Source organism: Elephas maximus, chromosome 21 (genome assembly GCF_024166365.1).
Source record: "Elephas maximus indicus isolate mEleMax1 chromosome 21, mEleMax1 primary haplotype, whole genome shotgun sequence".
In the NCBI taxonomy this organism is placed as follows: Eukaryota; Metazoa; Chordata; class Mammalia; order Proboscidea; family Elephantidae; genus Elephas; species Elephas maximus.
In genome coordinates, this window is record NC_064839.1 from 23,791,567 (window position 1) to 23,909,437 (window position 117,871).

The 117,871-nt window shown below is 47.8% G+C and overlaps 3 protein-coding genes across 7 annotated transcripts in view; all 3 read left to right on the plus strand.

Annotated features, from left to right (window-relative positions):
- Positions 1-13,068: 13,068 nt before the first annotated feature.
- On the plus strand, positions 13,069-57,929 carry SLC12A3 (solute carrier family 12 member 3). 3 transcript variants are annotated; one of them, XM_049864616.1, is made up of 26 exons: positions 13,069-13,350; positions 14,351-14,497; positions 15,906-15,981; positions 16,962-17,057; positions 17,350-17,489; positions 17,847-17,957; positions 19,142-19,253; positions 19,452-19,582; positions 23,009-23,093; positions 24,304-24,458; positions 24,728-24,835; positions 25,275-25,398; positions 27,604-27,705; positions 28,872-29,027; positions 29,626-29,725; positions 30,933-31,044; positions 31,356-31,496; positions 32,596-32,702; positions 34,175-34,257; positions 35,135-35,212; positions 35,899-36,000; positions 37,388-37,499; positions 40,844-40,930; positions 44,973-45,108; positions 47,148-47,215; positions 57,526-57,929. In XM_049864616.1, exons 1-26 carry the CDS (start codon positions 13,069-13,071, stop codon positions 57,665-57,667), a joined length of 3,093 nt encoding a protein of 1,030 aa, XP_049720573.1. In that variant the 3' UTR covers positions 57,668-57,929. The 3 variants fall into 3 exon arrangements, with proteins under 3 accessions (XP_049720573.1, XP_049720575.1, XP_049720574.1); XM_049864618.1 differs by having other exon boundaries at positions 35,135-35,183; positions 35,897-36,000; XM_049864617.1 differs by having other exon boundaries at positions 14,354-14,497.
- Positions 57,930-81,223: 23,294 nt separating this feature from the next.
- Positions 81,224-91,328, plus strand: HERPUD1 (homocysteine inducible ER protein with ubiquitin like domain 1). Of its 2 annotated transcripts, XM_049864623.1 has the most exons (8): positions 81,224-81,467; positions 83,968-84,045; positions 84,133-84,207; positions 85,030-85,160; positions 87,362-87,484; positions 88,027-88,377; positions 89,644-89,749; positions 90,565-91,328. In XM_049864623.1, exons 1-8 carry the CDS (start codon positions 81,315-81,317, stop codon positions 90,727-90,729), a joined length of 1,182 nt encoding a protein of 393 aa, XP_049720580.1. In that variant the 5' UTR covers positions 81,224-81,314; the 3' UTR covers positions 90,730-91,328. The 2 variants fall into 2 exon arrangements, with proteins under 2 accessions (XP_049720580.1, XP_049720581.1); XM_049864624.1 differs by lacking the exon at positions 90,565-91,328 and having other exon boundaries at positions 88,027-88,220; positions 89,644-89,723.
- Positions 91,329-114,919: 23,591 nt separating this feature from the next.
- Positions 114,920-117,871, plus strand: part of CETP (cholesteryl ester transfer protein) — a 23,650-nt gene continuing 20,698 nt past the window's right edge. For both annotated transcript variants that reach the window (XR_007514703.1, XM_049864622.1), the window contains exons 1-2: positions 114,920-115,108; positions 115,987-116,101. Coding sequence is in view for 1 of the 2 variants with exons in the window: in XM_049864622.1 (XP_049720579.1) it covers positions 114,979-115,108; positions 115,987-116,101 (245 nt within the window). In the remaining variant the exon portion in view is untranslated. The remainder of the gene's footprint in view (positions 115,109-115,986; positions 116,102-117,871) is intronic.

The following is a 117,871-nucleotide window of genomic DNA, read 5'->3' on the forward strand; positions in this document are numbered from 1 at the left end:
CTCAGCCCTGGGGGTGCATGAGCCAGGCCCTTTCTCTACTCCCTGCCAGGAGGGCTCAGAAAGCCTGCCAGTCCCTGGGTCAGCGAAGTCCCTACAGATCTCTGTAAGTACAGGACTCCCATCCCTCCCCCAAAGGTTTTCTCTCCCTCTTCCAGCCTCCGAGTTGGGTCCCGGCCAGGAGCCAGTATGTTCTGGAGGGTCTGAGGGAGGTCAGAGTCTTGTACCAGGTGTGTGGGATGACGAATCAAGAGCATTTTGGTGGTGAACCCAGCATGCGGCATGCATTCTGGGTCTGGGAGCTATTAAACTGTGATCTATTATTTCGGACCTTCAGCGGCAAGCATTTTAAATGGGGGTTGAGAACTGGCCATCTGCTTTGAGGAAGGGGAGGCAAGATTGGGAGCTGTGGTTCTGTCAGATGGTGGGAGAGGCTTGGGCCTAACTACAGGACTCTTGGACAGTCTCTGCCTGTGTTTTGAGCAGGAGGGACGTTTTCAGGATCTGGGTCATGTGGTTTTGCTTGGGAACAGTGAATGCCCAGATAGTTGAAGGAGGAGGGCTGTTTATATATCTCTCCACCTGGGGGACCTTGCCCTGATGAGAAGCCCTGTAGTGACATGGCTCCAGCTGCCCGGTGGCCTGGGTGTGCTCCCCTGGCAGGGGCTGCATGGAAGGGCTTCAGCCCGTTCCTTTTGCGTGGGGGCCCTGCGCCTTGAACAAGTGCCTGCCAGCCCCCGTCACAGGGTTTCATGGTTGTCTCTGGGCTTTGTACCGCCTCCTGGAGCTGCAGGTCTTTGGCTGGAGGAGGGAAACTATTGACAGGGATCGGTGGGGACAGGGGGAGGTGGGCTCCTGGGGTAAAAGGTAGCCCTGTTATCCAGGTCTCTTAAACTTGGAGGTTTTTCAGTGGGGTGGAGATACTTTCTTAGTCTTCAGTAAAAACTTTTAAAAATGCCACCTAAGTGACAAGGAGAGAGAACAAAGTTAGGGCCATTGGTCACCCCAACATGAAGGGCACCTTGGTTGTTCCCTGGCAGCAGCTGGGTTTCCATAGACATCCCGGGAAGCAAACTGCCACAGAGAAGTGAGAGACTGATGGTGGGGGAGGGTGGGATCCCTGAGCCTGGGAAATCTTCCTGTTGGGGGAAAGACTCTTTCGGGAAGTTGGTGGAAACTCTTTTTTCTCAGTTACCCCAAATGCCTCCCTCCCAAACAGCTAGCCGAGAGGTATCACCTTCACCCTCACCACCCCACTGCGCCTCCCAAACTTGGCGGAGTCTCTGGGGTGAGTTCTCTTGCTGGTCAGCCAGATGGATCAGCTGGGCTGTATATTTAGGAAAATTTAAACCAAACCAAAGGGCACTGTATTTCCTTAAGTGCAGCTGTTTGGGGTGGGGCCCTCTGGTGGCTGGCAGTGCTCGTTAGCTTGAGAAAGCACAAACTGCCCAAGAAGGATTTCAGAGCTCAACAGCTGTGGAGGCTGGGGAGAGGGAAGAGGCGGTGAATATGGGCAATGACTGAAGGCACTCAAAGCACAGCGCCCTGAATGAAAGAGCAGGGCTGGGCTGGGCCCCACAAGCCTCAGGGCTGGCACTTTAACAAGAAAGCACAAGTTTTGGTCTTGGACTGAAAAAACAAACCCTTGGCTGTAGAGTCAATTTTGACTCATGGTGCCCCTATGTGTTACAGAATAAAACCCATACCAAACCTGTTGCCGTCAAGTCGGTTCCAACTCATAGTTACAGAATAGTTAAATCCTTTCTTCACCGCTTGGTAATCATGTGACTGATGGCAAGCCATTTAACTTCTCTGGAGCAGTTTGCTCCTGTGTAAAGTGGGGATACCAATTCCTATTCCGTCAGTCTATTGGGAAGAATAAGCTAATTTACATGAATTACCTACCTATTGCCTATCACCAAAAAACCAAACCAAACCTGTTGCCGTTGAGGCAGTTCTGACTCATAGCAACCCTATTGGACAGAGTAGAACTGCCCCAAGGGTTTCCAAGGAATGGATGGTGGATTTTAACTGCTGACCTTTTGGTTAGCAGCTGAGCTCTTAACTACTGCGCCATCAGGGTTCTTTTGCCTATCACAATAGCCTGCAAAGATTTGAGCACCTGCCCTATGCCAGGCATTATTCTACGATCAGGGAACACAACGATGAACTAAATTGAGACGCCTGCCCTCAGGGAACTTACATTTCACTGGGACCTCTTATAATAAAAGTAGCTCTCTCTTCCCAGGCTGACTGGAAAACTGCTTACTCATCCATTCAGCACCCACCAGGGCCCTTGGGGAGATTTTTGAGACTGAGGCACAGTCCCCGCTTGCTTAAGCTCACAGTGTGGTTGGGGTGAAGAGACATACCATAACAAAATCGGAAGTGTTAAGAAATGCCTTGCGAAAGGACAGGTGAAGTGGGAGATCAGAGGAGGATTGCCTGTGGTGGCGATGGTGGGAGACATCTGTAGTGGCCAGGACTCAGACCTGCCAGGATGGGGAGCATCGCGTGGTATGGCCGCTGTGCCTGGAGATGGCCCTGCTCCCAGGGTTCAACGATCCTCAGTCCCCTCTGGCCGAGCCCCACCTGGCTGCTTCTTACAGCCCAGCAATGTTTGCCGTTGTCCATCTCTCCTATGGCTTCAGAGCAGGAGAAGCTGCGAGACTCAGGTGAGTAGAGGGTCCCTGGATCTAGGTGGACACCTGCCAGAGGCCGCAGCCTCACGTTCAGCCTTCCCTAGCCAAGCAGAAGCCTGACTGTGGGCCATCCTCCTTGTTCAAGAGGTGAGTATGTGGGGGTGCTCTGGGGGGCTGTGGCCTTTGCAGCAGAGACATGGGTCGGAGAGGTGTGATTTGGGGGCTCCCACTTGTCTGTACAAACCAATGATGATAAGGCCACCTGCGCCCTTGGAAGCAAGCCAATGATTCCAGTGAAGGGCTGGTGGTCAGCATGTGTATTAATGTGTCTACTCAGGAGAAAAAGGTCTCTAAAAACAACGTGCAAGGTAATTTTTGAGAAATTCTAAATCGGCATTACCTTTATCGATCGGAGCCAGGTTCTCTGCTGCAGACAGCCTTAGTCAACACGCCTTCTATTCTCTATAAAACCCACAGCCGTCAAGTTGATCCCGACTCATAGCGACCTTATAGAACAGGGTAGAACTGCCCCATAGGGTTCCCAAGGAGCGCCTGGAGGATTCGAACAGCTGACTTCCTAGGCTAGCAGCTGTAGTACTTAACCACTACACCACCAGGGTTTCCAGGTATAGCTCCAGCTGTGCAGGTCTCAGCCCTGGTTACATATTAGAATCACCTGGCGAGTTCTTGCCACTACTGTTTTAATTGGCCTGGAGAGGGACCTAGGCACTGATGGGTGGGTTTTTTTGTGCTTTTCTCTTAAAAAAAAAACTTAACCAAACCACCAATTTCCACATGTGGAATTCAGTGACGTTAATTATATTCATGTTGTACAACCTTTATTGTTAAAACTTTTCCAAATTATTCCACCACCTTTTACATAAACTCAAATCCCCCTAAGCAAAATTCCCCTTCCCCCTGCTGTCCACCCCTGGTGACCAATAATAATCTTTGGCTTCTATATATTTGCTTGTTCTATACAAGAGAAATCAAAAAAAACAAACCCATTGCTGTCAAGTCGATTCTCATAGCGACCGTGTAGGATAGAGTAGAACTGCCCCATAAGGCTTCCAAGGAGTGGCTGTTGCATTCAAACCAACCTTTTGGTTAGCAGCTTTAGCTCTTAACCACTGTGCCACCAGGGCTCTCATATAAGGGAGATCATACAATTTTTGTCCTTTCGTGATTGACTTCGTTTCACTCAGCATGTTTTCTAGGTTCATCCATGTTGTGACATGCATCAGGACTTCACTTCTCTTTATGGTTGAGTAATACGCCATTGTATGTATGTCCCACGTTTTGTTTATCTGATCAGTTTTTGTTTTTTTTTTTACAAGCTCCCCCAGGTGATTTTCATGCCCTGCCAGGGTCAAGAACCCTTGTTCTCACTGGAAGCAGGAAGTGAAGAAGTATACCTCTGGGCCTTTCTAAATGGGGAGGTCCCCCCACCCCCTGCACAAGTTTTCAATAAATAATAGAATATCTGAGATGCACTTAACAAGAAGAGGACAGGTTCTCCCTGGTTATGAAAAAACGCACCATGCCTAAGCCCACTGGGGTCAGCTTGCACCTTGTGTAACCACCAAGATGAAAGCCAACCATCCATCACCGTCTTTGATGTTGAGGGGTCAGCCTGTCACAATGGTGTCCCTTGAAGCATGTTACTATGTGTAGGGCCCACATTTTCCGTCTGTCAACGCTGAGTTCACCCAGGCCCTGCTTGAATCCCTGGCCCCTCATCAAACATGCTCTCTCCTAGTGTCGCTCCCACCTTCCTGCATCTACCACTGACAGGCACATACATGCCTTGATGGGGACATGTCCCCAGCCTCTCCAGTGCACAGTGCTGCCGCCAACTGTGAGCTCCCTGAGGGTGAGGACCAACTTCTGCTACAGTGAGCTCCATGCCCTACAGGGCTGCAACTGGCCAGAGCTCCAAAGGCTGCCATGGACAGGCCTGGACCAGAGGCCTCTCTTGCATCTGATCCTCCTCTCCGCTTTAGCACAAATGCAGCCCGGGCGGCCGAGTGCTATCTAGCAGCTGAACCCTGGGGGTGCTGGCTGACCACTGGCAGAAGACCCTCTGCTTTGGGATATTAAGGAAGTGAGCAGCTTGTTTTCTGTATCTGGTAAAGGGACAACCAGAAACCAGATGATGTGGGAGTGCCTCTCCAGCCCTGAGCTTCTGGCGTTGTCTGAGCTTTCCTGCTGCTGTGAAAAGCCTGAGCTCTGATGACAGCACACAGCCAAAGCCAACTCTTCGGGTCGCCGCTTTCTGATCCTGGGCTCCCCTTCCCCCACGCTTCCCCATGCCCTAAACTTTTCTTTGTGTTTTTTTTTGAGTGAATCTTAGTAGCTGCCTTAACCAGAATCACTGCCTTAAACAGTCCGAGATGAGTTGTTTTTCCTTCACCTTCCCTTTCTAGTAGCTAAGGGGCTGAGGAGCTCTGGTGGTACAGTGGTTAAGAGCTCAGCTGCTAACCGAAAGGTTGGCAGCTCGAACCCACCAGCCACTCCTTGGAAACCCTATGGGGTATTTCTAGTCTGTCCATTAAGGTCGCTATAAGTCGGAATCGACTCGATGGCAATGGGTTTGTTTTTTTTGTTTTTGGAATGGGCTGGGACAAAAAAAAAAAAAATTTTGCAGAGCGTTATTAATGTCCTTCAAAATGCTTCATTCACAAATCCCTTCTCTTGAGCAGCAAAAATCCTATTGACTGTGGAAATAACTCCTTGACAAACTATGGAGCTAAGGCACACAGGGCCGAGTCTGAGGCCGTAAGGTAAGGTAGGTGGTAGCGGAGCCAGACTGGCCCCAGGCCTCCCTGGGCTCACATCCTGCCCGCTCCCTCCAGGTGTCCAGGGCCAGATCTGGGTATGGGGTAGAGAGCAGGAGCTGAGCTTTTAAAAGCAGCTCTGTGATTCTAGACCAGGGACGGATTGCCCAGCAAGCAAGGTGTACACAGGCTCACTTGTGCTTGCCTACTAATCTGCAGTGTTTATTTACTAATCTGTACACTACAAGTTAGTAAGGAAACACAATTAAGCCTGGGCTTAATTTGCTTACTGGGTAATCTGCCCCTGTTCCAGGCCCCCTGGTCCCTGCTGCAGGAGCAGCTGAGAGGCTCCCGGGCCTCCAAGAGAGCCCATGAAAGAGGTGCTGATGAGACATGCACCCCTGGAATTCAAAACCAAGCAGAATGACCACATTTCCCCTAATGCTCTCGAGGAAGGAAAAAAGGTTAACAGTCAAGTTAGAATAGCTTAGGGTGTACTCCAAAATGAATGGGTGGGGTGGGGAGCTGAAGGGCGGTGGGCTTGGCTCCCTTGGCAGCAAATGGCAGCACACCCTGCAGCAGGTGGAGGAACACTGGTTACAGCCATCACTGCTGGACTTAACATCTCTTAGAGTGGCTGCTTCTCTTTGCTCTGAGCAGAGAGCATTGGTGCTTCGGCCACACCCTTATTGGAAAACTTCTCAGCCAAGTCTAGATGGAGGGATGAAGGGTGAATGGAAATTTATTTTCTTTATGAAAAGGGAGGAGGGAGGAAAAAAATTAAATCTCACTCTTTTCCCCACAGCACACTTTTTTTTTAATTGTGGTGACTATAATGTGTAACCAAACTTTTGATATTTCAGTAATCTTCACAGGTACAGTTCAGTGACATTAATTTTGTTCATCATGTTGTTCAACCATAAATATCACGCTTTTGTCAGGTAGTAACTACCGATTATGATTCCTGTTTTTGCCTTGGCTGCCAGGAAGCTCCAAGCTAACAGCGGGCTCTCTTCCTTCTTAAATAGTTGCTTATCTCCTTTGCCTTTATTCTAACTGTGCTATTTCATACACCATACCCCACCCTTAACCCCAGCCAGAGGAAGCCACCCCTTCTCTGAACCTAAAAAGCATTTTATCCAGGGATATACCACTTTATCCATGTATTGTTGGCCTTATCTCCCGTGACCATATGCTTCCTGAGGACAGTGATCATGCCTTGTCCTTCTATGTATCCTCCAAAGCACCCAGGTTGTGTCTAACACATTATTAATATCTACAGTTAATTGTGGAACAAATGTTGGCTAAATGTGTTTAAAAACAAAACAAAACCTCAAGTCTGACCATAATGAGGAAGGAACCAGGCATCCTTCCTTGAACAATGGAAATGACTTAAGTCACCGTGTGTGTTTCCCTTTTTGCTTTAGTTCCAGAAGCTTCAGTGTACTTTAGTGTCCCTCTGCTATAGCATTGTCTGGGTCGGAGGACCAGGATTAGAGTAACACACCCACGTGCTCTGTGAGGCTCAAGGGAAACCCCAGCTCCTTGGATCGCTCCAGCCTCTGGCTCCCCAGGCCTTCCTGGGCCAACACCCACTGCACTGGATGGGGTTTTGTGTCTGCTACCCTTTCCTCGGAAACCCTGCTGGCATAGTGGTTAAGTGCTACATACGGCTGCTAACCAAAGAGTTGGCAGTTCAAATCCACCAGGTGCTCTTTGGAAACTCTATGGGGCAGTTCTACTCTGTCTTATAGGGTCGCTATGAGTCAGAATCAACTCGACGGCACTGGGTTTGGTTTGTTTGGTTACCCTTTCCCCACCTACCATCAAGTCTGTGAGCCCCCCGAGGGCAGGGACCCAGCCTCCATCGTTCACAGGCCCTGCTTCAGCCCTGGCCCTGGCCAAGGGCAGCCATCAGTGGGCGAGGCTGTTTGCCCAGGTTTGGCACTGTCTCCAGCCCCACAGAGCCACCCTCCAGAGGACGCCGGCGGCGCTGAGTTCTGGTATCGTTGCTGCAGCTGGTGTTGTGAATCAGGCCGACGAGCAGCGCATCCTCTTACCCGGCTATTTCACGACACCAGGGTTGCATCATACCCATCCTCTCCAGGCGAGCCTCGAGGGACCAGACTGGACCGGTCGGATGTGTGGACGTGGGGATGGGGTGAGAGATGGGGATGGGGTGGGTTTGTGTGTGAAAGATTGTTGTCTTTAGAACCTGGCTGGGTCTTAGGTCTGACTGCTCCTCAGAATTCTGGGGAAGCTTTGTTTTTAAAATACTGATGCTCCCACCCCCTACCAGGTGGCCCGTTAACTAGAATCCCCAGGGCGGGGCTGCAGCATCAGCATTTTTTAGAGGTTCCCAGATGACACTGAAGTCCATGAGCAGGGGTGTGATGGCTGGGGCCCAGCTCTCTGCTCCTGCCTGACTGTCGCCATAGCCGCCTCCAGGCCTCTCCTGGCCCTGTGGCTTTCTGCCTTGTACTGCGTGACAAAGGCCACGTTCTGATGATATGCCCTTCCAGCCAGGGTCCCCCAGCTCAGAAATGGCACCACTGTTTCCCTTCCCTCACACTCCTGCCCCATGCAAGCCCGTGTGCAGGTTCTGTCGACTCAGCCTTCAGAATATGATCAAATCCCACCACTTCTCACCATCCAGCCACGCCTGGCCTAGCCACCACCATCACGTACTTGTGGTGACCCCTGTCTAGTCTCCTTGCCTGGCGCTTGTTTCCCTCAGTCCATTCTTCACGGAAAATTATCTTTGGGAAAAATATAAATCTGACCATCATAGACCATTATACATGTGGCCCCTGCCATGTCTAACCCCATCTCCTTGGTCCCTCTGCCCCGGCCACACCGCCCTCTTTGCTGTTGCTGAAGCCCCAAGCACACTCCTGCCTCAGGACCTTTGCACATGCTTTTCTTTCTGCCTGGGACCCTGAGCTCACACCTGTTTCCATATGGGTGCTCCTTCTCGTTGTTGGAGCTCAGCTCAAATGTCTCCTCCTCAGGAGGCCTAAAAGCTCCTCATACGACTATCCACACTGTTTTGTTTTCTTAATTGCACTTATCACTGAATGTCTTATTATAACAATTGTGGTTTAGATATTGTCTGTCTCCCCCACTAGAATGTGAGCTCCGAGAGGGCAGGGCCTTTGTCTTGTTCCCACTGTGCTTGGCACAGCACAAGGCCTGATATGCAGCAGGTGCTCAATAAATACGTGTGGCAGGAAGAAACAATATGACCCCTTCCAGCCTCATCTCCCATTTCTTCCCTCTGCCCCTGTCCCCATGGCATCTGAGGTTCAGCCGGCCCCCCTCTTCCCTTCACCACTTGCCTTGCCTTTCCCCCAGAATCCCTCTTATCCTTCCTGCTGCCCGTTTCCCCATCTGTCACCATCCAGCTCTGTTCTCCCTGTCCTGGGTGGCCTTCCCCCTCTACCACCACATTCTCTTTGCTGGTCTGTCTGCCACGCTGGGCTGTGAGTTCCAGTGCCAGGTACACAGGTGGGGCACAATAAGTGCTGGGATGCCTCTGTGGCCATGAAGACAGGGGCTCAGATTTGGAGGCTGCAGCAGGCCCTGCTGCCTGCACCATCTCAGCCTTGGTCCAGGGTTTGTGCTTGTAAGGAGAGTCCTGACTGCTGTTTTTCTGTTCCACTTACTGGCCCTGCTTACCTTCCTTCTGAGACCCAGGAGATGCCAGGGGACCTCGGCCACTCAGTCTACGTTTTCCGGGGAGAAATAACTGACACTGGCCTAGATATTATCTCCATGTTGCTGATGAGGAAACTGAGGCCCACGAGGTCAGGTGCTGTGTGACCTTGGGCAAGTCACAAGGAAGCTGCCAGAACTGAATTGCTTTGCTCAGGGCACACTCTATTCTGAGTCCCGACTCTCAGCTCCCCAGGGCTTGGAGGCCATCTGGCCGTGAGTTCTGGCAGCTGAAGCCCTGGGAGGCAGAGACCGTGTGTGACCCACAGCCATGTCCCTCATCAAGAAGAGTACCTCTGTGAGGATTTCTTAACTGGAGGGCATTCCATCCAAATATGAGAGATTCCTTGTCTGTGCTTTGGAACAAGGTGTCTGACGATCCCTTCAATTTGTTCCAGGGATCAGCCCTTTGAAGGCTCCTGCTTAGACCCCATCCCCCTCCCCGAGAGATGCTGAGAGGCAGGAAAGGCTTCTTGAAGAAGCAGATGTTCCCTTCCAGGGCTGGAAGGAACATGGGACTGGTGCAGGATGGGCTTTTGCTGAGGGAAGGGGAAGTGACTTGCCCAAGGTCGCCCAAAAAATCCTTGGCCCCTGACTCTTCCCAGTTCTGCTGGAAACCAGCCCTGGGTGACTGACCCCTTCTGGCCTCTTCGCCTCCTGAGATCTTAATCGGGAATTTTCCAGATCTGCCCCAGGGCCATGGTGTGGGAGAATGGTGTAAGGGGATGCTGGTGGCTGCAATTTTCACCAGTGAAGTGGCAATTTAAGAGAGAGAGGGCGATAAGATCGGCCGCGTGGGCCCCATGGGAGGGAATGAGTAACTCAGCACAAGGCAGGTGGGGCTGCAGGGAAGGGGAAAAGGTGACCATGACTGGGGGACCTTGGCCTGGAGTCCTGGCCTTGGAGCCTTCACCCCACTGGCTGCTGGTGTGAGGGCTGGGGGCACATTCCTGCAGAGGCCTGAGTGGGAACGGGGCTGGAAAGCCAGGAAGGGGCAGGTGAGCCTACGTCATTAAGAGGGGCCCCAGGAAAAGCCTTTAAAAAGTTAATGCATATGGTAAATATTTCAACTGTGCAAGAAGTGTGCAGCGTGTCATCCGGCTCACCTCTGTGCCCGGCAGACCCTGAACTGTGACAAGCCCCAGAGCTGCCCCTTGCATCCACCTCTCCCACGGGGTAATTGTGTCACCAAGGGTTTCTGTGGCAACAGCTCTTTTCTGCCTTTGGTTTTGGGTCCCCTTTGTTATTCACTCAACATTTACGGAGTTCCTAGTATGTGCTGTTCCAGCCCCTTGGGATTACCAATGGACAAAACAGGCCACATCCCTGCCCTCGTGGGCTGACATTCTAGCAAGCTGGATGAAGTTCAGACCTCCCCCTCAGAAAAACACACTTGGATATGAAAACTCATCCACGGTTTTGTGAGGCTCCTAGACCCAGTGTAGCCACCCTCATCTTGGAGGGTGACTCCCATTTGCGGCCCTAACACAGTCTAAGCACCTCCCCCTCCCACTTCCACCTGGCCTACAGGTGGAAGACGACAGGCACACCTGTCGTGGGCCCCTCTGCAGCAGGAGCAAAGAGGGGGCAGCAGGAGCAGCAGGCTACTGCTAAGTCCCCATCAGCTAGTGACTTGCTATTGAAGGCCATGGAGCCCCAAGGACTTGGCATCTCGGATCTGGTCCTGGGGACTCACATGGGCTTTGAGAGCTCAAGTCTGAAGAAGCAGGGTCAGCGTGGAGGGAGAAAATGTGTCCCTCCACATCCCTTCCAAGGATGATGAGCCTGAGCAGAGGCCAAACTCAGGTGCCTGGAGCTGGGCTTCCATCTATTCTCTGCCTCAAGAAGGAGTAACTCATCTTCCAAGACTCGGGGCAGGGGTCCCCTCCTCCAGGGAGCTTTCCCTGCTGTCCCACCCTGACCCTACTCCGGGGGCATCTCTCATCACTGCCCCCACCACCCGCCGGCTGGCCTCTTTCCATGTCTATTTCCCACACTAACTCAGCAGCACACTGAAAGCAGGGATGGTGCCCACCCTGAGTCCCTGGCTCTTGCCTCCCCCAGCATGGTGGGTGCTCAGCAAAGGCGTGCTGAGTGGTGACTGAAGGAAAGGGTGACAGAAAGATGAGTGACCTTTTTGTGAGCCACTAGGCAACCCCACTCCCAATGGTCATGGGTTTAGTTCCCTGGGACGCAGACACTGAGATAAGATCCAGTGTGCAGGCAGCCCTGAGAAGATTCTTTTCAAAAGTTAACATATATTTAAAAGTAAATATATCAGCTGTGCAAAAAGGTGCACAGTGATCATAACCTTCTGAGTTTGTCATCTCGGCTTGCCTCTGTGCCCTGCTAGAGGCAGGTCCTGAGCTGGGACAGCCCAGGGAGGGCTCTTGGGGTCAGTAGCTGTGGGAGAGGGGGGAGGCAGGACCAGGCAGAGGGAGACACAGCTGCAGGGCACCCCCACAGCCCCCTCCAGGGGGAGTGCTGGTCTTGGGGGAGGGAGCCAGGCCTTTACCCCCCACATCTATAAGCCATGGGGTGCCGGCTACTAGGTAAAAGGGCATGACCTTCAGGGCTCTTCAGCTGAGGCCATCACCATGGGATCCAGCGCCAAGAGCCCTCACAGCTGTCTGGGGACTATGTCCTTCATTCCTGAAGGGGACCCTGTGGCATAGCAAGTGCCCACCACATCAGCTTGTCTCTCTATACTCTGACCCACCTGTTTCACCCCCACAATTCAAGTTTCACCCCCAGAATGGCTTAGGTGCCTCTGGTGACCAGAGTGCTGCTCTTGCTACCACTGGGCACTGAAGAACCACCTCGGGGCTGTTGGCAAAACTGGATCTTGACCTGGCCCAGTCTGGGGACAGTGCCTCACCACCCCTGTGAGAGCCAGGGAGCGTGCTCTGGGATGGGTGGGAAAGCAGGAGTCCAGCTCTGTGGGGCTCTGTAACTTGGCGGCACTGCAGGCAGAGCCCAGGGTAGCATGCCCATGTGGGAGCCAGTGCCCAGCGGTCTTGAAGGCCACTGGCCAGCCACCAGCCCAGAACCTCATCAAGTCATCTAGTGGCTGCAGAATCACACCTCAGACCTGCTGAGCTCTGGTTTGTGTACCCTGGGGTACACACATATGTTGTTGTTGGGTGCCGTCCAGCCATTTCCAACTTATAGCAACCCTATAGGACAGAGTAGAACTGCCCCATAGGGTTTCCAAGGCTGTGATCTTTACAGAATTAGATTGCTAGGTCTTTCTCCCTTGGAGCCACTGGGTGAATTTGAACTCCCATCCTTTTGGTTAGCAGTTGAGTGTTCACCTTTTGGGCCACCAGGACTCCTTCATATGTGCTCATGGCTTATGTACACCAAGGATGTCTCTGGAAGGACACGTAAGACACTGGGAGGCAGGTTGGAGTGAGAGGGACTAACCTTGTATATACACAGTGTACCTTTTTAAATGTCATGCCATTCATTTATTCAAAAATGCCAAATCATATACTAAAGCGAGAGTCTTTTGAACTTGATAGGGTGGGACCCATAGTGAATCCTGAGACCATGAGGCCATCTCTAGGGCCCCTCGTAGGGCTCCAAAAGGTCCTCTCTGGGGAGTTGCTCCTTCCTGGGTCCTTGCTGGGGACCTCCACTGCCCGTCCAGAACCCAGGGGCTGAGCTGGCTCTGCCTTCTTGGCTCCAGCTCCATGTCTGGCTTGGGGCCAGCCTCCCCTCCTGGTCCAAGGCAGGCTGCTATCTCAGCGATCAAAAGGCGGCAGGACAGCTGTAGGCACGCGCTCCCTCCTCCCAGCCAGTCTGGGGACTCTGCTTGCCAGCTGTAGGCAGTTTGGGCCAACTCCCCTGCCTCCTCCCTACTGCAGACCCAGCCTATAAAGCCACCCTTCGTATCCCTGCCGACCTAGCCCCCTCCTCTAGCATCCAGAGCCACAATGGCGGAGTTGCCGGCCTCAGAGACGCCTGGGAACCCAACCCTGTGCAGTGGGCGCTTCACCATTAGCAAGCTTCTGGGCAGTGACGAGCCCCCACCGCCCACTGCCTACGACAACACCCAGCCCAGCCATCTGACCCACGGCAGCACCTTCTACATGCGAACCTTTGGCTACAACACCATCGATGTGGTGCCCACCTATGAACACTATGCCAACAGTGCCCTGCCCGGCGAGCCCCGCAAGGTCCGGCCCACACTGGCCGACCTACACTCCTTCCTCAAGGTAAGCAAAGTCTCAGAAGATGGGCCACTGTCTGCTGTGTGACCTGGGCCCAGTTACCTAACCTCTCTGAGCCTCAGTTTGTAATCTGTCCCATGGGGACGAGTGTCTGCTTCATGGTTTGTGAACCCCAGATGAAATAGTAGAGGTGAAAGCTCTGGGCACATGTCATAGACATTGTAATGTTCATTATCCAGTCACGGGGCAACCCAAAAGTAGGGTGGGCTGTATAAAGAGGTAATGAGCTCACAGTCGGTGGAAGCATGCAAACAGAGGTTGCACATAGCTGAAGAAGATGGAGAGAAGAGGGGGAGGGAAGGTCAGAGAGGGGGTTCACTGGGTTTGCTGCCTGGGAGGCTTGGTTGTGGAGGATAGAGGGCTGGGAGCTGGGTCTTCACCACCCCATTCTAGGCCTCACTTTTCCCATCTGACGATTGGGCAGAATCATTCTTGGTTTGGGGGCTGAGACTCATAACATTCCCAGGACTCCTGCCCATCCCTGAACAAACCTCCATCCTGGCTCCCATGGCCAGACATGGCCCTTTGCTCCATACAGAGCTGTTGAGATGAGATGTCTGTAAGAAAACCCCAAAGGGAGGCTTCAGTCACCTCAGGCACAACCAGGAGACCCACTGACTTCCCTGAGGTGGAGGCCTGGGTTCAAGCCCCAGCTCTGCCAGAGACTTGCTGTGTGGTCTTGCACTGTGTCTGTCACCTCTTGGGGTGAGTAGGACATGACAATAGCCCTGCCCTGTCCCTTCACAGGCTGTGCAAGTGCCTGGTCAGCTCTGAGGCCCACTGATCTCATGGGGGGAAGGAGTATTATGAACAGAGGCACCCCGAACTCTCAGCCTCTCATGGCGTCTGTTCCGCACTGCAGTTGTGGAGCTTTTTAAAAGCCCCCAAGGCTGCTCACTGCGGCTTTGGCTGGGCGCTGGATGCAGAGACCCAGTCCCCCCCACCCCACCCCCACCTGCCTGACCTCTAGCCTCTGGGCTTCCAGCAGGAAGGCAGCCACCTGCATGCCTTGACCTTCGACAGCCGGCCCAGCCGTGAGATGACCGATGGGCTGGTGGAGGATGAGGCAGGTGCCAACGGTGAGAAGGACCTTGGGGAGCCCGTGCGCTTCGGCTGGGTCAAAGGAGTGATGGTGAGTGGGGAGTGGAGGGTCGTGGATGACCCAGGGATGGGGCAGGGGAGGAGACAAGGCTTCCTCTAAGCTCAGCCCTTACCTACAGGCCCTAGTGGCCAGGGCGGATCCAGGGCCCAGCCTGGGCCTCAGTCTCCCCATCTGCACACTGGTTTTGTGCTGCCCCCACCTTCAATTGCTCCCTAGGCTGAATCCATTTCCACGGGCAGTGTCTGTTGGTTCCCTCCCTTATGCCTGCAAGGACCTGGTAGGTAACTGCCCTGGTTCAGATCGCGGTTTGGCCACTTACTAGTCGTGTGACTTGGAGGTAATAGTGTCTACTCACAGGGTTGTGATGAGCGTTAACTGATGAGATGTAAAAGCGCTTACAACAACGCCTGCCAGAGTTACTAGAAGAAAAGCTGTGTTTCCTCAAAGTACCACCAGGGGGCAGCACAAAACAAAAACTCCACAACCATATTTTTCTCATTCTCCATTGTGATGGAAAGGGGAAGATTTACTATAGTGTGGAGCACAAATAAATCCCCAAACACTTAAGAGTCTAGTGAGCTTGGCTTTGGAAGGCATTATGAGACTTTACAGACAGGACTGCATAGGATGTAGAAGAAAGCTTTAGCCCTGCCCTGGAAGGCAGGAAGCCCAGGTGCTGATCTCTGCTGCCAACTGGCTGTGCCTCCATTTCCCCATCTGGACAGTAAGTCTTCTCCCACTCCTGCCCCAGAGGCTCATATCCAGAGTCGGGATCTCCTTTCCAGACTGTTGGCCAGAGCCTGGAATGGCCTCTATTTAGCATCTCAGAGCAGACTGGGGGCCTTCTAAGAAGCCTTCCTAGTTGTAAACATTGCATGCCTTGACCACCCCACATCGTGGCTGGAGCTGAGGACCACACCAGCCCCTCCCACCCAGGAACTGTGGCCTCAATTACAGCCTCAGGCTTTGCTTTAAATTTGGAAGCTGAAGTCACAGCACCCAGCTCTGATTTCTGCTCCAATATGGGGCATTGGCTCAGCTGGCGTTTGCTGAGCTTCACTTAAACGCCAGGCCCTGGGCCAACAGCTGGCCATTCGGAGCTGTGGCTGGGGCAGGCAGACACGGGGTCGGAGTCAGTGCTTGGAACAGGAGTGAGGGGCGAGGATGCTTGCAGCCAGTCTTCAGTCTTTGATGGAGACCAGGAGAATGGGGGAAGGGCAGGCAGTTCTCCAGGTGCTACTCACCCCCCCACCCCCCGCCCCACAAAACCAGAAGACCAGAGCCCGTTGAAGTGGGTAAAGCAAAGAAAGGATCCAGGGTTCCCTAGGCCCAGGTGGCTGATGCCATGCCATGACTGGGGACAGGGACGGGGACTTGTGTCTTTGGGCTTGAAGTGTCTGGCCCACCCAGGCAGCGTCTGACCCCACTCTCCTCCCAGATTCGTTGCATGCTCAACATCTGGGGTGTGATCCTCTACCTGCGGCTCCCCTGGATTACGGCCCAGGCGGGCATTGGTGAGTGCTGCCTCCTGGAGGGGGTGTGGATGCTCAAGTCCTGGCCCTGCAAGGCCCCTGGAGCAGGCTCACACTTGGGCTGCAGAGACCACAGGCCAGGACTGCTCCTTCTCAGCTCAGCCTCCAGCCCTCCAATGATGAAGGTCAGGGTGGTGTGGCAGAGGAGCACTGGAGGTGGAGTCAGCAGGCCCAACACCCCTACCTGGTTTGTTTGCCCTCGAGTAAATCCTTTAACCTCTTTGAACCAATTTCTACTACAGAGTATTGGGATTAGACACTTGAACTCTGGACAGACCAGGGTTCAGATACTAATTCTATATCATGCTGTGTGACCTTGGGCAAGTTTCTTAACCTCTCTGAGCCTGGGTTTCTTCATCAGTAAAATGGTGGTGGTAACACCCCATGCACAGCCACCACCTACCTGTCAGTGGAGGCATGTGTGTTGCTATAATGCTAAACAGGTTCCAGTGGGGCTTCCAGACTAAGACAGACTAAGAAGAAAGGCCTGGCAATCTACTTCCAAAAGTCAACCAATGAAAACTCTACGGATCACAAGGGTCTTATCTGCAACTGATCATGGGGATGGTGCAGGATGGGCAGTGTTTCCTTGTGTTGTGAATGGGGTGCCATGAGTCAGAGGCCAATTCGATGGCAGCTAACAATACACAGAGCAATACAGCGCAGGATTTGGCACCCAGAGGTGCTCATCAAGGGGCAGGTATTGCTTTATTTTTTATTAGTAGTTAAAGGGGGATTCTATCTCTTCCATACCTAATGATCCTCTATGTTGGCTAGTCATCTCCTTGGTTATTTAGAATATGCCAGGAGATGGACAGAGGCCCATTTCTGAGATGAGAAAACTGAGGCTCAGAGAGGGAAAGTGACTCAAGTTCCTCACATGGCTCCTCTGGTGTCCCTCCCCATCTGGGAAATGCCCGGCTGAGTTTTGGGGTGACCACGTCCCTCACCTGCCCCCACAGTCCTCACTTGGATCATCATCCTGCTCTCAGTCATGGTGACCTCCATCACGGGCCTCTCCATCTCCGCCATCTCCACCAACGGCAAGGTCAGGTCAGGTAGGCCCCGCCCACCCCCAGTACCACCCGCCCTACCTCCATCCCCCCAGGCCCTCCTCTGGTAGACTCCCCCAGTTTTCGCCCTGGGAGCCCCGTCCCAACTGGGACTCCCCAGGCCACTCCTTCCAGTTCCAGGTGAGGGCTCCAGGCAGGCTCTCCGCCCCACAAAGGTGTTCTCTCAGTCATCCTGCCCCGTGGGCCCCCACTCCCATCCTCGACCTCTGCCTACCCTGAGCCCACCCCAGCCAGCAAGCACCTCTGCTTTCACGGCTCTGGGCTCTGGCCCCGTTAGGTGGCACCTACTTCCTCATCTCCCGGAGTCTCGGACCAGAGCTGGGGGGCTCCATTGGCCTCATCTTCGCTTTTGCCAACGCTGTGGCTGTGGCTATGCATACCGTGGGCTTTGCGGAGACAGTGCGGGACCTGCTCCAGGTAAGGTGGGGCTGGACCCCAGGCCACCCACCCCACTCTGCTCCACTCTGTCTGAGCTGGGCCTCCCGGCCTCCTGCCTGGTTTCATCTACCAGGGACCAAGGCCACAATCTGACCACTGAGGGTGACAGCGATGATCTCATCAAGAAAAATCACTCCACAGGTCCCTTTCAGGAGTGTGGTTGCCCTCAGGGCCACATTGTCCATCCTTATGCAGTGGCTGCTTGTGGTGGGCGGGTATGTTCGAGTCTGTGTTTTCCTACCAGAGGGCGCCATCAATGGGTGAATGTGAGGCAGAGGGCTCCCCGGAGGTGGAGGTTTGGAGCGCAGATGGAGTCTGGACTGTCCCCTCCTCCAGGAGCATGACTCACCCATTGTGGACCCCACCAATGACATCCGCATCATCGGCGTGGTCACCGTCACCGTGCTGCTGGCCATCTCCCTGGCCGGTATGGAATGGGAATCCAAGGTGAGGAGGGGCTGGAGCTGGTGGGGGTAGGATGGAGTGGTCCTGTGGGGAAGGTTGGGAGACCTGGGTCCTGGTCCCGGTTCTGCCTGGCTGCGTGTATTAGCTGGGCTGGAAGTTCTGCTGCTGTGACAAAGAGACTGTAAGTAACCCAAAAACACAAAAAAATAAAAAAAAATGTATTTTAAGTAGCAGTGGCTTAAACAGAGAGATGTCTGTTCTCTCTTGTGCAACAGTCCAGGTGTGCACAGTCCAGGGTGTCGGGTACCCAGGCTCCTCCAACCCCTGGAAGTGACCCTTACCCACCTGGTCCATGATGGAGACGCACCCCCATGTCCACAATCCTCCCTTTTCTTTTACATCACAACCTGGAAGTCACACAGATCACTTCTTCCATTCCATAGACCAAAACGTGGTCTCATAGCCACACATAGCTACAAGGGAGGCTGGGGAAGTGTGGTCTCTTTTTGAACCATGTATCCAGCCAGATGGAATCCATGGGTTAATGTGCTTGGCTAACTGAAAGGTTGGAGGTTCAAGCCCACCAAGAAGTGCCTAGGAAGAGAAGGCCTGGCGATCTACTTCTGAAAAATCAGCCATCAAAAACCCTGTGGAGCATAGCTCTACTAGGACGCACATGGGGTTGACATGAGTTGGGGTTGACTCAATGGCAGCTGGTTTTTTGCTTCATCCAGCCCAGTAGCAGAGGTTTATTACTATGAAGTAAGGGAAGAAGACGTGTTGGGGTATAGCTGGCAGACTTGGCACGCTCTGCCCCTGCTGCCTCTCAGACCCTTTCTCCCCCTGGCTTTCTGCACTTCAGGCACTCTGGCTTCCTTGCTGTTCATTGAATGCACCAAGCTTATCCCCTAGATCATTCTATGGCTCACTCCTCCTTCTTCAGGCCTCTGTTCCAATGTCTTCTCAGAGCCACCTTCCCTGACCACCCAACCCAGTCCCCACCATACCCTTCTTACTCTGATTTCCTCTTACTATTCATTAGCCAAGACAAAGACATTGGCTGTCTCGTTCAACTTCATGAGCAGAGCCTGCTGCCTTGTGGGTGTTGAAGGAATGAATGAATTAATTAAATGAGTGAGGGACCTTGGGCAAATTCTTCCCTGCTGGAGCTCCCTGAATGAGCGGGACCGGACAATCTGACCTCTAGGCCTCCCTCTGCTCCCCAGGCCCAGGTGTTATTCTTCCTCATTATCATGGTCTCCTTTGCCAACTACCTTGTGGGGACGCTGATCCCCCCATCTGAAGACAAGGCCTCCAAAGGCTTCTTCAGCTACCGAGGTACGTGTAGTTTGGGCCACTGCCCAGGGCTTTGGGGGCAGGAGCAGACCACCCACAGATCTGGCCCATCCTGTGGGTACCGGGAGAGTGGAACTCCCTACTTGCATGGCCAGAGGTGGCCAGGGGAGCCGACCGATGCCCCAGCTGGGCCCAGTGATGGAAGCTAGAGTGACCCTGACTTAGGCCTTGGTTTTCCAGGGGACATTTTTGTCCAGAACTTAGTGCCTGACTGGCGGGGTGTGGACGGCAGCTTCTTTGGGATGTTTTCCATTTTCTTCCCCTCGGCCACAGGCATCCTGGCAGGGGCCAACATCTCTGGAGATCTCAAGGTGAGCAGAATGCCCATCCTTCCGGCCTCCTCGCACTGTCAGCTGTGAGCAGAATTTTGCTCCCTCTCTTCCCAGTATCTCCTGCTGTACCATCAAGCTTGGCACTGAAACCAGGGGGGCCAGAGCTTCTAAAATCCAGTGCAGTCCAGTCCAATCCAGTCCAATCCAATCCAACCCAATCCAACTCAACTCAACTCAACCCAACTCAGTTCAATTCTGGGGTTGTTGGTTGACATCCACTGTGCTCTAGGCTCTGAAGGGCACCCAAAAGTGGTCTCGTTTCCTCCCTGTGTTCCTGGGACTCTCAGCCTAAGGGGAAGACTGTCCCAACTATGACCTTTCCAAAACTCAGCCTTGATCATGCACATTTTTGCTGAGCTCTTTCCACTGCCTCAACCACGTAGGCAGGCTTCTTGGCTCAGTATTCAAGGCCTCCAACCACAGCCGCCATCCCCATGGCCCCTGCTCCACCTCTCCGTGTCACTCATCAGTGGGCTGTCGCTTGTCCATGCCTTTGCCTCTCTATCCTCTCTGCCTAGGACTCCCTGCCCTTGTTTTTTACCTCGCAAACTCTGTTCCTCTTTCAAATACCACCTTTACCCTTACACCTCCCTCAGTCCTCCCCATTAGAGTCATGATTCCCCTAGCAGCTTTTCCATAATGATTGCTGGCCGTTTATGCATCTGTTCCTCTCACATCTCAAGGACCGAGGTGTACTCTATGTCCCTATTCCTGTCTTGGAATCTGACACATACTAGGTGCTCTGCACGTTTGTTGAGTGAATGGCGGTGAAATGGAGCAGAAGGGAAGTGTTAGAGTAGAGTACACTGTGCAGAAAGGCAGAAAACTGACTGATGTTCGCTAGTGGATCCAAAAAAACTTTGGGGCGGAGGCAGAATTGCTGCTAGGCCTTGTGAGACTTTGCAGGTGGGAGAAACAGGCTTATAGGGGCGGGGTGTGAATGGTGGGGAGCCTGCCTTTGGACTGGAGATCCCAACTAACCCTTCCCACACTCAAAAGTTTCTCCTTGAAGTGTTTTCTTAAATGAATTAAAAATGGTGCATTGGAGACCATTTTGAAGCTTGGCCTGGTTCTAAATGGTTATGCCCCGGGGGTCATGTAGCTGGGCCTAGATATCCGAGAGCGGCTGTGGGTGTCTGGCTCCTCCCCACCACTCTGGAGTGGCCAGCAGAGGCCTGGGCTCCTGCCCCGAGGTCACTGCAGGGGTCAAGCTGGTGATTTCCTCCAAGCCCCACAATCTTCGCTGGATTTATCTGGATGCTTTAACAAGTACCTTAGGTTACCATCCAGCCCAGCATGCAGGCGTCTGTTTCAGAGCTGAGGAGGCAACACCTCACTTTGCCTTAAATGTCCTCAAGCCCTGAAGGGGCCCTTGCCTCCTGGACCAGGCCTTCTGGCTCATTCCATGGGATTTCATAGACGGCCTTCAAAGCAGAAGAGCAATTCTTGTTGGTGGAGTCTTTGCTGCAACATTTTGGACAGTTCCCTTAAAAAAACAAACAAATTAAAAAAAAACTCTCTGGGCCTCAGTTTCCTCAACTATAAAATGGGCCTAATACAGCCTCCACCTTGCAGGGGGTGGGTGAGGATTCAATGAGCTCTTTCACAGAAAGTGCTGAGAACAGGGCCTGGCACAGAGGACTAGCTAAGCGCTTGCTGTCATTGTCATTTTTGCCATGTGACCAGCGGCACCAAGCACTTTCCTCAAGGCAGACCTAAGAGTGTCATACCGTCATCACCCCCGTGTTACGACTAGCGCACCATGCTCAGCGGGCCTCAGGGGCTTGCCCAGGGCCACCCTGGTGACAGAGGAGCTGGAATGTAAGTTTCTAGAACAAAGAGACCTTGACTTTATCACACTTCCTTCAACAACTGCGTTTTGAGCACCTGCTTTCTGCCAGTCTCTTGTGGATAAGCAGTGAACACACCAGACATGAACTCTCACCCTCCTGCAGCTGGCATCCTAGGGTGTGAGACTGACGACAAACAAATAAGTAAAATGTGACATTCATCAGACGGTGGCAAGTGTTGAGGAGACAAACGAAGCAGGGAAGGGGTGGGGTGCAAATGTAGACAGACAGGGTGGCCAGAGGTGGTGCCACTGGAGCAGAGACCTAGACAGGTGATGACGAAGTTGCCAGTGGTACTGCTTTTTGTTGTTGTTGGGTCCGTTGAGTCAATTCCAACTCATAGCAAGCCCATGTGGCAGAATAGAACTGCTCAATAGGGCTTTCTAGGCTGTAATCTTTATGGGAGCAGATTGCCAGGTCTTTCTCCCTTGGAGCTGCTGGGGGGTTCAAACTGCCAAACTTTCAGTTAGCAGCCGAGTACATAACTGTTGTGCCACTTGGGCTGTTTTTGGTACTGCTTGTCCCTTATGTTCCCCGACACTTTAGCATTTGCGGAGCAACCTCACAACCATGATTACATGTTGATTTTCATCCCCACAACCACCCATGATATGGACAGGGTGGGCATTGCTAGCCCAATGTCTGGATTGGGAAAATGAAACTCAGAGACAAAAGGGGCTTGCTACGTGGAAAAGGGACTTGTGTCTATTGTTGTCGTTAATTGGCGTCGAGTCAATTCCATGTGTTACAAAGTAGAACTAACTGCTCCGTAGAGTTTTCTTGGCTATAATCTTAATGGAAGCAAATTGCCAGCCCTTTTCTTCCACGGTACTGCTGGGTGAGTTCGAACCGCCAACCTTTAGGTTAGCAGTTGATCGCAAACCGTTTTTGCCACCTAGGGACCCCTTGTGTATGTAAAACTTTGTTACTGTGGTTAGGAAAATACAGAGTTTTTTCTGCCTGTCTCACAGGGGAAGGTCAAAGTTTGAGGCTTGTCTTCTGCTCCTATATCGTATTATGGCAGCAGAAAAATCCATTGATGTATAATTATGATTAACGCGTGTTAGGGCTGACAGTGAGCAGAGCTCTGACCTGGAAGCTTTACATGGATTAATGCATTTGGCCAACATCCTATGAGGTGGGCCTTGTCACCCCCATTTCACAGATGAGGAGACCAAGGGGTGGGAGCATAAGCAAGTGGCCTAGTTGGTCATCTGGAACTGAACTCAGGCCGCTGACCCCCGACCCCTGCCATCTTCACCCTCACCCTTAATACCCCCATAGCAGGGATTGGTCCCAGTGCCCTTTTGGACCAGACATGGGCTGGCTGGGTTTCCTCTTCCTGCCTCTGGCTCCCAGGGCCCTGGATGTGGTCTCAGCCCCACGCTCTCGGCTATGTCTCATCCTCCTCTTTGGGACCTCAATCCCAAGGCTCCTTCCTCTCTCTGCTGGAAGGAGGCCCTAAGAAGCCAAGGCCAGGGGTTGTTGCCCCCCTTGCCCCCAGCCTCAGGCAAGAAGGAGGCCCAGAGGCTGTCTGACACCCTCCCTCCCCCAGGACCCCGAAGTAGCCATCCCCAAGGGAACGCTCATGGCCATTTTCTGGACCACCATCTCCTACCTGGCCATCTCAGCCACCATTGGTAAGTGGCCGGACCCTGGGGGCAGAGGAGGGGGCAGGAACCCAGCCCCCACCCGCAGTTTCCGTGGGCCCTGTGGAGCCTGCCAGCACATGGCACAGCCTCATTCTTTGGCCCATGGGTGGGACCCAGACCACTGGACAGGGAGTCGCAGGCAGGGTTCAGCTTGTTTGACAGGGAGAGCTGGGCTGGGAGGACACAGTGGCCCTAGGAAGTCGAGTCTAGAACCCTATCCCTGGGAGCACCTTGATGGACCAGAGCATCTTCATGGGGAGATTTAGGGGGTCTGGGTCGGACAAATCCCTCTGGTCCTTTCAAACATTGGGGTTCCAGATTCATGGGTGTGAAGCTCCTACACAACAAACATACTCTGACTCTAGGAATAATAACAACTGACTTACCACGTACTCGGCCCTTACATGCCTTACCTCATTTAGTCCAGGCACTGTCATGTCCCGCATTTTACCGAGAAAGAAACCAGGCTCAGAGAGGTTAAGTCACCTGCCCAATGTCACACAGCCACTGAGTGGTGGAGTGGGATTGGACCCCAGGCCTGTTCTGTTAACACCTCCCTCTCCCCGAGATCCTCCCAAGTGTGCTTGCTCCCGGTAACCACCTTATGAGGCAAGCTTGTCACAGATGGCCAAGGGGCTAGCCCTCGGTCACAGGCAGTCAGGGCTTAAGACCCAGGTCTCTGCTTTAAGGAAGACAATGTGTCACTGAAGCTCTTTATAAAATGGGATTGACGACAATGAAAATAATAGCAGTTTCCCAGGGTTGTTATAAAGTATTTAGCACAGTGTCTGGCACGTTGTATGTGCCCCTGCTCCAAAAAAATAGCTATTAATATTATTATCATCAGAGTCCCTGGGTAGTGCAAACAGTTAAGTGCTTGGCTAGTAACTGAAAAGTTGGTGGTTCGAATCTACCCGGATGCATCTTGGAAGAAGTCCTGATGATCTACTTCTGAAAGGTCACAGCTATTAAAAACCCTGTGGAGTGAAGTTCTACTCTAAAACACACGGGGTCAGCATGAGTTGGAATCAACTTGACGGCAACTGTTTTATTATTGTTATTATTACCTGATCAAGGAAGAGCTGACCCCCCCACAGCATCCTGCTGTCCACAGAAGGGGCCAGCATTTGGGGAATGGGAGGGGAGGAGAGCAGAGGGGAGGGAAAGGAAGCCTTTCACACCTTCTTCCTCCTTCCAGGCTCCTGTGTGGTACGTGATGCCTCCGGGGGACTGAACGACACGGTGACCCCAGGTGTGCGCACCTGCGAAGGCCTGGCCTGCGGCTATGGCTGGAACTTTACCGAGTGCTCCCAGGGGCACAGCTGCCGCTATGGCCTCATCAACTACTACCAGGTACCCCTGGGCCTGGGGCAGGGGGCCTGCCTCACCCTCCTGGGTCTCAGCTGGCTCTGCCAGGAAGCCTTCCCACCTGATGATGAGGGGCTGGACCCAGGGTCAGGGAGAGGGCTTCAGGGCTGAGATGAGGATTCACCTGGCTGGGCACTGGGATCCCAAGTAAGATTGTGGACTCAGGTGGAGCTACAGGTTCCAGTCTCTTCCTGCCTGGGCTGGGGGCTCTGAGCCCAGCCCCCACTACGGGCCCTGAACCCTGCATCCCACAGACTATGAGCATGGTGTCAGGGTTCGCACCCCTGATCACAGCCGGCATCTTTGGGGCCACCCTCTCCTCCGCCCTGGCCTGCCTTGTTTCCGCTGCCAAAGTCTTCCAGGTGAGACCACCGATGGAAGGGGGCCTGTGGGGTAGGCTGGGAGGCCCACGTGGAAAGTCCTGGGTGATGGATATAAAGGCCTGAAGGTGGGCACAAAGGAGTCATGTGACCGGGGTGTTGGGACCGAAGGGAGAAGGACCAGGACAGCTAGTGTCAAGGACGCTGTCCCCTTCCTGTGGCACCCATAACTCTCGCCCACCCATGAAGCCTGTCGCCATGTCTGAAATCGCGCCATCCAGTTTTGGCCCAATGTGATCAGCCCCTCTCCTATTGCCTTCACACTCTCTCCCAGGGCTTTCCCAGACCTGGGGAGATGCGAGAGTGGGGATACCACCCCATTTAATAGAAATTGTGACCCAAATTGAGAAGGTGCCCTATGGAGGTCACAGAAGGGTGACAGGTCCAGCCAGGGCATAAGTGTGGTGACCTGTACCCACAGTGCCTCTGTGAGGACCAGCTGTACCCACTTATCGGCTTCTTTGGCAAAGGCTATGGCAAGAACAAGGAGCCCATTCGCAGCTACCTCCTGGCCTATGCCATCGCTGTGGCCTTCATCATCATTGGTAAGAGGCTCCAGGGCATGGGGAAGGGCCTCCTCTCTGTCCAGTCACCCCTGTGCCCAGCGCTCAGCTGGACCTGGCCGTTAGCGGGCACTCAGTGGATAACTTTTTTTTTTAAATCGTACTTTAGATGAAGGTTTACAGAATAAACTAGTTTCTCATTAAACAGTTAGTACACATATTGCTTTATGACATTGGTTAACCCCACGACATGTCAAGACTCTCCCTTCTCAGTCTCGGGTTCCCTATTACCAGCTTTCCTGTTCTTTCCTGCCTTCTAGTCCTTGTCCCTGGGCTGGTGTGCCTCTTTACTCTCCTTTTGTTTTATGGGCCTGTCCGAACAGCAGATAACTCTTGAGGCAGTGGATGAAGCCCATTGGAAGGAGACTTGGGGAGGTCAGGTGTGTGGTCCCCCTGCCTGCCCCCAGACAGCTTCTGCCTAAACAGGCCAGGCAGGTGGGCCCTTGTGTTTTGTAGAGGGGACCCTGGCCTCTTTTCTGGTTCTGTATTCCTGGGTCCTGGCTGCTGGGACAGCCCCCGGGGCTACGTTAATTTCCGAGATATCCATGGGGCACAGAGCTGACTGGTCTCCTTGGGAAAACCAAAAAACCAAACCCATTGCTGTCAAGTTGATTACAACTCAAAGCGACCCTATAGGACAGAGTAGAACTGCCCCTACAGTTTCCAAGGAACACCTGGTGGATTTGAACTGCCAACCTTTTGGTTGGCAGCTGTAGTTCTTAGCCGCTACGCCACCAGGATTCCCATCTCCTTGGGAGTCAATACAAATGACTGGGTTAATGTCTTCATAGGTATGAACTAGACAAATCCAGTTTCTCAGGCTGGGGATTCCTTAGAAGAAAGAGCCCAAGCTTGGAGTTAATCAGACTGACTTTCTATCCTGGCCTTGCCACATGTCAGCTGTGTCATCTGTTTCCTTATCTGCAAAACGGGAGTGATAGCGCATAGCAGGCGTGACACAGATGGGCAGAAAGAGACTTGTGTTTTCACACACACACATGCACACACTTATCCAGATGCATGCACACACATGCACTGCACGCACGTGAACACACACATATGCGTGTGCACACACTCATGGACGCCCACCCATCCGTATGCACTCACACACATGCCTCTGCACACATGCACAGACACACACATTCATATAGGCAAGTACACACTCTGGTGCAAACACACACATTTTACACATACTGTAACTTCCTGATTTGCTTAGCCAAGGAGGCGGAACTCTTCAAGAGAGAGGGGACAACAAGGAACAAGGGCAGTGGCCCTGGCGAGGTGTGGTGGCCCCCATACCCTGACTCTCCATGCAGGCGGGAGGGGGGGTGCTGCTGGTGATCTTCTCTGGGCTGGTAAGCATCTCCCTGCCACAGAGAATCCTTGCTCTCAGGCCGGCATCGCCACTCCTGAAGGACTCACCCCAACAATCTTGTCGCTTTCACTCAAGTGAACCTTTCCAGATACCAGACGTTCCTGGGTCTTGAACCAAGTGGAGGGGCAGCAGGGGCACACGGGGAGATGAGGCAGTCTAGTGGGGCCTGGTGTTCCCTGTACCCCTCTTCTCCTGCCAGGGTCCCAGAACTCCATTTCCCCAGAGTCCACCCCCAACTTGGATTTGACATCTTTTTATCTGGGTGGTTCTGACAAGACCTCAGACTGAGGGCCGTGGTCTCAGATCTCTGGGCAGGGCTCCTGTGCTGATTAAATGAAATCATTACAATAGGCCCTGAGACAAGGATTCACATGCAAGAGTTGACCTGTCTGGGCATGCACGGGAGGGGGACAGTGAGGCCAGAAAGAGCAGGAGCCAATTCTTGAGGAGGTTACCACTGTGGGTGGAATTGTGATGTGGTCTCGCAGTGTCCTGGGGTCATACACTGTAAAACGTATTCCTTACTGGAATTTGTGGTCAGAAGAGTGTGACAGCCACCGCCTCAGGCCACCTCATCGCCTTGTGGGTTCTCCTCTCACCACTGCCCTCCCCCTTCCCTTTTCACAGATGGCATTTACACTTTACAAAACACAGTCCTTTTGAACTTTACAAAATGATGGACCCATTTCACAGATGAGAAGGTTGAGCCTCAGTGGCCTGTCTTGGGTCCCCCACCCTGTGAGGTAGGGCGTCAGGCGGCTCCTTGGCAGAGTTCCCAATGGGTTGTCCTTTCTTTTTCTGGATCCCTGAAGCCGAGCTCAACACCATCGCCCCCATCATTTCTAACTTCTTCCTGTGCTCCTACGCCCTCATCAACTTTAGCTGCTTCCATGCCTCCATCACAAACTCAGCAGGTAAGCCAATCCCTCACCCCTCCAAGGGAGGGGGACCTACAGGCTGGGGCACTTGGGGGTGGTGGCGAAGGAAGGCGTGGTGGAGGTGGACAGACCAATGTCCTTCTCAAATTGAAAACAATTAAGGGAATGCTCATATAATGTTAATCACAGCTATCCTTTATCAAAGGACCGCTGGTGTCGCAATGGTCAAGCGCTTGGCTGCTAACCAAAAGGTTGGCAGTTTGAACCCGCCCAGTGGCTCTGCAGGGGAATAGATCTGGCAATTTGCTCCCATAGAGATTACAGCCTGGAAAACCCTGTGAGGCTGTTCTACTCTGTCACATGGGGTCACTATGAGTCGGAATCGACTTGACAGCACCTCATAACACCAACATCCTTTAGTGAGCACTTGGAGTGTGTACTTTCCATAGATTCACACGCTGTTACAGTTGGAAGCCTAGAGATTTTTCTAGTCCCTCCCCCACCAATCATATAGGAGTCAAGGAGTCTGGTTCCCAGAGATGGAGGGGACTTGCCCAAAGTCACAGATCGGGCTGTCACATGTGGTTGCTGGGGGTTGCACACTCCACAGCTCTGGGGGGTGCTGTTCATATTGCAGATCTCATGGATTTTTGTTGTTATGAACGTTTTCTGGAAGATGGAAGTAGAGTCTTTACTTTCTGTAATTAGCCCCAAATCACTGATGAGCCGGTCTCTGGGCTGCCTTTTATGAAGACCGCAAGGAGCATGGAGCCCCCTGGGGTTGTGATGGGGCAGCTCTTACTAGTGGTGGCAAAGCCAGGCTACAGCCCGGGCCTCCTGGTTCCCAGTTCATGTCCTTTCTCCTCCATCTCACCACCTTACTCCATGGGAGCTGGTGCTGTTGTTGACATTGGGCATCCTGTGACGGTATTTGGCCAGAGATGGCCGCATCCTCCTTGATGTGGCCTGTCAACATGGTAAAATGCCAGTTAAGGTGGGCAAGTGGTCCTTCCTAGACCCTCCAGGCCTGGCCCCAGCAGGCAGGGTGGGCGGTACACCTTAGTGTGGATGGCCAGTGGGTCACAGGCTGGGACCCCAGCTGTGGGCACCGCTGGCCTGGCTGCCCAGGCCCTGCGCAGCCGCTCTGGCCCAGGAGCAGGCTCCAGAGGCTAAGTGTGCCCTCGGACCTTGCCCCGGCCCAGGCTGGAGACCCTCGTTCCGGTACTACAGCAAGTGGGCGTCGCTGTTTGGGGCCATTGTCTCAGTGGTCATCATGTTTCTTCTTACCTGGTGGGCAGCCCTCATCGCCATTGGCGTGGTCCTCTTCCTCCTGCTCTACGTCCTCTACAAGAAGCCAGGTGCGTGCTCTCGACTGCGGGGGGTAGGTCCTCATCACCTCTTCCCCTTGGGCCCTCCAGCCTCATCCTCCCCTCAGGACAAGTAGTCCAAGGAATGTGCCCCTCAGAGCCCACACCTTGACCTCTAGATACCTGGGACCTTGGGATTTCCTACCCAAAGGACCGAATTGGCTCCTAGGCCCTGGGCGGCCTCTTCCCAGGCTTGCCCTCTGAGCATGGGCACCCACTGGTGGGCATGCTGGGCCTGAGAGGGCCAGGGGCAGCTGCTTGAAGGGCATGAGGGCAGAGCTTGGAGGAGCGGGCAAGGAGAGCCATGAACTTGGCCTTCAAGACCATGGGAGGTCTGTGTGTCAAAGTGGGGGGAATATTTCAAATTGTAACTTTTAAATATATAGCCACATGACATGTGGGGCTCCGGCCTCCCAACTGTTGGGAAGGGAACAGCAGGCATACCCCTGCCGGGCTGTCCCTCTCCCGTGGCTTCTCAGTGCCCAAAGGAGACGATGCTATGCTCTCCCACCCTCCTTCCCTCACTCACTCCCTCTGTATGTTTTTACCTGAAACTTCTGATCTCCCGCTCATCCCTCGATGCCCTCAGAGGTGAACTGGGGCTCCTCGGTGCAGGCCGGCTCCTACAACCTGGCCCTGAGCCACTCAGTGGGCCTCAACGAGGTGGAGGACCACATCAAGAACTACCGGTGAGCCCACCCCCAGGCCCTGGCTCCAGGCCCAGACCTGTCCCCTGAGGTGGGCACAGCCCACACTCAGAGAGGGAACCAGGAGAGGAGAAGTACCCAGGAGGTCAGGAGACCTGGGTGGACATTGCCCAGTGAGGACCAAGCAAGTCGAGTAACCACTCTGTGCCTCAGTTTTCACAGCGGAACATGCTCTGTGAACTGCAAAGAGCAATATAAGGATGATTTGGTGGTGTGATTCCCATGCTTTCACTAATAATTACCAATAACACCCCGAGGCTGGCTGGGATGAGCCTCCCGGGACTTCAAAGCTGATTCCCCTGCTTTGCGAGGAGAATTGTGCACCCACCGTCCCTTCTCACCAGTGAGGAAACACAATAACAACAACGATAATAGCCAACACCATTTATGTTGCTGAAGTCCCTGGGTGGTACAAATGGTTAACACACTCAGGGGCTAACCGAAAAGTTGGAGGTTCGAGTCCACCCCTCCTCGGAAGAAAGGCCTGGCAATCTACTTCCAAAAAATCAGCCATTGAAGACCCTAGGGAGCACAGTTCCGCTCTGACACACATGGGGTCATGAGTCTGAGCTGACTCCATGGCAACTCTTTTTTCCTTGATGTTGCGCTCACCGTGAGCCAGGCACTGCGCTAAGTGCCTTGCACTGCCTCATGTGTACATGACCTCAGCACCTCTGAGGTACACGAAGTCACCGACCCCATTCACAGATGAGAACACTGAGGCACAGCTAAGTAGCTGGCCCTGTCACACCCCTGGTGAGTGGCCAGTTTAGTCTGATGGTGGCCCTCAACTGCTGCCCTCTGCTACCTCGAGATGCAGAGGCTGAACCACCCAGGGAGTTTGTAAGTGAAGGGTCTCCTCACTCCAAGTCTTTATCCTTCCCAACTCTGTGCCGTGCGGGGGCAGGCAGGAGCACCTGGTGGAGAAGGAAGGGTGGCTTGCCCAAGTGGGGTGTCTGGGGGACTGCTCAGAAAGGACAATGGAGACCCAGCTGGAAGGGCCATGAATGTCACCCTGGAGTTACAGCCAGGTAGATAAGGCCAAGAGCATATAGCGTCTTATCCAAGGCCGCACCATGGCTCACCCGTCCTTCCAGTGGGGAAAGGAGACCCGAGAGGGTGGCTCCTGAGTGCCAGGCCCTGGTGGGCTTTCTCCTAATGGTTTACCCTTTTCCCTGCCCCTCACCAGCCCCCAGTGCCTGGTGCTCACGGGGCCCCCCAACTTCCGTCCAGCGCTGGTGGACTTTGTGGGCACCTTCACCCGGAACCTCAGCCTGATGATCTGTGGCCACGTGCTCATTGTGAGTCCCCTCTGAAGGTGGCTGTACTCTTCGGAAAAGCCGCCTGGGTGCGATGTCCCCCACGGGGTGGGGGACAGAGGGGAGGCAGAGCAAGCGGAGCCAGACTAAGCCAAGTTCTTTCCCCTCCCCTTCCTGCTTACTCTATCCCTCCACCATCTTGCCTCTCTCCCCCCACCTTCTCCCCTCCCCTCACTCTGTAAGGGAAACAGGCACCCCTGGGTGCTGCTGAGCCTTCAGGGCAGGCAAGGGGCTGATTCTCAGGCTGGAGGGTGAGGTCATCCCTGACATCGCCGTCCCACCCTGGCCCACAGGGACCCCGCAAGCAGAGGATGCCGGAGCTCCAGCTCATTGCCAGCGGGCACACCAAGTGGCTGAACAAGAGGAAGATCAAGGCCTTCTACTCAGATGTCATCGCCGAGGACCTCCGAAGTGGGGCACAGATTCTCATGCAGGTGCCACGAGTTGGGGGTTCCCAGCAGGACTCACTACTTGGTGTGACAACCCGGGAGTCAGGAAGCCCTGGGATACAGCTTAAGCCCCTTCTGCTGCACCACGGGAGTCCCTGGGTGATGCAAACAGTTAACACACTCGGCTGTTAACTGAAGGGTTAGAGGTTTGAGTGCACCCAGAGGCACCTTGGAAGAAAGGCCTGGCAATCTACTTCCAAAAAATCGGCCCTTGGAAACCCTGTGGAGCACAGCTCTACTCCGACACACGTGAAGTTGCCATGAGTCCAAGTCTACTTGATGGCAACTGGTTTTTTTGGCTGCACCACCAGTCCCCCCTCTCCCACCCCTCCAAAAGTGCTGATGCAGGCACTCCCTCTGAGTGCCCAGGACCTGAGGAACCTGACTTGGAGTCTGAGGGCTGTGTGACCTGGGGCATTTTTTGTTTTTTAAGATACGATTCACAGACAGTAAAGTGAAAAAATATTAAGTGTGTCGTTTGATAAATGTTTCCATATTTAGATAGCACCCAGTGGTATCCAAACACAATTTGGATCAAGATCTAGAATATTCCACCGGGCAATTCATTTTCCAGCTCAGTTTTCTCATTTCTGTGAAAGCAGATACAGAAGATAATAACAGGTGTTAATTCTGAGTGTTAGACATATGGGGATTCTTTTCAATAGTTTTAAATTGTTTCTCAAAATTATAAAAAAGAGATATATAGAAATGTGTAGATTAGATGACCCAGGAATACTCCAGACTTGAGCAGAAATTCACATCTCTTGTTACGAAAAATAATTTGTTGGAGAAGCAGGAGCTGGGATAATCCAGATTTTTTTAATAGGACAGCCCAGTTTTGGGCCCAGGGCTGGCAAGGCCACAAAGGATAAGTTTGGCAGTAGCTTTGCCCCTCTAATGAATGTGTCCAGGTGGACAGGACCCTGAACAGGGGGGTGTATTTCCTGAGCCCTTGCTAAATGGAGGGGAGACTGGCCAGGGCTGAGAGACAGCCCCACTTGTCACAGAACAGAGTCCCTTTGGGGCATGAAGCCTGATCACCAGCTCTGCCCCTCTGCTGGTCCGCCTACCCCCACCCTGGCAGGCCACAGGTCTTGGGAGGATGAAGCCCAACATCCTGGTGCTTGGGTTCAAGAAGAATTGGCAGTCGGCTCACCCGGCGACAGTGGAAGATTACATTGGCGTCCTGCAGTGAGTGGGGGCACAGGGGAGGTTCCTGGGCCTTGGGAAATGGAGGGGAAGAGAGGGCAGTGTAAGAAGCTGTGAGTTCACTGGTTCAAAGGTGAGGAAGAAACAGAAAGGCCAAGGGTCCCCTACCCTGCCCTATGGGTCATGGCCACCAGGGTTGGCAGGGGTCAAGCAGGTTACACAAAGAGTAAAGTGGGACAGGTGTGGGACAACAGACAGTGGTGGGGACTGTGGCAAACCGAAGAGCAGCTGCTACTTTGCTCCAGCCAATTGTGGCTATGCAGAAATGTGGGCCCAGTGTTGCCAAATCATCTAGTTTTTCAAGAAGCCAAAAATGTGCATTTTTAAGTGAAATCCTCAGGCCAAGCTGTGGGCCACAGAAGGCTACCAGATGGTCAGCTCGTGAGCTCTAAGGTGGTCTCACTGAGCAGAGGAGGCAAAAACTCAGGGAATGAGATTGGGGGACTGAATTCCCCGGGGATTTCGGGGTTAATCGGACCACTTTCTCCCTTAGCTTCTGCTGTGCAAGGTCTGAGAACTGCCAGCCTGAGTTGGTTTTCTGCGTTGATGTTGTGCAGAGAGGCGGCGTGCAGTAGCATTTAAAGAACACAAGGCTGAGTGTTGGGGACCTGGGGACCCGTTCCCGAGTTGCCATTAACCAGCTGTGTGACTCTGAGCAGTAAACCTTAGCTGCCTCTAACAAAATTGCCACAGGAGGCAGCGGTGTACCTGGTCTCCAAGTTCCTCTAGCTCCAACATTTCCAGAACTTCAAAATGCTGGGGACTGCAAGTTTCCTGTTCAGAGATGTGTAATTAATGAGTCCGAAGAGGGCAATGGTTTGCCCATTAGAACAAACCCTACTGGTAGACTTTTGGGCACTGTGTCAACAAGGCAGTAAATGTATTTTTGAAGAGACATTGCATATAGACAACATGTTGCTGCATCCATGAGTAAGGCCATTCCCATGTGCCTGCCTGTCCTCTGAGTTTGCATTCTCAACTATTAAAGAGAGATGGTGTGGTACAGTGCAAAGAGCCCTGGTTTTGGAATTCAAGAGATCTGGATTCTAATTCCAGCTGGCCACATCCTTAGTTGTATGATCATGGGCCAGTTACTCCCCAAAACTCAGTTTCTGCATCTGTGAAATGGGGATAATAATTCCCACCCCAATCTCTGTTGGCAGGGTTGGGAGGATTATCCATATGTATCAGGAGGGCAGGGCCCAGCTTGAAGACAGGCCTGGCTTGGTTTCCCCCTGAGTGCAGGATCCACCATGCCACAGACCATGGAAGAAGAGGGGAAACTGTCTAGCTCTGACTGCTCAATATACAGAAGGGAAAGTGAGGCACAGAGAAAGGAAGGGATGTGGTGGAAGGCAGGACCACCTCCAGACATCTGGTCCCCTAGGAGCTGGGTCACCTCCCCAGTATGGGGCTGGGCTAGAGGAGCCTGACCCCGTCTCCCCTCTTTCCAGTGATGCTTTTGATTTCAACTTCGGTGTGTGTGTCATGAGGATGCGAGAGGGCCTCAATGTCTCGGAGGTGATGCAGGCACACAGTGAGTACACACCACGCCTACTTGGCGCCCCCGTCCAAAACCAGAACAGGGTTCCAGAAAATTCTAGAAGCCAATTTTTTTTTAAGTGGTAGAGAGAAGAGAGGGAAACATTAGTACATAGTAAAAGGCCGCAGACTCCTAGAAGGCCAGCTTTCGATGGGCCTTTAGAGGCCCTCAGATTTCCAAACGGGGAAGCTGAGGCCCAGAAAGGGGAAGTGACAGTTCAAGGCCAAGGTCACACTTCCAGCTGGGGGCGGAGCCAGGACTGGAACCAGAGCTCCCTGAATCATGGTTAATGTTTTTGCAACAGGTGGGATGGAAATGATCTAATAGAGAAAAAAAGAAAAATGGAGAGAGAAGTAAGTGCTCATATAAATAAACCGAAACATGAAAACACAAATGGAAAGGCCATGAAAACTGGACATCTGGGTCTGGAAGCCCATCTACGGGCACAGAGTAGGGATCTGTTTTATGTTTATAGTCATATATGAATGTGTAGACTCCAAATTGGTAATGATTATAGTCGTGAAGGAGCTTGGCTGCTAACCAAAGGGTCAGCAATTCGAATCCACCTACTTAGAAACCCTGCGGGGCAGTACTACTCTGTCCTATAGGGTCACTATGAGTCGGAATCAACTCAAGGGCAATGGGTATAGTTGTGAAAGAAGTCAAATTTACAGGAACGAGCGGGAGTGCTGGGGATGTTGGAGGAAGACTGCAGCTGGAGTGTGACAGGTGAGGGCAGAGGACAAGTCAGAAGGGGCAGCAGCCAGGTGGGGCAGGCCTTAGATGCCAGGTGAGGGGACAGGACTTTTTCCCCCATGACAACCCCTGGGCTAGGAAGCCTGTGAACCAAAGCCCACTCCTCCTTTTGCAGTTAACCCCGTGTTTGACCCAGCGGAGGACGGGAAAGAAGCCAGAGCCAACAGAGCCAGGCATTCAGTCTCGGGCACACGTCAGTCCCCTCCCCACCTGAGGCTCAGAGCACCCTCACCTGCGGGTGGGCCACGTGGGAACTTGGTCAAGGGCAGAAGGTTTTTCCTTGTGATGGTAGCTCCCGAGACACCTGGGGTCGGCTCACTGAGGGCTTGGCCGAAATTAAAGATTGCTGGGGCCAAGCCAGCCTGGTGGGGAATTCATGTCTGGGGATCGTGGGACTCGTTCAGTAGGCTCTGGGCCCACATTCCACCCTGTCCAGGACCCCTTTGGTTGAGTTTCAATGTTGTGGCAAAGACAGTGTGATGGACTCTCCTTCAGTCCTCTTCCATTGCTGCTGTGGAGGCAGGGAGCCTGACACTGCAGGGACTGAGGCCAGCCTGGGGGCATTTGCAAGGGCCACAAGGAATTTAACAAAGAAAGTTTGCCCTCTGCGTGGGCTGCCCAGAAGGTTTTGGGACCCCTGCACCCCTGCCAATGCCCACAGGAATCCCGGGAGCAAAGAACTGTGGTTCCCAGCCTTCTGCTCCTGGATGACCTGCAGGAGAATCAAGTCTCAGCGTCAGAAGGGGTGTTAGCGATGCATGCGCGACCTGGGGCTTCCAGCTGCCGTGCCCACCCCCAGTGCTGACGATCCCGCCCCCCAACAAGGCAGCTCCTTCTGCAAACATCTGACTCTGCTCTGCCCCTCCTCTCCTCCTGCAGTGGACCCCGAAGCCCTGGTGCGAGAGGAGCAGGCCAGCACCATCTTTCAGTCGGAGCAGGGCAAGAAGACCATTGACATCTACTGGCTCTTTGACGACGGAGGTCAGGACCCTCTTCAACATCAGCTCTCCTGGGCAGGGTTTTCTTCCATGGCTCAGTCCTCTGGGCAGGTCCTTCTGGTCCAGGTCTCATCAAGGGATCTTGGGTAGGACAGCAGAGCCCAGTAAAGAGGAATGGGGGCCCTAGCCCACCACTGAGCTTGGGGGAGTCTGGCAGGGCGTTGCTCCCTGGCCTCTAGAATTCTAGCTGTAAAATGGGGAACTTCAGGGGAAGAGCTAATATCAACATAAGGGTGAACCCTCAGACCACCATCCTTAGGAATGGGCTAGTTCAGGGGTTACAGGCCCATGACATAAAGTGGGAGGTGGGCCGGTGCCCAGGAAAGCTGAGGAATATTCATTTCGCAAAGCAGTATGCTCTCTCCCGTTTCCCTTAAAGCGTGTGACTCCCAGGCTCCCGTTGTTAGCACTTTTGTTAGCATCATAGAGAAAATAATGTCTCTGCTCTAACAGAATATATCCAGTCAACAACAGCTAATACAGACTGGGGAGCCCTGGTGGCACAGTGGTTAAGAGCTCAGCTGCTAACCAAAAACTCAGCAGTTCAAATCTACCAGCCACTCCTTGGAAACCTTATGGGGCAGTTCTACTCTGTCCTGAAGGGTTGCTATGAGACGAAATCGACTTGATGGCAATTGAATATATATAAATATAATAATATAGACTGGGCACTTCCTACATGATGACACGCAGTGTTCACGTGTGCTAATCTAATGCAGTCCCCCGGGAGTACCTACTAGCACTAACCCCTCTTTGCTAATAACGAAATGGAGGCACAGTGTGGTGAAGTCATTTGTCCAGGATTCTGCAGTGCCAAATGACAGCTAAGGAGCCCTGGTGGCACAGTGGTTAAGTGCTCAGCTGCTAACCACTCCCTGGGAGAAAGATGTAGCAGTCTGCTTCTGTGAAGATTTCAGTCTTGGAAGCCCTATGGGGCAGTTCTACGCTGTCCTATAGGGTTGCTACAAGTCAAAAGTGACTCAGTGGCATGCAACACAATAACAACAAATGACACTTGGTCCTTAGCTGCATATGAAGAAAGGACAGGGAGAGATGAGAGTTCCCGCCCATTGGTGACATTTTCAAACTTCAAGAAATGCCAGCGATCTAAAGTTTCATGTGAAATCTCCCCAGTAGTAAATGCAAGTTCGTTTATTTAAAAGCATGGTGCAGACCAAATACACCCTAGCCCACAGAGCACCACGTGTGACTCTGGCTCAGATTGCGTGCTCACTATCCACCACCGCTCACTATACAGATGGGAAAATCGAGGTTCTGAGAGGAGAAGGGGCTGGCTAGTGGCGGAGTGGGGTGGGAACCCAGGGTGCCTGCAGGTCCTTTCCTCCTGACTCACAGACTCTCCTTGCCAGGCCTCACCCTCCTCATCCCCTACCTCCTGGGCCGCAGGAAGAGGTGGAGCAAGTGCAAGGTCCGCGTGTTTGTCGGCGGCCAGATCAACAGGATGGACCAGGAGAGAAAGGCGTAAGCGGGAAAGGCCAGCTCCGGCCTGTCTCAGCGCCACCAAGGCTGCCTGCCCTGCCCCTCCCCTGCCGCTCTGTGCCTCCCCCACCCCTCCACACACACCACCACACCCCCGACGCCCAGGGCTCCTCTCCCTGGATCACAGTCATGGGAGCAGAGCTCTGGGCAGGAACAGCTTTCTGGCCATTCTGGATGCTGCTTTGGTTTCCTGTCCCACTTTAATAAGGCACAGAGGCCCTGCTCCCAACCACGATGGGAGGGGTGTTACACTTTAAAACCACTCGTCTCCCCGGGGAGAACCGGAGCCAGTTGCTGTGGGGTTGATTCTGCCTCCTGACGACCTCCTGTGCGTCAGAGTAGAACTACGCTCCAGAGGGTTTTCAGTGGCTGATTTTTCAGAAGTAGATTGCCAGGCCTCTCTTCCAAGGCGCCTCTGGGTGAACTCCAACCTCCAACCTTTCAGTTAGCAGCTGAGCGCATTAACAGTTTGTGTTACCCAGAACTCCATGTCAGCTGTGGGCATCTTCTGATACCTTTAATTCTCTTTCAGTTTTGTGGATAATTTAGAAGGCCAAGGTCTCTCTTTCTGCTTGGTAACCCATGTTAATCTCCCATTTTAAGCAAGAGAGAGCAGGCAACGGTAGGCTGGCAAGCGACAGCATCTAGCCAGAACTTAGTAACATTAGCTTATTTGCATGGGTTTTATTGGTCACCTCCTTTGGCAAGAGATGCTGGTTTTCTGTTTAAAATGTCATATAAAACTTCCTTTTGAATTTTATCTACTAAAGAACGTGAGCTGGTTTCAAGTAAAAAGGAGCGAATAGTAACACAGATAGTGCACAGGTGTGAAAATGGCAGGAGTTGGGCAGGTGGCATATGTGTGCCTAGAGTTGGATAACTGCTGCTTTATAGCGAGCCCAAGTGAGGTCAAAGGTCGGAGAGGGGAGGAGGGTCAGAGCAAGGTCAATTGACATCAAGGTTCTTGGAATGGAGGAAGGTCAGAGTGCAGTCAGTTGATGTCAAGAGTCATAGAATAGAGGAAGTCAGAGCTGAAAGAGTTACAGGTTTGTGCAGGCAGATTGGGAAAGATTAGGTGACTTGCCCAAGGTCACTCAATTAATTAGCAAACCAGAAGACATCTTGCACAGTCTCTATGCCCTTTGTAACAACCCCAGCCACGGTGCCTAGATGAGAGGGGGCCACGTGGCCCCCAGCACTCCCTCTACCCTAGTCCTAGGTCAGGATCACAGCCCCACGACCCCCCTCCTCTAGTCGCCCCTGTGTGAGTCTAGGGCAACCCCGGCAATCCCATCTCTGTCCTCACCCCTATTCAGAACTTCTCCCCGGGAAGACCCCTGCCCAGCATGCTAAGGAGAGCGTCGCTTGGGAAAAGCAGCACCTGGCTTCTCTGGGATCTCCTAAAAGCAAATAGACCACAAAGGCTGCTTTGCGTGCTCAGTTTCCTGTGCCAGCTCTGACCCCAAGCTTGTTCAGTAGGCTTAGTTTTGCTCAAGGCCGTGGCACGGTTGGGTAGCCGGATGTCCTTCATGCAAGTTTGTGAAACTCCAGCACTGCCTTCTCTGTCTTTCAAGTGTCTCTTGATAGCCCACATCTTCTGCTCTCCTTGTGACCCTGGGGCCAGGCCTGCATCCTCCACCATTGCACACCAAGACAAATCTGCCCACGGTTCTGCTTTCAGTATTTCACTCCCCAAGTTCAGGAGCCAGCAGCAGCTTCCCTGCTGACAACCTGCTGACCTCTGCTGAGTGCACTGGGTCCCAGCCTCGTCACTCAGGCCTCCATCCTCTCCCCCTACATGCTGTGCTCCATCCCAGTGAGCTCATCCCCATTCATGCTCTGTCCCCACACTCTGGTGTCTTTGCTCATTTGGACTCCTCCTCATGGGCTGCCCATTCCCCACCAACAAGCCTGTGGTTCTTAACTAGCAGAATCGCCTGGGGCATTACCAGCACATGCCTTGCCCAGAACAAGGGCCAAGGAAGGTGTGTTGTTTTGAAGGCACCTTGGGTGATTCCAGTGTGGACACCCCACCCTACCCCCTGAGTACTCTTGGTCTATAACAATCAATCACCGCCTCCTCCATGAAGTCTTCCCTGACGGCTACAAACCACAGTTGGCTTCTCCTCCTCTGTTCTATTGGACCCAAAGTCAGCACCATCATGGCTCTGTGCTTATTTCATGAGTGTTATCTCGTTGCCTTAGCTACTCTGTAAGTTCCTTTATTCAACCTGCCCATCCCTCAGACCTAGGCTACCCAAAGTGTGATCCATGGACAGAGGCTAATTAGAAATGCAGAATCCCAGGCCCCATGCTGGACTTAGTAAATCAGAATTTACATTATTGCAAGATCCCCAACACATGTGTAGACACATTACATTCTGAGGCACACTAGTAAGGATGTGGCGCAGTGGTTGAGTGCTCAGCTGCTAACCAAAAGGCCGGTGGTTCAAATGCACCAGCCACTCAGCAGGAGAAAGATGTGGCAGTCTGCTTCCATAAAGGTTACAGCCTTGGAAACCCTATGGGACAGTCCTGCTCTGTCCTATAGAGTCACTATGAGTCAGGATCAACTTGACAACGGTGGGTTTTGGTTTGGTTTACCATGGAGGTAAGAGTCCCTGGGTGATGAAACGGTTAACGCGTACAGCTGCTAACTGAAAGGTTAGAGTCCACCCAGAGACACATCGGAAGAAAGGCCTGGCAATCTGCTTCTGAAAAATCAGCCCTAAAAAAACCCTCTGGGGCACAGTTCCACTCCGACACACATGGAGTCGCCAGGAGTCAGAGTTGACTTGACAGCAGTTGGTTTGGTTTGGTGTGGTGTGGTGTGGTTTGTTGGTAGTACAGATGTGCCCACCAGATACTTGGGAAATACCAGTTGCCATTGAGTTAACTCGGACTCCTGGCCACCCCATGTGTGTCAGAGTAGAACTGTGCATCGCAGTGGTTTCAGTGGCTGCTTTTTTGGAAATAGATCACCAGGCATTTCTTCTGAGGCACCTCTGGGTGACTTGAACTTCTAACCTTTCAGTTAGCAGCTAAGGGTGGTAATTGTTCACAGCACCCAGGAACTCCACTAGGGAAATATTGGTCAATTACTTTTCCCCTTGGCACTTTACCACTTCACCTCATCTGACCCACTTTACTCAGTCTCTGTATATTGTCTGTCCTTCCTCTGATAGGATGTAAATTTCATGAGGGTAGGATGTTTGCTTTCGGTTCTTTTTCATCTGTCTTGTCTAAACCTATATCCTTAGCAGGTGCTCAATAAAAATCCACTGAATGAATGAAAGCTTTTTTTAAAATCTCTGTCTCTCTTCCAGGATCATTTCTCTCCTGAGCAAGTTCCGACTGGGATTCCACGAAATTCAAGTCCTTCCCGACATCAACCAGAAGCCGCAGGCCGAGCAGTGAGTTCTCAGTGCTGGGGGTTCTGGGTGGAAGGGCCGGCTGTGTGCCTCGCAGCCCCTCTGCCCATTGCCTCCTTTCTCTCTGATGAGCCAAGAGTAAAGGGCTGTCCTCTCCTCCCATCCAGCTGCCACATGTGGAGAGAAAGAGGAAGAGAGAGAGTTGCCGCTGTTTATTTTCGTGTTTTGTGTTTGCTGGTTTTTGCCAGAAACACACCTGGCTTTGGAGGCTGATGAATATTTGCATGCGCTTGTTGTTGTTGTTGTTGGGTGCAGTCCAGTGGACTCCTGTGACACAGTAGAACTATCCCCATAGGGTTTTCTAGGCTGTGATCTTTACAGGAGCAGATCTCCAGGTCTTTCTTCTTCGGAGCTGCTGGTGAGTTTGAACTGCCAACCATTTCGGTTAGCAGCTGGGTACTTAACCATTGTGCCATGAGGGCTCCTTATGCCCTTCTTAGATCAGGTGTTTTGTAAGCTCTTACTGGTGGCCAGGTCATGCTGAGTCTGCCACGTGAGCAAAGTGAGTGTTTTATCTGCAAAGGCTCCCCACCCCCACATACCTGGGGCCGAGGGTGTTTCCGGTCTCATACTCTGTCAGCCCAGGCTGCTGGCTGCTCACGAAACTGATTTTACCTACAAAGGCAACTGGTTTTCTAAATTTTCCACAGGGCTCTGAGTTATTTCATAAAACAGTGGTTCTCGAACCTGGCTTGCGTCAGAGGCCTGTGAAGAGCTTGTGAAAACACAGATTGCTGGGTCCCACCTCCAGAGATTCTGGTTCAGTAGGTCTGGGGTGGGGCCTGAGAACCTGCATTTCTAACATGCCCTCAGGGGATGCTAGGGATGCTGGTCCAGGGACCCTGCTTTGCGAACCACTGCCATCCCTGGGTGATGCAAATGATTAATACTCTTGGCTGCTAACTGAAAGGTTAGGGATACGAGTCCACCCAGAGGCACCTCAGAAGAAAGGCCTGGCAATCTACCTCCCAAAAATCAGCCATTAAACACCCGATGGAGCACACATATGGGGTCACCATGAGTCAGAATCGATTCCATGACCACTGTTTTTTGTTTTTGTCTTAGATACTATCCACCTAGTGTTTAACACAGCATCTGGGCCAGAGTCAAAGCTGATTAAATATTACCTTTGTCGCTCCCATCATTGGTGGTGTCAGCTTCCTCATGGCTTCTGAGCTCTCCATATCTTTTCTTTTTTTGATGAAAATATATGCAATAAAACATGCTCCCCTCCAACAACTTCTGCATGTACAATTCAGTGACATTGGTTACACTCTTCAAGTTGTGCCACCTTGCTCAACAACCTTTTCCAAACAGTTTCACCATCATTAACACAAACTCACTACCCCCCCAGGCTTCTCGCCTATCCTTTTGAGTTGCTGTTGTCAGCTTGATCACACATAGACAGTTCTTTAAAAGAGTATGTTTAATACAGACATTCTTTCCTAATTAAGCTAACTATTATTTGGTTCAAAGATGACTTCAGGGGATAATTTCAGTTCAAGGTTTAAAGATTTCCTCAGGGTAATAGTTGTGGGGGTCATCCAACCTCAAAGGCTCCTAAAAGTCTGCATTCCATGTGAGCTGGCCACATCTTGACCTGTCCTTGCAGTTCCAGCTCCACTGCAAACTGGCTCCTCCCCACAAAAAAAAAAAAAAAAAATTTTTTTTTTTTTTTTTTTTTCTCTAGGTGTTGCTTAATTCAAATTCCTGATAAAGGGACTGTGACCAGCCCAGCTCATCCCTTCCTTCCAGGCCAAGGGAGAGGTTACTGTGAAGTCTGCTTCTTGGCTACCATTGGCCCAATCACCTGTGGCAGAGGCACCTCCCTCCTCAGGGCCAAGGGGATGTGGGCATGGTAGCTGCAGCACCCATTGTTATGTTAGCACCAGGGCTTCTAACCGGTTCAAACCGGCTCAGTCATGGCCAAGGAAGTGAAACCAGAACAGACCCAAATTTGTACAATTTGAGTGATCCAGAACGATAGCTGGAATGAGAAAAATTATGGGTCAAGGCCCTGAAATGGGAGACTGGAAGAGGCATAATGAGATTGGATTATTGGCAGGATTGTAGAAAGCAACACACATTCAAAGCAGCGTGGTCTGCAGACATCTCCTGGTGGGGCACTGCTGTTTCTGACTCTGCTCAAGGGGCAAGAGATTTAGAGGCAGCACACAGGCTGTCCTTATTTTCTGAGAGGGAAATTAGGTTTCTAGTTGGGCTTGGACCTGTCGTTTTTCCTGTTCTGGTTGTTGTTCCAGTTCACCCAAGTTTAAGAATTTCCGGTCTGTTCTAGTCTCACTTCCTCGGCCATGACTGAGCTGGGAAGAACTGGTTCGAAGCCCTGGTTAGCACGTTGGTGCTTGGAGTGGGAGAAATGCCGAAAGGTTTGGGCAGCAACTTTCTTCTCCCTCTATGCAGTGGCAGGTGCACAGACTTTAAGCGAATCTTTATGTGAATTTGTATCCAGGATCAACTGTACAGTCCAAACCAAACCAAACCTATTGCCGTCGAATCAATTCTGACTCAAGGGTTTATTTGCTTTCTAAAACGATTCAATTTCATGATCATAAAATAAGACATTTGTCATTGGATTTGTTTTATGTAAATCAGTCTATGTGTGGTTTTCCAGGACCCTGTCTCCTCCACAAAGTAAGGTCTATCCTGGCCTTCTTGATGGCAACTAGCAATCACAATGACAAATCCTGACCTCCCAGCCCTTTTTCCCTCTGTCCTCATCTCCCACCTACCAGGATAAGGAAAAAAATGTAGACAAGGGGAAAAGAAGTCAAAGATAAAAGGAAGGATGAATGGCAGTGTCACGTGGCTGGCCAGATAATAGACGTGGATATTTTGAGTCTTACCATTTGCTAGAGGTCTCTGGATGGCACAAACAGTTCACACTTGACTACTAACCTAAAGGTTGGAGTTCACATCCACCCAGCAGTGCCACAGGAGAAAGGCCTGGCAATCTACTTGGGAAAAATCAGCCATGAAAACTCCCCAGAGCACAGTTCTACTCTGACACACATAGGGTTGCCATGAGTCGGAAATGACTCCCCGGCAACTAGTTTAAAGACCAGAGATGCTGGATGGGGCAGCGTGCTTGCTCATGTTGTCCTCTCCACCTGGGACATCTTCTATCTCTCTGTCCATCAAGGGCTTTCTCAAATGCAGATTTGCTCCTCACCAACAGAGAAGACCTTTTTCTCTTGCACGCTCTGGTCCTTCTCTGCAACACATTCTGATGGTACCTGACTTCCTCCAGCCTGCACTTAAGCCTGGGTAAACCCTGGAGGGCCAAACCAAAAACCCAGCACTGTCGAGTCAATTCCGACTCATAGCGACCCTAGAGAACAGGGTAGAACTGCCCCATAGAATTTCCAAGGAGCACCTGGCGGATTCGAACTGCCGACCCTTTGGTTAGCAGCCGTAGCACTTAACCAAATTACTGGTCTCTGCCCCTGTAGCTCCAAGCACCAAAAAACAAAACAACAACAACAAAAATCCAAACCTATTGCCATCTAGTGGACTTTGACTTAAGGCAATGGCTCCATAAGGTTTTCTTGGCTGTAAACGGATTGCCATATCTTTAGTTTCATGGCACTACCGGGTGGGTTTGAACTGCTAACCTTTCAGCTAGCAGCCAAGCACAAAATCTTTGCACCAACCAGGGACTCCTGGCACATAGTCAACAAAAAGCCAAAAAACAAACCCATTGCCAACGAGTCGATTCTGACTCCTAGCAACCCTATAGGACAAAGTAGAACTGCACCATATCAGTAAACACCTGCTGAATGGATGGGTGGGTGGAGCGTGGATCCCAGGTCAGTTGGTTGAATGTCAGCCTCAATGGCCAGGGCTTAATTCAATAGGGAAGCTGCTTTGAAGTAAATAACAGCATCACAATGGATTTCACCTGAAAAGCACACTCCTGTGGCACCCACCACCATCCCCCTCCTGAGACCTGGTTCCCCTGGAAACTGGGCCGTCTCCCAAAGTCTACTTCTCTCTCTGTCCCCAGCACCAAGCGGTTTGAGAACATGATTGCACCCTTCCGCCTGAATGATGGCTTCAAAGACGAGGCCACTGTCACCGAGATGAGGCGGGACTGCCCCTGGAAGATCTCGGATGAGGAGATCAACAAGAATAGAACCAAGGTGCAGGAGAGGAAAGGGCCTTGTTGGGGGTGGGAGTGGAAATGGGGTCAAGGTGCTCCACTGGATCAGAGCCGTATGTCCCGTGTGTCCTGAGCTTCCTTTGTCCCTCCCTCCACCCCTCAACCATGCTTTCCCCTCCCAGCCTCAGAGGCATCCTCCAGCCACAAATGCTTAGGCTGGCAGGTCGCCCAGTAGTCTAAGTGTATGCCATTGTTGCGTTGAGGCCCCCAGCTGGGGATTGTCTGGAGTCCTCCTCTCATCTCCAGTGTCCTCTGGCATGGATTAGTGGGACAAATGGTGAGAGTCAGGTATAATTTATTCTGTGAGGCAACAAAAAGGAGCCCTGGTGACACAATGGTGGAGCACTTGGCTGCTAAATGAAAGTCGGCAGTTAGAACCCACAAGCCGCTCCACGGGAGAAAGATGTGGTAGTCTTGCAAAGATTTACAAGCCTTGGAAACCCTATGGGGCCTTTCTACTGTGTCCTGCAGGGTTGCTATGAGTCAGAATCAACTTCTGTGATGGGATTGGTCTTTTTTTTTTTTTTCCTAAAGCAACAAAACTGGCGGACCTTCAGGGGGCTCAGATGTCCCACTTTGTGCCCTTCTAGAAGCTTCTCCCTTTAGTCCATAGACCCCACCCTAGACGCAGCCTAAAGCCGTGTCCTCTTCCTTCCTAAACTGCTTCTTCAGGACTCTAGTAAGAGTTAAGGGAGAATGGGGGTGGGACGGAAGTGCTTCCTGAAGTGGCCGTTGAGGCCGAGGAGGTGGGGGACCAGCTGTGGGGTGGTGGGGAGTGAGGTCACAGCTCTGCCGCTGTGTGCTATGGGTCAGTGGTTTTCCACCGGGGAAATTTTGCCTCTCAGGGGACATTCGGCAATGTCTGGAGACATTTTTGGTTGTCATACCTGGAGGGCGGAGGGTGTTAATGGCATGTAGTGCATACAGGCCAGGGATCCTGCTAAACATCCTACAGAGCACAGGACACCTTTCCACAAAGAATTATCCAGCCCCCAATGTCAGTGGTGGGAGATGGTGAGCCTTTAAGTCAACTCACTTCCCTCTCAGTTTTCCCTTCTCTAAAATGGGATGTCCATACACTATCAGATTCTGAGTGTAAATTATTTCTGAACAACTTGGAGAAAAGCCCTCGGGTGAGAGGGAGCCTCCCTCCCCTCAACTCTGCACAAGTCTTAGGGAATTCCCTGATCTGTGAGCCAGGAGACCTTGCCCCAAAGGGCTAACACCTTCATTCTCTCTGGAAAATAACAGGCAGTGGCCAGAGAGGCTCTTACAGACTCAGTTGAAGAGAAAGTGGAGTGCCCCGCCCCTGGTTCAAGTCCTTTCCTCTTTTACTGCCTTCTGCATGACAGGCCTTCTGCTCGGTGCTTTTGCATAGATTATCTCATTCTATCCTCCCCAAATTCCCCTGGGGCAGCTATTGTATAATATCAAACCCATTTTACAGATGAAGGCCGTGAAGCTCAGGGAGGCAAAGTGACTTGCTCAGGTTCTCTCTGCTACGAACTGTCAGGGCTCTCCTAATACCCAACGTACTCTCTCTCCTACTATCCCGGTGGTCATGGTAATAAAACCCAAAAAACCCAAACCTGTTGCCATCAAGTCAGTTCCAACTCATGGCGACCCTGTAGGACAGGGGAGAATTGCCGAATCAGGTTTCCAAGGCTATAATCTTTACAAAAGCAGACTGTCCTATCGTTCTCCTACTGACCTTTCGGTTAGCAGCCAAGTGCTCAACCACTGCGCCACCAGGGCTCCAGTATATGAGTTGGAATCGACTAGATGGCCATGGATAATAAAGTCAGGCAAGAGAAAAACCAGGAGGGCTTCTTGAAGGAGGTGAGCTTGGCACTCAGTTATTACAAGGGGTCCCTTCCTTCCTGGAGGCAGAAGAGTCCCTAATAAATTAGGAAGGATAGTTCATGTATCCAGTTCAAATGTAAAAAAGACACCTGGGCTTGGCAGGGGGTCTATGTATGAGGGTGTGGGGAGTGACCACCTGTCTTTTCCTTGCCCTAGTCCCTTCGGCAGGTGAGGCTGAATGAGATTCTGCTGGATTACTCCCGAGATGCTGCTCTCGTTGTCATGTAAGTAGTGTCTGGTGGGAGGAGAAGGTCAAGGGTGTCAGCTCCGGAAGGGGCACGGGAGGTGGGCACCAGCTGAGGAACTGAGCCCTTCCTTTGAGGCAGAAGAGCCCAAAGTGCCTGTCAACACAGCCCAGGTGGTTCTCAGCATATGGCTGGGCCTGCTGGCTACTCCCACCCTTCACCTGAGTGACAGAAACCTAAGGTCCCCACGACTCCCCTCTTGCCGATCTCTTCCTGCCAAACCCAGCTTGACAAAAGGAGCCCAGCTCTTTCCAGAAGAAAAGTGATTCCAAGTTGTTTGGGAATCACTCAGCCCTCTTTGGGTCTTTGCTGCCCCAGCTAGTGTTGGTGCCAAACCTGGTCCAGGTTCTTTTCCTGTAGGGCCCTCAGGCTTCCAATGCTGCCTGTGTCCCTTTCTCAGTTGCCTCCGTGGGTATTGGCCTGGGCAGGGGTGAGGAAGGTGAGGTAGAAGGTGACAGTGACACAGAGAGGGTCTCAGTGTGGCTCTGTTCTGTCTGAGGCCAGGAGGAACACGTGGTCAGTGAAGCCAACTGTGTCCCCTGCTCAGTGGGACTCAGAGAGAGGCCCCGCTCAGATGGAAAAGGGGTATTTGCTAAGGGGCATAACTGGCCTTTCTTCCATTTCCTGGGGGCTAACCACCACCTGGAAATTCCACGAGGCAGCAAGAGGCCTGCTGAATCTGTTTTTTCATACCCTGAAACCAGAACCTACTGTATAATTTATGGGTCATAATTTATGAGCCCCGGTGGTGCAATGGTTAAGTGCTTGGCTGCTAACCCAAAGGTCAGCTGTGAACCCATCCAGCAGCTCTGCAGGAGAAATACTTGGTGATCTGCTCCCTTAAAGATTACAGCCTAGGAAACCCTATGAGGCAGCTCTCCTCTGTCATATAAGGTCTCTATATAAGTTAGAATTGACTTGACAGCACCCAACAGCAACAGAGCAAAATGAAAATGTGGGTCCTGTCGTTCAAACTATTAAGAATTTCAAGATGGTAACAGCAGAGCATTAAACCAATTGTGGGACCCTCCTAAGCATGGAGTCCTATGTGACTACAGAAGACACACGTCCATGCAGCTGGCTGTGCCTGAAACAAGGCTACCCAAGGCCTTCAGGGAGATCATTTTCTATACAAAGAAAGTTCTCCATTGTTTCCTTTGATGTAAGACAGTGAGAGGGAAGGGACTGGGTTTCTCTCCAAGCCTCTGGCCAAACCTGGCAAAGAATGTTCCTGGGAAAGGCTGGTGAAGGTGTGGGCAGAGTCAGAGTGGGGACGGCTGTGTCCTCAGGTGCCCCACCCCCCCAACCCTTTCCCTGGGTGTGGTCCCTGGGATAGCAATCCACAGCTTAGCGAGAGGGCCTCTGTTCAGAGATGCAGCTTTGCATTTTGTCTCTGTCTTTGGACCCACAGGGTGGCCTTGGAAAAGTAACCCACTATTTTCCGAGCTTCAGTTTCCATAAGTATAACAAGCTGAGTTAAACTGAATTATTCTAAGATTCTCTTTCATTCTAACGTGGTGTAATTATAAGTTTATCTGCCATTAAAATCAGTCCGTCGCTCAGGTCATGTTGTTGTTGTTTGCTACCCCTTGCATCGGCCCCCGACTCGTGGGGATCCCAGGGTTACAGAGTACACCTTCCACATAGGGTTTTCTAGGCTGTGACCTTTGCAGAACCAGATCACCAGGCCTTTTGTTCCGCAGAGTCACTGGGCGGGTTCAAACTGCCAACCTTTCGGCCAATCGCAAACTGTTTGCACCACCCAGGCTCCCTACTCAGGCCATAAGATGAGGAATTTTGTCATGGGAGGTGACCACCTGCTGGCTGGCGCCTCTCCCCTCCTGAATCCCCACCCCCCCATCTCATGGGGAAAACCAACCACCCCCCCGCCCCCGCCCCTGGCTCCGCATGCTTGGAATTAGCTGATGCGGATAATTATGAGTCCAGTCACCTCAGAGAAGACGCCTGCACACAGCCTCACACCCCACAGCAGCAGCTACAGCTGCTAGGGCCCCCGCTGTCAGGCGACTCTGAGGGGAGGATCAGCAGCTGCATCTTTGCACCTGGAGACATGCCTGGCGCTCTAAAACGTCACTCTGAGGGTCAACTTCCTCAGAACGAGGGTGGGGGCGGGGTGCTGTGGAAGAGGCAAATTCCTCAATCCTTTTTTTCCCAGATCAGGGTCTGAGGTAGAGCCCAGCAAGGTAAAAAAAAAAAAAAAAAAAAAAAATTCTCCCCCCTCCAAAATTCCAAGGAAGAAACAGTTCGCATTGTCCAGCATTTCTGAGCACAGGCCCAAACCATTTTCTAGAGCCAGTTTGAGGCAACACTTGGCTACTATCAGCAGTTGTCTGAGGAACGGCTCCTTGTTTCAGTTCTGCCTGCCCAGCTGTAAACCAGCCCTGTAATCAGGTCGATAACCCTCCACTGGACTCCCAGCTGGTTCCTGTCTAACCGTGGGGTTCAGACACCTCTTTTTTCCAGTTCCTTTTTTGCAAGTCTAAGGAAAACCCTGGCATGTGTTCTTCATCCATTCCTCTGAAAAATGGATTTTCACTGCCCCAGGTGCCTCTCAGGCACAGTGCAGAGCTGTTATCCCAATCCTGTGGATCTTGCGTGGGTGGGGGGGGGCATTCATCAAACATAGGAACCCCGGTCTGCTCCCGTGCAGACTCTGGTTTCACAGCTCTGGGCAAGGCCCTGGAACCTGCATGCCTCAGTTTCCCTAAGTATAACAACACCCCCAAGTGATTCTTATGTCCAGGTAAAGTGAACCCCTGGTAACCCTCCTTCAAGCCCTGCACAGCCCCCACCACAGCGACCCCAACCCTCAGCCCCAACCCCTGGGTTACCCTGAAGACCTCTGACTTGGCAAAGCCCTGATCTCATAGTCGTTACTTTCTAGGGCACGCTCTGCTTTCCAACTCCCCGCATATGCTTTAAGGTCCCTGGGTGCCACAAGTGGATTAGGATTGGCTGCTAACCTAAAGGTTGGAGGACTGAGCCCACCCAGAGGGTGCTGTGGGAGGAGAGGCCTGGTGATCTGCTTCCATAAAGATCCCATCCAAAATACCCATTGTCTTTGAGTCAATTCCAGCTCATGATGACCTCAAGTGTTACAGAATAGAGCTGACCTTTATAAGGTTTTCTTACCTGTAATCTTTACAGAACCAGATTGCCAAGCCTTTCTTCCACAGTGCCCCAGGGGTGGTTTGAACTGCCAAACTTTAGGTTACCCAAAAAAACAAACACACTGCCGTTGAGTCCATTCTGACTCATAGCGACTCTATAGGACAGAGTAGAACTGCCCTATAGGGTTTCCAAGGCTATAATCCTTATGGAAGAGGCTGCCACATCTTTCTCCTGAGAAGTGGCCCACAGGTCCGAACTATAGACCTGTTAGTTAGCATCTGAGCATTTAATCACTGCACCACCAGGGCCTCTGTTTAGGTTAGTAGTACAGTGTAAATCATATGTATCACCCAGGGGCCTTCCATAGAGATTAGACATTGACAACCCTAGGGAACAGATCTACTCTGTGACGCATGGGGTTGCCATGAGTCGGAATCCACTTGATGGCAATGGGTTTGATTTTTTTAGTTTGCATGTGCTTTACCTCCCCCCCATGTCTGTCAGTTTGTTGTACTGTGGGGGCTTTTGTGTTGCTGTGATGCTGGAAGCTCTGCCACCGGTATTCAGATACCAGCAGGGTCACCCATGGAGGACAGCTTTCAGCTGAGCTTCGAGACTAAGACAGACTAGGAACAAGGGCCCGGCAGTCTACTTCTGAAAAGCATTAGCCAGTGAAAACCTTATGAATAGCAGCGGAACATTGTCTGCTATAGTGCTGGAAGATGAGCCCCCCAGTTGGAAGGCACTCAAAAGATGACTGGGGAAGAGCTGCCTCCTCAAAGTAGAGTTGACCTTAATGACGTGGAAGGAGTAAAGCTTTCGGGACCTTCATCTGGTGATGTGGCGTGACTCAAAATGAGAAGAAACAGCCGCAAACAGCCATTAATAATCGGAACCTGGAATGTACAAAGTATGAATCTAGGAAAATTGGAAATCGTCAAAAATGAAATGGAATGCATAAACATTGATATCCTCTGCATCAGTGAGCTGAAATGGACTGGTGTTGGCCATTTTGAATCAGACAATCATATAGTCTACTATGCTGGGAATGATAACTCGAAGAGGAATGGTGTTGCATTCATCGTCAAAAAGAACATTTCAAGATCTATCCGGAAGTACAACGCTGTCACTGATAGGATAATATCCATATGCCTACAAGGAAGACCAGTTAATACGACTGTTATTCAAATTTACCCACCAACCACTAGGGCCAAAGATGAAGAAATAGAAGATTTTTATCAGCTGCTGCAGTCTGAAATTGATCGAACATGCAATCAAGATGCATTGATAATTACTGGCGATTGGAATGCGAAAGTTGGAAACAAAGAAGAAGGATCAGTAGTTGGAAAGTATGGCCTTGGTGATAGAAACAATGCTGGAGATGGAATGATAGAATTTTGCAAGACCAACGACTTCTTCGTTGCAAATACCTTCTTTCACCAACATAAACGGTGACTGTACACATGGACCTCACCAGATGGAACACACAGAAATCAAATTGACTACATCTGTGGAAAGAGATGATGGAAACGCTCGATATCATCAGTTAGAACAAGGCCAGTGGCCGACCGTGGAACAGACCGTCAATTGCTCATATGCAAGTTCAAGCTGAAACTGAAGAAAATCAGAGCAAGTCCATGAGAGTCAACATATGACCTTGAGTACATCCCACCTGAATTTAGAGACCATCTAAAGAATAGACTTGATGCATTGAACACTAGTGACCGAAGGCCAGATGACTTGTGGAATGACATCAAGGACATCACCCATGAAGAAAGCAAGAGGTCACTGAAAAGACAGGAAAGAAAGAAAAGACCAAGATGGATGTCAGAGGAGACTCTGAAACTTGCTCTGAAACATCAAGCAGCTAAAGTAAAAGGAAGAATTGATGAAGTAAAAGAACTGAACAGAAGATTCCAAAGGGCATCTCGAGAAGACAAAGTAAAGTATTATAATGACATGTGCAAAGAGCTGGAGATGGAAAACCAAAAGGGAAGAACACGCTTGGCGTTTCTCAAGCTGAAAGAACTGAAGAAAAAATTCAAGCCTCAAGTTGCAATAGTGAAGGATTCCATGGGGAAAATATTAAACGTTGCAGAAAGCATCAAAAGAAGATGGAAGGAATACACAGAGTTATTATACCAAAAAGAATTAGTCGATATTCAACCATTTCAAGACGTGGCATATGGTCGGGAACCGATGGTACTGAAGGAAGAAGTCCAAGCTGCTCTGAAGGCATTGGCGAAAAACAAGGCTCCAGGAATTGATGGAATATCAATTGAGATGTTTCAACAAACAGATGCAACGCTGGAGGTGTTCACTTGTCTATGCCAAGAAATATGGAAGACAGCTTCCTGGCCAACTGACTGGAAGAGATCCATATTTATGCCTATTCCCAAGAAAGGTGATCCAACCAAATGTGGAAATTATAGAACAATATCATTAATACCACATGGAAGCAAAATTTTGCTGAAGATCATTCAAAAATGGCTGCAGCAGTGTATGAACAGGGAGCTGCCAGAAATTCAGGCCGGTTTCAGAAGAGGACGTGGAACCAGGGATATCATTGCTGATGTCAGATGGATCCTGGCTGAAAACAGAGAATACCAGAAGGATGTTTACCTGTGTTTTATTGACTATGCAAAGGCTTTCGACTGTGTGGATCATAACAAACTATGGATAACACTGCGCAGAATGGGAATTCCAGAACACTTAATTGTGCTTATGAGGAACCTTTACATAGATCAAAAGGCAGTTGTTCAGACAGAACAAGGGATACTGATTGGTTTAAAGTCAGGAAAGGTGTGCATCAGGGTTGTATTCTTTCACCATACCTATTTAATCTGTATGCTGAACAAATAATCCGAGAAGCTGGACTATATGAAGAAGAACCGGGCATCAGGATTGGAGGAAGACTCATTAACAACCTGCGTTATGCAGATGACACAACCTTGCTTGCTAAAAGTGAAGAGGACTTGAAGCACTTACTAATGAAGATCAAAGACCACAGCCTTCAGTATGGATTACACCTCAACATAAAGAAAACAAAAATCCTCACAACTGGACCAATGAGCAACATCATGATAAACTGAGAAAAGATTGAAGTTGTCAAGGATTTCATTTTACTTGGATCCACAATCAACAGCCATGGAAGCAGCAGTCAAGAAATCAAAAGATGCATTGCATTGGGTAAATCTGCTGCAAAGGACCTCTTCAAAGTGTTGAAGAGCAAAGATGTCACCCTGAAGACTAAATTGCCCTTGACCCAAGCCATGGTATTTTCAATTGCATCATATGCATGTGAAAGCTGGACAATGAGTAAGGAAGACAGAAGAAGAGTTGACGCCTTTGAGTTGTGGTGTTGGTGAAGAATATTGAATATACCATGGACTGCCAAAAGAAAGAACAAATCTATCTTGGAAGAAGTGCGGCCAGAATGCTTAGAGGCAAGGATGGTGAGACTGCGTCTTACATACTTTGGACATGTTGTCAGGAGGGATCAGACCCTGGAGAAGGAGGACATCATGCTTGGCAGAGTACAGGGTCAGCGAAAAGAGGAAGACCCTCAACGAGGTGGACCAATACAGTGGCTGCAACAATGAGCTCAAGCATAACAACGATTGTAAGGATGGCACAGGACCGGGCAGTGTTTTGTTCTGTTGTGTATAAGGTCGCTATGAGTCGGAAACGACTCAACGGCACCTAACAACAACAACACATGCTTTACCACTCAAAATCACTTCTCCGACATTGGTCACCCATATGGTTGCCCTTGTGGAGAAAGGGACAAAAACAACCCAGATTCTTAGTTCTTAGGGAGCCCTGTTCCCTTCCTTTGGCAAAAGCTGGCAAAGCCATAAGTTTTTCACACGACCCTGAGACTTTCATGATAACAATAGGTTCAGTAAACCATGAAGGAAACATTATGCACCATTAAAATGATGTTTACAAGGATTGTGTCTATTTAATGCTTAACATTAAGCTTCAAGGATACAGGATGTTATATATCTTAGGGATCCAATCAAGTTCAAAATGTATACGCAAAGGAACTTAAAAATGGGAAAAATTCTCTAAAGTATTCATAGTAATTGGGATTGGATAGTGAATAATTTTAGTCAGCTTTTTTTACTCCTTTAATTTATATTTTCCTTCATGAATTTGTACTGCTTTTATAGTGGAACAATATTTTGACTGGGATGAAATAGTAATAATATTTCATTTCATAGATTGAGTGCTTATGATACTCAAGGTGTTGGGCCTGTTAATTTTCAAAACTCCATGAAGTGGCTCTTTTATTACCCCGTTCCCCCACTTTTAGGTCCCTGGGTGGTACAGATGGTTTGTGCTCGACTACTAACCCAAAGGTCGGTGGTTCAACCATCCATTGGTGCCTGGTGATCTGCTTCCATACAGATTACAGCCAAGAAAGCCGTGTGGAGCAGTTCCACTCTGTAACACATGGGGTTGCTATGAGCTGGAGTTGACTCAGCGGCAACGGGTTTCATTTTTTTGTCCTCCTTTCCTCCGAGCCTCAGAGGAGCCCTGGTGTTAGAGTGGTTAAGAGCTCGGCTGCTAACCAAAAGGTCAGCAGTTCGAATCCACCAGCCGCTCCTTGGAAACCCTGTGGGGCAGTTCTACTCTGTCCCATGAGGTCGCTATGAGTGGGAATCCACTCGATGACAACGGGTTTGGTTTTGGTTTTGAGCCTCAGAGGAGTTAAGCAATTTGCCCGGGACCTCTCAGTTAGTAAGTGGAGATTGAATCTTGAAGCCTGTGACTTGAGTTCTGATGCAAGGTGATCATTCTGTCTCTAGGTCAGATCCAAGGTTATACTTCTTTGTGGCTAAGAGATGCAGTTATGAGCAAGAAGCTCCTTTCTTCCCGGAGCAGCTTTATTTCTGAAGATTAATAGCTTAAGGCGTGACCATCCTGTGAGCAAAAACAGAGCGTATCATTGATTGGCACTGGAGGTGCTGGCCTTCGACATTTCTGCATTCTGTCCCTGAAAACAATGTAGTGTTTCCTAGAGGGCGTTTTCAGTTTTTGGCATAACTGCCAAATCAAGAAAGCTTGGTTTCAGCATCCCTGCTTCCTTTTTTCCCTGGGAAGTCACCAGGCAAACACATTTTAACTAAATGATGATCCCAGTAAAAACCTAGTGCTGTCAAGTCAATTCCAACTCATAGTGACCCTATAGGACAGAGTAGAACTGCTCCATAGAGTTTCCAAGGAGCGCCTGGTGGATTTGAACTGTTGACCCTTTGGTTAGCAGCTGTAGCTCTTAACCACTACGCCACCAGTTTCCAGATGATAATAGCATAAGGAAAAGTCCTTGTTCCCACCCTCCTTCCCTAATCTTGGAGAACTTGCCTTTTAGAGAAGGGTAGTAGTTAACACACTTGGCTGCTTAGCAAAAGGTTGGCGGTTCCAGTCCACCCGGAGGTGCTTGGGAAGAAAGCCCTGACAATCTACTTCCAAAAAATCAGGCATTGAAACCCCTATGGAGCTCAGTTCTATTCTGACACACAAGAGGTCACCGTGAGTCAGAATCGGCTCGACAGCAGCTGGTCTGGTTTGGTTCGATTGGTAGTAAGGATGTGCTCACCAGATACTTGGAAAATACCAGTTGCTGTCCAGTTGACTCTAACTTATGGCAACCCCGTGTGTGTCAGAATATTTTGAGGGGACGCAATTCAATTCATAACAGGAGCAGTCACTCAGATATAGTACCTCTGATGTTAGAGCCTGTGCTCTGAAACCCAGTGCTGCCCAGCACCCCCGTTTCTGCCTGCGTTCTCTCCACTATGGAGGAGGCAGGGGGCTGCAGGCCCTGCCCGTTTCCCAGGGCTGTTTTGAGGTTCAGATGAAATGACGGCTGTGGATGTGCTTCAGGAAAACTAACTGTAAAGTGCTGTTCCACGTAAGGTGCTGGTGCGCCAGCTTCATGTAACACCAGCTGGTCTTTGAGACGCTGCCTTCTCTGAGACGGGCAGCTGCGGCCATCCCAGTGCATTTTTGGAATTCTCAGGATGGTAGAAAAGCCACTTCCTGGAACAGCTATGAAGATAGGGCTGAACAGCATTCTCAAGGCATCTCATTGTTTGCATAGCATTGCACAATTCCGATAAGGGAGCTCTCCAAAGGCAAGGACAGAGGCCTGGCTCCCAGGGCCAGACATGCAGGGCAGGAGGCGGGACAGAGACACCCAGCTGAAGGCTGGGAACATATCAGGTTGTATGGCCATGGGCAGTGTGTGGGGCTGGAGAAGTGAGGCTGGTGAGATGCAAGTGGCCTGATGGGGTGGGATCACCCACTTAAACCTATACTGAGCCCGACTGTATCAGGCTATGTTCTAGGCCCAGGGAAAAGGGTGGTGAACAAGACAGACCTGGCCTGCTGGTGAATGAACATACATTCTAGTCGGGGCAGACAAACAACACACATGTGAGTGAAAAGATGGATTTGGGGGTGTGAAGTGCTATGAAGACAGGAAATCAGGGTGATATGATAGAGGTGGGAGGGCCGCTTTGGACAGGGTGAGCAGAGAAGGAGGCTTGATCTGATACCTGAGTGATGCAAAGAAGCCAGCCAGGTAGGGAGCTGTAGGCGCTGCCTTCCAGGTGAGGAGACAGACCGTCAAGTGCAAAGGCCCTGAGGCAGGAGAAAGCTTGGCTTTATTTATTTATTTATTTTCAGGAATGGAAGGAAAGCCCCTGTGACTGTAGGGGCATGAAGGAGGCCAAGGTGGTAGGAGATGAGGTTATGGGGGTTGGCGGGGATGAGATCATGTGGGCCTGCAGGCCACAGCTGAAGGTTTGTTTTGAGCAAGGATTTTTTTGTTTGTTTAAAATTGTGTGTGTGTGTGTGATAAATACGTATATGTAACAAAACATTTGCCATTTCCACAATCTTCACATGTACAGTTCAGTGGCATTCCTAGTATGCAATCATCACCCTTATCTGGTCCCAATTTTTTCCATCACCCTTATTATTAACATTCAGCTTCAAAAAGCGGGAGGTTCTTTATCAGATGGGTGGGAAGAGGGGCTCTGAAGGGAACAATACACAGACTTGCTGTTCAGAAAACAAGCCATGAGCCTGGCTGGGTGGGGAGGCCCCTTCCTGATTTCCTTTCTCTGCTTCTTCCTGCCTTGCAGCACCTTGCCCATAGGGAGGAAGGGGAAGTGTCCCAGTTCGCTGTACATGGCCTGGCTGGAGACCCTGTCACAGGACCTCAGACCCCCGGTCATCCTGATCCGAGGAAACCAAGAAAACGTGCTCACGTTTTACTGTCAGTGACTCCAGACCTGGCCATCCCTGCCCAAGGCTGGAGGTGCGTGGGACAACTGACACTTTCCATTCCACCGGACCAGGCTCCTGTCCTGTTACACTTGAAGGGTTGGCTTCTGATGATCTGACGGAAGAAGCTGGTAGACTTCCAAACTTCGGCTTCACCCCGCTTCCATCAGACATTTTCTCTGGGCCTCTTTTTTATGGGCTGGAGAAATAGATGGAGACGCAGGAAAACTCTCTGGAGGATCCCTATTCCTTTTTAAAGTTTTCTTTTGATTATAGCTAATTAAGATTTCAGCCTATGATTTGTGTGCAAGTTTGAGTCAGAGTGCTGGGTGTGAATCTGGACAGTTTCTGCAGACCTTCCCCCAGTAAAAAAAAACTCCCCCAGTAGTAGTCCCCAAATCACACCTCCTTCCTCCAGCAGCCAGGAGACTGGGAGCCCCACCTGTAAGACTTACAGGAGTACCCAGGTGTAAGAGTGGCATGACAGGAGCACGGGTTGACCTCCTCTAACTTCACAAGGGGCTTCTTTTGATGGGTACTGACTTTTCCTGACTCAGTGCATCCAAAGACAAACCACTTGCTTGAAATTCAAAAAGCAAAACAGTCATTTTTTTTTCTGTAGGTTCTTCCTTCAAATGCAAATTTCCTCCTCTCCCAGCAGTTCTAGGTAGTTCTGCAAGCCTTTTCAAATGCAAAGTTCCTGACTCTGAAGGGTTTGGGCAGAGCTCAGGTCCACCTAAAAAAAAAAAAAAGACCATAGTATGTACTTTATACACAGGGCTGCTGCATTCAGGCAAACAGCCTGTGTTTCCTTCTGGCAAATCCTAGTTTCTCTTTCAGCATATCCAGCCAAGTATTGGCTAAAAGTAGACTTACACACTGTCTGTAATCTGTAATACCCAATACGCGTTTCTATCATACATGTAGTCTGTTTTTCATAGTCAAAAAAAAAAAAAAACCCTGCTGTCAAGTCAGTTCTGAATCATAGCAACCCTAGACAGGCCTGGTGGATTTGAACTGCTAATCTTTTGGTTAGCAGCCAAGCTCTCAACCACTATGGCATCAGGGTTTCCACATATCTGTAGTTCAAATAAACTCATACCAGTTTCAGCTTCTCCACCCCTTGACTATCTTTCCGTTTGTCTGTATATGGCCTCAGGCCTCTGGCCTGGTGGAACCAGTAGATCCTGGCCACCCGTCAGTCATCTTGTTTAATCAACCTGGCTTTTGCCCCAGGCGACTCCAGTTGGGCTTTTCTCCTCTTAGCTATAGCAAACATCACTTACTTTCCTTTTAGCCATTACAGGTAACAACAACCAAAGTAACCATCTAAGAATCCAAAGCTCTACTTCCCATACCTTCTAGTTCTTTCTCTTACAAAGTCCCATGCTTCCATGAGTCTGGAACCTTTGCAACGAATGCAAAAATGGCATGGTGGGCGGGCCCAGTCTTGGCTGACCTCTACCTTGCAAAGGGGAAGGAGAGTCACCATCAGCATTGACAGCCCAAGGCTGATTCCTAATGAGGTGGAGGTCAGGCAGGCCTCCACCCTCCAACCATTTTATCAGTTCTGACACCAACTATCCCTCCCACCGCACTACTTCTCTGCTAGGTTTGGTGATTTGTTGCAATGCTCACACATGTTGCAGGGTAAAAAACATCGGTAAGTTTAGTAAAGCAAAAGAAGTTTTATTCAGCATCTATTAAAAAAGACAAAAGTGGGAAGTGGACAAGCACGTTGCTAGAGCCATGTCTGCCTGAGTCCAAGGAGATATCACAGTCAGCAAGAATGGGAAAATGGACAAGCGTGCTGCCACAGCCATGTTTGCCTGAGTCCAAAGAACATTATGGAGTCCTCAGTAGATATTACCATTACAAAATGGGCAAAACCATTGAAAGCTTCACCCCTATATAGATTGGCTAGAAAATGTGATCCTGCATTTAGAATTGTCTTTCTTAATGATCATCGGTGCAGGTTTCAGTAACAACAGTCAGGAGGGTCCGCATTGGTCTGACAAATTTTCTATTCATTCAGCGCTAATAGACAAAAGGTAAAAGTGGAAAGTCTTTTGTGTTCTGTTTGACTGGCTTATGTGAAAGGTTCTCTAAAAGGTATTTTCCAAGATTATCCTATCTATTGTCTTTATACCTCAGGGCCCAGTTGATTTGTCCTTGTGAGCCTTCGTGGGCCTGGTCCCAGCTGGGTCACTTTATGCTCAAGGACAGGGAATAATGACTCCAATATTATTTCCTAAATCACACAGAACTCACAGAAAATACTGACAGTTATGGGGTTTCTTAGGGAAGAAACAGGTTACAATTCAGGTTCAGGAATGCTCAGGGTACAGTTCTTCCATCAGGACAGCCTCTTCTCAGACCTCTGTCTGGCCCCTCAGCCTCTGCCCTGCTCAGGCAAGTGTTATAAAACTCTTTTAGCTCTGCTGATAAATTCCCAGAGCCAGGGCTGGATTACCCAATAAACAAGGTACACACAGGCCCGACTGTTCCTTCCCAGCAATCTGCAGTGCACAATTTCACCTGTCCCCCACTGAAATGTTACCTGGTAGAAACCCCAGGTTCTTACTTGACATGACTTGTATTGCCCAATAAATGAGAGTCTGAGGTGGGAGAACAGGAAAGGCACCTTTATTTCATTGTACAAGGAAAAGGAATCCGTCGGAGCTGCTGCTGCCAAGACTGCTCGACAAGGGTGGGCAGGCAGGTTACTTTTAAAAGGGTTTACAAGTAGGGAGCTCATACAAGTTACGTCAGCAACATTCTTAATCATACTTCGCAGGCGCAATGGGGTTTACATATAACCTCCAAGCAAAAGTGGGATTCCAATGCAAAGCTCGGGGTGGAAGGAGAAGCCCAGCAAAGGAAACATTTCTCAATATAACACTATAGGGGAGGAAGCCAGGTAAAGAATACAGCACTGTAGGGGCATTCCCTCAACATCAATCATGTGGTAAAAACCCACCTAACATTGCTCACCACAGATTAGCAAGTAAATACAATGAAGCACATGTGTGCCTTGTTTCATGCAGGCCAGTGCATACCGTGTTCATTGGTTAATCCACCATTGTGAGGCACCCCACTCTGCCAGGAAGCCTTCTGCTAAAAGGCACCCAGCTTTCTTGCTCTGTGGGCCAGGAAGCCCACGGCGCTGTCTCCCACTGGTCTCGTGGTTCTGCTGCCTCTGCTGCCACTGCTTCTTGCTCTTCGCTGCCGTCTCTCGCTGTCTCTGGGTCTAGGAGGTTCTTGGTGCAGGGAATCTGGGTCCAAAGGACACAGTCCACTCCTTACTCTTCTTTCTTGGTGGTTGTGAGATCCCCCTTTCTGCCTCTGGGATGGCTTGTTTTAAGCCTAGCAGATGGCAAAACTAACCGATCCCCTCATTAGAGTTCCATACACCTTATTTGCATGATCCCACCCCTGTAAGTCTGCCATGCACCTTATTTACGTAGCAAGCCATCCAATTCCCTTGGTGGGCCACAAGCACCTCATCTGCATGGTCTCAGTCAGTAATTTGGTGGGAGTTACAAACTAATTCACTGCACTGCACCAGGAATACAGGGTCCTTGGAGCCTCCATAATAACGCAAATTTCTTTAACCACTTCTCACTTCTTTCACTTTCAATAACTAGGTTTTCAGTGTTTTGGTTTGTTCTTTAGACCAGGGACTTTCAAACCGTTTTGACTGCAATCCACAGTAAGAAACATATTTTACACTGAGACTTGGAAAACACACACATACAACTGAAACAAAAATGTCACAAGACAATATTTACCTTTACGGCATGTGATGTGGAGTCCCTGGGTGATGTAAACAGGTAAGTGCTCGACAGCTAGTGAAAGGTTGGCAGTTCAAACCTGCTTGGAGGTGTTTAGCAAGACAGTCCTGGAGTTCTGCCTTCAAAAGGTCAAAGCCTCAAAAACCCTATGGAGCAGTTCTACTCTGCACATGTGGGGTTACCATGAGTCGGAACCCACTGGATGGCAACTAACAACAACAATGGGTGATGCACTCTACTATTTTCTGTTCTTATTTGTTTCTTTTTAGTGTTAATTGCAATCCACTGAAATGATTTCAGAACCCACTAATGGGTGGTGACCCACAATTTGAAAAACAGTCTAGATTTTCGTTTGTGTTTGTCTGCACAACGAGGAGCCTGGCTGATTGGGGACGGGCCACTGTTAGGCATTTCTGCTATTTCCCCAGCTGATCCCACAGGGAGGAAAAGGGAATCAACAAGACATGTGAGGAGAGTATTAACTCGTGGGAGTGTTAAGAGCTTTAAACAAGGAGCAAGATTTAAGGAGCCTAGGGGAAGGGGGCGAAATTATGGGTTTGGTTAAAGATGAAGGACAAAGATGTCAAAGGTGGGGAAGCAGATGGCAAGACTGGGCAAAGGATCAAAAAGGAAGGAGCATGTCCAAACCCAGCCCAAGGTCAGGTTTAAGAATAGGCAAGGAGGAACCACCAGTGAGAACAGAGCTGGTGGAGGAGGGAGCCGAGGACAGGCTTGTTGTAGGGAAAAAGCATCACAAAGTTCAGTAAAGCAAAAAGAAAGTTTTATTTGGCGTATATTCAAAAAGGCAAAAGTGGGAAGCCAAAAAGCCACAGCTAATGTCTACTCAAATCCAAGGAATATTACAGAATAGAAAAGAATGGGAAACTGGACAAGCATGCTGCCACAGCCATGTCTGCCTGAGTCCAAGGAGCGAACCTTACAGAGCCACCAGTATATATTAACATTACAAAATGGGCACAAGCATTGAAAGGTTCACCTTTTCACAGATTGGCTAGACACTGTGATCCTACATTTTGAATTGCCTTTCTTAACAATCATTGGGGCAAGTTTCAGTAAGGACAGTCAGGAGGGTCTTTGTTGGTCCAATAAATTTTATTCACTAAATGTTAATAGAAAAAGGTAAGAGTGGAAAGTCTTTTGTGTTCTGCTTGATTGGCTTATGTGAAAGGTTCCCCCAAAAATATTTTCTAAGATTATTTTAGCTATTGTCTTTATACCTCAGGGCCAGTTGATGTGTCCTTGTGAGTCCAGCTCCAGCTGGATCACATTCTGTATGCTCAAGGACAGGGAATAATGACTTCAATATTATTTTCTAAATCAGCCTGAATGTAAGATGGGGGTCAGAGGTGGGAGAGAAGCTGGGTCACATGGAGAAAGGACTTAGACCTGGCTCAGGTAAGGTTACTATGGATTGAACACCCCGAGAGTGTTTACCCCACAAAGGTAGGATGCAAGAGCAGAAGGCGCCTTAAGGGACACCCAAGGCCAGTGGGTGATGGTCCCTGAAAGGCCATTTGCAGCTCTAGATCCACAAACATCAGAAAGTTGAGTTGTTTGGTGATAGAACTGGCCATGCTTTCTTCCAGTGGCACTGGGGTGGCAGAAGGAACAAGGCCTTCCTGGGTTTTGTCCTCCCCCTCCTAGGTGGGGTTAGAATCCAAAGGGCTTGAGCATTCTGCAGGTCAACCTACTATGGGGACCAAAAGGCTCCGGGCTCCCAGACAGTTATAAATCCCCTGTGCTTTTACTGCCTCAGGGTTTGCCTGGAGAGGCTGGGAGACCCAGAGACTGAAACTGGGAGACCGGCCACGCTTACTGGGGGCAGCTCCTCTGCTGCCAGGAGACCTGCCCTCTGAGCTATTCAGTTGGACCCTGGGACCAACCTCCCAACTCCTGATACAGCACGGCCTCAGGGATGCCTGCCTTTCGAGGCCCACCTGGAAGAGAACCTTCCCTGTGAACAGGAACTCCCTCTTCAGACCTCAGGGAGACCCTGACTCAAGAGAACAGATTGTTTTGGCTTCGGGTGTTTAAAAAAGACCCCAGACTTTCACTATGTTGGAAACAGTGAATTTTTAACAATGATAATCGCTTTTTAAAAAAAAAACAAAAAAACAAAATCTTGAGTTAACAGTGAGGCCCAAAACAATGAAATGAATAAAAATACTTTCTCTGAGTCAACAGAACTTATTTATTTTGGAACATACAGTTTTTCAACTCCCAGCATGTTTTGGAAAAAATGGGCTGTATTGTTTTTTTGACCCTGAATTGAACTTTTTCCTGAGCTTGCACTGGGCCTGTGGGTCACATTGCAGGATTTGTGTGTGAATATTTACAGGGGCCACTTAGTCTCCCCCAGCTTCTCTACTCATCTTTGCACTTATGGGGAACCCTTTTCTTCAGCCTCAGGTAAAAGTCTCCCAGTATTTTCCACTTACTCAAACAGAGAGGTAAAGAGGTGAAGTGGAAGAGACCTGGGATGGCCACCCAGAGACCTGGTTTTAAGTTTCTATCTGTCCCTGAAACTGGCTGTGTGACCTCAGATAGGCCACTCAACCTCTCTGGGCCTCAGTCGGTATAATTAAGAGAATTGGACCAGAATAGGCGTCATCAGCCAGCTGGCCTCCCGATGAGTGTGGTTGGGCCCATGCATGGTTGACTGAAGTTGTGGGTGCCTGTTGACTGAAGTTGTGGGTGCCTGGTGGGGGCTGGGGAGGTGACACATTCTCCAGTCATCTTTCCTGTCCCCCCAGCCCCACCCCAGTCTGGCCCACCACTTCCCACTGCCCTACCGTGTGAGCTCTTGGGTCGGGGACCTCAAAGGCCTTCCAGGTCCTTGTTTGGCCTATTGGGCAGTGGGAGGGTGAGCGATTGTGTCTACACCGTGTTTTTCTCCCTGTCTTTGGGTAGTAAAATGCTTCACATTAGGAGTTTTAGTGTGTGTGTGTGCTGGGGGTGAAGGGGGGGGGTACAGTGAAACCTGTGAAAGCCGGAACTTGACGGGACCGCCTTGTTTTTTCCAGGTCTCACAAGTTTTCCACCTTTGACAGGGTACAGTCTTACCACTTTTCTATCGCTCTCTGTTAGTGGAAAATATTTGAATCTTCCTTCTCTGAAAAGTTTCCGTCTTACACAGGTTCTGGTTTTCACAAGTTTTAGTGTGTAATTCCCACAGGCCTCTCTTGTGTTGCACATGGAAAACCTGAGGCATAGACATGTGGGTCAATAGGGCGAGGCCCAGCCCCAGTCAGCAGCCACCCAGTCGCCCCAGCAAGGGCGCCTCACTTTTTTCCCTGGGGAGGAATCCACTGCCCAGCTAGCTCCCAGTTTTGCCCTCCCGGCTTTTCAGCCTCCAGATTTAGAATCCTCTCTCAGTTCCTGCCCAGACTAGTTTTGGCTTTGAAGTCAGCAAGTACAGCCCATTTTTCGCTCAATAGGCTGGCTGAGTTCCAGTCCCAAGCAGAAAGCTGTGGGCCTCATTACCACACAGAGTCCAGATTGGCCTGAATGTCCTTTTAGACACCCGCCTGGCCCCTCTGATGTGGCAAGGGAGGGGCAGCTGTCACGATGATGAGACCAGCTGGAATGTTCTTGAGAAGAACCATCTGGCTGGAAGCCCCCAAGTACATGCAAAGCAGCTGGGTTTCACTTTTATCTGTGTATAGCTCAGGATGTCAGAAAAAATGCTGCCAACTTCAAAAGCGTTCACCAAAACAGGGCCCAGGAAAGCCCAGGCACCGGCTTCATTGGTAATCCCCGTCTTGAAGGGAGGTTTAATCCTCTGACTGAAAGTACAGGTCAGGAACCGCTTCCTGAAAGGGAGCCAGAACAAACTCAGGTTCTAAAAATACCAAGTGGACAGAGCCCTGGTAAGCTGGTCGGCAGACTGTCATGTGGACGAAAGACAGCGGCAAGAAAGGGCAAGTGCATTTTATCCCACCTCATAAGAGAGATAAATAAAATGCCAGATGGGCTGCGAAGAGAGCAAACACACTAGCTCATGGGAATTAGGAAAGTCTCTGTAAAGAAAACAGTATTTAAAATAGGCCCTGAAAGATAGGTAGGATTCGGCAGACAGACTTGCGGGCTGGGGTTGGAGAAAAGCATTCCAGGTGGCAGGAATGGCTCGAGCAAGTGACAGAGCAAGGACAGCCTCAGACATGTTTGGGGAACAAGGAATAAACCAGTTTGCTGGGAGTATGAGGGATATCTATGGGAAAATAAGACTGGGGAAGTCGTGATGTGGAAAGCCCTGACTGTCAAGCTGAGAGCTCACAATTAAGTCAGAAGCACTGGGGAGACAATAGGGTCCCTGGGTGACGCAAACAGTTTGCACTCGTCTACTAACCAAACTCACCCAGCAGTGCCGTGGAAGAAAGGCCTGGCAATCTGCTTCTATAAAGATCACAGCCAAGAAAATCCCAGGGAACATTTTTCTATTCCGTAACACATGGGGTTGTCATGAGTTAGAATTGACTTGACAGCAACAAGTTTGGTTTCTGTTTTTGGGGGGGAGGGGAGACACTGAAGGTAAAATTAGGAAGCTTGGTTGGGAAGGAGAAGGGAGAAGGCAGGAAGAGAAGAGACAGGAGCCCAGGGAAGAGGCTATGCAGAATTCCAAAGGCAAGTTAACAAGGCTAAACACTCTTAAGAGTGGCAGAGAAAATAGAAAAGAGGAAGAGATGGGGAGAGTGTGAAGAAATAGAATCTACCAGAACTGGGAATTGCCTGGATTTTTTTTTTTTTTTTTTTTTATGGTAGGGCCCCAGAAGTTAAGCCTGTATTGTAGTTCTCCTACAATAATGGAGAAATGGGGTGATATAAGAGGCTTATTGCTGGAGGAAAAGAGAGTAAGTGGGTTTGATTTTGGACATTTTCAGTGTGAAGACATCCAGGTGGTCAGAATTGTGATCCTGGAGCTTGGGAAGAGCTCAGAGGATCTCACTGGTAGCTTGCAGCTCTTCGAAAGCAGTGACAGTAAATAGATTGGGAGTCATGGCCACGGTCAGGGATATTGACGCCAGAGCTTGGGTGAGATCATCAAGAAAGAAGTGTAGAGAGAGGAGAGGGCCAAGGCTAGGACCTTGAGAAAGGCTACATTTAGGGGCAGTGGGAGAGGAGCAGAACAGGAAAACACCCTGGAGAGGAGCGTTGGAGGGAACCCAGATAACCATGGGCCTCAGAAGGCACGGAGAAGGGAACGAAGGACAGAGTAGGCCCTCAGGGTTCACTCTTTGTGTTGCACTGTTTTATGGGTTTTGATAAATGTGTAATATCATGTATCCACCATTTCAGTATCATGCAGAGTAGTTTCATCGCCCCTAAAATGTCCTGTGCTCCACCTATTCATCCCTCCCTCCCTCCCCCTGAACCCCTGATCTTTTTACTGACTCTATAGTTTCGCCTTTTCCAGAGCGTCAGATAGTTGGAATCATAGAGTGTGTCGCTTTTCCATAGTGCACTGGCTTTTAAATATTTCAGCCCAGGGTGACATGTTACGTCCACTCAAAGCCAGTAGTCACATGGCTCCACCTAACTGCAAGAGTGCTGGGAAATTTGGGGGGTACATGAATATTCACTGAGCAGTTAGTGTCTCTGTTATAGGGTTAGGGTGAACATTAGAGACCTGGGTGTATTTGTAGGTAAAAGAAGAGATTGAAGATGTAAAGGAGACAGTGATGAAGAGGTAGAAACGGTAAATCAACAAAATGTGGCGAAAATTTTGCCCAGCAGCAAGGAGGTCACAGCTGAAGTCTGGTAGCCTCAGGATGCAAAACTCTCAGGACACCTGACCTTGTGACTCTCTTGTGATGCAGGTGACATGTTTCCTAGGGCTAGGGCTGGCCAAGTAAGAAGGATGGAAAATTAAGGCATGAAAAACTCAAGGAAGATAGCACAAGTATGGGGAAGTGGCTGGCCATGAGTTCCAAGGTGGGCAGAGAGCTGCAAGAGTTGGGAAGACTTGCGGGGCTGCTAGCATGAGGACAAAAAGAGTGTTCAGTGGGAATGGGGGACAGGGAGATGGGGGAATAATAAAGGGAAGTTTGTGGTCAGTATGAGTGCATTTCCAACTTGAAGCTCTGGAGGGGGTAAACAGTTTTGAGCACTATCAAAGTCTAAGGTGTCCACACTTTGACTGTGAGCTCTAGGAGGGTAGTGATTGACAAACCTTTTAGTTGTTTGGTGGTAGTGAGCCTCAGGGGAGGGGCTGAGGCAGCTAGGGGTTACTCTGGGCAATGTCTATCCACCAACTGGCACAAGGGTATTTCAGTTTCTTAGCCACTGCAGTAGCTGCACGTCAGCTCTGATGGTGACTGTTTCTGACTCATATTTGTATCCCAGTACCCAGCACAGGGCTTGGCACAGAGTAGGCACTCAGTAAATGTTTGTGCAGTGAATGAATGAATGATGAGTGGATGAATCATAGGAAAGGATAGTGGGAGAAAAGTGGAGAGGAGGTAAAGGTAGGTGGAGGTGAGCATTGTGAGAGTGGGTATGAGCTGGATGTCGGTGGAGTTGAGATGGGCAAGAATGAAAGCAAGCTCACCAGCCAGTTGTTGAAGGTGCTGAGATCCTGGTAGACAGCCTTAGAGGTCAATAGAGGGTACCTATGGTATGTATTTTGGAAACCCTGGTGGCATAGTGGTTAAGAGCTAAGGCTGCTAACCAAAGGTCAGTAGTTTGAATCTACCAGGCACTCCTTGGAAGCCCTATGGGGCAGTTCTACTCTGTCCTACAGGGTCGCTATGAGTCAAAATCGACTCGACAGCAGCAGGCAGGCATGGCCAGGAAGGTCTTCAGGTCAGAAAAGGCTGCTAAACTGCACAACAGCAAGAAGCAATAGGGAGGTGTTCAACAGACCCTCCCTGGTGAAAGTGGGGTTCAGGTAATGTGAGGAGGTTGTAGGTAGAAGGGCAAGGTGCAGAGGGAGGGGACCAGAGCCTGTTGACAAAGAACCAGACCAGAGGGCTCATTTCTGCAGACCTGAGTGATCTGGGGCTGGGGCAGGGAAGGGATACCGGACAGACCGTGGCAGAGATAAGAGAGCTGGAGGAATGAGTGGAGGTGTTTGCCTGGGCTGGTAATGACAGGAGGAAAAGCCCACATTGAATGGGAGGGCTGAGCAGGCTGGATTAAACTCATGGGGGAGATGAAAAAGCCCTACTTTTATTATAACAAGAATGTTGCCATAAAGCTATTTCTGTAGTTTTTTGTGTCTTTGCCTAAATGCTATGTCTAGTATGAAAAATTCCAGCTTGGGGGAGGTGGGGGCTTTATTAGGGGAAAAAAGAAAGAAAGAGAAAGACCCAGAAACCAATACACAATCAAAATTCCACTTAGAGTATAGAAAAGATTCTATATATGCGTCTCAGTTATCTAGTGCTGCTATAACTGAAATACCACAAGTGGATTGTTTCAACAAACAGAAGTTTATTCTCTTACAGTCTAGTAGGCTAGAAGTCCAAATTCAGGGTGTCACCTCCAGGGGAAGCCTTTCTCTCTCTGCAGGCGTTGGAGGAAGGTCCTTGTCATCAATCTTCCCCAGTCAAGAGGCTTCTCAGCCCAGGGACCTTGGGTCCAAAAGACACGCTCTTCTCCTGGCACTACTTTCTTGGTGGTATGAGGTCTCCCTGTCTCTGCTCGCTTCTCTCTTTTATGTTTCAAAAGAGATTGGTTTCAGAGACAACCTAATCTTGTAGATTGAGTCCTGTCTCATTAACATAACTGCCTCTAATCCTGCCTCATTAATATCATAGAGTCAGGATTTACAACACGTAGGAAAATTGCATCAGATGACAAAATGGTGGACAATCACACAATACTGGGAATCACGGCCTGACCAAGTTGACACATATTTTTGAGGAACAAAATTCAATCCATGACAATATGAAAGCCAAAATCCACTGCTATTGAGTTGATTCTGGCTCATACCAACCCTGTAAGACAGAGTAGAACCGCTCCATAGGCTTTCCAAGGCTGTAACTTTTAAGGAAGCAGGCTGTCCTATCTTTCTCCCGTGGAGTGGGTTTAAACTGCCAGCCTTTCAGTTAGCAGCCGAGTGCTTAACCACTGCACCACCAGCGCTCCTTAGATATGAAAAAAAATAATAAATTCTTAAATAGATAAATATCAATATACGTTTTCTTTTTAAAGCTGAATGCTGGTGTGTAATCAAAATATTTAGAAGAGGGCTGGGCAGGGCTGTGATGGGGAAAGAGGAACATGGTTTCTGAGAGTCATGTGGGACCTCCCAGTACAGCTTGTGACCCCTGCCCTGGATGCAGGTTGGAAAGCAGGACCCGCCTGACTCTTGTGTGCTCTGGAGCCAAAGCCAGGCAGTTGGGCAGAGCCATAAACCTGGAGCCTTGGCACCTGCAGTATGGGACTAGGCCGAGTATTTACTCTGAGAGAGATTGTTAACTGGAGTAGACACCCACTCAGCCTTCCAGTCCAGCACCAAAGCCCCTTTTGGAGGGATCAGTAAGGATTTTGTTGTGGTAGTGACAGTTATTTTATTTTGCTTCTTTCCTTCATTGGAGGAAAGGCTAGAAGACAATCTTCAACATAACAGAGAAGCCTGGATACATTTTTTAAAACTTAATTTTGGTGAAAACATTCTCAGCAGAACATCCACCCATTCATCAATTTCTCCATGTACAATTAAATAGCACTGGTTACATCCTTCACATTGCATCTCCATTCTCACTATCTCTTCTCATACTGTTTCATCAGCTTTGACTTAGCCTCACTACACCCTAAACTCCTTTCTCATCTGGGCTTTAGAGTTACTGATGATAGTTTGATTTCATATCGGTAATTCTTTAAAAGAGTACAATTTTTGTGGCAAACATTATTTGCTTGTTTAGCTAAACAGTTGTTTAGTTTCAAGATGACTTTGAGGGACAATTTCAGTTCATGGTTTGAAGATTTTCTCAGAGTGATAGATCTGGGGGCTTTTCCAGCCTCAACAGATCCAGTAGATCTGGATTCTGTAAGAATTTGAACTTCTGTTCCATATTTTTCCACCCTTTGATCAGGATTCTTCTACTGATTCTTTGATAGAAACGTTCAATAGTGGTAGCTGGGCACCATCCAGTTTTCTGATCGAAACGTTCAATAGTGGTAGCTGGGCACCATCCAGTTTTCTGATTTCATGACTAAGGAGGCAGTAGCCCATCAAGGCAGTTATACCTGCAGTCCTGGGTACACTTTTAAGCCGTGTGAGGGCTGAGTTTCAAAGTTCACTCTGCAAGTAACTGTTGTACCCAATGTTTTGCTACTGTAGTTCGGACCCAACTGTCAATCTAGATTGACCATGCCCCTTGGTGTCTCCTATTCAAGGGACATCTTAAAAAAAAAAAAATTTTTTTTTTCAAGGGACATCTTAGTGTTCATTAATTTTCTTCTTTTTAAAAATGTATGTAACAGGAAATTTTAAGAGACGGCAAGGTGACATGAAATGAATAGGGAAGTGGGTGTCATCACTTCTCAAAGACTGAGAACTACAGACTGAGATTTCCCCTTCTTTTATCAAACTAAAACTTTCCCCATCACTGGCCACATAGAAAGTGAAGGTTTGCCTTGAGAGCTCCTTCCGGTAAGGAAGGAAAGCTGCTTCTGGCTTAGTGTGGGCACAAGAGTTACACTGTGGGATGGATTTCATGGGTACAGAACAGGATGCCCACTTCCTGGGCTAAAGATGATGGTGTGTATGTCACCAGATTGTTGTTGTTAGCTGCCATGAGTCAGCCTCCAACTCATGGTGACACCATGCACACTGGGATTGGACCGTTGTGGTCTACAGAGTTTTTATTGGCTGATTTTTGGAAGTAGATCACCAGGCCTTTCTTCCTGGTCCATCTTAGTCTGGAAACTCTGCTGAAACCTGTTCATCATCATAGCAACATGCATGCCTCCACTGACAGATGGCTGGTGGCTGCACAGGAGGTGCATTGGACAGGAATCAAACCAGTCTTCTACATGGAAGACAAGAATCCTACCACTGAACCATCATTGCCCCCATTGCCCAACTGGCACTTCAGAAATGACCGTAAAAGGAAAGGTTTCTGATTGGGGTTTGAATTATTTAGGGAATCACTAGAAACCACATAAAAACAAGTGTTCCCAAAACAAAGGACCGAAGTTCAGCAGGGCCCAAGACATGAGATTATTTAAAACATAACACGCACTGTTAGTGATCTTTTGCCTGCTTGGCTTTTAGTAAATCCCCTTCCTGACCCTGATAAGTTGATGGCCAAAAAATGAGATTGGTTCTTGGCTCCTTCTTCCCTTCCTCTTCTCAGAATTTAAACATGAAGGAGGTAACTGTAGAGACATAGCACTGCAGCAGTACGACTACAATCAAGCTGAAAATTTTCCATCGTCCTTTCATTTCCATATGTCCAGAAGCCTCACTTGAGAATGTGGATTTCCCTTCTTCCCATCTTTCTTTTTCTAATCTGCTTGAATTTCTGTCTTTGATAGACACAAAAGAATACATACTGTATGATTTCATTTATATGAATTTCTAGAACAGGCACAACCAAACTGTAGTGACAGAGGCTGATCAGTGGATACCTGGGACCAGGAGTGGTGGGGGTGAGGGGGTTGATGGGGAAGGGGCACTAGGGAACTTTCTGGGATGATGGAAGTCTTGTCTGTCTTGACATAAGTGAGTTACACAAGTGAACACATTTATCAAAACTCACTAACCTATGCATTTAAGATCCTTGTATTTTACTGTATATAAATTATGCCTAAATATAATTAAAAACTAATAATGTCAAAAAGAGTTGGCTTCTGGTCTTGGTCACTTATTAGCTCTGTGACCTTGGACAAGTTACTTAAACTCTCTGGGCCTCAATTTCTTCAGCCGTAAAATGAAAATGATAACAGCATTCTACTTCATAAGGGTGTTATGAGTATTGAATGAACGAATGAAGTCATGCAGAGTTCCAGAAGCTGTGCCTGGCACATGGTAGGCACTCTATAGTGCTAGCCATTATTTTTATTCATGAGCAGTCTTCTTTATCTAATTTCTGTCCATGCTGATGTCTCTCTGCAACTTCTCTTACATGGGCCTCATGTTTCCATTTTTGGTCCAGCTTAATGCCTTTCCACATTTCCTCCTCTTATTTGTTTATTATTGTACTTTAGATGAAAGTTTACAGAACAAACAAGCTTCTCATTAACCACATTTTCTCTTGAATGAAACTGTCAGGTCCCCTGACCCCAAGTCTCTCCCTTTCAAACCCAGCTGGACTGATTGCCCCTGACACAGTTCTGATCATGTCTTTCCCACTGCTGACAAAACTGGTGTCCACAAAATAAGGCTCAAACTCCCAAGGGTGACATGCAAAGTCTTTCCTGAACCTGTCCCAGGAATTCTTTCCAGTCTCACCTCTCAGTGACTTTGTTGTTGTGAGGTGCCGTCGAGTCAGTTCCGACTCATAGCGACCCTATGCACAACAGAACGAAACACTGCCCGGTCCTGAGCCATCCTTACAATTGCTGTTATGCTTGAGCTCGTTGTTGTGGCCACTGTGTCAATCCACCTCGTTGAGGCTCTTCCTCTTTTCCGCTGACCCTGTACTCTGCCAAGTATGATGTCCTTCTCCGGGGACTCATCCCTCCTGACAACATGTCCAAAGTATGTAAGACGCAGTCTTGTCATCCTTGCTTCTAAGGAGCATTCTGGCCACACTTCTTCCAAGACAGATTAGTTCATTCTTTTAGCAGTCCAAGGTATATTCAATATTCTTCGCCAACACCACAATTCAAAGGCATCACTTCTTCTTTGGTCTTCCTTATTCATTGTGCAGCTTTCACATGCATATGATGCAATTGAAAATACCATGACTTGGGTCAGGTGCACCTTAGTCTTCAAAGTGACATCTTTGCTCTTCAACACTTTAAAGAGGTCCTTTGCAGCAGATTTACCCTATGCAATGCAACTTTTGATTTCTTGACTGCTGCTTCCATGGTTGTTGATTGTGGAGCCAACTAAAATGAAATCCTTGACAACTTCAATCTTTTCTCTGTTTATCATGATGTTGTTCACTGGTCCAGTTGTGAGGGTTTTTGTTTTCTTTATGTTGAGGTGCAAACCATACTGAAGGCTGTGGTCTTTGATCTTCATTAGTAAGTACTTCAAGTCTGTCATCTGCATAACGCAGGTTGTTAATGAGTCTTCCTCCAATCCTGATGCTCCGTTCTTCTTCATATAGCCCAGCTTCTCATATTATTTGCTCAGCATACAGATTGAATAGGTATGGTGAAAGAATACTACCCTGACGCACAGCTTTCCTGACTTTAAACCAATCAGTATTCCCTTGTTCTATCTGAACAACTGCCTCTTGATCTATGTAAAGGTTCCTCGTGAGCACAATTAAGTGTTCTGGAATTCCCATTCTTCGCGATGTTATCCTTAATTTGTTATGATCCACACAGTCGAATGCCTTTGCATAGTCAATAAAACACAGGTAAACATCCTTCTGGTATTCTCTGCTTTCAGCCAGGATCCATCTGACATCAGCAATGATATCCCTGGTTCCACGTCCTCTTCTGGAACCAGCCTGAATTTCTGGCAGTTCCTTGTTGATATACTGCTGAAGTCGTTTTTGAATGATCTTCAGCAAAATTTTGCTTGTGTGTGATATATTAATGATATTGTTCTATAATTTCCACATTTGGTTGGATCACCTTTCTTGGGAATAGGCATAAATACGGATCTCTTCCAGTCAGTTGGCCAGGAAGCTGTCTTCCATATTTCTTGGCATAGATGAGTGAGCACCTCCAGTGCTGCATCTGTTTGTTGAAACATCTCAATTGATATTCCATCAGTTCCTGGAGCCTTGTTTTTCACCAATGCCTTCAGAGCAGCTTGGGCTTCTTCCTTCACAACCATCGGTTCCCGATCATATGCCACCTCTTGAAATGGTTGAATATTGACTAATTCTTTTTGGTGTAATGACTCTGCGTATTCTTCCCATCTTCTTTTGATGCTTCCTGCATCGTTTAATATTTTCCCCATAGAATCCTTCAGTATTGCAACTTGAGGCTTGAATTTTTTCTTCAGTTCTTTCAGCTTGAGAAACAATGAGCGTGTTCTTCCCTTTTGGTTTTCCATCTCCAGTTCTTTGCACATGTCATTATAATGCTTTTCTTTGTCTTCTCGAGATGCCCTTTGGAATCTTCTGTTCAGTTCTTTTACTTCATCAATTCCTCCTTTTGCTTTAGCTGCTCGATGTTTCAGAGCAAGTTTCAGAGTCTCCTCTGACATCCATCTTGGTCTTTTCTTTCTTTCCTGTCCTTTCAATGACGTCTTGCTTTCTTCATAGATGATGTCCTTGATGTCATTCCACAACTTGTCTTGTCTTCAGTCACTAGTGTTCAACGCGTCAAATCTATTCTTCAGACGGTCTCTAAATTCAGGTGGGGTGTACTCAAGGTCATATTTTGTCTCTCGTGGACTTGCTCTGATTTTCTTCAGTTTCAGCTTGAACTTGCATATGAGCAATTGATGGTCTATTCCACAGTCGGCCCCTGGCCTTGTTCTGACTGATATTGAGCTTTTCCACCTTCTCTTTCCACAGATGTAGACAATTTGGTTTCTGTGTGTCCTATCTGGCGAGGTCCATGTGTATAGACGCTGTTTATGTTGGTGAAAGAAGGTATTTGCAATGAAGAAGTCGTTGGTCTTACAAAATTCTATCATTCCATCTCCGGCATTGTTTCTATCACCAAGGCCATATTTTCCAACTACTGATCCTTCTTCTTTGTATCCAACTTTTGCATTCCAATCGCCAGTAATTATCAATGCAACTTGATTGCATGTTCGATCAATTTCAGACTGCAGCAGCTGATAAAAATCTTCTATTTCTTCATTTTCGGTTCTAGTGGTTGGTGCATAAATTTGAATAATAGTCATATTAACTTGTCTTCTTTGTAGGCGTATGGATATTATCCTATCACTGACAGCGTTGTACTTCCAGATAGATCTTGAAACGTTCTTTTTGATGATGAATGCAACATCATTCCTCTTCAAGTTGTCATTCCCAGCACAGTAGACTATATGATTGCCCAATTCAAAAAGGCCAATACCAGTCCATTTCAGCTCACTAATGCCTAGGATATCGATGTTTACGTGTTCCATTTCATTTTTGATGATTTCCAATTTTCCTAGATTCATACTTTGTACATTCCAGGTTCCGATTATTAATGGATGTCCGCAGCTGTTTCTTCTCATTTTGAGTCGTGCCACATCAGCAAATGAAAGTCCCGAAAGCTTTACTCCATCCACGTCATTAAGGTCGACTCTACTTTGAGGAGGCAGCTCTTCCCCAGTCATCTTTTGAGTGCCTTCCAACTGGGGGGCTCACCTCCCAGCACTATAGCAGACAATGTTCCGCTGCTATTCATAAGGTTTTCACTGGCTAATGCTTTTCAGAAGTAGATTGCTGGGTCCTTCTTCCTAGTCTCTCTTAGTCTGGAGGCTCAGCTGAAAGCTATCCTCCATGGGTGACCCTGCTGGTATCTGAATACTGGTGGCAGAGCTTCCAGCATCACAGCAACAGGCAAGCCCCCACAGTATGACAAACTGACATACAGTTGGGGGTCAGTGACATTATCATTATTATTATTTTAAAATAAATCCTGTACTTACTGTCACACTTAGCCAGTAGTTCCTAAACCTTGCCCTAGAACCAGAACCCAATTGGATGCATCATGCCCAATTGGTAGGCCTGCAGTGGGACCCAGACAGCTGTCCTTTTTTAATTGTTTTTCATTTTAGAAATTGAGTTATAATTTATGATAGTAAAAGACAGAGGTCTTAAGTGTATAGTTTCATTAGTTTTGACAAATGTATAAACTACTCGTCTATCAACATGAGAGAGCATTTCATCACCCCAGAAAGTTCCCTCATGCCCAGCAGTGTGCTGGTAAAAGTTTAATAACTGGCTCCTTGAGGGAGAAAAAAAGCTCTGATTTATAGCATTTGCTGATCTCTCTGGTGCAAATATTCCCATTTGGCCAATTTCAAGCTATCAACCTGATGTCACTGAAAGCAGCGTTGGAAAGAGGCTCACAATCAACTCCTGAACCGATATAAGACGGCATCGGCACACCACTGCCAGACCCCCTCCCAAACTCTCTCTGCCACCCCCATCCCCAGGCAACCGCTGATCTGCTTTCTGTCACCATAGATTAGTTTTGCTTGTTCTTGAGTTTCATATTAATGCAATCATATAATATGTACTCCTTTGTGTCTGGTCCTTTTGTTCAGCATGGTTTTGAGATTCATTCATGCTGTTGCACGTATCAGTAGTTCATTCCTTTTTGTTGCTGAGTAGTGCTTCATTGTATGGGTATACCAGTTACCAGTATCAGCTGCTGTTGAGTTGAATCTGATTCGTGGTGATCCCATGTGTAATGGAACAAAACACTGCCTGGTCCTGCACCATCTTCATGATTGTTGGCATATCTGAGTCCATTGTTGTGGCCACTGAGTTAATCCCTCTCATCAAGGATCTCCCTCACCCTTGTTGGCTCTCTACTTTGCCAAACGTGTTGTCCCTCTCCACTGATCTGTCCCTCTCAGTGACGTGTCCAAAGCAAGCAAGTTGAAGTCTCAGACAAAATTCTGTAATCCATAGGGTTTTCATTGGCTAATTTTCTGAATAGATTACCAGGCCTTTCTTTCTAGTCTCTTTTAGTCTCAAAGCTTTTCTGAAACCTGTCCACCACGGGCAACCCTGCTGGTATTTGAAATACTAGTGGCATAGCTTCCAGTTTCATAGCAACACTCAAGCCACAGCAGTACCACAAACTGACAGACGGGTGGTAGTTAATCAATAAAATAAAATAAATCTGTTGCCATTGAGCTGATTTTAACTCATAGCAGCAATAGAGGCTGTCATATGTGTGTATTTTTCAAATCCCACCTATCCTCCATCCTGAGCTCAAATTCCACCCCTTCCATCAATTTTTCTGACTCCTCCTCTCTGCCTCTCTCACAGGTCCCCCAGGAACCTATGAGACATTTGGGTTGTCTTTTATTTTTGTACTGTCTTATCATCCCCATTATATTTGTAAAGTCACTAAGGACAAGGTTGTGATTGTTTATCATCCTAGTCCTGGCACATTTGTTGACTTGAATTTTTTTTTCTTTTTAAAACCATTGCTGGAAATTTATTCTAAAGACATAGCTTTTTTTTTTTTTCTAAAACTAATAATGTTGTAATTCAACGTCAAAAGATTTTACAAAACAATTTTGTTGTTAGTATTTATATAATTTGAGAAATACTACATTTAAGTAATTTACAACTATATCACATATTATTCTATGATTAAAATTGATAATAGACATTACTAAGGATTCTTTATGGTCTAGTATGGGAGGAGGTCCATGTGGGGGGTGTTACCATGAGTTACTGCACTGGGTGACATCAACCTGAGTGACGCCACTGGGTGGTCAGAGGAGCCCACCCTGCTAGCTTTCCCCACCCCTTCTTTGCAGCCTTCCCTGCCCTGCAGACCACACTTGGTTACCTCTTGGCTCTCAGAAAAGCGACTGGGCTGAGCACAAGGAGAGGATTGGTGAGCAGAAGGGAGGGCCAGCAGCTCCATCTGTCAGTGGGGCTGGCCTGTCTCACCCAGTGTTATCATCCTGGCCTCACGATGGTCATGAAGTGACCTTCTGTGGCCAGAGGCTGTGTGCTCCCTCTCACCCTCTCAGCTTGCTTTAACACCAGCCTACATTTATTACACCCTTACTGGATGCCAGGCATGTTGCTGAGGGCTTTCTGGGTTTTAATTTCTTCAGTCCTTACAACAACTCTTAGGAGTGGCTGTTATTATGTTCCCCATTTTACGGATGAGGAAATGGAGGCTCAGAGATGGGGAGTGGCTCGGCCAGTGTTGACTTGAATTTAATGTTTTTCTAAATGTGCTATAGACACAATCATAGAAGTGCTTTAAAAGAAGCTCTCTCCTCATGAGATAACTTGAGGGAATCACAGAAATTGGATAACCTTTTCCCCAGCTATTGAGTGGAAACCAATGAGATGTCCTGAGGGGTCCTAATGTTTGTCATACACCTTGAATTTTACTTGGATCCACAATCAATGCCCATGGAAGCAGCAGTCAAGAAATGAAACAACATATTGCATTGGGCAAATCTGCTGCAAAAGACCTCTTTAAAGTGTTAAAAAGCAAAGACATCACTTTGAGGACTACAGTGCACCTGACCCAAGCCATGGTATTTTCAGTCACCTCACATGCATGTGAAAGCTAGCCAATGAGTAAGGAAGACTGAGGAATTGATGCATTTGAATTATGGTGTTGGTGAAGAATACTGAATATACCATGCACTGCCAGAAAAACAGGTCTGGCCAGAAAAATGAACAAGTCTGTCTTGGAAGAAGTACAGCCAGAACGTTCCTTGGAAGTGCAGATGGCGAGACTTTGTCTCACTACTTTGGACATGTTATCAGGAAGGACCAGTCTCCGGAGAAGGGCATCATGCTTGGTAAGGTAGAGGGTGAGCAAAAAAGAGTAAGGTCCTAGACGAGATGGATTGACACAGTGGCTGCAACAACGGGCTCAAACATAGCAAAGGTTATGAGGATGGCGCAAGACTGGGCAGTTTCCTTCTGTTGTACATAGGGTGGCTATGATTTGACTTGACGGCAATTAACAACCTTTGCTACTACAGGCCAGACGAAACCATGTTATGTGGTGTCTTAGTCATCTAGTGCTGCTGTAACAGAAATACCACAAGTGGATGGCTTTAACAAAGAGAAGTTTATTCTCTCACAGTCCAGTAGGCTGAAAGTCCGAATTTAGGGCGCCGGCTCCAGGGGAAGGCTTTTTCCCCTCTGTCGGTTCTGGAGGAAGGTCCTTGTCATCAGTCTTCCCTTGGTTTGGGAGCATCTCAGCACAGGAACCTCAGATCCAAAGGACGTGCTCTGCTGTTGGCATTGCTTTCTTGGTGGTATGAGGTCCCCTGCTCTTTGCTTGCTTCCCTTTCCTTTTATCTCTTGTAAGATAAATGGTGGTACAGGCCACACTCCAGGAAAACTCTCTTTACATTGGATCAGGCATGTGACCTTAGTAAGGGTGTTACAATTCCACCCTAATCCTCTTTAATATAAAATTACAATCATAAAATGGAAGACAACCACACAATACTGGGAATCATGGCCCAGCCAAATTGATACACACCTTTTTGGGGGGACATAATTCAATCCATGACATGTGGCATACTTAATTTCCCAGTGAAGCTGTTATCTCCTGCCTAGCTGTCCCCTCTAAGGCCTCTGCTTGTTTCATCTGGTCTTATCCCATAGGTCAACTTCTAATGAGTAGCAAGACCAGATCATAATCAGTTTTTCTCTTCCATCTTGAGGTATAAAAAGGACCAGCTACATGATTTGTGGGACCCAGTACAAAACGAAAATCTGGGGCTCTTGTTCCAGTTTATTAAAAATTTCAAGACAGCGATGGCAGAGCACTAAACCAAGTATGGGGCCCTGTATAACTAACTGCACAGGCCCGATCCGTGAAGCCAACCACGATGAAAAGGGACAGAGCGAGCCCTCCTCAGCAGACAAAAACCAACCTAGAAAGCTGAGCTTGAGGGCAATTTATCTCCAAGGCTCTCTCCATTGTTCTCAGTATAAAGACAGCTAAGAAATCACCTCATGTTGTTTATATTAAGGCCGCTAGGCTCCTCCTGCTACCCTTCTGTCCTTACCAAACCAAGCCTTGGCTCCCTGACACACCTGGAAAAACAAATGTCCCAACAGGGCTGGAACAAGGATGGGGGCAGTGCAACGTCAGTTTTGCTTTTCAATACATTTTCTCCTCCGGACGGGAAGGAGGGAGGGAGGGAGGGAGTGCCTATGACAGAGAGGCCTTTGTGGTCACATTTTAGGAAACCTCCCTTGCCTCAGTCCCAACTGAAAGGAACCATGTGTGCATATCCTTTTCGAGCGTCTCCCAGTGTAAGCTGGACTGTGGCCTGCTTGCCATTCATAATAAGGATGATATTCCACACTTGAGGGTGTAACGTTCAAGACCAAGAGGCCATAAATTGGTAACAGCCGTTTGGATGTCCTCACCCTCTCGGCCACGAGCCCAGACCACTATGTCTGCGCAACTTCTTCCTTGCCCTTCTAATGCACATCCCGGGCGCACTCCAGGCTGGGCTCGCCGATAGGAGCCACCCAGCCATAGGAGCCACCCAGCCGTTCTTCGAGCTGACTGGCTGTGGAACCGCAGGTCCTCGGGCCCCTGGGAGAACGAAAAGGGGACGCTGGCCTTGGTACCCGGGGTTAAAAAGGGCGGGGGTGCTGCTTTGTGAGGAAACAATCTGCCGAGACTGTGAGGCTGGGGGCCGGGTGGGATGGCTTTCCCTAAGGCGCCCCAGGCAACCTGAGCTACGAAGCTCTCTGGTCGACGCAGGGCCGAACTGCCCCGCACGCCGTCCAACGCACCCAAACATGGCCGCCGAACCCCGGCTCCCGGGCCACGGCCGCGGCTCGGGCTGACGCAACGGCGACGGGTTGCATCAGCCCACGCCCACGTCCTCAGCCCGCCCCAATCCGCGCGCCGATTGGGCCACGTTGGGGCCGTGGCCTCCACCGCAGCCAATGGGCTGCAGCCACAGTGCGTTCTGTCGCAGGGCCCGGACGCGGCGTGCCTATAAAAGGTGCCCGAGGCGGGGCCGCGCGTCCGGGAGACGTGAACCGTCGTCGTTGGGGCCTGGGGGGGTGCGGCGCCGTGTGCCTGGCTTCTCGGAGCGTAGCGGAGCCCACAGCGCAGCCGACATGGAGCCAGATGCCCAGCCTGAACTGGAGCCCCTCACGCTCCTGGTGAAGAGCCCCAACCAGCGCCACCGCGACCTGGAGCTGAGCTGCGAACGCAGCTGGACCGTGGGTCACCTCAAGGCCCACCTGAGCCGTGTCTACCCCGAGCGCCCGGTGAGAGGAGCCCCCAAGCCCTCCTCCCAGGGATGCCCTGTCCGCCTCCGCTTTCCAGTAGCCTCCTCCTTAGTTGTCCTTCCTCCGGCGGCAGTTAAGGCCGCCGGGTCGCCTCCCCAAGGCTGTGGCTTCCCCCCCTTCCCTGCCCGCCGGTACCGTAGGCGCCCGTCTCTTTGCCCGGTGGCTGTCGCCTCCTCTCTCTGGCCGCCATCACCCTGCCTTCCTGACGGGCTGCCGTCTCCTGTCATCTCGCCTCCCCACCTCCCCACTTCCCCAAGCCCCCAGACGCTGTCACAGCCCTGCCCCACCTCCCAGGTCCCTTCCTCTTCGCCCCAGATCAAGGTCCCACCCTTAGCCAAGCCACTGAAACAGCATTTTGACCTTGAGTGAGTCATTTCACCCTCCAGGCCTTAGTTTCCCCAGACGTCTGGGCTACTAGGTGTCCTTATAGGATTGCATCCAATGGATGGAAACAAGAAAATAAAAAATGCCGTGAAATGAATTGTATGAATGTATCGGCTCAGTGCGGAGAGGAGGGTGCAGGTGCCACCCCGCGCCAGTAGCTAGAGCACCAGGCACAGCGTCCTTAAGGTCCCACACCCAAGAGGAAGACGTGGCTCTTCCCCTCCCGGTGCACTTTCCGCCATCGGCCCCTCCCTGTCGCGCTGGACTCTGCAGCCTTTGCTGGGTCCGAGGGAGGAGCCGGGTGCACTTTATGGTCAAGAGTGACTTCGTGGGGAAGCAGGCAGAAGGAGCTTCCTTGAGTCTGGGTTTTACGACTTTGGCCCCTCACTTACGGAGACTTCCTTGCTTTGTTTTGGTTGGCACATCTGTCAACATCACCCTTAGCGCCTCCTTTCCCACCACGTGATGGAGATTGTGCTCTGGACTCTCTTGTATTTACTTTCTCCTCGGATATTAGGTAAATGTCAGCAATGTTCTGTGCTGCCCACGTTTGTAATTCTGGATTAAACAGGAAAGGGCACCGGGGCAGGAAAAAATTGTGAAATTGCTAATCCTTCCCTAGAGGGTTCTGGTATGTGTAGCTCCTGTGTTAGGTTGTTTTTGTCGTTAGGAGTGTAGAAGTGGATTTTCTTTCTGAGTTGTTATTTTGAAATTCGCTCATTTATTTAAGTTTCTATCTCAGCGCCGTTTAGAATTCACCTTGGCATTCTTTGCGGTTTTATGGTAGCTGCTCCCAAGAAGCTAAGTGGCTGTTTGGCTGTGAGAATGGCAAGTAGGTACACAAACTGGGAAGCAGGTGTAGTTTCTAGTTGCATCATAGGGTAAAAGGCAGTGTTGTGGAGAAGCATTTTCCTTGAGGACTTGCCCTGGTTAGGAACATCGCTCTTAATAGGTGTGTTTGAAGACCCAGAGTTCTAAATAAAACATCCTCTCAGCTATACAAAGTTACATCTAAAAGTTAGGATGCCTGGAGGACGTTCTTCATTTTTTTTTAGGCGGGGGGAGTATAAAATGGTATAAAGTGAGAAGCTTTATTTTGTAACAGTTGTTTGTTTAAGATAATGTATTTTTTTTCAGATGGCGTCTTCTGGGTAAAGGCATAGAATGTCAAGTCAGGCCTTTAAAAGAGAAAACAATTCAGATCCACAGGCAGCTGTTACTACAGGGCGCTAGTTTTCAAACACAGTTCTAGTGGCAGAAATCTTCAGTATAATGCAGGGTCCCACATATATCGTAGTATTTTACAAATTCATATATATGGCATTTACTTATAAAGTCAGCCAGTGAGAACAGTGGTGATCGCTGCACCCAATAGAGTTCTGCATTTTGTTGTAGTTCCACAACGTCCAAAATCCTGATTTATGCAGATAAGCACACATAGTTTTTGTTATTTTCTTTCGTTGGTTTTAAACAGCGTGCTTTATAATCTCGGGCTTGTTAGCAGGAACAGCTTTGTTCCAAGTTTTGCGTCACTGGCTATTCTGACAAGAGTAGGTTGACAAGTTGGTGAGTTCCAGTGTACTCTGGTATATATCATTGGGGCCATTGTTTTTAAAAGTAAGGTTTTAAAAGAAGTGCAAAATACATTAAAAATCTATTTTAAAAGTCAGTTTTGTATAAAAGTGTGTTAGAGTCGTTACGGTTTTAAAATCCCTGGTATGGAGGAGAAGAGGGATTGGGATCTTGACCTTGGACAAGTCAATTTCTCAGAGTTTCTCCCGTGAAGGTAGGGATACTGACTCCCACAAAGTTGTGTGGACCGTTTCCCACTCACCATCTCCTCTATAACTGCATATGTATGTGAGGAAAAGCCTTTGAGGACTTCAGTTTAGAATTGCTGCATGTTATTGATCAGTTTAAAGTTAAGCACTTTCTAAATAAAAAGTTCTGTGTATGAGGCCTTTGAAAAAGTGTTTTCCTATAGGGGAAAGCACATATATTCTGATGATTTGTGTGAAACAGTCCTTTATGTGTTTGGGAACTTGTTGGGGCCGAATGCTGCTGACCTGTGTGACTCTTTCTTTTCCATGATAAGCGTCCGGAGGACCAGAGGTTAATTTATTCTGGGAAGCTGTTGTTGGATCACCAGTGTCTCAGGGACTTGCTTCCAAAGGTACATCGCTTACACATGAACTTTTGAATGTCTTAAGCACTTACCAGATTGAATTCGGGTTCTAAAGTGCCTCCTTAATACTTTTAGCAGGAAAAACGGCATGTTTTGCATCTGGTGTGCAACGTGAAGACGCCTTCAAAAACACCAGAAACCAGTGCAAAGGTATGTCTGGTTTTTCATGACGGGAACAATCTTGTCATTCAGGCTCTCAAGGGAGGAATAAAGAAGGTAGGATAAAATTCTTTACGAGAGATTTTATTGTATTTTTACCAGGTGACATTTTTTTTCTTCCTCAGTGAGTATCAGGAATTAGGAAATCTGTTATCAGCGCCAGTGAGAGTTTCCTGTAATATAGCAGACTATTCCATTAGGATTGTAGTGGAAAAGCAGAGTTACACATCACACTGTCTCCTGGGGTGTGATTTGCCCAACAACTATGTACCAGAATCACCCAACGAGCAGGGCGCACAACGACGACACTCATTTATGATTGACAGTCAATCATTTATTTTTTTGTTTCACAAGGATTATTTGCGTATGTATAGTATTAATGTTTAGACATGGTGACATTCTCTAAGTTTGCGTTGCCATTGCATTTCCTAAAACATCTGAATGTAGCATAGGAAATTCTCTTTCCTTTAGGTTGCTGGTTGAGTCAAATTAGTAAATTTAGCATCTGTAAGACAGATAGAGCATTATCTAAGCTTTCTCACCAATGATAACTTCGTTGGAAGACTTTAATGAAACTATAGGGTAGTTACTCTAAGGAAAAATAAAGATTTTTTTTAAGTATCCATATATTGAAAATTGGGTTGAACAAATTTCAGGACATTTTCTTACATACCATTGCACCTATTTAATTTTGTCAGGTTCAGAGGTTTGGGTGGGGGTCCTAAGCCATTCACAGCAAAATCAGCCTTTTAGCTTGATTTCACACAGTTGCATCAGATCCTTTGTTCTGATGTTCGCATTATCCTTATTTAGGTTGCTGAATCCACAGAGCAGCCCACTGGTCTTAATCAGGGACAGTACCCTGGGGATTCCTCAAGTGATGGTTTAAGACAAAGGGAGGCTCTTCGAAACCTTTCTCCCTCTGGATGGGAGAACATGTCTAGGTGAGTGAGTATTATAAAGGACTAATTTATACAACAGGAGCGTGTAACGTTAGCAAGAATTTAAGAATAACATGTTTTTATACACACAGAGTCACAAAACATTGAAACACACAAAACTTTATAAAGGGGTTCATGTATGTATTTAATTTTTCTTTATGCACAGCCTTTTCAGAACATGTAAAAAAGTCAGAGGCTGAGTATGGAAAATGTAGGCATCTGTCCCTCCGACCTGGGTGTGTTTACATTGTGCTGACCCCTCAATTGCCCCGAAGAAGATTGGGAATTCCTGCCTAATTCCCGCCGCTGCAGGGAAAAAGCAATTGGTCATTGGCATCTTGCTGCTGCTTTGCTGGTTGGCTTTGTGCTTTGTTTATTGTAACAATGGGTGACAAAAGGTGAAGAGACTTTAAGGAGTGCTCTGCCAAGCACTGTGTTGGCGATACAAGGAAAAAAGGCCATTTCTTTAGAGCAAAAGCCAGAAGTGACTAAATGTCCTGACACTGGGGTTTTCTAGCCCTTGGAGGAACACCTGATTATGGAAGTTCCTACAGAAAAAAATAATCTGTTAACTGAGTTGAAATTCTGAAACTTTCCTACTCACCTCCCCCTAGTAGTTTTCTACTAGTTTTTAATACTTGTGTTTTGATAAAGCCAGATGTTTGAGGCATTTTCTTTTTCTTAATGAAAATAAAAAGAAAACTCGAACATCTGGCTTTATCAAAACATGAATATTAAAAACACAGAAGCAGAGGGAACTGTATAACATCAACATACCCAGGCCCAATAAACGATCAAAGCTTCATCATACTTGCTTCCTCTAGTACCTGCTTCCCTGTTTGTGTAAGTGTTTAGAAGTCAGTCCCAGCTATCATGTTGTCTCATGTTTTAATATAAAAAAAAAAATACAGCTGTAAAAACACTTTAGTTATTTCGCATATCTATAATGCCATCATCAGATATAACTAAATTAATGAAAGCTCTTTGTTATCATCCCATCTTCATGCACTGTAGCTTTTGTAAATGATCAAAAATAGTATCAGACCAAGACCTATTGTATTAGAGGACTATTTCAGAAACACTCAGGGTATGGGATCTGGTTAATAGACTGTCAGCATACAAATTGGATAATTGGATATTCTGGTTGTGTGACTTGAGAGTTGCGGCCCATGTCTTTGCGAAGTTCACCGTATTAAAACCAGGTGACTTCATTCAGCAGGTATTTATTGAACAGCCAGTACATAGAGCTTTCCTTAAAGATATATATTGGCCTGCACAGATGACCACATAACCAGCCCTGGATCTTCCCATAAGTCTACCATAATTTCAGTGCTGCGAAGTGCTGTCACAGGAGCTCTGTGTGAGAAGCACGGAGCCAAAGATGACCCCCCACCCCCCGGCCCATGGCAGTATAAGGCTGTGTTGCCTGAAAGAAGTGTGAGTTTGGCACCAAAGAAAACCAGGTCTCAAATCCAGCCCTGTCACTAACTAGCTTAGTGACCTTGTGCCAATCTCTTGTCTTCCCTAAGCTCTACTCGGGCTCCCCCTCGGTATAGTGGGGGTGAGATGACCCTCCCCACAGGGTCATTTGGGGTCGAGTGAGAATAGATTGAAGGTGCCTGGCCCAGCAGCCTGTACAGGACACCAGGTGGTCAACAGCACACACAAGTGATGCCACATGCACACATAACTGGCTCCAATAATGAGATCCAGGACCAGAGAAGAGGCAGAGATCTGTCAGGAGAGGCTTTGTGAGAAGGGGCTTTAGAGCTGCCTTCTAAAGGATCAGCAGTGTATTTGGCCTGCAGTGAGACTAAGCAAGGCAAAACGTGAGGCGGGGATCCGCTTAACCTGAAAAGGTCCAGCTTACTTCATCTATATGCAAAACAAGCACCAGTCGCTGTAGTCACTGGGATGATGAGAACCCAGTGCTGGACAAGAGGCTCTTGTCTTCCTGTGGGCTCTGCACTGCGGTTGGAGGGCTTCACCAGCCGTCGCCTTCTGTGCCTGCATTACACAGGTGCACCATACCGCCGTGTACCGTAAAGCTCTCCTGAAGCCCATCCTTCCATCTTAAGAGTGGACGTCCATTTGACATTTCTTGTCTCTTTGACTCCAATCCCTGCTTGTAATTTAAACTTAGTTTTCTTTTATTCTACTAAACCAACTTGAAATGATTTTTTTTTTTTTTTAATCTTTTATAGACCTGAAGCTGCCCAGCAGACGTTCCAAGGCCTGGGGCCTGGTTTCACGGGCTACACAACTTATGGGTGGCTGCAGCTGTCCTGGTTCCAGCAGATATACGCCCGGCAGTACTACATGCAGTAGTGAGTGTGGGTGTGGCCAGGGCTCCTGGGAATGAGGGCAGTCCCACCCATGTCACCTATACAGTGGAGAGTGGAGGATGAGTGTATTTTCATCAATTTCTACAGAGCCCTGCTCTCTCCGGTTCTGTGGCTGGAAGAGAGTATAAGTGACAAGCGCTACCTCATTTGTGAATTGATTTTTGTCTGGCACAGAGTCTGATGAATTTATTTAGAATATATTACCTTTCTTTTTTCAATTTTTAAGGTTTTTTTTTTTGCATTTGTAAAAATTTTAATTTGCTCCTGCACCATACTTTTATAGTGACAGTGAAGTTTAATTCTGGAGGAAATTTATTGTGTGGCCTCTCTCAGGGACAGACAAGGCATTTATGGATATGACCTTCAGCAATGAAGTTATTCACTACGTTAAAGAAGAACCAAGTCTGCACGTACCTATTTCTGATTGTTAACAGTAAAGACCCCTGCTAGGTAAGGTTAGGTGAGCCACTGTCTTCACAGTGCTTTGCTCCCAACAGTTCCTGTCTCTGTCTTTTTTATCTTAGTTTAGCAGCCACTGCTGCCTCGGGGGCTTTTGTCCCACCACCAAGTGCACAAGAGATACCTGTGGTCACAGCACCGGCTCCAGCCCCAATTCACAACCAGTTTCCAGCTGAAAACCAGCCAGCCAACCAGAATGCTGCTCCTCAAGTGGTGGTCAATCCTGCAGCCAATCAGAATTTGCGGATGAATGCACAAGGTGGCCCAATCGTAGAGGAAGATGACGAGATAAACCGAGATTGGTTGGACTGGACCTATTCTGCAGCTACGTTCTCCGTTTTCCTCAGTATCCTCTACTTCTACTCCTCCCTGAGCAGATTCCTCATGGTCATGGGGGCCACCGTTGTTATGTACCTGTAAGCGGATGATTTCTCTCCCCGATACCACAGTTACACTGTATGGTCACTCAGACCTAGTACGCATTCAGCTCCTCTTTGAGCAAACTTGGTCATTATGTAAGAGGCATGATTAAAAAGTATGTCAATCTGGTACTTCCATTACAAAGAATTCAGGGCTTGATTGTGTATTCAAGAATGCCTAATCGTGTTAATACAAGAAGAACATTCTCTTTCCCTCTGGTGAGGTACCTTCCAAGCTCACGCACTGCGATAATGTGGCCATACTGAGGCACGGAAAGGAAAATTGTTTTTGTTTTGAATAAGAATATGTTTGTCTTTATCAGGCTACAGCTGCCTTCCAGGATAAAGGTCAGGCACTGACTTGTTGGCAGCCCTGAAGAGCTAGGGAACCTTTATAGACCTGAGGCTTTGCTTAGCGCAGTGGTTCTCAACCAGGGTGATTTCGGCTCCCCTTACACCACCAGAACATTTGGCGATGTCTGGAGACGTGTTTTGGTTGTCACAACTGAAAGGGTGCTACTGGCATCTAGTGGGTAGAGGCAAGAGATGCTGCCATACCTGCAGCACCCAGGACAGCCTCCACAGTAATCGTCCGGCCCAAAATGTCAGTACTGCTAAGGCTGAAAAGCCTGGAGTGCTTAGAGTGATGGGTCCTTGTTTGTAATTGAAACTGAGAGTTTTCCTTTATAGTAACTAGTTTTTATTTTAGCTTTTTAAAATCCTTAAAAAAAATTTTTTTTAGAATAATGTAAGACTCATATATCCAGAATTGATCGATGTTAGTATCTTGTCATTTGCTTCAAGACTTGGATTTAATTGGATTTTTCAAAGAAAACTTAGTTCATTCCATCATCTCTAGAGTCGTATGTTTAGATGACCAAATTTAGATCTTTATGTGTTGTGAAATACTATAATTACAGTTTTGTGTGTGTGTTTTTTCCCCCCGTTAAGGTTTTCAAGTGAAGGTTTAGTTTAGATAAGCAAGTATTTGTCAAGCACCTACTCTGTGCCAGGTGCCTCTTAAGTTGCTGGGTTTATACAGCATGGTCCCTGACTTCAGGGACCTTATAGGCCTGTGAGAGAGTCTGGGAGACAGTGCGATAGAGTAGCGCCGCAGATGGGTCTTGCTGTGAGCCTCTAATCGGGCTGCTGCTGTGACCAGAGGGAAGGGAGAGGCACCTGATTTAATTGAGAAGGATGCTTAAATTCTTGAGTCTCACTGTGCTGTTAGCTAAGATGGACTTTTATGTGCTTCCTTTGAAGGCATCACGTTGGGTGGTTTCCATTCAGACAGAGACCGGTCGAGAACTTCCCAGATGATGGTCCTCCTTTCGAAGCTGTAAATCAGGACCCCAACAATAACTTGCAGGTATGACACCTCGATGGAGCCCAGGCGAGCCTGACATGAACCTCAGACTCCCGAATCCTTAACCTTTAGGTTTCCAGCCACTTGGTTTACCATTTTATTAGGCTAAATATCTCTCTTTTTTTTTTTTTTTTAATTCTTATAGCAGCAGATATTTGAAGAACGTTGAATGTGCCATAAAATCCATCATGTATTTTTGTCGTGTGGCAGTTCGCATTTTGGCACATGTAGATGTTTTTTAAAACCCGCTATTTTGAGTGCTAAATGGTCCGGGACTACAACGCGTTCTACCATAGAAACTACTAATGGGTCGTTTTCTACCCGAGGATTACAAGGAGAAGCATGTCGCATTTACAGAATAGACTTCCTGGAAAATAATAGGCAGATATTGAATTTCTATAAGGCAGGTTAATGCATGATCCTGAAGGAAATTCTTGTATAATATAAATTGTCACTTGTTTTTAGAATCCTGGGTTTCCCTTTGTGGGGTTCTTAACTCAGAACAGTGCCAAAACTAGAGGAATACCCGTAAGTCATGAGCGGTTAACTTACCAGTTTAATAACAGTTGAAGATCTAGTTACTTGGTCTTCTTTATTACTTGCTGCTAGCAATGTTCAAAACTATGGAACTGTCACTAGCACAGAGGTGCTGTGGAGGCCTGGGGAAGAGCCCGCCCAGCCTAGGACATCGCTCCCTGGGGTCCTACCTGCCTGGCTGCTTTGCATATGAGGCCGGGGCCAAGAATTTACTTTGCCCTCTCCTAATAAATTATTTGTGCTCATCACAACCTTACTCGTTTGTGTTTCATTAACTGTAGGAAGGTGGCTCTGATCCTGAAACAGAAGACCCCAACCACCTCCCTCCAGACAGGGATGTACTCGAAGAGCAGACCAGTCCCTCGTTCATGAGCACAGCATGGCTCGTCTTCAAGACTTTCTTTGCCTCTCTTCTTCCAGAAGGTCCTCCAGCCATAGCAAACTGATGGTGTTTGCTCTCCCTGGTTGCTTAGTGGCTTCGACAGGAATGGACTGGATCTTCTGACTCCAGTTTGATTCCTCACCTGGACATGACAATGACACAAAATTGTTAAAAAATGAACCAACAAGGATGATATGCTTTTGTGATGGAGCAAAAGCAGAAAGTACGACATGAAGCCATGATACAAATTGATGAGCAAACAAATGCACAAGGCTTTTCATGTCTTTCTTCTGAAGAGCTTTAATATATACTGTATGTAGTTAATAGGCACTGTAAGTAGAAGGCGTTAGTGTCGCATGTTAATGCCTGAGGAACTTCTCCAGATGTGTGTGTCTGCATGTGTGTTTGTACATAGATGTCATAGATGCAGAAATGGTTCTGCTGGTACGATTTGATTCCTGTTGGAATGTTGAAATTACACTAAGTGTACTACTTTATATAATCAAATGAAATTGCTAGACATGTTTTAGCAGGACTTTTCTAGGAAAGACTTATGTATAATTGCTTTTTAAAATGCAGTGCTTTACTTTAAACCCAGGGGAACTTGGCAGAGGTGAAAGCCTTCGCTGGGTTTTCTGTTCAATAAAGTTTTACTATGATTGACCCTGGTAGAGACTTCTGTACGCCTGTCATCTCAGCAATTTACTCTGTGTCCATTGTCACTGGTGGCTGAATTTCACATCTTTTTATAGAAGGACTGTTTGTACCATTGAAGAATGGTAAGGTAAGGCCTTGGAAGTTTTAATTTACTAAGAATATACCTGTGTTTGCCCCCATTACCTGATCTAAACGGTACTGGCTTATGCAGTAACCCATCAAAGTTCAGTTCTCTAAAGTCAGTGGCATTAAGTTCTTTCCACCTTGGCAATTCTGCAGCAGTTTCACCTGCTCAAATGTCATGCTTTTATAAGCTGAGCTTTTGTGATTTTAATCCTTTTTTTAAAGTATGAGTTTTGAGACTTGAGTCATAAAAGCAAAGCTCTGTGTGTTTTTCATATGTGTAATGTTAAGAGGTAGAATGCTAAAAGTCTGGTCAGTGTGGTTTTTGACAAAGTGACCCAGCTTTTTTTATCTTGGGTGTGACCATTTAAATTAATCATCCCTGGAAGCATTGTTTACATCACAAACATTCACTGAGCAATTCATTGCTAGATGCTGGGTGGATACCAAGGTGTTTTATGTATGGTTTTACTTGAAGAAGCCAGCTAAGATAATCATGTAAAGAGTTAAATGGCAAGAAATTTGAAATAATAGGCTGCCTTTGAGCAGGGGCACTATCCGAAGGCAGTAGCTGTTGACAAGTTGTGTAGGCAGTATTCGCTTGAAAGAAACGATGTCTTGAGTGTTTAGAGAGTCTTAGGGATGAGGAAGTGGGTCTGAAATGATGGGAAAAGTGATGAGATGGAGAGAAGGGATCTGGCAAGAGCAAAAGCAGAGATGGCCTTGCCCCAGCCTGCCAAAGGCTGGCTTCTTTGCATGCTTGGTAATTACGTCTTGGTGATTTATCAAAGTGATTACTAGAAGTCATATGAAGCCTTTTAAAAGTCTTGGGTAGAAAAGACTGTCATTTCTCAGAGGATAGGCATCACTATTTGGCGAGGAACCTGAAGCCCCAGCAGCTGGCAGCGTCAGTCTCCTGCTTCTAAATGAGCGGGGCCGCTCCTCCTGTGGTGTCAGGTTGTGGTGACTAAGCTCCACATTCCACGGGACCAAAATAGTCCAAGGAAGGTGCTCCTGAGGGAGGTTGACAAGGGTTCAGGTTGGCTCAAGCCCCTCTACAACAAACGGGAACCATCAGACTGCAGATGACTGCTGGCTGGTGGGGGGATGGGGCAGAAATATCAGAGTTCCCACCAGAGTTAGTAAATGTAGTGTAATAATGTACTTGTCACCATTATTAATGCTTAGGAAATTATTGGTTTGGGTCCTCAGTATTATGTAGCAATTAAACAGCTAAAAAAGTAAATAAACGAAAAACAAGAAAACCCAAATTTGAACCTGGGCCATAGCAGCTTCCTAAGTTTGCATTTACCAAGGTGTATGTTCTTGAGTGCTAGTTCTATGGAAGAAACACTCCAAAAAATGAGCTCCATGGTCAAGTAAATTTTAGAAACCTCAGACTTTGCCAAGTTTATGGGTTTTTCTTTACTGCATGACTTAACATGCTGATGCACCTAAAAAGAGCCATGTGGTCTGCAGCCTCTCTCGGGGAATGCTCCTAGGTCTGATCTTTGGGCTGTGTTTTGGGAAACACAGGTATAAGTTACATTTAATCAACACTTCATTTGACATCATCAAAAGTAGCAGACAGATACTTGGTTAGAAGTGGCATTTTAAGTAATCAGCAATGGAGGTAAATAATCTTTACATGGCCAGGAGGGAGCTGGAAGCCACATGTGTACTAGAGTGTGACCATCTGTCTGAGAAGTGCCATCTGAGGCTTAGAAATGCAGGTTTTATGTAACAATCACTTGATGATTTTCAAAGGCCTTGTCATATAAGCTAGGCGCGTGGGCTAGCTCTTCTTATTTTGTAGAGGCTCAGGGATAAGCTGACTTGTCCAAGGCCACGGACCTATAAGGAGCAGAGTTGAAACCAGAAACACTGCTCCTCAGTGGACTTTTTCCATTGCATTCATCCAGCAATGATTTTTGAGTACCCATCATGTGCCAGACATTGTGTTAGGGCCAGGGTATGTCATGGTGAGCAGGCTGGACCTTGTCCCTGCACTGCCCTTTTGGATTTTAGAGTCTGCTGGAGGTGAGAAAAACCAATCGTGGACAAGAGTGATGGCTCTCGGGGAGGAATGGAAGAAGCGCTACCTAAGCAGAGACTGCAGAGTGAGCAGGAGTCAGCTAGGTGAAAAGAAGATGAGAACATAGCCTTTGCAAAGGCCTGGAGCTGAGAGAGGCATGGCATGGGAGGACCTGAAGAGCATCCCACATAGAGTATAAAGGAGGCGTAAGAAGACTGAGTGTTTCGTTCTGTTGTGCATAGGGTCGCTATGAATCGGAACCAACTCGACGGCACCTAACAACAACAACAAACAACAAGACTGAGAAGATGGAGAAGGGTTGTATGTGTAGAAGACTGAGTAGATGGAGAAGGTTTGTGTGTGTGTGTGTGTGTGGTGTGTGCATGCAGACCCCTAGTCCCTCAGTCCTTGTACACAAAGTCATGATTAGATACTGGGCATGAGTTCAGGGGAGCTGGTGAAGTTCACCTAGGAGTCCTCCAGGTGCTTCCCTTCCCTGTCCTAACTGGGAGAAAACATCAGGCCAAGATGAAGAGGTTGTGGATGAGTCTACTTATTCCTTAAGGACAGGAAAAGGAGTTCACTGGAAGGGCTTTGGGTTGGGCACAGAAGGTGGTCATAGTAGCCTGCTTCAGTCAGCGAGGGCAGAGGCAGGAAAGCCTAAACTGGGGCAGTGACTCTCTGAAGAGGCATCAGATGGGAGGCAATAAGAGCAGGAACTGCACAACTAAAGCCCAGTGGGTTCAGGGGTTCCCAAGACCACCTTTGGGCTCAATGATTCACTAGATGGACTCACAGAACTCAGAGAGGCTGTTATACTCATCAAAACAACCAAGCTGAACCCATTGTCATTGAGTCAACTCCGACTCATGGCAACTCTGTGGGATAAAGTAGAACTACCCCATAGGATTTCCAAAGCTGTAATGTTTACAGAAGCAGACTGCCACCATCTTTCTCCTGAGGAGTGGGTGGTGGGTTGGAGCTGACAGCTTTTCAGTTAGCAGATAAGCACTTAACCATGGGCCACCAGAGTTCCTTGCATTATACTCACCAGTTAAAAAACCTTCTGATTGATTACAATGAAGGGATACAGAGTAAAATCACCAACAGGAAAAAGAGCATAGAACAGAGTCCAGGAGCCACCAGGTACGGGCCTCCAGTTGTCCTCTCTCAGTGGAGTCATGAGGACAGTGCTTAATTCTCCCACCAATGATGTGTGACAACAGAGTAGTGCCAGCCAGGGAAGCTCACCCAAGCCTTGCTGTCTGGGGTGTGTATTGGGATCAGTCACATGGGCGTGGCTGACCTTTAGTCCCCAGCCCCTCCAGAGGTCAAGCTAATACCATGTGGCTCAAGACTCCCCCCATAAATCACATCGTTAACGTAACTATCCAGCATGACCCAAGACCCTCAAGTAAACAAAGGTGCTTACCAAACAGGATGTTAAAAGGGCTGAGAGTTACCTCCCAGGAGGCAGGCAAGGGCCAAGCCTCTCGATGGAATGTGCAGAGTGTGCAACAGCCCAGACTTACTGAGCTAATCTTTCCTGCACACCCAGCCACGCCAGATCCAAAAGTCATAACTGGGGCAGTGACAACAGACATCTAGAGAGCAAGTCACAAGCACACTGTTTATTTGTGGGTGCAAATGTCTTCCCTTGCTACTACAGAACCTCCTCCATTGCAAGGACCACGTCCATCTTGCTTGTTATTAGATGCCAGCTACATGGTGTTGAAGGGTAGGTAAAAACATCACAAAGTCTAGTGAAGCAAAAGGAAAGATTTATTCGGCATACGTTCAAAAAGGCGAAAGTTGAGAAGTGGACAAGCATGCTGCCATACCCACGTCTGCCCTAGTCCAAAGAACATTAGAGTCATCAGTATATATTAACACTACAAAATGGGCAAAACCATTAAAATCTTCACCTTTTCACAGTTTGGCTAGAAACTGATCCTACACTTTGAATTGTCCCTCTTGACAATCATTGGTATGAGTTTCGGTAAGGACAGTCAGGAGGGTCTTCATTGGTCCAACAAATTTCTATTCAGTAAATATTAATACAAAAAAGTTAAGAGTGGAAAGCCTTTTGTGTTCTGGCTTATGTGAAAAGTTCCCTATAATATATTTTCCACAATTATCGATTAGCTATTGTCTTTATAAAAAAAAAAAAAAATTTTTTTTTTTATATTGTCTTTATACCTCAGGGCCCAGTTGATGTGTCCTTGCGAGTCCTTGTGAGACCAACTCCAGCTGAGCCACATTCTCTATGCTCAAAGACAGGCAATAACGACTCCAATATTATTTTCTAGATCAATGACAGATGTTGTTGTTGTTAGGTGCCATTGAGTTGGCTCCAGCTCATAGTGGCCCTATAGGACAGAGTAGAACTGCTCTATAGGGTTTCCAAGGAGTGGCTAGTAGATTCGAAGTGCTGACATTTTGGTTAGCAGCTGAGCTCTTAACCACTACACCTCCAGGGCTGCAGGGCCTCAATATGTTAGATAAGTGAATGTGCCCATTGTGGAAAGGAAAAGAGGGCTTTGTTGGTTGTTTTTCCCTTCTTAAAGGAGAAATAAGGAGCCCTGGTGGTGCAGTGGTTAAGCACTCAGTTGCCAGCCAAAAGGTTGGAGTACACCAGCCCCTCTGTGGGCAAAAGTATGTGACAGTCTGCTTCTTTACAGCCTTGGAAATCCCATGGGACAGTTCTATTGTCCAATAGGGTTGCTATGAGTAGGAATTGTCCTGACAGCAATGAGTAATGTAAATGGGTAATGGACAGATGGCAAGCCTGGGGCGGGGCAGAGGAGTAGAAGGAGAGTGGGGTATTGCATTGTGGGGGAAAGCAGGGGATCCATGTGCCCATGAGTAAGCCCCTTCCTAAATGTGGGCCTTGCTTCCCTGCTTGATAAAGAAGGAGTTTGGTCTAGATAAGCACTCCCCAAAGCATGTTTGATGGGATCATCAAGAGGCTCCTGAGGGAGAGCAGGTGAGAGCACAGGGAAGGGGGGAAGTTTCCTGGTGGAGTTAATTTGGGAAATGTGGTGTACTTAACCCTCCTCTTGGTGCTGGAAGTCCTGCAGCAAAGAACATGTTTAAGTTCTTTTTCAAGGGCACCTAGTGTTCCTGAGAACATCATTTGGGAAACGCTGCATGGACAATATCAGACATCCTCCATGTAGACCCATGTCACAGCACTGAGCTCCTGCTTCCTCATCTATGATGGAGAGCCCTCTAACATACAGCACACAGGAGGCTGAAAAGAAAGAATGTGATGAGCTCTGAATGAGGGTGCAGAATGGTTCTAGATGGTACCCGGGCAAACACTTAATGTTAATGACTGTTATTTTAAATGTATTGACAAACATATTTTTTTCCATTTAAAGTGGGGATATAAAGTTCCCCTTTAAAATACACGTAAGTTAAAAAGCCAGTCAGTTTAGAGGCGGGGCCAAGAAGGTGGAGTAGTCAATGATCCCTCTTACAACAAAGACCCCAAAAAACAAGTGAAATGATTATATTTATGACAAGCTAGGAGCCCTGGACACCAAAGGCAAAGTTAGAAAACAGACTGAGTGGCAGGGGGGGTACAGACTGTTAAGAAGCGGAGAGGAGTTGCCGGACCTGAATTGCTGGGAACCCTCAAGCATCTCTCCCTGGAGCGACCACGGCAGGGCTCCAGATGCAGTTTCCTCAGGGAGAAACAGCCTGCTCACACCTGTGGAACCAGAGAAGAAAGGCGCTCTCAGCAAAAGCTAAGTACTTGTTTATATTTACCACCCCCCACCTCCCAAGGTGGCTTCAGTGGCTGTTGATTTCCCTGGGCCTGAGATAGGTTCTGCTGAGCACACTGAGCCATTCTCCTGGCCTTGGAGAAGGAATAAATTCACAATTTGGGGAAAAGATAATCTGCCAGCTCCACTAAGCTGGGGAGCTCAGGACAGAAGCAGCTCCTGTCCAGGTATAAATGGTTCGTGGACTTTGAATAACTTTTCCCGCTGCATGCACCTCTGTGGGCCTATTTTAGGAGAATAGGCCCTTGTTGGCAGACTGCAACTGTTTCAGCTGTGTGGTGGATAGGTGGGTGTTTGATGTTTGACACCACTTTGCCTATTAAACAGGGTTCTCACCTACGCACATCAGGGGCCTAAGGACTCAGGTCACCCAGCCACCTGCGACAGGGGTCCAAGGATAACTGGTACCTCCCAGGCCTTACAACCAAAAGCATTGGGTGCCCATTGGTCCATATGCAGAACCCAGACACCTAGGCTCTGTAGGGAATGGGGACGTGCTTTCCTCACAGGCTCTCAGGGGACGGTTGTCAGCCCCTTGCCTTGTTGAGAATGTGACCCCCTGCTGCAACCAGATACCTGTACCTACATCAATCACCCCTGCCCCTCTAAGACTAGCACAGAGCCTGACCACACACTTGATGACCAACTACCTGAACACCTGAACTGAATCCATATAAGAAAAGTAGATGGACTCCTAGGCTCATATACCTGATAACAGCTCCAGCGACCTGGTGACAGGACATTAGAGCTTCAAAGGCAAAAATAATCAAGCTAGCTCACTAAAGTAACCTATCTGGGCATATCAAAACAGAACAAGCAAGAAGTTAGGATACAGTAAGCAAACATAAAATAAACTAATACAATGACCTATGGATGGCTTGGAGACAATAGTCAGTAACAAATCACATAAAGAAGCAGACCATGATCACTTCAACAAGCTCTGAAAACAAAGAATCTAGGTTTCTTCTGGATGAAGGTGCCTTCCTGGAATTACCAGATGCAGAATACAAAAGATTAATATACAGAACTCTTCAAGACATTAGGAACGAGATCAGGAAAGAGATCAGGCAATATGCAGAACAAGCCAAGGAACACACAGGTAAAGCAGTTGAAGAAACTAAAAAGGTTATTCAACAACTTAATGAAAAATTTAATAAGCTGCAAGAATCCATAGAGAGACAGCAATGAGAAACTCAGAGGATTAACAATAAAAGTACAGAATTAGACAACACAGTAGAAAGTCAGAGGAGCAGAATTGTGGAACTGGAAGGCAGAATTAGTGAGATTGAAGATAAAACACTTGGCACCAATATATTTGAAGAAAAATCAGATAAGAGAATTTAAAAAAATGAAGAGGCCCTAAGAATAATGTGGGACTCTATCAAGAGAATTGACCTACAAGTGATTGGAATAACAGAAAGGGGAGGGATAACATAAAATACAGAGAGAATTGTTGAAGATTTGTTGGCTGAACACTTCCCTGATATTGTGAAAGATGAGAAGATATCTATCCAAGATGCTCATTGAAGTCCACATAAGGTAGATCTTAAAAGAAAGTCACCAAGACATAGTATAATCAAACTTGCCAAAACCAAAGATAAAGAGAGAATTTTAAGAGCAGCTAGGGATAAATGAAAATTCACCTACAAAGGAGAGTCAATAAGAATAAGTTCGGACTACTTGGCAGAAACCATGCAGGCAAGAAGGCAATGGGATGACTTATATAAAGCATTGAAGGAAAAAAAAATTGCCAGCCAAGAATCATGTATCCAGCAAAACTGTCTCTCAAGTATGAAGGCAAAATTAGGACATTTCCAGATAAACAGAAGTTTAGGGAATTAGTAAAAACCAAACCAAAACTACTAGAAATACTAAAGGGAGTTCTCTGGTTAGAAAATCAGTAATATCAGATATCAGCCCAAGACTAGAACACAGGACAGAGCAACCAGATATCAACTTAGATAGGGAAATCACAAAAATAAATCAAGATTTAAAAAAAGCTCAAAATAGGGAAACAGCAATGTCATTATGTAAAAGAAGACAACATTAAAACAATAAAGAGGGACTAAGAAATGTAGTCATAGATCTTTCATACGGAGAGGAAGGCAAGGAAATATAAAGAAATAAAAGTTAGGCTTAAACTTAGAAAAATAGGGGTAAATATTAAGGTAACCACAAAGGAGACTAACAATCTTACTCATCAAAATAAAATACAAGAAAAAAATAGAGACTCAGCAGAAACAAATCAATAACAACGAATAAGAGGAAAAGACAATATGTAAAGATAAACTACTCAGCACAAAAAATTAAGTGGGAAAAAAAACTGTCAATAACACACAAAAAAAGACATCAAAATGACAGCACTAAACTCATACATATCCATAATTACACTGAATATAAATGGACTAAATATACCAATAAAGAGACAGAGAATGGCAGAATGGATTAAAAAACAAGATCCATCTATATGCTGCCTACAAGAGATGCACCTTAGACTCAGAGACACAAACAAACTACAACTCAAAGGATGGAAAAAAATATATCAAGCAAACAATAATCAAAAAAGAGCAGGAGTGGCAATATCAATTTCTGACAAAATAGACTTTAAAGTTAAATCCACCACAAAGGATAAGGAAGGACACTATATAAAGGAACAATATACCAGGAGGATATAACCATGTTAAATATTTACGCACCCAATGACAGGGCTACAACATACATGATACAAACTCTAACAGCATTGAAAAGTGAGATAGATAGCTCCACAATAATAGTTGGAGACTTCAACGCACCACTTTTGGTGAAGGACAGGACATCCAGAAAGAAGCTCAATAAAGACACAGAAGATCTAAATGCCACATTCAACCAACTTGACCTTGTAGACATATACAGAGCACTCTACCCAACAGCAACCAACTATACGTTCTTTTCTAGTGCACATGGAACATTCTCTAGAATAGACCACATATTAGGTCATAAAGCAAGCCTTAGCAGAATCCAAAACACCGAAATATTACAAAGCATCTTCTCTGACTATAAGGCCATAAAAGTAGAAATCAGTAACAGAAAAAGCAGGGAAAAGAAATCGAACACTGGGAAACCGAAAAATGCCCTGCTCAAAAACAACTGGGTTGTAGAAGACCTTAAGAGTAGAATAAAGAAATTCATAGAACCCAATGAGAATGAAAACACTTGCTATCAGAACCTTTGGGACACAGCTAAAACAGTGCTCAGAGGTCAATTTATATCAATAAAGGCACACATCCAAAAAGAAGAAAGGGCCAAAATCAAAGAATTATTCCTACAACTTGAACAAATATAAAGAGAGCAACAAAAGAAATCCTCAGGCACCAGAAGAAAGCAAATAATAAAAATTAGAGCAGAATTAAATGAAATAGAAATCAGAAAAACAATTGAAAATGTTAACAAGACCAAAAGCTGGTTCTTTGAAAATTAACAAAATTGATAAACCATTGGCCAAAACGACAAAAGAAAAACAGGAGAGGAAGCAAATAACCCAGATAAGAAATGAGATGGGCAATATCGCAACAGACTCAGCTGAAATTAAAAGAATCATATCAGATTACTATGAAAAATTGTACTCTAACAAATTTGAAAACCTAGAAGAAATGGATGAATTCCTAGAAACACACTACCTACCTAAACTAACACAAACAGAGGTAGAACAACTAAATAAACCCATAACAGAAGAAGATATTGAAAAGATAATTAAAACCCACCCACCTCCCCACCACCAAAAAGCGCTGGCCCGGACAGCTTCACTGCAGCGTTGTAACACCACTACTACTAAAGGTATTTCAGAGCATAGAAAAGGATGGAATACTCCCAAACTCATTCTACGAAGCCAGCATATCCCTGTTACTAAAACCAGGTAAAGACACCACAAAAAAAGAAAATTATAGACTATATCCCTCATGAATTTAGATGCAAAAATCCTCAACAAAATTCTAGCCAATAGAATTCAACAATATATCAAAAAAATAGTTCACCACGACCAAGTGGGATTCATACCAGGTACGTAAGGATGATTAAACATTAGAACAATTAAAGTAATCCATTCTATAAATAAAACAAAAGAACCACATAATCTTATCAATTGATGCAGAAAAGGCATTTGACGAAGCTCAACACCCATCAGTGATAAAAACTCCCAGCGAAATAGGAATAGAAGGAAAATTCCTCAGCATCATAAAGGGCACTTATACAAAGCTAACAGCCAACATCATCCTAAATGGAGACAGCCTGAAAGCATTCCCATTGAGATCGGGAACCAGAAAAGGATGCCCTTTATCACCATTCTTATTCAACATTGTGCTGGAGGTCCTAGCTAGAGCCATTAGGCTAGATAAAGAAATAAAGTGCGTCCAGATTAGTAAGAAAGAAGTAGAAGTATCTCTATTTGCAGATTACATGATCTTACACACAGAAAACCCTAAAGAACCCTCAGGAAAACTAGTGAAACTAATAGTTCAGCAGAGTATCAGGATACAAGATAGATGTACAAAACTCTACACCAACAAAAAGAATATCGAAGAGAAAATCACCAAATCAATACTATTTTCAGTAGGCCCCAAGAAGATAAAATACTTAGGAATAAATCTCACCAGAGATGTAAAAGGCCTATACAAAGAAAACTACAAGACACTACTGCAAGAAACCAAAAGAGACCTACTTAAGTGGAAAAACATGGATAGGAAGACTTAACATTGTAAAATGTCTATTCTACCGAAAGCGATCTATAGATACAATGACATTCCGATCCAAATTCCAACGACCTTTTTTAATGAGATGGAGGAACAAATCACCAGCTTCATATGGAAGGGGAAGAGGCCCTGGATAAGCAAAGCATTACTGAAAAAGAAGAACAAAGCGGGAGGCCTCACTCTACCTGATTTTAGAAACTATTATACCGCCACAGTGGTCAAAACAGCCTGGTACTGGTACGGCTACAGATACATAGACCAGTGGAACAGAATTGAGAATACAGAAATAAATCCATCCATGTATGAGCAGCCAATATTTGACAAAGCACCCAAAGTCTGTTAAATGTGGAAAACACAGTCTCTTTAACAAATGGTGCAGGCATAACTGGATATCCATCTGCAAAAAAATGAAACAAGACCCGTATCTCACACCATGCACAAAAACATTGAAAAGGATCAAAGACCTAAATACCAAATCTAAAATGATAAAAATCATGGAAGAAAAAATGGGGACAACACTAGGAGCCCTAATACATGGCATAAACAGTACACAAAATATTACTAACAATGCACAAACACAAACTAGATAACTGGGAGCTCCTAAAAATCAAACACCTATGCTCTTCCAAAGAGTTCACCAAAAGAGTAAAAAGATTACCTACAGGCTGGGAAAAAGTTTTTAGCTACGACATTTCTGATCAGTGTCTGATCTCTAAAATCTACATGATGCTGCAAAAACTCAATGACAAAAAGACAAATAATCTAATTAAAAAGTGGGCAAAGGATATGAACAAACACTTCACTAAGAAGACTTTTAGGTAGCTAACAGATACATGAGGAAATGCTCACAATCGTTAGTCATTGTTCTTTTTGTTAGGTGCTGTTGAGTCGATTCCCACTTATAGCGACCCTATGCACAACAGAACGAAACACTGCCCGGTCCTGAGCCATCCTTACAATTGCTGTTATGCTTGAGCTCATTGTTGCAGCCACTGTGTCAATCCACCTCGTTGAGGGTCTTCCTCTTTTCTGCTGACCCGTACTCTGCCAAGCATGATGACCTTCTCCAGGGACTGACCCCTCCTGACAACATGTCCAAAATATGTAAGACGCAGTCTCGCCATCCTTGCCTCTAAGGAGCATTCTGGCCACACTTCTTCCAAGACAGATTTGTTCGTTCTTTTGGTAGTCCATGGTATATTCAATATTCTTCGCCAACACCACAACTCAAAGGCGTCAACTCTTCTTCTGTCTTCCTTACTCATTGTCCAGCTTTCACATGCAAGTGATGTGATTGAAAATACCATGGCTTGAGTCAGGCACACCTTAGTCTTCAAAGTGACATCTTTGCTCTTCAACACTTTGAAGAGGTCTTTTGCAGCAGATTTACCCAATGCAATGCAACTTTTGATTTCTTGACTGCTGCTTCCATGGCTGTTGATTGTGGAGCCAACTAAAATGAAATCCTTGACAACTTCAATCTTTTCTCTGTTTATCATGATGTTGCTCATTGGTCCAGTTGTGAGGATTTTTGTTTTCTTTATGTTGAGGTGTAATCCATACTGAAGGCTGTGGTCTCTGATCTTCATTAGTAAGTGCTTCAAGTCCTCTTCACTTTCAGCAAGCAAGGTTGTGTTATCTGCGTAACACAGGTTGTTAATGAGTCTTCCTCCAATCCTGATGCCCCGTTCTTCTTTATATAGTCCAGCTTCTCAAATTATTTGTTCAGCATACAGATTAAATAGGTATGGTGAAAGAATACAACCTTGACACACACCTTTCCTGACTTTAAACCAATCAGTATCCCCTTGTTCTGTCTGAACAACTACCTATTGATCTATGTAAAGGTTCCTCATGAGCACAATTAAGTGTTCTGGAATTCCCATTCTTCTCAATGTTATCCATAGTTTGTTATGATCTGCACAGTTGAATGCCTTTGCATAGTCATTAAACACAGGTAAACATCCTTCTGGTATGTTCTGCTTTCAGCCGGGATCCACCTGACATCAGGATTGATATCCCTGGTTCCACATCCTCTTCTGAAACCGGCCTGAATTTCTGGCAGCTCCCTGTTCATACACTGCTGCAGCCATTTTTGAATGATCTTCAGCAAAATTTTGTTTGCATGTGATATTAATGATATTGTTCTATAATTTCCACATTCAGTTGGATCACCTTTCTTGGGAATAGGCATAAATATGGATCTCTTCCAGTCAGTTGGCCAGGAAGCTGTCTTCCATATTTTTTGGCACTGATGGATGAGCACCTCCAGCGTTGCATCTGTTTGTTGAAACATCTCAATTGAAATTCCAGCAATTCCTGGAGCCTTGTTTTTCTCCAATGCCTTCAAAACAGCTTGGACTTCTTCCTTCAGTACCATCAGTTCCCGATCATATGCCACTTCTTGAAATGGTTGAATATCGACTAATTCTTTTTGGTATAATGACTCTGCATATTCTTTCCATCTTCTTTTGATGCTTCCTGCATCATTTAATATTTTCCCCCATAGAATCCTTCACTATTGCAACTTGAGGCTTGAAGTTTTTCTTCAGTTCTTTCAGCTTGAGAAACACCGAGCGTGTTCTTCCCTTTTGGTTTTCCATCTCCAGGTCTTTGCACATGTCATTATAATTCTTTACCTTGTCTTCTCAAGAGGCCTTTTGAAATCTTCTGTTCAGTTCTTTTACTTCATCAATTTTTCCTTTTGCGTTAGCTGCTCAATGCTCAAGAGCAAGTTTCAGAGTCTCCTCTGACATCCATCTTGGTCTTTTCTTTCTTTCCTGTCTTTTCAGTGACCACTTGCTTTCTTTATGCATGATGTCCTTGATGTCATTCCCCAACTCGTCCGGTCTTTCGTCACTAGTGTGCAATGCACTGAACACTAGTGACATTAGCCATTAGACAAATGCAAATCAAAAGTACAATGAGATTCCATCTCACCACAGTAAAAAGGCTGGCATTAATCCAAAAAACACAAAATAATAAATGTTGGAGAGGTTATGGAGAGACTGGAACACTTATACTCTGTTGGTGGGAATGTAAAGTGGTACAACCACTTTAGAAATCAATTCAGCACTTCCTTAAAAAGCTAGAAATAGAATTACCGTATGACCCAGCAATCCCACTCTTTGGAATATATCCTAGAGAAATAAGAGCCATTATACAAACAGATATACGCACACTCTTGTTTATTGCAGCACTGTTTACAGTAGCAAAAAGACAGAAGCAACCAAGGTGCCCATCAATGGGCGAACGGATAAATAAATTATGGCATATTCACTCAACGGAATACCAAGCATCGGTAAAGAACAAAGGTGAATTCATGAAACGTTTCATATCATGGAGGAATGTGGAAGGCATTATGCTGAGTGAAATCAGTCAGTTGTGAAAGGACAAATATTGTATGAGCCCACTATTATAAGAACTAGAGAAATAGTTTAAACAGAGAAGAAAACATTCTTTGATGGTTACGAGAGTGGGGAGGGAGGAAGGGAGAGGGATATTCACTAATTAGATAGTAGGCAAGAACCATTTTAGGTGAAGGGAAAGACAACACACAATACAGGAGAGGTCAGCACAACTGGACTAAACCAAAAGCAAAGAAGTGTCCTGAATAAACTGAACACTTCGAAGGCGAGCGTAGCAGGGGCGGGGGTTTGGGGACTATGGTTTCAGGGGACATTTAAGTCAATTGGCATAATAAAATCCATTAAGAAAACATTTGGCATCCCATTTTGGAAAGTGGTGTCTGGGGTCTTAAACACTAGGGAGCAGCCATCTAAGATCCATCAATGGATCTCAACCCACCTGGATCAAAGGAGGATGAAAAACACCAAAGACACAAGGTAATTATGAGCCCAAGAGACAGAAAGGGCCACATAAACCAGAGACTACATCACCCTGAGACTAGAAGAACTAAATGGTGCCCAGCTACAACCCACGACTGCCCTGACAGAGAACATAACAGAGAACCCCTGAGGGATCAGTAAAGCAGTGGGATACAGACCTCAAATTCTCATATAAAGACCAGACTTAATGGCCTGACTGAGGCTAGGAGGACCCCAGAGGTCATAGGCCCCAGACCTTCTGTTAGCCAAAGACAAGAACCATTCCCAAAGCCAACTCTTCAGACAGGGATTGGACTGGCCTATGGTATTTTTTTTTTTATGGTATAGAAAATGATACAGGTGAGGAGTGAGTTTCTTGGATCAAGTGGACACATGAGACTATGTGGGCAGCTCCTGTCTGGAGGGGGGATGAGAGGGCAGAGGGGGTCAGAAGTTGGCCGAATGGACACGCAAACAGAAAGTGGCGAGAAGGAGTGTGCTGTCTCATCAGGGGGAGAGCAACTAGGAGTACATAGCAAGGCATACATAAATTTTTTTATGAGAGACTGACTCGATTCGTAAACTTTCACTTAAATCACAAAAAAAAAAAAAAAAAAAAAAGCCAGTCAGTTAAAAAAGTTAAGTGAATAATAGTCAAAGCATATTCAAGAAAGACAGAAACTGTGGCAGGAGCTCCTGAATGATCGAGGTTCAGGGAACACTAAAGACTAAACGCTTTGCACATGCACAGTCCACAAAAAAGTGGAAAAATACACAAACATCAACACGTTTGTTTGTATGTATTTCTGGTGGGTCCTGTGGGCATATCAGAACAGGTGTGTGGATATGGGTGTATCTGGTGTTCCACTCTGTCCTGCAGAGTTGCTGTGAGCTGGAATTGACTTGAAGGCAGCAGATTTGTTTTTGTTTTTGTTTTTGCTGCATGCTAGTTTCTGAGTCGCTGCTGAGGCCTACTCGGTGGTGAGGCTGCCTGGCAACAGTGACACAAGGATGTCTGTGAAGTCACTTCCCCCGTCCAGCCCTCAGCACTACACAATGGGCCTGGGCAGGAAGCCTGAGACTGGCTGTTCGCCAGCCACCAGGGGGCAGAGGATGGCTGGGCAAGGCTGCTTTTGCCTGCAGTGGGCCCCTTTCTTCTGGGACAGCCTTGGGATCTTCACTCAGGCAGGGTTGCTCTGAACCTGGCACAGGGGCCCTCCAAAGTCTCTCTCAGCCCTGTCCCCATCTCCCCTGACCCTCCCACAGGCCTCTGCTGGATTAGCCAGTGGTCCCTGACTGCAGCTTTCTGGAGGGTCTAGGACCCAGAAAGTGGACCTGTTGTTGTAGGGTGGAATTGGAGCCCCTGGACAGACAGGGTGGTCTCATGGGATCTTGGGGGAAGGGATGCTCCTGGCCCACCCTAGACTGGGCCCCTCAGGTGAGGCACCTGGGCCTCTGGGAATAGGCTGGCCGCTTCTGGCTCCTCCACAGTCTGAGCTTTGTCACTCTATGTCTGGCTCTCTTTCATGGGTGCTCTGTATAGTATGATCACATTTAAAAACAAACAATAATCATTGCATAGGTGCCAGGTAAAGGGTTTGAGGGGGCACAAACCAAGGTGTAAACAACAGCTGTCATAGAGAGGATCATTGGTATTGCACATTTTTTTCTTTGCTTGTCTGAATATTTTTCGGTATTTTTTCCTGAGAATTTTTCCAAATAAAAAATATTTTTTTACTTGTTTGAAATTTCTTTCTGTAAAGTTTTTATGAATTATATTGGTTAATAAAGAAAAAGTGCAATTAATAAAAAAATTTACAAGGGAAACAAAAAACTGGCTGAAGTACAAGGTCAACTGTCTGAGGGCAGAAGTAAAAAAGAATTTTGGAAATCCAGGCAAAATGAATCACTGGAAACTTCTTGGAGAGAAGGCATTGGGGCTGGAAAGGGAAGACTTGTGAGTGGAGGAGGACGTGGTTGGTGGAGCAAAGCTCTGAAAGCCAGTTGAGCTAGCAAGGCAGGGACTGCCCACAAGTCGTTTCCAGATCCCCGGTCAGTAGGGTGCTAGTAAAAGTTTAACAATCAGCTCTTGTAGGTGGGAACAGGAGGCCTCATGTATAGTATTTGCCAATTTCTGTGGTGTAAATATTTCCACCATGGCCAATTGCAAGCTACCAACATGATGCCACTGAAGGCAAAGTTGGGAAGAGATAACGCAATAACAAGCCATTAAATAGTTATTTCCACTCTACAGATACAATAGACGTCAGTACTCTCAAGAGCATCAATGGTAGTGAAATGTACTAAAAAAAAATTCAGAAGTGATCAGTTTTGAGTATTTATTAACTTTGAAAACTAATCTATTTAATTATAAGTTTATGTAATTTTTAATAATGGCTGTGTTTAACAACTGTCTTGCAAAATTCCAGAAAATTGAGCAATTGGCCCTTAGAGTAGGCCAGGCTCCTTCAGGGCTCCTTGAACTGAACCCAGCTGACTCCAGAGCTTGTGGCATTCCAGCCCTGAGACCTCACCTGGGTTTGAGCTGTGACTGTGACCAGAGCTCTGCCCTCGAGAGTGCGAGAGTGAGTGCGTGAGTTTCTCCAGGTCATTGACCTGCAGCAGGAATGCCTGGCCCCTCCCTCAGACCTTGGTTGCAAATAGGAGGTCACAGATTTGCCAGCCAAGGGAAAGTTCCTTCCTTGCTGCCTCGAGTGAAGCCTTCCTGCCCCATTTGGCTGACCCCTCATCTTGCCTCGCTCTTGAACCTGGAGGCCTCCACTGTGCTCTCTATCTGGAAGAGAGATGGGTCATTAAACAGTCCACCTATCTTCTAGGCTGGGACTCTCCCCAAAAGAGTTAGGGGAGTGCCCCAGCTCAGGGCACAGCTGTCTCCAATCCAAGCTTCTCTAGGCCCTGAGATATATGCCCCAACACCCCAACTGTTGAGCACCAAGTCCCCCCACTGGAGCAAATGATGAAGTTGGCTTTCTCTCTTGCCCCCACCTCCACACCTTAAGTTTATTTTTCCTCCTTGATGCACTCTATTTTTCTCATCTAATGCCCATAAACTTCTTCCTCTCTCCATGATTAATACTTACTTTCAGAAAAGGAATTTATTAGCTACTTCTTGCTGTTGTGTACTTGACTAATATGGCAAAGTCTTAGATGAATAGAACCTCCCAACTGGTGGAATGAGAATTTTGGAGCTGGGTTCTGGGTCCAGCTTTGCCACAAATTCTTCTTTCTGGGCCTATCCTCCAAAGGTGTCATCTTAGGCATCATTGAGTGAGTGGAGAAAGTTCTTAGAGTCAGTGGGCTGTCACCCATGGGACAAGATCAGCAAAGGGGACATGACAAGCCATACTGAAGCCTGAGGCAAAAGGAAAAATCAGTAATACTGATCCTGTCTTTATTTAAAGTTTTGGTCATTATGGATATTTTTGGTAACTTTGAGTTTTAAAACTATTGCATTTAAATAATATTTCTCTTGACCACTGAATTTTTTGTCACTCCTTAAATTTTGCACCCAGGTGAGTGTCTTATTCTCCTCCTCTGCCTCAGCCTAGTCCCAGCCCTGGTTTGAGAAATGTCCTGAATCTCTCTAGCAAAGTAAAATTGTCCTGAAAACTCATATTTTATCCTAAAAAATTCATGTGCAGCTCAAAAAAAAGTCACATTGTTGGGGGTATGTCAAAAGGATACAAGAGCAAAATAAAAGAGCTCCCAGTGGCCAATTTGAGCAGCAAAATAAATGAAGTAGGTTGAATTATAACCCAAAGTATAGAAGAAATACTAATGAGTCCATACAGAGGTAAATACACCGACGCCTCCCTTACTGACCATCTCGTCCGACATTTTGCATTTACGACAATAGTAAAAAATCTACTACCCAACTATTTTGTGTATTAATGACGTAAGTCTGGCAGTAAGAACACTGAGGTAAGAGGCAAGAATAACGCTGGCTGTAATTGTTAGAGTTATGTGTCAACTTGGCTGGACCATGATTCTCAGTGGTTTGGTAGTTATGTAGTGATGTATTTTGGCAGTTACGTAGTGGTGTGTGGTTATCCTACATTTTTGTGATCTGATGTGGTCATCCTCCATTTTTCCTTAATGACCTGGTTTTTGGAACTTAACCATGTGGATAAGTGAGGAGTGGGCGTGAATGGCTGAATAAATTAATGCATGAGGGAGAAGCGATAAATCTCCCATGCAGAAGAATTCCAAGTAAATTATGTAGATACTTTACCCTGAGGAGGAGGAACATAACTACATACTCCTTAAGCTTGGGCTATGCATAGTGGTCTCCTTCCAAAGAGTACAGCATGGAAAGGGGGGAAGAAGAGTAACTTTACAGTGGTGAAGCCTAACAAATACTACTTCAGCCAGGAGACCAAGGTCAACATCAACGGTCATAAATTATGTTGACTGTATGTACCTTTGACATGATGTGATAAAAATGGTACTTTACCTCTGTGTTCTTCCTCCTAGAAAACCACAACTCCTGTCTAACCATGAGAATAACATCAGACAACTTCCAACAGGGGGCATCTTTTAACATATCTAAAAAATACTCCTCAAAAGCGTCAAGGTCATCAAAAGCAAGGAAAGTCTAAGAAACTGTCACAGCCAAGAGGAGCCTAAGGAGGTATGATGATTAATGTTGTGTAGTCTTGGAACAGAAGAAGAACATTAGGTCAAAACTAAGGAATTCTGAATAAGCTGTGAGCGCTAGTTGATAATAATACGTCAATATGGGTTGATTAATTGTAACACATGTGCCATACTAATGTCAGGTGTTCAGTCAGGGAAACCGTGGAGGGGCATATATGGGAACTCTGTGTACTCAGCTAAATTTCTGTGTAAATCTAAAACTGTTCTAAAAAATAAAGTCTATTAAAAAATTCACCTGGAGTTTGCATTGTTCTCTGAAACATGGTTGGGTGAGTTAGAATTATGGAGTGGAGAAGATGGTCATATTACCCTGTGGCCCAGCACTCCTTGCCCCTCCCTGCACCTGAGGGCACCCCTTCCCCAGGAGCCACAGCTCCAGTGTGAGGGAAGTGGGAGTTGCCGTGCTCTGAAGAACCTTGGTGTTCTGACTTCATTATTCAGCAATATTGCTCGTCAAAGAACCAAGAGGCAGCCTGTCACAGGGGCTGGGGCTGTAGGCCCTGGAGCCCGAGGCACTGAGCTCAGATTCTGGCTTTACCTCACCCTGGGTGACCCAGAGCACACTATGTAAGCTTCTCTTTGCCTTACTTTTTTTTCTTTTAATCTGTAAAACAGGACAGTAATGACACCTCAGGGGCTGGTTATAAAGATAAAATGAAATAGGAAACACCTCAACTGCCCACCAACTGAGGAATGGATAAGCAAAATGTGCTATATAGATATAATGGAGTAAATTTTTTTTTTTTTTACTCAGGCACGTAAAGGAATGAGGTATTGATAAATGCTATAACATGGATGAACTTTGAAAACTTTTTGCTAAATGAAAAAAGCCAGATGCAAAAGGCCACATATTATATGATTCCATTTATACGGAATGTCTAGGATAGGCAAATCCACAGAGAGAAAGCAGATCAGTGGTTGGGGGGTATCTTAGTCATCTAGTGCTGCTATAATGGAAATACCACAAGCGGATGGCTTTAACAAAGAGAAGTTTATTCTCTCACAGTCCAGTAGGCCAGAAGTCCGAATGCAGGGCACGGGCTCCAGGGGAAGGCTTTCTCTCTCTGTCCATTCTGGAGGAAGGTCCTTGTCATCAGTCTTGCCTTGGTCTGGGAGCATCTCGGCACAAGAACCTCAGGTCCAAAGGACGTGCTCTGCTCCTGGCACTGCTTTCATGGTGGTATGATGTCCCCATGTCTCTCTGCTCGCTTCTCTCTTTTATATCTCAAAAGAGATTGGATTAAGACACTATCTAATCTTGCAGACCTCATCAATATAACTGCCACTAATCCACCTCATTACATCGTAGTGGTAGAATTTACAACACACAGGGAAATCACATCAGGTGATAAATGGTAGACAGTCATACAATAGTGGGAATCATGACCTGGCCAAGTTGACAGGTGTTTTGGGGGGATACAAGTCAATCCATGACAGGGAGGTACAGTTGGGGAGTGGGGAGAAGAGAATGGGGACTGACTGCTTATTGGGCACAGGGATTCCTTTTGGGGTGATGAGAATGTCCTGGATCTAGATAGGGGTGATGGGTATGTGACATTGTGAATGTACTAAACGCCACTAAATTATACACTTTAAAATGGCTAAAATGGTAAATTCTATGTTATGTGCATTTACCACAATTTAAAAAAATGGAGAAAGATAAAGAAAGATTAAATGAGATAATGTTAAAAAATTTTAGCTAACATTTTTATGATTATTAAAAATTTTAAGTCTGAGACGCAAGGCTCTAAATTCTGAGGGCCAGGCTTTCCTCCTTTTTTTTGTTTGGGTTCATTGTTTTATTTTGTTTGTTAATCCATTATCCCATGGGACTCTGGCACCTGGCAATACTAAACGCTGGGAGCAGACCCCTCCCTCTTCTCCAGGCACTGTTGTTGACCACCAGAACCCTAGCCAGGGGCACTCTCGGTCATTGCCCCAGGAATAGAACGTAAACAGTCGCAAGGAGACAATAGCTGCAGGAAGTCTCTGCTCCCGGAAAAATGGTGCTCATTGAGGAGGCTCTCTGGCCCCACCCCTGGGTGTGGTGCTGGGAGGCCTATGCTAAACCACAGCCTTCTACCCCTGCTCTGGCAAGGCCAGTGGGCAGGTAGCCACTCAGCTGAGGGGAGCCCACGAGATGGCTGTGGGTAAGAGTCCCCGAGGCCTGTGTGTCCTGGGGAAGCAGACCTGCCTCTCCGAACCTTGGCAATCACGGAGGCTCAGCCCTGCCCTTTGGTTTTCTGGGCAGTCCTGGACTCTGAGCGGGAGCAGAACATGGGACTGGGAGGGACCTGGCCCAAAAGGGGGATGAGCAAGCCCACCCTGCTCAGCATTCCCTTGGCCTCCCTTTGAGCCCGGCATCCTGCCTGTCTCTCTGAGGCACTGGCTTCCCCCTACAAGGTCTCAGAGGAGGAGGAAGAGGCAGGACTCAGCCATGGGTCACAGTTGTCACGGGGGAGTTTTTAGTCCCAGCTGTGGGTAATTTTTGTAATTTTTTTTTTTTTAAGATAACACACTCACATGACTCCATATTCAAAAGGCACACAGTCCTCCATTCCTTTCTCCCAGACACCCAGTTCCTCCTAGAGGCGACCAATGTCTTCAGAGACTTCTGTTTCCATGCAGAGCTATATGCATAGCAACCAAAAGTCAGTATATAGGACTCTTTATAGGGTCCACTCCCTTCATCTCCTTGGACGCAAAGGGCAGAGATGAATATTTTCCCATTTTACAGATGAGGAAACTGAACCCAGTGACCAATCCAAGGTCACACAGTAGGTGAGGTAGGAACTGGCTACCCTACCCTCAATCAGGTTCAGGGGCTTGTGAAAGCCTTGTGCTAAAGAGGGTGTGGCCACAGGCAGCCAGTGAGCACCCTGCTGGGTGGCTACACCTAGCCTGTCCCTAGGTGAGAGAGCAGGAATGGCTGTGTGGAGCCTGTCCCCACTGCCAACAAGAGAGCTAGAAGTTTCTTGGTCCAGTTGGCTGCCCTTTGGGAAAGAAGATGTGAGGAGAGGATGGGAGTTGTTTATGACGCTTTCCAGATCATTACAGAACACGGGCTTTGTCGTTTAAGTCCTGGCCGTGATGCCCATCAGTTGTATGATCTAGAATAAGTTATTGAACCTCTCTGAGCTCAGATCCCTCATCTATAAAAGGGAGACAACAGTAACAGCTACTTATGGCTCTTGTGAGAGCAAAATAAGATAAGGCATGTAAAGAGCTCAGCACTGCACCTGGTATTTCTTTATTCAACAAACATTTGAATAAATGTGCCAAGCACCTGCTATGTGCCAAGCGCCTGCTATGTGAGGATACAATGCAGCCATAACCCGGCCCTCAGAGACCTCACAGACTAGCAGACCCATAATAAATGCCCCTGAAGGGTGAATATCATTATTCGACAAACAGCCATGTCACCTTCTGGAGAGGAGACCACCATGCCTGAGCCTCCACCTGTGTGTGTATCTCCTGTTTGAACGTGAGTCTATGAGAGAAGGGGCCAGCAGCTGTCTTGTTCTCTGCCTTCACACTCCCATCTGGTATAAAGTAGTTGGAAAAAAAAAAAAAAGTTGCCATGGAGCCTACTCTGCCTCATGGCAACCCCATGTGTGTCAAAGTAGAGCTGTGCTCCACAGGGTTTTCAAATGGCTGATTTTTCGGAAGTAGCTCATGAGGCCTTTCTTTTGAGGCACCTCTGGGTGAACTCAAACCTCAAACCTTTTGGTTAGCTGCTGAGTGCGTAACTGTTTGAACCACCCTTGCTCATGAAGGGAAGCTAAATGCAATGATCTCCAACAGGGAATGTCCCAAGGTTTGAGATACAGACCTCTGGAAGAATGCAGGGTGATGTTACGTGAAGCACAGATACAGCTTTAAATAGCAAGAAGGAACGCGGGACAGCAGTAGGCCTTTTCAAGCTTTCAAATTACAGCAAACGGAAGGGTCAAAAGGGTATCTTTTAACGCCCATGAGGGCCCCTCCCCTTTTTATTTTAATTGAGGTTTAATTTACATGCTCACGCAGGCCTCAAACTTGGGGTCACTGTCAGGCAACAGTATCTGGCAAGAATTGAATGTCTTTGTTTTATTGTCATTGTATTTTGGCCTCGGTCTACATATGGCAAGTGAGAGATAAAGAGTTTATTAGATACATTTATTTAAATTAGAAAAATAGGAAAAAACATCAAAGAAGCAATTTTCTAGATAATACAGGAGATGACAAAACTGGTGTGGATGGTTGGGGGGAGGCTAAGGGCCGGGTACCCTGGTCAGATGTCCAGCTCTGAACCCGGAGGAGGCCGAAGGGGCTGGGCAGGAAGGCGGCAAATCCCTGGGAGCAGGAAGCTGCAGCAATCAGGGAAGACCCTGCTACCCTGGAAGTGCCTCATGTCCCGTGGGGGCTGGGTGGACACACACATAAGAGCTCCAGGCCAGCCAGCTGCTAGGGCCACTCGCCCACCACTGCCCGCGAACCATGCTCTCCGCCACTCTGCTGGCCCTGGCCCTGGCCCTGGCCCTGCTGGGCAGTGCCCATGCCAGCCCCAAAGGCACCTCCTATGAAGCGGGCATCGTGTGCCGTATTACCAAGCCTGCCACCCTGGTTTGTAAGTACCATGGCTGCCCTTCTGCCCACCCATCTGTCTGTCCATCCAGGGCTCCTCTTAATGACACCCACTGTGCCAGGGGGTTCCCTGGCCAGAAGCCAGCCCTAGAGCCAGGAGCCACTCAGGGCAGCTGTAGCCCAAGGAGGAGAGTGCCCTGCATTGAGATGGGCTAAGCAGAGCCACCCTCACTTTTTCCTGACCTCACCTTCAAGGTCAAGCTCTCTGAGGAGAAGGTGCCTACTGGGCTGCGAGCAGCCAGGTAGAGGGGTTAGTGTTTGTATGGGACTCAGGGTCAATCTGAAGTTTCAACTAAGGTTCAGAGCAGAGCCAGGTGGGGGTTAGGTTCTGGTGAAGATTAGGAGGTCAGTGTGTATTTGGTGTTAGGGGTCATTTTATGGCTAGGGCTGGGGGTCAGCAGGAGTTCACGCTAGGGAGGCTGTGTGGGACTGCTGTGTGGCCTTGAGCAGTTCACTTCCCCTCTCTGGGCCTCAACCTCTTGCTCAGTACAAGGGAGGCTAAATGCAATGATCTCTGGAACAGACTATCCCAAAGTGTGAGACACAGGATTGTAGACTTTGCACACTGGGGTTTTGTACTGGTGGTCACAGCATGGTCGGGGTGAGGCTGGGGTCAGGATGTGGCCGGGATCAGGGGTGCCATTTGATGGGATCGTGGAGTTCCTGTGTGTCAGGATCCAGAGGCTGGGATATAACTGGGATCTCTGGCTGGGGTCAGAGGTCAGGGTTCTCTCCATGTCCCCAGAGAATAGTCATTCAACTTGCACCCGGAATGAGGCCCAGTCCAGCCCCTCAGCTTTGAGGCTTGATGGGAGGCTTCATCCTCCACCCAAAGAGTCCCAGTCACTGCCTCTCTTCCAGTGAACCAGGAGACCACCAAGGTGATCCAGACGGCCTTCCAGCGAGCCAGCTACCCAGACATCAAGGGCGAGAAGGCCATGATGTTCCTTGGCCAAGTCAAGTATGGTCTGCACAAGTGAGTTGAGCCTGGGTGTGAACAGCCTGGGGGGAGGGGAGGAGGAACAGAGCCTGGGACTTGCCCCTAGCCCATGCAAGTAAGGGCAACCAGGAGCACTCAGGCCTTTCCACTTGGCTTGGTACTAGGGTCGGAAGCCCAGCGCCTCTGCTCACCAGCCATGATTCTTCATCCTGCCCCCCACACCTGTGGGGATTTATTGACGTGTATCACCTGTCCCAGAATCCCCTGTAAGATTCGGACCTTGAAAGGGTCCTTTTCCACAGGTAGGGACAGATTTGGTATAAGGGGAGGCAGGATAGAGGGACTCTTGGCAAAATGGGTCTGTTGACTTGACTCGGGATGATAGTGACAGCCAGTCATCTTTACAAACAATGTCTCATCTGTACCAGTTAAAATCAGTTGCTATCAAGTAGACCCCGAGTCCTGGTAACCCCATGTGTGTCAGGGTAGAACTGTGCTCCGTAGGGTTTTTGTGGCTGAGTTTTCAGAAGCAGATTGCCAGGCCTTTATTCCAGGCGCTTCAGGGTGGATTCAAAGCTCTGATCTCTCAGTTAACACGTTAACTGTTTGTACCACCCAGGGACTCCTCATCTGCACCGTCCCCCCAATAGCCCTGCTTAAAGGACACAAAAGCCCAGAGAGGTTCAACAGCTTGGAAGTCACACAGCGAGGCAGGGAGAGCATGTATGAAACAGGCCTGAGCACAAAACTTGGGTTGCCTCCTGGTACACATAACTTCCTGGCCCCTCAGGCTGCCCTGGAGCCTGGGTCTCTGTCTGTGCCTCTGTCTGAAATTCTACAGGAAGAGACCTTATCTTTGTTCTAAGACCAATCTCACCCCCCCCAGCCCCTACCCCCAAAACAAAACAAAACAAAAGCAAGTTTAACCCAGGTGGACTCTTTACACAGGTAACTTGGTACTGGAGTTCTTGAAAATGTTTTAAAGCCACTAGGGGACGCTAGTGATGCTGGAATGCAGCCTCGCCTTGGGTGAGGAAAGCTGCCACCTAGCTCAGCCCCTGGCACTCTGTGGGAACTTGGGCTTCAATTTCCTTTTCTGTAAAATGAGGATAATACCATCGTCCATCTACAGTGCAAGAGGTCAGAGATGGCAAAAGAGCCTTGAAAAGTTAAGAGATAGCAATAATTCAATAAGTCCAGACTGTCCCAGAATTGATTTTGTTAACACATAACTTTTATCTAAAACAGATATGAGTGGAGATAAAATATGATTGGCCATGAGGGAGATTATTTGAAGTTGGATAATGGGTATAATCAGAATTCTTTATACTATTCTCTCTTTTAAAATAAATAAGTAGAACAGAACAGGGAGGAAAAAAACACGCAGACCTGGATTCTCCTTGCTGGGCACAGTAAATTATAGTGGCTATTATACTATATTACTTTACATTATATTATAAGCCACTATAATATACTGGGAGCCCTGGTTATACAGTGGTTAAGCACTCAGCTGCTAACCTAAATATTTGCAGTTCCAATCCACCAGCTGCTCCGCAGGAGAAAGAGGTGACAATCTACTTCCATAAATATTTACAGCCTTGGAAACCCTATGGGGCATTTCTACTCTGTCCTGTAAACCACCAACCAAACCCATTGCCATCGAATCAATTCTGACTCATAGCAACTCTATAGAACAGAGTAGAACTGCCCCATAAAGTTTCCAAGGAGTGCCTGGCAGATTCAAACTGCTGACCCTTTCTTTGGTTAGCAGCCGTAGCACTGAGCCAGTATGCCATCAGGGTTTCC

What these genes read in the sequence shown, in the direction of transcription:
- SLC12A3 (XM_049864616.1), top strand. Translation starts at nt 13,069, where the DNA reads ATGGCGGAGTTGCCGGCCTCAGAGACGCCTGGGAACCCAACCCTGTGC. An exon ending in CTGGCTCTTTGACGACGGAG is followed by an intron (nt 36,001 to 37,387) that starts GTCAGGACCCTC and finishes TCTCCTTGCCAG; the next exon opens with GCCTCACCCTCCTCATCCCC. An exon ending in TCAACAAGAATAGAACCAAG is followed by an intron (nt 45,109 to 47,147) that starts GTGCAGGAGAGG and finishes TCCTTGCCCTAG; the next exon opens with TCCCTTCGGCAGGTGAGGCT.
- HERPUD1 (XM_049864623.1), top strand. Translation starts at nt 81,315, where the DNA reads ATGGAGCCAGATGCCCAGCCTGAACTGGAGCCCCTCACGCTCCTGGTG. An exon ending in GGATGGGAGAACATGTCTAG is followed by an intron (nt 85,161 to 87,361) that starts GTGAGTGAGTAT and finishes AATCTTTTATAG; the next exon opens with ACCTGAAGCTGCCCAGCAGA. An exon ending in ACCCCAACAATAACTTGCAG is followed by an intron (nt 89,750 to 90,564) that starts GTATGACACCTC and finishes CATTAACTGTAG; the next exon opens with GAAGGTGGCTCTGATCCTGA.